This window comes from Natator depressus, chromosome 15 (genome assembly GCF_965152275.1).
Source record: "Natator depressus isolate rNatDep1 chromosome 15, rNatDep2.hap1, whole genome shotgun sequence".
NCBI classification, from domain to species: Eukaryota; Metazoa; Chordata; order Testudines; family Cheloniidae; genus Natator; species Natator depressus.
The window spans coordinates 3,786,381-3,901,527 of NC_134248.1; the positions used below are offsets into that span (position 1 = coordinate 3,786,381).

A 115,147-nucleotide genomic window follows, 5' to 3' on the forward strand; every position below is an offset into this window, starting at 1 on the left:
TCAGGCACTGTTGCCTCCCTTAACCCCTTCCTCCCCACCCCCGCCACCCTCCCCCCCCGCCACCCCCCCCCCCAAGTACTCCCCTTCCAGCCCTTCCTTCCTTGGGCACAGCAGAGTTCTGGGATTGATTTCTCTGAGATCCAGGAGATAAGTGGAGAGCCAAAAGGTAACCTGAAAAGGAGAAATAACTGTGTGCACCCCCAGGGTGATGGACAGGTGGAGGGAGTCTCCTATCAGGAATGTCAGGTCTATGAAAAATAACTTGGCAGCTAAAGCGAAATGCATTTAAAGCTAAAGCCTCGTTAGTACTTGTGGGAACAAGAGGAGTTTCCCTGCCAGAGACTGCAGCCCAGCTGGAACTAAAGTGAGAGCCTGAAGCTGGTTCTGGGCTGGGAGGGTGACATACTCCAGTTCAGTTCGTACACCAAGAGCCACCCCTGGGTGGGCCATTCCAATGGGCTGAGAGCTAGGGCTCAGATTGGGAGTGGGGAGGGCAAGGGGGAAAGTGGCATATTCTACTCAAATGCCATCCACAATCCCAGAGCCACTGGGTGTTTCGGCGAAACTGACCAGAAGTGATACAGTTAACACGTTGACATAGCGTCGTTGCTAGGCTCCAGAGTTAACATGCCACTGCTCTGAATGGAGCAGCTCCCGCCTTTCAGAGCTATCGTTCCCTTCCAATCTGTCTGCAGACTCAGGCCTGCATTGGGTCCCATGCAGAAGGTTTTCTTGCAATTGTGAGTGCTAATCTGTAGACACTCATGCGTCTCCCACAGAAATGGTGGGATCACCGAGCCCCAGGTCCATCCACCCTTTGGGAAGCATGGGCTCTTTGGAGCGCAAAGTGAGAAAGACACCCCTTTGATTATGTATACTAAGGCACAATTCAGATCCAAGGAGCTTGGGTCTGCACCTCCCCCTCTCCTTGAGGTCAATAGGAGATCTGGATGCTGAGCAACGCAGGCAGCCCAGTCACCCCTATGGAATGAGTTTACATGCCCCCAGTGTCTGCCCCTCTTCTGGGAGATGGGGGCTAGGCTGACTCTATGGAAAGGCATGAAAGGTAGAGGAGGAGATGGGCCTTTCTGGGAGCAAGCCAGAGCCATGCAGGTCGGACGTGAGGCAGGAGCAGTGTAGGGTCCAGAACTCATTGGAGGACATGACTTGGACAGAATACATGGGAAACTCAACAGTACAACTCTCTCTGAGAGTGGGGCAGCTCAGTGCATCCAAGCTGACCATACTGTGACCTGTATGCACTGTGTTGTAGCTGTGTTGGTCCCAGGGTATGAGCGAGACAAGGTGGGGGAGGTAAGATCTTTTCTCGGACCACCTTCTGTTGGTGAGAGAGACACACTTTTGAGCTTGCACAAAGCTCTTCTTCGGGTCTTCAGAACACTCAGGGTATGTCTACACTATGAAATTAGGTCGAATTTATAGAAGTCGGTTTTTTAGAAATCGGTTTTCTATATTCGAGTGTGTGTGTCCCCACAGAAAATGCTCTAAGTGCATTAAGTGCATTAACTCGGCGGAGTGCTTCCACAGTACCGAGGCAAGCGTCCACTTCCGGAGTGTTGCACTGTGGGTGGCTATCCCATAGTTCCCGCAGTCTCCGCTGCCCATTGGAATTCTGGGTTGAGATCCCAATGCCTGATGGGGCTAAAACATTGTCGCGGGTGGTTCTGGGTACATATCGTCAGGCCCCCGTTCCCTCCCTCCCTCCGTGAAAGCAGCAGCAGACAATCATTTTGCGCCTTTTTTCTTGAGTTACCTGTGCAGATGCCATACCACGGCAAGCATGGAGCCCGCTCAGGTAACCGTCACCGTATGTCTCCTGGGTGCTGGCAGATGCGGTACTGCATTGCTACACAGCAGCAGCAACCCATTGCCTTGTGGCAGCAGACGGTACAGTAGGACTGGTAGCCGTCATCGTCATGTCCGAGGTGCTCCTGGACGCCTCTGTGAGGTCGATCAGGAGCGCCTGGGCAGACATGGGCGCAGGGACTAAATTTGGAGTGACTTGACCAGGTCATTCTCTTTAGTCCTGCAGTCAGTCCTATTGAACCATCTTATGGTGAGCAGGCAGGTGATACGGATTACTAGCAGTCCTATTGTACCATCTTCTGTCGGGCAGGCAAGAGATGAGGATGGCTAGCAGTCCTTCTGCACCGTCTGCTGCCAGCCAAAGATGTAAAAGATAGATGGAGTGGATCAAAACAAGAAATAGACCAGATTTGTTTTGTACTCATTTGCTTCTCCCCCCCCCCCCCAAGGGGACTCATTCCTCTAGGTCACGCTGCAGTCACTCACAAAGAAGGTGCAGCGAGGTAAATCTAGCCATGTATCAATCAGAGGCCAGACCAACCTGCTTGTTCCAATAAGAACAATTACTTAGGTGCACCATTTCTTATTGGAACCCTCCGTGAAGTCCTGCCTGAAATACTCCTTGATGTAAAGCCACCCCCTTTGTTGATTTTAATTCCCTGTAAGCCAACCCTGTAAGCCATGTCGTCAGTCGCCCCTCCCTCCGTCAGGGCAACGGCAGACAATCGTTCCGTGCCTTTTTTCTGTGCGGACGCCATACCAAGGCAAGCATGGAGGCCGCTCAGCTCGCTTTGGCAATTAGGAGCACATTAAACACCACACGCATTATCCAGCAGTATATGCAGCACCAGAGCCTGGCAGAGCGATACCGGGCGAGGAGGCGACGTCAGCGCGGTCACGTGAGTGATCAGGACATGGACACAGATTTCTCTGAAAGCATGGGCCCTGCCAATGCATGCATCATGGTGCTAATGGGGCAGGTTCATGCTGTGGAACGCCGCTTCTGGGCTCGGGAAACAAGCACAGACTGGTGGGACCGCATAGTGTTGCAGGTCTGGGACGATTCCCAGTGGCTGCGAAACTTTCGCATGCGTAAGGGCACTTTCATGGAACTTTGTGACTTGCTTTCCCCTGCCCTGAAGCGCATGAATACCAAGATGACAGCAGCCCTCACAGTTGAGAAGCGAGTGGAGATAGCCCTGTGGAAGCTTGCAACGCCAGACAGCTACCGGTCAGTTGGGAATCAATTTGGAGTGGGCAAATCTACTGTGGGGGCTGCTGTGATGCAAGTAGCCCACGCAATCAAAGATCTGCTGATATCAAGGGTAGTGACCCTGGGAAATGTGCAGATCATAGTGGATGGCTTTGCTGCAATGGGATTCCCTAACTGTGGTGGGGCCACAGACGGAACCCATATCCCTATCTTGGCACCGGAGCACCAAGCCGGCGAGTACATAAACCGCAAGGGGTACTTTTCAATAGTGCTGCAAGCTCTGGTGGATCACAAGGGACGTTTCACCAACATCAGCGTGGGATGGCCGGGAAAGGTACATGACGCTCGCATCTTCAGGAACTCTGGTCTGTTTCAAAAGCTGCAGGAAGGGACTTTATTCCCAGACCAGAAAATAACTGTTGGGGATGTTGAAATGCCTATAGTTATCCTTGGGGACCCAGCCTACCCCTTAATGCCACGGCTCATGAAGCCGTACACAGGCAGCCTGGACAGTAGTCAGGAGCTGTTCAACTACAGGCTGAGCAAGTGCAGAATGGTGGTAGAATGTGCATTTGGACGTTTAAAGGCGTGCTGGTGCAGTTTACTGACTCACTTAGAACTCAGTGAAACAGTATTCCCACTGTTATTACTGCTTGCTGTGTGCTCCACAATATCTGTGAGAGTAAGGGGGAGACGTTTATGGCGGGGTGGGAGGTTGAGGCAAATCGTCTGGCTGCTGGTTACACGCAGCCAGACACCAGGGCGGTTAGAAGAGCACAGGAGGGCGCGGTACGCATCAGAGAAGCTTTGAAAACCAGTTTCATGACGGGACAGGCTACGGTGTGAAAGTTCTGTTTGTTTCTCCTTGATGAAACCCCCCACCTCTTGGTTCACTCTACTTCCCTGTAAGCTAACCACCCTCCCCTCCTCCCTTCGATCACCGCTTGCAGAGGCAATAAAGTCATTGTTGCTTCACATTCATGCATTCTTCATTCAGTCATCACACAAATAGGGGGATGACTACCAAGGTAGCCCAGGAGGGGTGGGTGGAGGAGGGAAGGAATATGCCACACAACACTTTAAAAGTTTACAACTTTAAAATTTATTGAATGCCAGCCTTCTGTTTTTTGGGCAATCCTCTGTGGTGGAGTGGCTGGTTGGCCGGAGGCCCCCCCACCACGTTCTTAGGCGTCTGGGTGAGGAGGCTATGGAACTTGGGGAGGAGGGTGGTTGGTTACACAGGGGCTGTAGTGGCAGTCTGTGCTCCAGCTGCCTTTGCTGCAGCTCAACCATACACTGGAGCATACTGGTTTGATCCTCCAGCAGCCTCAGCATTGAATCCTGCCTCCTCTCATCACGCTGCCACCACATTTGAGCTTCAGCCCTGTCTTCAGCCCGCCACTTACTCTCTTCAGCCCGCCACTTACTCTCTTCAGTCCGCCACCTCTCCTCCCGGTCATTTTGTGCTTTCCTGCACTCTGACATTATTTGCCTCCACGCATTCGTCTGTGCTCTGTCAGTGTGGGAGGACAGCATGAGCTCAGAGAACATTTCATCACGAGTGCGTTTTTTTTTCTTTCTAATCTTCACTAGCCTCTGGGAAGGAGAAGATCCTGTGATCATTGAAACACATGCAGCTGGTGGAGAAAAAAAAAGGGACAGCGGTATTTAAAAAGACACATTTTATAAAACAGTGGCTACACGCTTTCAGGGTAAACCTTGCTGTTAACATTACATACATAGCACATGTGCTTTCGTTACAAGGTCGCATTTTGCCTCCCCCCACCGCGTGGCTACCCCCTCAACCCTCCCCCTCCCCGTGGCTAACAGCGGGGAACATTTCTGTTTAGCCACAGGCAAACAGCCCAGCAGGAATGGGCACCTCTGAGTGTCCCCTGAAGAAAAGCACCCTATTTCAACCAGGTGACCATGAATGGTATTTCACTCTCCTGAGGATAACACAGAGAGAGAAAGAACGGATGTTGTTTGAACGCCAGCAAACATACACTGCAATGTTTTGTTGTACAATGATTCCCGAGTACGTGCTACTGGCCTGGAGTGGTAAAGTGTCCTACCATGGAGGACACAATAAGGCTGCCCTCCCCAGAAACCTTTTGCAAAGGCTTTGGGAGTACATCCAGGAGAGCCGCGAATGCCAGGGCAAATTAATCCTTTCACATGCTTGCTTTTAAACCATGTATAGTATTTTAAAAGGTACACTCACCGGAGGTCCCTTCTCCACCTGCCGGGTCCAGGAGGCAGCCTTGGGTGGGTTCGGGGGGTACTGGCTCCAGGTCCAGGGTGAGAAACAGTTCCTGGCTGTCGGGAAAACCGGTTTCTCCACTTGCTTGCTGTGAGCTATCTACAACCTCATCATCATCATCATCTTCTTCGTCCCCAAAACCTGCTTCCGTATTGCCTCCATCTCCATTGAAGGAGTCAAACAACACAGCTGGGGTAGTGGTGGCTGAATCCCCTAAAATGGCATGCAGCTCATCATAGAAGCGGCATGTTTGGGGCTCTGACCTGGAGTGGCCGTTCGCTTCTCTGGTTTTCTGGTTGGCTTGCCTCAGCTCCTTCAGTTTCACGCGGCACTGCTTCGGGTCCCTGTTATGGCCTCTGTCCTTCATGCCCTGGGAGATTTTGACAAAGGTTTTGGCATTTTGAAAACTGGAACGGAGTTCTGATAGCACGGATTCCTCTCCCCATACAGCGATCAGATCCCGTTCCTCCCGTTCAGTCCATGCTGGAGCTCTTTTGCGATTCTGGGACTCCATCATGGTCACCTCTGCTGATGAGCTCTGCATGGTCACCTGCAGCTTGCCACGCTGGCCAAACAGGAAATGAGATTCAAAAGTTCGCGGTTCTTTTCCTGTCTACCTGGCCAGTGCATCTGAGTTGAGAGTGCTGTCCAGAGCGGTCACAATGGAGCACTCTGGGATAGCTCCCGGAGGCCAATACCGTCGAATTGTGTCCACAGTACCCCAGATTCAACCCGGCAAGGCCAATTTAAGCGCTAATCCACTTGTCAGGGGTGGAGTAAGGAAATCGATTTTAAGAGCCCTTTAAGTCGAAAAAAAGGGCTTCATCGTGTGGACGGGTGCAGGTTTACATCGATTGAACGCTGCTAAATTCGACCTAAAGTCCTAGTGTAGACCAGGGCTCAGCATACCTGACCCAGCCCTGCAGAGCTCTGTGTAAGCATGAAAGCTTGTCTCTTGTGCAATAAAAGGTATTACCTCCCCGCACCCTGTCATAATATGACCTGCAGTTGTACAGCCCTGGGTGTTTGGTCCACAAGTATGTGTCAGTATTTGGATGCCAGAGTGCCAAGGGACAGCTAATACTGTTGGAAGGGGTGTTAGTTAGCCAGTAGGTGGCGCTCTGACCTCTGAGTCGGCACAGACCCAATGGCGATAGGCGTCACTGTGCTGTTACAGGTGCTGTGAGGCTGTTTCGGGGTTACCAGAGCTGTCTAGGGTGAGTCAGTACTGCTTGCTCACAGTGGGAGGGACCCCTGTCTGTGCCCCACCTGAGGAAACTCGTCCCAGCCACTGGCTGCTGGTAACAGGGGTGACTGGAAGTATCTACACGGGGAACCGATATTGGATAACAGGCGCTTCAGACCAGCAGCGAAAGGTCTACCATGATCCAATGGCTGGAAATTGAAGCTAGACAAATTCACACTGGAAATAAGGAGGAGAGTCATTAGCCACTGGAACAATTTCCCAAGGGTCGTGGTGGATTCTCCATCACTGGCAATGTTTAGAACAAGATAGGAGGTTTTTCTAAAAGCTCTGCACTGGGCATTATGTTGGATACTGGAGGTCAGACAGATGATCACAATGGTCTCTTCTGGCCTTGGGATCTATGAACACAAGCGCTCTGCTCTGAGCTTCCCGAGCCCCACCCTTTCCCTCTGCAGGCAAGCAACTTATACATCCCATTTTGTTACACTCAAGTGCCCAGTGCCTCATCTCCTGGACACCCACCATGTACATCGATCTGCTGCCTCCATGGAAACGGGGCACCCCAGTTCACGGGGTTCACCTCTGTGCAACACACTCCGTAGCACAAAGTGCTTAGACAGGTTTATAGTAAAACCAATTTGAAGTTCATTTAACAGAGCGTGGGATAGAGATTCAAATACCAGGAATGAGAAGGGTTTGGAAACACGAGGTTACAGGTAAAGGTAAAACCTAAGCTGCAATCTACTGTCTGTACCTATTAACAAGCTTCTCCCCCACTGGTGAGTTCTTGCAGCACTTATCACTGGACATCGGCCATGCAGCAAAAGTGGGGGTGTAACTTGCATTGGAAAAGAGTGGGGCGAGTGCCTGCTAGTAGCCTGTGTTTGGGGAGTGTTTCCCCTGGTGGGCACAGACAGAGCTCCCTCCCGCAGTGAGCAGGTGGTAGTGAGTCATCCCAGACACCTCAGGTAACCCCCAAAAGTGTCAGAGATGCCATCTCCCAAATGAGCAGTAAAACCAAAGGTCCTGCCCATTCATGGTCATTAGAGATCCCCTTGTGCATTCTGTAGGGGAACAGGCACAAACCCTGGTGTCCTGAGCAAAGTCCAGCTCCATTCCAGTCGCCTCCCTAAATTCCCCACCATTTCCAATGGATAGTGTGTTCTTCTCCGCTTCCTGCCCACTAACCGTTGCCTAGCACTGCTAACAGCTGTTACATTCCAGCCCAGAGGTGGCTGCACTCCAGAGCTGCAGGAAGTGAACAGCGTTTGTCTCTTTTCTGCTCGCAGGCATGTTGGGAAGATGACTTAATGGCTGTGAGGCACTCTGAGTGCATCTGCTGGCGTGCTCTGGGAGTCTGACTATTACGGTGACGGGCTGCTTGGAGGGAGGGTCCAAGACACACCGGCAGCGATAGATGCAGCGCTGTCTGGGAGAAATACACGTAGCCAGCTCAGTGTGTCACCGTTCCCCTGGGCAGCATGTGAAAAATGAGAGGCTCTGGATATTTCCCAGAATCACAGCGTCACTGGCTGCACAGGAAGTGTGATCGGAGAGAGACCTGGCCAACAGCTTGGGCTCCTCTCGGCTTATCTGGGGCAGGGGAAGGCTGGAGGCTTGAGGAGCCCAGCACATGGAACAGTGGCCTGTCCTAATCCCTCCCTGCCGGTGGTGAGTAGGGGGCAGGTCAGCACAAGTGACAGCAGCATGTGGGGATGGAGCTGACACAGCAAAGCTGCCAGCCTGCTGGCTGGGAGCCAGCCCAGGTGAAAGGCTCACGGGCCATATTGTGAGTGCTTCACAGAGCAACGTCATTAGAGCAACCCAGGACAGGCCCTGACTAATGCAGCCTGACTCATTCACTCTGTATACGAGTGGGCTGCGCACCCCTGAGAAACCTCGCGCTAGAGCCAGACACAAGACCAGGGAGAAACTCAGCACAGGTAACAGCAAAACACCCCGTGTGTCCCTGGAGCGCTGGGACACAGCCCATCTAATGCTCTGTCCCAGGGTGGCTCCATGGGTCTCCCAGTGTCACCTCTCAGCACAGGCTCCTCCACAGGAGAGGAGTCCAGCATGAGCACAGATGCCAGATGCTCACAGAACAGTGCTTAGATGGAGCCACCTGCCCGCTGTGTCCCAGCTGGGACGTGGGCCAGGTGCAAGGGGACTGGGAAACGCAGGACAGGTGCCACGGGCTCAGAATAAATCACCGTGTGGAGAACAGGGAACTGTAGAGCATTCCACAGGTTCGGCTCAGTCAGCACATTTAACATGTAGAGCTCCTGTGCTGGGCACTCAGTGCAGCTCCCTGTGTGCAGGATGGGAGCCAAACAGAGCACTGGGACACTCGCTGCATGTAATGGCATCGCAGCTGCACCCCCTGTGTGTCACATGGGTGCCAGAGACTTGGGCAGTGAAAACCTCCCTCTCTCTAGTGTTGCTCCCTTGCTCACCAGCTGGTGCAGCATCACAAGCCCCAGCATGACCCTGCACAGCACCATGCCAAGTCAGAGACATGCGAAATGAGTCTCACGTAATAGTGCCCCGAGCTCTCTCCAAGCAGGACGTGAATCAGGCCTAAGAAATGAGAAGCTCCCCCATGGAACAGCATCTTGACCCCATTTCCTTTGTCCGGGGTGTGAGCTGGATATGAGACCTGAGAAGTTCAGCACGTGTAATGGTGTCAAAAGCTAACTCTGGGCAGGCATGAGTCAGAGCCTTGTGGCCAGTGCACATAACAGCTTCCCTGTGTGGAGACGGAGCCGTGGTGTGAGAGAAACTCAGCACGGATGTCTGTATCACAGCTCAGCGCATGGCCTGGCAGCCAGAGTCAGCGAGGTGGGAGACGCCGCTCATGCGTGTCACTGTGTAATGGGGGGGAAAGGCTCACATTGATTTCCAGCCAGGAGAGAGTTAGCTCCTTCTGAAGCTCTCACACAGATGCCCAGAGTAACTTTAATGGGGTAGGATGCCCACCTATGGGAACTAGCTCCCAGCATCCTCTGAGATTGTTCCCAAACCTTGGGGGAGGGTAAAGTTATTTAATTGACCCAGTGATCACAGTTAATTAATGCCCCCGCCCATCCCAGCAGAAGAAGAGGGTGCAGTGGATCAAGCAGACCAGCCAACGTGGCACTTTAAGCAGATGACCCCACGGCTCTTCCGAAGGGTCTGAGTCTCTCCCCCAATCTTTGCACTGCTGTGCCATTCTCACGGGGGTCCCTGGCTGCTCCTGCCCCCGCACTCAGGAATTTCCTCCTGAGTCCCCCAGTGAGGGAGGCGTGCGAGTCGTCCGCACCAAGTGGAAACATATTGTGACGGGCCAAGGCCAGATGGCTATTGAAAAGTCGTGGGAGACAGATATATTAGCTCCAGGCTAAACAAATCCCTGGTACCAGGATAAGTTAATGGCAGCTGCTCCAGGTCAGTTAAGACACCTGGGGCCAATTAAGAACTTTCCAGAAGGCAGGGAGAACGCTAGGTTGATTGGGACACCTGAAGCCAATCAGGGACTGGCTGAAACTAGTTAAAAGCCTCCCAGTTGGTCAGGTGGGTGCGGATGTCAGGAGCTGTAGGAGGTAGCTGCGCTGTTGGAGAGACTGAGCACTACACACCATATCAGGCACAAGGAAGGAGGCCCTGAGGTAAGGGTGAAATGGAGCTTGAGGAAGTGGGGGCTGCTGTGGGGGAAGTAGCCCAGGGAATTGTACATGTCATGTTTCTAAAAGGTCAGCTACCATAGCTGATACTATTAGGGTCCCTGGGCTGGAGCCCAGAGTAGAGAGCAGGCCTGGGTTCCCCCCCCACTTTGCCCCCGATTAATCACTGAGACTGGGAGACAACAGACACTGTGCAAGGGAGGATAGCTTCTCCTCACCTCCCTTGCTGGCCTCAGAGGCTCATTGTGACCCTCCATGTAACCCTTCTCTCTCTAGAGACAAGGGTCACAGTCTACTGAGCCATTTTCATCATAAGCCAGCATAGACTCCTGTTGCGCCATTACCCGAACCCGGGTGGCCTCCTGCTGGGCTGCCATGGCTGGTACTGCTCAGTTTCTCCCACAGCGCAGCTTCCTCCTACAGCTCCTGACACGTGCACCCACCTAACTGGGAGGCTTTTAAATAGTTTCAGCCAGCCCATGATTGGCTTCAGGTGTCCCAATCAACCTAGCTGTCTTTCCTGCCTTCTGGAAAGATCATAATTAGCCCCAGGTGTCTTAATTGACCTGGAGAACTGCCATTTGCTTATCCTGGTAACAGGGATTTGTTTAGACTGTGGCTAATATATCTGTCTCCCACTACTTTACTATAGCCATCTGGATTTGCCCCGTCACAATATAAAATGATGGGGTCTAAATTAGCTGTTACTACTGAAGAAACAGATCTTGGAATCATTGTGGATAGTTCTCTGAAAACATTCATTCAATGTGCAGCAGCAGTCAAAAAAGCGAACAGAATGTTAGGAATCATTAAGAAAGGGATAGATAATAAGACAGGAAATATTATATTGTCAACCTCTGGAACTCCTTACCAGAGGGTGTTGTGAAGGCCAATACTATAACCGGGTTCAAAAGGGAGCTAGATAGACTCATGGATGATAGGTCCATCAATGGCTATTAGCCAGGATGGGCAGGGATGCTGTCCCTAGCCTCTGATGCCAGAAGCTGGGAATGGGTGACAGGGCATGGATCACTTGATGATAACCTGTCTGTTCATTCCCTTTGGGGCACCTGCCATTGGCCACTGTCAGAGGACAAGATACTGGGCTTGGTGGACCTTTGGTCTGACTCAGTGTGGCCGTTCTTACAATCATATTGCCGCTACATAAATCCGTGGTATGCCCGCTTCTTGAATACTGTGTGCAGATAGGGTTCCCCCATCTCAAAAAGGATATATTGGAATTGGAAAAGGTTCAGAAAAGGGCAACAAAAATTATTAGGGGTATGGAATGGCTGCCATATGAGGAGAGATTAATAAGAGTGGGACTTTTTAGCTTGAAAAAGAGATGACTAAGGGGTCTATGATTGAGGTCTATAGAATCATGACTAGTGTGGAGAAAGTAAATAAGGAAGTGTTAATTACTTCTCATAACACAAGAACTAGGGGTCACTAAATGAAATTAATAGGCAGCAGGTTTAAAACAAACAAAAGGAAGTATTTTTTCACACAACGTCCAGTCAATCTGTGGAACTCCTTGCCAGAGGATGTTGTGAAGGCCAAGACTATAGCAGGGTTCAAAAAAGAACTGTATAAATTCATATAAAATCAATGGCTATTAACCAGGATGGGCAGGAATGGTGTCCCTAGCCTCTGTTTGTTAGAAGCTGGAAATGGGCAACAAGGAGTGGATCACTTGATGATTACCCGTTCTGTTCATTCCCTCTGCGGCACCTGGCATTGGCCACTGTCGGAAGACAGGATACAGGATTAGATGGACCTTTGGTCTGACCCAGTATGGCCGCTCTTATGTTTGTTCTTATATACTGACTTTGCACTTGAGCACTCTGCAGGGTTTGCCCTTCCACCTCCAACAGATACCCAACAGCAATATGTACCCCAGCTTCATCCAACTTGCACTCTTAACACAAAACCTTAGCAGTGCCCTCAGCAGCGTTAAGGCAGAATAACTTCCCAAATGTGTGGAATGTGGGATAGTCAGATGTGTGGCTCTGTTGAGATAATTGATATAATAGATAGCAGGTCCCTGTTTCTGCAAATTGGTGTTTTGAGTTATTTGTGGCTGGTTGTCTTGGGTGGCTTGTCTGACCCATACGTGTCTTGTCCACTCTTAAGTGTTTTGTCTGGTGACCACTGTCTGGTGACCCCGGACCTTCCCATCCACGGGTATCCCATCGATCTCAGACACCTCTTTCCTGGCGTTATCTTATCTGGGGTCCTCCGCCTGGTCCCACCCAAAAGTCTCTCTCCCGGGACTAACCTGCCCAAGCTCCTAGGAGCCGGCTTCTGCTTCTTCCAATGGCTCGCCGCCGTCATGACTGGGGGCAGCCTCTGGCTCACCTTCTGTGGTGGAAGTTTCTCTGTTGGCTGCTCGCATCCATCTCTCTACTAGGGAGGTCTTCTGGCCCTGGGTCAGGATCCGGGTTCCCAAGGCCTTCATGGCCTTCGTCTCTTTTTTTGTCTTCCGGGTCTTTCAGGGGGCTGAGAACAGATCCTGAGAAATCTCAGCAAACATTGGGGGTTGACATTCCCCCGGTGACGAGTCGCTGTCCTCAGGGTCCCCACCTCCCTCCAGCCTCTCTGGGGGAGTAAATTATCAAACCCTGGATAGTCCCTCCCAATGACTACAGGATATGGGAGTTTAGGAACTACGCCCATGGTCACCTCAATGGGGTTCCCCTGAACCTCTATCTCCACCGGGATGGTGGGGTAATGGCTCATGGCCCCATGCACACATGTCACTGCTACCCATTTGGCTTGTAGCAGCTGACTACTTTTTACCAGTTTACCCGATATGAAGGTGATAGCACTCCCAGAGTCCACAAGCGCTGTAGTCCCTGCTCCATTTATCCTCACTGGCCTGGTGTAATTATGCGGGGCTAATGCAACCCCCGCAAGGTGGATAAGGGAGCATGGGACATCCCAGTCCCCCAAGTTACATTGCATAGGCTCCTCGGTGCTGGGACACTGTGCTGCTATGTGTCCCCACTCCCCACATGCATAACATCTATAATTGCTTTTAATCACTCCCCTATACCGGGGGTTAGGGGGTTTAGTCCTGGGGTTCCCCCCACTCAGGCCAATCCCTTCCTTCTGGGGTCCCTGCTGGTTTTCGCCCCCCCCCTTCTTCCACCTAGGACTCCTCGGGGGGTTGGCTGCCCTACCTTCCAGGGTTAGGGTTGGGTGCTTGCTTCGAAAGGGGCTTCCTTGGGTAGTCTGGTCAGTTCCCTGGCTGTCATCCGTCTTTCTACCAGCATGATCATTTCGTCATACGTGGACAGATCATTCTGGCCTACCCATTTGCGGAGATCTGGCGGCAGTCCCCACATGTAATGGTCCATGACCAGGGTCTCCAAAATCTCCTCCGGCCTGCACACCTCAGGCTGTAACCACTTCCGTGTGAGGTGTATGAGGTCGAATAGCTGGGACCTCAGGGGTTTGTTCTCCTGGTATTTCCACTCATGGAACCTCTGGGCCCTTACCGCGGCCATCACCCTGATTGTGCTAGGATCTCTGCCTTCAGATGGGTATAGTCAGTGGCATCCGTGGCAGGCAAGTCAAAGTAGGCCTTCTGGGCCTCTCCACACAAAAAAGGGGTGAGAATGCTGGCCCACTGCTCCTGGGGCCATGCCTCATGCTGAGCAGTCCTTTCGAATGAGAGGAGATATGCCTCTACGTCATCTCCTGATGTCATCTTTGGCAGACAACCAATGGCCCTCAGGGTTCGCGTCCCATCAGACCCCCAGGCCTGGGTGGTGAGGATCTTCAGCTGGTCCACCACCTCTCTCAAGAGGACATGATCTTGGTCTCCTGGCTCATCAATAATTGATTGGTTTCCTGCTGTAGCCGCATAGACTCCTGTTGCGCCATTGCCTTAACCCGAGTGGCCTCCTGCTGGGCTGCTGTGGCTTGTACCAGAGCTCTGACCACCTCCTCCATTTTGGTACAAAGCAAACAAACAAACCAAAACAAACAAACAAAAATCCAAAACCCCAGTGCACTTTTTTTTAAATCTCTTTCTTCTGCCACGCTGTGAACGAAATCCCACCCTTGACACCAGTTGTGACAAAGCTCTGTCCTTGTCTCCGTGGGTCCCATATATCCTGGCAGATTTCACTGGCCTCAGAGGCTCACTGTGACCCTCCACATAACCCTTCTCTCTCTAGAGACAAGGGTCACAGTCTACTGAGCCATTTTCATCATAAGCCAGCGAGGGAGGTGAGGAGAAGCTATCCTCCCTTGCACAGTGTCTGTTGTCTCCCAGTCTCAGTGATTAATCAGAGGGGGGGATAAAGGGGTGGGGAGCCCAGGCCTGCTCTCTACTCTGGGCTCCAGCCCAGGGACCCTAATAGTATCAGCTATGGTAGCTGACCTTTTAGAAACATGACATGTACAATTCCCTGGGCTACTTCCCCCACAGCAGCCCTCACTTCCTCAAGCTCCACTTCACCCTTACCTCAGGGCCTCCTTCCTTGTGCCTGATATGGTGTGTACTGCTCAGTCTCTCCAACAGCACAACTTCCTCCCACAGCTCCTAACATCCGCACCCACCTGACCAACTGGGAGGCTTTTAACTAGTTTCAGCCAGTCCCTGATTGGCTTCAGGTGTCCCAATCAACCTAGCGTTCTCCCTGCCTTCTGGAAAGTTCTTAATTGGCCCCAGGTGTCTTAACTGACCTGGAGCAGCTGCCATTTAACTTATCCTGATACCAGGGATTTGTTTAGCCTGGAGCTAATATATCTATCTCCCACTGCTTTTCTACAGCCATCTGGCTTTGCCCTGTCACAACATCTATGCCAAGGTCAGGTAACTTGAGCTGAGCCCTGAGCTGGTGAGAGGACAGACTGAGCCAGGCCTCTAGTCCTAGGCTCCAGGCTCAGCGTTGTCTGCAGCATTTAAACCTTTGTTTTTAAAAATGCATTTTGTAATGTAGTGTGCCGCGGCAGCTGCCTGTGCGCAGCCAGGCCAGAATGGAGCCCCGAGAGCTGGGAACAGCCTCAGCTAGCTCCAGGGGTGTTGGCCCTGAAGCCTAATGAGAGCTGTAATGGAAAGATCATTACCTGTTGCACTGAATATTTTGGCAGGAACATTCAGGCGTGGTGCCCACATCAGGTGTCATTTCTGCTCGTGTCCTTCCCCCAGGTCAGACAGGCCCTGGCTTGAGACTGGCCCGAACCGTCTGCACCATTGTAACAGCTCAGAGCAGTGTAGCCACCTCCGGGCTGGGCAGGCACAGAGCAGCTGTTGGCCCTGCCCCAGAGGGACTCAGAGCTGTCCCTGACTCCTGCAATAGCAACACCAGCCCCTGAGGAGTCAGCCCCAGCAAGCGGGGACATGAGCAGTGATGGCAGCAGGGGGCAGCGTCTGGGGGGCAGAGACCTGCATCTGTTCCCAGCTTGGAGGCAGCCCACAGGAAGTTGCTGATGGCATGTGGAAGGAGCCCAAGGGCCATGCTCAGAGCTAGGGTCAGTGGGGGCATCTCTGTTGGCCCAGGGCAGGGTTTGGTCCCAGAAGGATGTAAGGCCAGAGAGCTGGGAGGAGGCCACAGCGGGCAGCAGGAAAGGAGCAGAGACACAGGCAGGGGGCAGAGCCTCGTATCCTGAAGATCCTCAAATATTTTGGGGGGTGCAAAGAACCTGACCTCTTTGCAGGAGGTGGGGAGCCAGTGACGGGGGAGCAGGTGCAGAAACTCTCAGCAGCAATGCAGATGGGCTGAGTGGGCTCTGCTAGGAGAAGACATGGTGGGGCAGGTGCATGGTGGTTACAGCTGGGACAAGGAGGCTGGACTCCTGAGTTCTGTTCCCGTGTGAACCTGGGGAAATGGCGGCTCAGAGAGGAGCGGCAGCTTGCTTCTCCCTGCGCGCTGATGCTCCCTGCCTGGCCAGCAGAGGGTCCCAGAGGAGGGCTCAGAGTGGTCGCGTTTGCAAAGCCCCGAGCAGCCACGCTGGAAGGGGCCGGAGCGGCCCGAGCGCCTAGCACCAGGACAGCCGTGTGCGGACGGGTGAAGCAGGGGCACAGGGCACATCTCATCCGTCCCCCTCCAGGCTCTGACTCTCCTCTCCCCTGCTCCCCCAGGGCTGCTCTCAAAGCCAATGGGGCAGCACAGTGGGGAAGCGAGAGGAGACCTGGGCCCTTGATGCAGAGCTGCATCCCACACCGCCGTGCGCAGTGGGAATTCCCCCAGTCGCTCCAGGACCCAGAGTGAGTCACCTCCAGAACAGGCCACAGCCCCCGGCTGCACACCAGGGACATGGTCTCTGCTCCTAGCTGCGCTTCCAGAGCTTGCTGCAGCAGGTCAGACAGGGCACTGGAGAGCCAGCATGCTGGGGAGCCACAAGACACACTCAGAACCCGCCACCCAAACCCCACCAGGGAGCGGCTCTGACCTCCAGCCCTGCCCCCACCCCTTCCCTGGAGTACAAACACCTGGGCCCAGCCAGAACAGGCTCCATGGGCTGCAGCTGGGGCGTGGGCAGCTCACTGAGTGTTAACCCTCTCCCTGCCAGACATCGGATGGGATCTGCATATCCGTCACAAGCCCCATCTCGCCCAACTTGTCCTGCTCATCCTGCTGGGGAGGCTGATTGTTACAGCCACCGTGAAGAACAGACACCTCACAGGGGCCAGCCGGACAGCCCTCCATGCCCAGGTGATGTGCCAGTCAGCGTCCCTTCTACACAGCCCACTAGAGAGCCCCATGGACTGCCCCCGGGAGAGTTCAAGTCTCGGCACGCTCAGTCCCCCACTGAGCTGGTGGCTGGACCTCCCACAGGGAACGCCATGGGGCTGGGGCTCTGTGCTGCTCTGGGAGGTAGACAGGAGGCCTGAAATGTGGAGGCAGGGGACTTCCTGGTCTCAGTTGCCCCCCATCAGCCATTCAGGTCTTGTCTATCCTGCTTTGACGGGCAATTTCTGTGGTCGATGAGACTCAAGCAAACGAACCTGAGTGCTCACACAGGACTGTGATGCCGGCCGTTGGCAGCTTTGGGTTCCATTTGCTTTGCTCACACCCTTCATCCTCAGCACCCACCACTCTCAGGGCAGGGGAGAGCCCTGGGTGAAGGTGCAGCATCCTCACGGCCCTTTCTGCTCAGGTGAGGGTGGAGAAAGCACCATGCTCCTCCCAGGAGACCTCTGGCAAAGCTGGAGCTGACCATGCTGCTCCGTAGGGGAAAGCCCCCTCTAATGCCTTTGTGGGGACCCCCCACTTTCCACATCAGAGCAAAGCACGGATTGCCCAGCAGTGCGGGATGCTCTCTGGCCTATGCGAGGCTGGAGGTCAGCCCAGACCATCCCAGTGGCCCCTTCTGGCCTCAGAAGCTCTGATCGCAGCCCTGTGTATAGCACTGAGGCTGACTGCCCCTGACAGGCCAGTGGGTTCGTTTGGGTGTGAGCGGGTTGAACGAGCCCCAGGGTGCAGCACAGGGCTGTGAAGAAGCCAGGGAGCAGGCTCATTGTGTGCCACCTGCCCCCGAGGGTGGGGAGGGATTCTCCTTCCCAGGCCCTGGCTCTCTGTGCCTACATCCAGGCTATGTTCAGACTGGTTTCAGAGTAACAGCCGTGTTAGTCTGTATTCGCAAAAAGAAAAGGAGTACTTGTGGCACCTTAGCGACTAACCAATTTATTTGAGCATAAGCTTTCGTGAGCTACAGCTCACTTCATCGGATGCATACTGTGGAAAGTGTAGAAGATCTTTTTATATACACACAAAGCATGAAAAAATACCTCCTCCCCCCCCACTCTCCTGCTGGTAATAGCTTATCTAAAGTGATCACTCTCCTTACAATGTGTATGATAATCAAGTTGGGCCGTTTCCAGCACAAATCCAGGGTTTAACAAGAATGTCTGGGGGGGGGGGGGGTTGGAAAAAACAAAGGGAAATAGGTTACCTTGCATAATGACATAAAGCCTGACAAAGGAGGTGCTGTTGTTATCATGAATAGGTCGGAATATGAACAAGAGGCTGCTCGGCAGCTCTCCAACACCACTTTCTACAAGCCATTATCCTCTGATCCCACTGAGAGTTACCAAAAGAAACTACAGCATTTGCTCAAGAAATTCCCTGAAAAAGCACAAGATCAAATCCGCACAGACACACCCCTGGAACCCCAACCTGGGATATTCTATCTACTACCCAAGAGCCATAAACCTGGAAATCCTGGGCGCCCCATCATCTCAGGCATTGGCACCCTGACAGCAGGATTGTCTGGCTATGTAGACTCCCTCCTCAGGCCCTACGCTACCAGCACTCCCAGCTACCTTCGAGACACCACTGACTTCCTGAGGAAACTACAATCCATCGGTGATCTTCCTGATAACACCATCCTGGCCACTATGGATGTAGAAGCCCTCTACACCAACATTCCACACAAAGATGGACTACAAACCGTCAAGAACACTATCCCCGATAATGTCACGGCTAACCTGGTGGCTGAACTTTGTGACTTTGTCCTTACCCATAACTATTTTACATTTGGGGACAATGTATACCTTCAGATCAGAGGCACTGCTATGGGTACCCGCATGGCCCCACAGTATGCCAACATTTTTATGGCTGACTTAGAACAACGCTTCCTCAGCTCTCGTCCCCTAACGCCCCTACTCTACTTGTGCTATATTGATGACATCTTCATCATCTGGACCCATGGAAAAGAAGCCCTTGAGGAATTCCACCATGATTTCAACAATTTCCATCCCACCATCAACCTCAGCCTGGTCCAGTCCACACAAGAGATCCACTTCCTGGACACTACAGTGCTAATAAACGATGGTCACATAAACACCACCCTATACCGGAAACCAGCTGACCGCTATTCCTACCTACATGCCTCCAGCTTTCACCCTGACCACACCACACAATCCATCGTCTACAGCCAAGCTCTGCGATACAACCGCATTTGCTCCAACCCCTCAGACAGAGACAAACACCTACAAGATCTCTATCAAGCATTCTTACAACTACAATACCCACCTGCGGAAGTGAAGAAACAGATTGATAGAGCCAGAAGAGTTCCCAGAAGTCACCTACTACAGGACAGGCCTAACAAAGAAAATAACAGAACGCCACTAGCCGTCACCTTCAGCCCCCAACTAAAACCCCTCCAACGCATTATTAAGGATCTACAACCTATCCTGAAGGATGACCCAGCACTCTCACAAATCTTGGGAGACAGGCCAGTCCTTGCCTACAGACAGCCCCCCTACCTGAAGCAAATACTCACCAGCAACCACATACCACACAACAGAACCACTAACCCAGGAACCTATCCTTGCAACAAAGCCCGTTGCCAGCTGTGCCCACATATCTATTCAGGGAAAACCATCACAGGGCCTAATAACATCAGCCACTCTATCAGAGTCTCGTTCACCTGCACATCCACCAATGTGATATATGCCATCATGTGCCAGCAATGCCCCTCTGCCACGTACATTGGTCAAACTGGACAGTCTCTACGTAAAAGAATAAATGGACACAAATCAGATGTCAAGAATTATAACATTCATAAACCAGTTGGAGAACACTTCAATCTCTCTGGTCACGCAATTACAGACACGAAAGTTGCTATCTTACAACAAAAAAACTTCAAATCCAGACTCCAGCGAGAAACTGTTGAATTGGGATTCATTTGCAAATTGGATACAATTAACTTAGGCTTGAATAGAGACTGGGAGTGGCTAAGTCATTATGCAAGGTAACCTATTTCCCCTTGTTTTTTCCTACCCCCCCCCCCCGACGTTCTTGTTAAACCCTGGATTTGTGCTGGAAATGGCCCAACTTGATTATCATACACATTGTAAGGAGAGTGATCACTTTAGATAAGCTATTACCAGCAGGAGAGTGGGGGGGGAGGAGGTATTTTTTCATGCTTTGTGTGTATAAAAAGATCTTCTACGCTTTCCACAGTATGCATCCGATGAAGTGAGCTGTAGCTCACGAAAGCTTATGCTCAAATAAATTGGTTAGTCTCTAAGGTGCCACAAGTACTCCTTTTCTTTTTATGTTCAGACTGTAAACTCTGGACCCTGGTACGATTCTCCCAGGCCTGGGGCCCCATGAAGCAAGAGGGAGGGGCTGTGCCACTTGGCATGACATCTCAGGAGGGAGGGATGCAGTCTTTGGGGGCATTTCACTGGACAGCTCAGGAGGGGGCTGGCTTCCCCCCTCAGCGTCATGGGTTCAAATCTTATCTAGGACATTCACGGCTCTGTATGAACACAGGTTCAGTCTAAGCCCCAATGGCCAGGTGGCCACAAGCTACATCCCATTTGACGCTAGGGACCCGTCTACGCTAGAGAGGGAGCCATGTTCAGCGTCACCAGGCTTTGTCCTGCCTATTGACGCTGGGCTGTCACCAGTAGAAAGGCCAAGGAATGAGGAGAGGGACTGAACTCCCCGCTCAGCCCGTGAGCTGACTGGGAAGAGTGAGGACGCCTAGCCTGCTGCTGCTCTCACGTGCCAGGGCTCCCCATGGGCCTTGAACATTCCAAGCCAGCACCCAGGCCAGGAATAAAATTGCACTGTGTATTATTCTGGAGCATTTGCAGCGTTGAGGAGTCACCCTGGCGATTCCCTCTCCACACACAGTTGCAGGATCCTTATTCCCATCCCACTCTTCTGTGTGCAGGGGCACATCCTTCCCCCTTCCCCCTCCACTGCCCCACCCAGCAGCACCTCTCAAACCTGACGTGTTCCTGAGAGGCAGGTGTGTCCCATCTGCTGGAGCAACCTGGGTATATGCTGACAGCCCTGTTATTTCTTTTTATGGAGTGAGGTCATCCACCAACGTTCCCCAGCTCAGATGTTCCCATCACCAGCCCCCCAGCCCTTCTCCGGGCTCTCCTGAGCCAAGAATGCACCGTGCGCCTCCGTGCCTGACTGAGGGGCCTGTAAATATCTCCAAGCTGAGTTTGTGCCAGAATAAGGAGAGCGGCACAATGAGCTAGCAGGACAGCCGCCGCCTTCTTCAGAAAGTCTAAACTGAACTCAGTGTCCCTGACATGCACTCAGTAACCACTGACACCCGCTGTCAGGGGGAGGGCCAACCCCCACCCCTCCCAGCGAGGGGAGTCGCTGAGCATCACAAGGGGATCAGAACTGTGAGCCGTCAGCTGCATTAGCCACTTATCCAGGGATTTACAAAGGAGGATGCTTGCCAGACGAACAGGATTACTTTTTTTGGTAGAATCACAGCCCTAGAGGAGGGGAAGGCAGTGGGTGGGGTGCATCGGAGCGCAGTGAAGCATTTGATACTGTGTCTCGTGAAATCTTAATTGAAAAACTAATTCCAATTGTGGTGGGTCAGAAGAGAGCCACCTGGGCCGAATGCTAGCTGACAGGCCATCAGCTGGCGGGAACGAGGAACCACATCGTGTCTGCAGGGCACTAAGGGATCCACATTATGTGTGGCCTTATTCAGCAGCAGTCCTGCTCCAGAAGAGAGAGCAAATAATGCCCAGTGAAGTGTGTGGATGGTCCTTGCCCTGCTGGGAGTTATTGTGATAGAGAAACAATCCCCATGTGAGCAAACCACACGTCACGTGGCCCAGAACACCCTGAGCAAGGACCAGTTTAATTATTAGGGTGGTTATGCTGGAAGGCGATAATGGCCATCTGGGGAGTTCTGGATCCACACACCTCGTTAAAGCCAATGGATGTGGCCAAGCCCCCTCCTTCAGTCTCGACAGAAGGAGCACTCAGGCCCCTTGATGTAATAAAGACAGCTGCAGACAAGGGAGGTGACTGCCCAAGGCTATGGGCCGCATGCCCAGTCAGAGCTACCCCAGGTAGATTGACAGGGGTTTCCCTGGCTGCAAACACAGGGGCTAGGATTTAGGTTGCAGGCTGTGTGTGTTAGAGATAGAGAGCCAGCGGAAGTGTGATGCTACATTGAAGCAGAGGCAGTGGGCTCCTTGGGCACACAGCTCCCTGGAGAGGCAGGCCTGGGGATTTCTGAGCAAGGACACTGCCTGCTGCTTGTTTCTTCTGTAATCAAACAGGACTTTGTGGACGTTCTGTGTCAATAAACAGGTTTGCACAAAGACTAGAGCTGACTGGTATCATTTATTCCTCACCTAACAGAAACAACCCTGCAAGGCCCTGAATATGCGTGAACCGCCCGGCCTGAAGGGGCATTAAGATTGTAGTGTTGCCAGGGGACCCTGTGCAGGGGCTGCACGGGTGCATAGCAAGAGACAGCTCTTCCCAAATAACTTATTGTTTTGGGTCCTGATGCTGCTAACACTTGTGCACATGCTTCACTTTAGCATGGTGCATTCAATGTCCTAAAGCGAAATATATCCAGGATTTATTGGACAGGACAGGCCAAGGGGAGGGAAGACAACTTGCTCAGAGTCACCCAACTGGCCCGTGGCAGTATCAGGTCTGGAACTCAGGTCTCCTCTGAGTCCCCACACAGCAGCCTATTAGGTTATCTTCACCAGTGCTTGGGAGGAGGGAGTTAGCAGCTTGGCAAACTTCACCCAGGACTTAACTTGCGAGGAGGAGATGGGAATACCCAGGAGGACGGACAAATGATCCTAAGAAACCTAGCAAGGTTAGAACCCTAGTTGGGGAATGCTAAAAGGAGATTCAGCTGATACATAGGAGGGAGTAAACATTTTCTCGGAGTGAGAAGCCCCTTGGGACCCGGTCCTGGTTAAGGTAATGCAGTAACCCTCATTGGGCACCTGTAGCATGTAAGGATACTGCAGTTGGCCCATCCTGTGACCAGGTGTTGGAACCCTGCAGGGGCTGCTAATTGGTTCCTGGGCATAGGTGGCAGTTGTTAGCTAAGCAAAAGGAGTGGGTTCAGGCCCCGGGAAGGGTCTGTCTTGGATCTGAAGCCCTAGGAAACAGCCATGCCTGGGCAGATGACTTGGGCTTCAGTTTCTTGATAAAGCCAGGAAGAAGGGTGAGTTTGGGCACTGATCCAGAGGGGTGCATCCTCATTACTTGGGACATTAAACTACCTAGCACAAGTGACTAGAGAACAGATGAGGAATGCTGTTGTATTTGCAGGGAGAGGGACTTGGGTTTTCATGGATCTTTCCCGTCTCTAAACATCTCTGTGGGCCGGTCCATAGACCAGTTAGGTCAGCTTAACTATGTTGCTCAGGGCTGTGAAAAACATCATGCCCTGGGCAATAGTTAAGATGACCTCAGCCCCACTGTAGACACCATTAAATGCAACGACTGCCTCTCAGAGAGGGGGGTTTACTACAGCGAGGGGAGAACCCCTTCAGCCACTGTAACATTACGCTACAGCCGCAGCAATTCTAGTGTAGACAGCCTGAGGCCACGCAAGAGGATGCATTAAGCAAACTGCCCCTGCTGGGGAGCAGCAGGGTAATGGTTACCAATAACAGCACTTAAAGGGACACTTGCAGGTCCAATTTACACCCAGATGTGGGATTTAGTAAAAAGCTGTCACAAACGCAGAGGGGACAGCGATATTTCCATGATGTGTTCAGTATTTGTTTCTCATTCCAATGGAAAGAGTTTCTTTTTAAACAAACCAGTCGTCCCCCGTGGCATTGGCTGAGCCAGCGCATGATGAGCCAGGAAGGGAAATATGCTGAAGAGTGCAGTGACAATGACAAGCGTGTTTGTGCAGCCGGGCCGGGGGAGAGGCACAAAGTAGCGGAACCTTATGAACCAGGAGGAGTTTTTTGGATGGCAAACAGCCAGGTTTAATCATCTCTGGGAGCATTAAGGCAAGAGGGCCAGATCCAGAGCTGCATACGAAGTGCAGCTCTGGTGTGGGGGCAGAGGGGGAGGGGGATTTCAGCTACCCCAGTGGATGCCCCCGTCCTGGGGCTGACAGCCTCTGTGGGGCTCTACTTTATGCCAGCTGCCAAAGGTGCTCAGTGGTTATATGCAGAGGGCATGCCCCCTCCACTGGGGGCAGTGGTGCGTAGGAGCCAGGGTGGCAGTCCTGGACTGACCGACGAGTCCCGTCTCTGTGGATCGATGCTGTGACTGTCATGCAGTGGAGAATCTGGGCCTGGCTTTTAACCTGGCAGCATCCCTGGACGGGGCTGCAGAGCCACACCCCACCCAGCGGGCAGGGAAGGTGCAAGATGCTGCTGGCTGATGCTCTATAGCTGCATGAATCGGCATGTGGACCCCAAACCTGGTCTCTAGGCCCTCAGGTCATGAGTCGCTGCATTCATCAGGGGAATGAACTTTCACGGCTCTGCCTGCAGCGGCCCACCTGTTGTGTCTCCCCGCAGCGCCCCTTTGGGAAATCAGGCCCTACTTGTGGGGAGCCTCTTATTGCCAAGGGTCCACGCTGCCCACCGGGAGAGAGACCTCTTCGATCTGGGGAATGAAGGTGAAAAGCTGATGGAGAAGCAGTCACACAGCCCCAGGCAGATACAAGACACCTGGGACATGACTCCCCAGGCAATGCCACTGCAGCCATCCAAAGGGGTTCTGCCACCCTGGCTTCTGGCGCCTCCCTCACATGGGTTTCACCCCTTGCCATAGAAAGGAGCACAGAGCAAGACCCTCTGTCTGCTCCCTCTCCCCCAGACCTCGAGCTGAGTCACCAGGCCACGCACTACAGAAGAAGGCATGAAATGAAGCCAAGAGCGCTGTGCTCTCAGTGCAGGCAGCTCACGGGATGTGGTCTTGGCCGTACATCCCCCCACCAGCATACTGACAGGACTGGGATCTCTAGGTGCAGATGAGGGAGAGGGCAGTGAAGGGGTGAAAATCATGGCAATGGAGTTCAAAACAAAGTCTGGAATCTGGGGCGTGTCTGGTGCTCAAAATAAAGGGCTGACTTTCCATATTTAGTCCAAATAAACACAGGCCAGGCTGGGAGCAGGGAGCTGCCAGGCTGGAGCCTCCCAGTGCAGACCCAGCCCAGATGCCCACATGGGAGGCAAGACTGAGCCAAGAGGCCCCGCCCAGCCCTTGTGTCACCACAGCACCCACCAGTCCCAGGCTTCCTGCAGGCACTCACAGGGACCCTCCTCATCCCAGCCACGGCCCTTGGGTAGCTTCTGCTGACCCAGAGACCCCAGGTCCTGCCCTGCCCACGAGCAGGGGGAGGAGAGAGGGCAAGTGCTGCTAGGAGGGGGCAGCATCCTCCCAGGCCATGTGAGCAGCTGGCAGGTTGCCATGGGGACAGCGACACCTGCAGATCAGAGCACATTCCCTTCCCACGGCACTGAGGGAGCCGCCCTCTCTACGCAGCCTGACCCCGATACAGAGACGGGGACAGAAGCAGCCCTGGATCTAGCTCCCCACCCCTAACCCCAGCGGGTAATCTCAGTCTGCCTCACTAACCCTCCCCAGCCTCACAGCCATATCCCCATCCTCTCACAGCCCCCCAGCCCCCAGATATGCAGCTGGCCGAGCCCAGTCTGCCCAGATGCCTGCCCAGCCATGGGTGCTCCCCCACTCTGCTGCCAATCTGCTTCCCTGCCCCCCCCCGATCTTGTTCTGGGCCAGAACAAGAACTTGGAAGAGGGCCCCTTGTTCAGCCTGACTCTCACAGGGACAGTTTCCACCCCACTCCCTAGCAGGGCACCTCCCCATGGCCTAGCACTGAAGAGGCTGCTGGGGCTTGCTCACCCTCTCACAACAGCAAGGTGTGGAGGGGTGCAGGAGGGAATGTAAAGAACAGCTGGCTGTCACTGCTAGCCGTTCCCCGCGGCCACTGAGATCTGGGAATGCCCTCAGAGCAGGGCTGCTATGGGAAAGGCAGCAGGATGGGGTGGTCCAAGCATAAGCTGTTCTTGCCTCATGCCCCCAGCTCAGCACGTGACTTTCAGTGAATCACTGATATCCCCAGACCTCAGCTTCCTCTTCCAACACTGTGACCTCACTGCATTAATTAGTGTTTTAAAACACACTGAACACCTGACAAGCCACTAAAGCGCTATAATTACCCAGTTAACCAAGGCGTGCACCTGCCCCCTCCCATCCCACTGCCTTCTATTGGTAGAATCAGAGCGCCACAGCTGTGTGTCATGATCCCTGTTTTACTGACAGCTGCTGGTGATTCTCCTTTAGCTCACACAGAAGGGGTAGAAGGAGCAGAGTTCTATACCTGGTTGTAGCCCTGTGATTTCAAATGGCCAGTGCAGCACAATAAAGTCTTCAGGGGCCACAGGTTTGTTTCAACATTTCAAATTGTCTTGGTGTCTTCTACAGCATCCACCCCTGCCGTGCCACTAATAACCCCCCTTCTTCCCCTGCTGCCTTTGGACCTGCTCCTCTTTGGTTTTGTCCTTGGCCGGCTGTTTGGATTCTTGCAATTTGTACTGCTCACCACACTGTGGTATCCGGGCACCAATACCATACCATCATCGCCAGACAGACAGACAGACGGGCAGGCTCTTCTCCCCATTAGTGCACTGTGATGTGGTGTGGCAGCCCAGTACAAAAATCACAGGTTCCACTCCATCAGGCATCTCCTGGGAGAGCATCAACCCCTGGCCATGCACACAGAGACCATCAAGCCAGAACCTATGGGCAGCCACTCCCCAGTGCTCCCCACTGCAGAGCGCAGCCCCCAAGCTGTCTAGCCATCAGCATGGGGTTTGTAGGTGTGGGGGTGTTAAGAGTGATTTCAAGGAGTGGCCTGCGGGTGTTTTCAGGGCACTCCTTCCACACATGGGCAGCATGGGAGAGAGCAAGATGGCGTTGGCGGGGAACATGCCAATGGGCACTGGAGGGTGGCATGGGGCTGGGTAAGGGACAATATGGAGAGCAGGGATAGGCTAGGAGGGGACGGAGGGCAAAGACAAGGCATCTGGGGAGTGGAGCAGGGGCAGCGACACAGAGAGGAGGGGCAACAAGTCCAGGAGATAGTAGTGGGGCAGTGGGTGCCAGCAGCAGCCAGCACAGGCTCAGTCCCCCCAACAGGCAGGTCCCCCCCAGCAGCGCAGGCGCAGCCCCCAGAACAGGCAGCCCCCCAGGTTCCCCCCAGCAGCGCAGGCGCAGCCCCCAGAACAGGCAGCCCCCCAGGTCCCCCCCAGCACAGACTCAGCCCCCCGAACAGGCAGCCCCCCAGGTCCTCCCCGGCGCGGACTCCCTCCCCCCAGCCCCTGCCCGTCTCCCCCAGCGCGGGCTCAGCCTCCAGAACAGACAGCCCCCCATGCCCTCCCGCCAGTGCGGGCTCAACCCCCACAATAGGCCGCCCCCCAACATCCATTCCCTGCACAGTACAGCGTGCCCCGCCCCGCAGCCCCCAGGCACGGGCATCTCCCTAGCTCAGCCCCGCGCCTCTCAGAACTACGCGCCCCAGAATGCCGCGGGCGGGGCGGGGCTCTGGCTCGGGGCGGGGAGGTCAAGGAATTGAAATGAGCCAATGGAGAAGGAGAGTGAGCCGGATTGGGCGGTCCGCGCCCGGTGAGTGGTGGGAGTGGGTGTGTGGGCGGGGCTGCCGGGTGGGGGTTGGGGCTGGTGCGGCGGCCGCGGCTGAGTCCCAGCTGCGGCAGGAGCGGAGCGGAGCCGGGACGTGGCCGGGGCCGGGGCCGGGGCCGGGGCCGGGGCTGGGGCTGATGTCCTGGCCGAAGCAACGTTACGTGAGGTGCGTAGGGCAGCGCTCCGGATTAGAGGGAGGGAGGCACGCACGCACGCACCGACTAATCCGGATTGAAGGTTTGGAGAAGCAGCGGCCGGTGTGGGTTAAAGGACTGGCCGTTCCTAGTTGAGCATGGGGGTGGTGCTCTCTGATCCGGATTAAGGAATTAGTGGATCTGGCTAATTGGGGGAGGTCGGGTGATCTCTAATCTGGATTGTACAATTGGGGAGACTGCCAAATCTGGATTGGGTGCTGTTTGCTAATCCAGATTAAAGAAGGAGGGGAAAGACTGACCAACCCCTCCCCCCAACCCAAACAAACCCAAAAGTTGGGAAAGTCTCTCATTTAAACCTATCCCTGGCTCGCTGGGGGCAAACTATTCCAGAGCTGTGCCCTCTGGGCTTTTCCTTCCCTTCCTTAAAGCATCCGGTAGTGCTACTGCCAGAGATGAGCTACTTGTCTGATCTGGTTTGGCAGTTCCTACTTCCTTTAGTCCATTCTGGATGGGTGGGGACATAGAACCAATCTGCATTAAGGAAATCTGGGAGCCCGGCCAGTCCCAGTGTAGGACCTGGTAGGAGTGGGTGTATAGGCTATGGAACCTTTCACCACAGGACTAGTTTATTTGGATCTGAGACAAGCCATGCTTGAAAACGGCTAATGGCTGTTTGGTGGTTTATGTGAAATGCGTTTGTCCAGTCTCCTGTGGACAAATAGTCGCCTCACAGCTGGGGCTAGCTGGTGACCTGAGTTGGCTGTAGCCGCAGAGAGACCATGGATGGGATCCGAGCTCCCTGTTGTCCCCGAGCAGAGTCCTCCACTTTGTTTAGTAGCCTGATGACTTTCACCAGCACTAAACTCTGAGGGCAACAAATACAATGTAAATTGAGACACCTGGGCAGGGCTGGGGGAATTGGCCAGCACTAAAAAGGTGGGTATACTCGGACCAGCCAACCCACAATAATAAACTGGGAGTAACTGATGTGACTGGCCACTTCCCTTTCTGGTTGTAGTTTTTGATGCCCAGATATTGTACCTCTCTGAGGTGGAATGTCTCTTATTTTGGTTTTAATAAGATCAAACTGTATTTGGGGAATCTCTCTCCTCTTGATCAAAATGTAGGTGGTGTGTGTATGGGTGGGGAGATGCAGGCGGATGGTGTCTCTGGATAAATAAACTGGGGAGAAAGTGAGGTTAAGGGGTGCTGGCAGATCTGAATGCATGAACGTGGGGTGCAGGGCTGGAGAAGTAGTAGGAAGCCTTGTGTGAGTGGGACGGATGCATTTAGCTCAGGCTCTGCCTCTGGCAGAGCACAGCGTGTTGGTGATGAACTTGGAGTAGTCTATGGTTCGCTTTCAGAGTGACTCTTTTTCCAGCACTGGGATTAGCAGCCAGTGAAACAGCTGTAGGTTGATCCCATTTGCCTTTCAGCAGAGGTTTAATAAATCCAGGAACCCCTTTGCAGCTTCGCTGACACGCCTGCAATCTGTTCCTTTGCAGAATTCCTTCTGTGAGCTGGCAGCCCAGTGCAGAACGGGGCCTGACCCAGCCCTACGACCCGCTCGCATCTGCTCACTTCCACGCAGCATCCAGCCCTGAGAGCTGCCCAGAACAGTGCAGTGACTGAGACCAGGCCTGCCTGCCTGTGTTTGGAGTGAAGGGAGGCAAGCATGTCTGAAGAGAACCTCCTGAGCATGGATGAGGGAGCCCTCCGGAAACTGGTGAGTCCCTCCTGAGGTGCAGCCCCATGGGAATGTGTGTGTGTGTGTGTGTACCTCATTGGTAGCTCCTGACCTTGGTGGTGTCCTCTCTGCAAAGTGCTCAAACCTTCCCTGCTGAAAGAAAAGAGAAACCACTGTTAAATTCACCTTTCTGCTTGAGCCTTTCCCCTGACAGCGTGGCAGCTGTAGCCCAGGGTGGTTGGCTGAGCCCTGGGGCTCTCTGGGTGCCTGGGAGTATGTGTCAGGTGTTCAGCTGTAATCAGGATGGGGTGAAGAAATGGAAACAATTCCTGTAATTTCCAAAGCACAACCTGGCCAGGACGTATGCACGCCCTGCTGCTGCCAGGGTAAGGCCCTGGCCACTGGGGTTGTGGCTCTGTTTCTGTTTGCACTGTAACTGTTGCTGGGCTGGAGGAACTCAGGTACAGCCCCGCCATGCTTTGGTCTTGCAGTGTAAATGGGGCCTTTGTGCACCTAGGCTCTGGCACAGTTTGGGATCTGGTTGAGACCAGTTCTCTCCCCATGGCGGAAGCAGATCAATGCAGTGGCTGTTAGTGTAGACGGCCTTTCTTTGAAACTGGTTTCCTAGCTGCTGGCTTGCTTGGTGCCTGGTGGTGGTGCTGTGCGCTATGGGCAGGCCGATCAGGTGAGCTTGGCTGGCACAGCTGGAGGGCTTGGGAGGCTGCTTGTTTGTAACTCAGTAGGTAAAACATCTCTGCCTGCTCTCCAGAGACCCCCCTGGGCCTGGGAATGGCGTGAACGTGGCTGAAGCTAAGCAGTGCTAGTTTGTACTCAGGCCTGGGCGTAACAGAAGGGTGAGCGGTCCTAGCCCCCTGCTGTGTGGGGTGGGGGCGATGAGATGGGGCAAGTCTAGTGGAATAGCCTGGCCTGGCTGGCTCCCTGAGCCTGGGCCTACGTGGGGATGCTCCATACCGTGGGGCCTGAGCGAGCTGCGTCCGCGGTACCTGCGTTTGGAAACGGTCTCTGGCTGCAGGGCCAGTCTCCCATCGCACGAGTGACTGGAGATAACAGTGACTGACCCCTGGGAGCGCCCTGTGTGAGTGCCCGCTTTGTGTCCCTGGATGCGTGCTGATGGCTAATGGGGGCTCTGGGGTCACTTCCCTGTCTGTGGGACTGCGAGCTCTCCCCACTGAGCCAGACGCATTGGGCTCCAGCCACAGCTCCCATGAGGGCTCTTTGCGGCCTTTCTTTCCCCGTAGGGCTGAGTGAGGTGGGGAGTGCCAAAGTGTGTTGACCCAAATCTCCTCAGGCGGCTGCTGCTGCTTCCTCCCATGGGGGGCACAGGGACCCTGGGGGATCAGCTCCTGCCCATGCCGAGCCCCCACCACCAGGGCCTGATGATGGGGCACATCCATAGGCAGAGAGAGCGGCGGGTGCCCAGTGAGCAGCAGGGTTAATGCTCACTCTCTGAGGAAGCAGAGATCTGCCACTCCCTGCCTAAATGTTGGCTGTGTGGGGGCCCGACCCCCTTGTTCTGTCACTGGGAGGGACAGGGGTGCCACTCCCCAGCTCTGTGCCTGGCATGGGGGGCTCCACTGTAGCTCTGGCAAGCTCACTGTGCTGTTGCTGCTGACCATATCCCTGGCCTTGGGATCAGTCCCTTCTGTGGGCTTCCCCTGCCCCAGACGCAATCTGCCACTTGCTCCGTTGCCTTGCCCAGCTCAGCTATGGTGCTGAGTCGCCACACGCTCCCAGCCTGCGCTCTGGGCTCCTGCTGCCAGGGCCAGATGTTCATGCTGTTGCTTGTCACCTGCCTTGTGCTTATCTGGCTCTGGTCTCTGTCTCCTGCCCGCCCAGGTGGCCCTGCCCTGCACCTGGGACCTGCTTTCTGTGGCTAGAATCCAGTCACAGCAGGAAGCACTCTGCCCGCTCTCTGCAGGGCCCCTGCATTGTGGGCACCTGTCCTGGAGCAGCCAGCGCTCCCCATCTGCTCCAGCTCCCTCCCTAATGTACGCGTCGTGTTGCTTAGTGTGCCTGCGGAAGGGACCCCGCGAGCTAGGGCAGAAACCTCCCATCTTCCTCCTGCCCAGTTTCTCACCCGGCCCGCTACACACACACTGGGTCCCGGGGCAAGGCGTCTGCAGTGCCCCCGCAGTAATACCCCCCGCCCCCCCCGCAGGCTAGCTGGTTTCCTCTCTGGGCAGAGCCCCCCTCCCTGCTCAGTGTGTCCTGCCTGCTGGAGTGGTCAGAGAGCTCGCAACACCAGGGTGAGGAAGTGGGGGGACTCCTGAGTGGGTGCCAGCCAGTGGTCTGCTCCAGAGCACGCTGCTGGGGCCGAGGTCGGGCAGGCTGGGCTGCAGCCCGTGTGGCTGAGCTGTGCTGCCCTCAGCAGGGAGGCTAGATTTCCCCCCTCCCTCCCCCCCCGCCAAGACTCCCTCCTGTGGGCAGTCCTGGCCCGCTGGCTGCCCCCAGCAGAGCAGCTCAGCAGGGAGTTTGGGGCTGCGGCCAGTTGATGGCCAATCACCTGGGGTGACACACTGGGGCTGTTGCGGGGTCAAAGGCCTCCGGCATGGGCCCGGAGAACCTGGTTCTGGGGGAGAACGCTGCCAAAGGCCCCATGCTGCCCTCTCTGCTGTGGGGCCAGGCACAGCAGGACTGCTAACCACCCCTTCCCTCATCTCGGCTGCTGGCCTCTAGCTGGAGGGTTTGGCCCTGGCTCTCCAAAGGCCAAACTGCTCGTGAATCATGGGAAATGGTTAACGGCAGGAAGCTGAGTCAGCCTGGAAGGAACGTCCCGTCTCAGCAGGCAGGGGGACAGGAGACCTTGCACCCCCTGGGACTCAGGGGGCCGGTGCTTGGTCTGTCCGTCCTGCATGTGTCTGGGAGCCAGCCCTTGGGAGTGCACTCTGGGTGGCAATGTGGAGACCTCCCCCGCCCCCCCCCCCCCCCGGCTCAGCAGGGGGAGAGGGCAGCAAGAGCAGTAGTGCGGAGAGCTGCAGCGAAGAAGACTGTTGCCCCCACGGCGGGGAGCTGATGTGAAGGGATGGAGGAAGCTGGCACTAGATCAGCAGAGGGGAAGGCACAGGACAGCAGATAGAGCAGCCAGCTGGAGTGAGAGATCCTGCGGTGAGCGGGGAGCCCGGGGTGTGGCTGGAGGGTGTGACTGATCCTCTCAGGGCGGTGAGAAGCTGTGACAGTATGGAGAGCTGGCGGGGCTCAGTCGTCCAGGCCAGAGGAGATGGGCCGCGATGGAGGGGGAGCAGGTGCTGTGACGTACCGGAGCAGTGTGGCTGAGGCATAGGAGGGGTGGGTGCAGAAGGTGAGCTCAGGATGAGGCCAGTGTTACAGCCTGCGCTGAGAGTGGGAAGGGGGCAGGGGCACAGCCTGGGTTGGGGGGAGAAGGGGGCTGGGGGGCACTCCACTGAAGCAGAGTTGTGGTGGAGGGAGCAGCCATGGGGCGAGCCAGGGCGTCTGGCTCTCTAGGTAGGAGCGAGACTGTGCTGGGAAGGCACCAGGCCCGTGCACAGCTGTCGGGAGAGCAGCAGGCCTGCCTGGTGCCAGGAGGATGAGAAGGGGAGCGATTGCAGTCAGATGCTCGTCCCTGGCTCCATGGAGGAGGGCGCTTTCCAGGTGATGCCCGGAGCGAGACCTGCAGGGGGACGTGGGAGGAGGGGGGCTCTGCTGAGGCCTGCAGGGGATGGTGCTGGGGCAGGGCGGTGGCAGCTGTTGGAGGGTTACTGGGAAGGGCAGCAGTGTAGGGAGGTGGGAGGGCATGAGGGGGGCCCGCATGTGATGCCTGGCTTGTGTGGGAGCCCCTTGCCCAGTGTGGAGCCCTGCAGTGGGGCAGGGACTTGCCAGCGACAGCAGCTGGTGCTGGATGACTGTTTGGGAGCCTTATCTTCTCTCCAGCACAGTCCTGTGACCCTCCCCTGCCCAGCACCTGACTGCCCTCTCAGTGCCTATGGCCCTTGCTGAGCTCTTGTTTGGGTCACTGGCTGAAGGGTTTCCAGGTGCATCTGTCCTAGCGCCTGGTTCTTGTGGCCAAGGAACTGGGCTGGAGTCGGAGACACAGGTTCTCGTGTGGACTCTGCTGCTGTCTGGCTGCGTGACCTGAGTGGCCCTGTGAGGAGAGCGTCTGCCCTGCTAGAGCCTGGTGCTAGGCAGTCACTCGGGCCCTGCCCTTCTGTGTGCTTGGAGGGTGAACAGAAGAGCCGGGGCGCCCAGCTCGACCTGTTCTGAGTGCTTGGAGGTGCGGAGCCCTTGCCGAGGGCATGGCAGAGAGGGGCTTTATTTCTGTTGCCTGGTGTAGACCACAGGTGCCCTAGCTGTGCCAGAAACCCACGTGTAGCTAGGGGTCGCCCCATCTGTGCCTCAGTTTCCCCTTTAATTCTCCTCATACCCTGGGGAACCAGGGGCTTGACTCAGCTACTGATGGAGCAGCACCGTGAGCTCCTCTGCTGGAGGGTGTACTTAGAGGGGGAGAAGCATGGCTGGGATCCCAGGATGGCGCTGTCTCCTTCTCTCTGCCCCTCCAGGGGCTCCTGGGCCAAGCCGCTCCCTCCCAATGTGGATTGTCACCTGTGCTCTCGTCTGGTCTGGCAATGGCTGCGGCGCCTGCTGGACAGGGCATGTGGGCCGAGCAGCAGGGGCTGGGCCCAGGCGTTGTGGGAAAGGGTTGTGGTGGTTAGGTTTCTCTGACGCGTGTCACTCCCCCGCTGTCTCCCGCGTGGGGCTGGAGAGGGCTAGGCGCTGTGTGGGGGAGCCCCTTTCCTAGGGGCTGTCCCCTAGCTGTGTGCTCTGCCTCGGGCAGGCTGGGAGAGGCCCCTTCCTAGCTGGCATGGGAGGAGGGATTTTTCTGCTGGCTTTTGGCTCTGTTGTGCTGGAAGAGGATTAGTCCATATAAGGAAAAACTGCCTGCCTCTCCCTGTACTTCCTCCCCCTCTCCCCAGCGCTGGCTCTCCACGCCCGGCTGCCTCTGCTCCCCTCTGCCCTAGCTCCCTTTAAACCAGTGGGTTCTTGCCCCCTCCCAGCCTTTCTGCTTTCCTCCCCATGCATTCCTGAGGGGTCTGCAATGGGGTGGGGGGCTGGCCTGTTCTTAGGGGGCACCGTGTGAGTGGGGGGACTAGTGATCTCTCCGTTGTATGCAGGCGCTGCTTCTCTCGGTGCTCACCAGGCTGGCTCCCTCGGAGCCTTCCTGCCCCCGAGCTGAGTGTGTGCCAGGCTCCCTGGCGCTGAGCTCTGGCCAGAGTGCCACTGCCGTGACCCAGCTGGCAGCTGATTGGATGGTTTGAATGTTCACACTGTTGCCTCCTCTTCTGAAAGGGAGCCGGGCAGTTCTGGGGCTGACTCAGCCCATGCAGCAATAAGAAAAGTGTGGCCAAGTCTGGTCATGGGGGAGACAGAGCCCCCAGGTCCTGCAGCCTGCATGGGGTGGCACCAGCCCCGAGAACTTGCCCTGGCAGCCCCTGCTGTGGGAAAATGGGTAACCCCCCTGGCAGGGCTGCGGTGCGATCAGGGGGATTGTAAATGTCTGTGAGTAACATGGAGCAAAATCCTCCCAGAGAGAGGGGGAGACTTTCGCCCCTGGCACACAAGGCTTGGGGCAGGCTTGGGTCACAGGGGCCCGTGCTGTCGCCTGGACACCCCCACCTCTCGCATGCAGCCGGATGCATCCGTGGACTCCAGCCCAGCCTGTTAAGCTGTAGGTGGGTATGCTGAGCCCCCTCTGCACCAGGTTGACCCAAAGCTCGACCCAGCCTCTCCACATTCCAGTCTGGCTCATTAGAGAGGCAGAATGTAAATCCCCTCGCAGCTGGGGCCAGACAAAGGGCAGGCCAGGGCTGGAGGGACGCAGGTGCAGGGTCCACCTGTTTCTTCACTGATGCTGGCTTTTGGGAAGGGTTGTCTCCCCCCACCCCTTTGGATCCTTGCTTTACCTTCACTCAATCCCTCTCCCAGCCCTGGCTCCCGCTTTCCCACTGATCCCCCTCCCCCCACCCGCCTACAGTCCTTCCTTTGAACTGTTGTGCAGTGGTGTTCTGCACTGTTAAACAGCTGCCATGACCCACCCCAGAGATGGCTGCCTGGGGCTGGGGTGGATGGCTTCAAGAGACAGGTGGGTCCGTAGAGCCTTTAGAGATGCAGGCCATGAGAGAAGTGCACCCGACTACTGTCCGTAGCTCTGTCTGCTCAGTCAGTCCATCCATGTGCCCAGTGTCTGGCTCCTTGATGCCCCTCTTTCTGTTGTGTGCTGGCTCCCTTGGGTCCTTTGCCTGCCCCCAAAGCCATGTAATTATAGCTTCCTAGCAGCAGCTGCCTATAAATGGAAAACTTGCCCCGTCCCAGTGCTGGGGACAGGCTTGTGAATGGCAGGGGGCCTGGCACTGCCAGGGAAGCCGCCCACCTGTGACTTGCGGGAGCCCTGTTTACAAGGCCACATCGTATGTTTCGCCAGGCAGGCATTAGCTTGTAACCATTAATTTACTGCCTGGCAGGGGAGGGGGGGCATGAGGGCCTCTGGGAACTCCCAGCCAGCCGGCTCAGCTGAGCAGGGTGGGACATTATTCCTTTCCCTGCAGATCGGCTCAGGCTGTGGTTTCCAGCACATTTGTTTCCCCTGCGCTGCTGGCCGCAGAGCATCGAGGGCTGTTTGTTTTCCCTGTCTTGGGCTCGGTGCTGACGTGGGTCAGAGATGTGGATGCTTCGCCTGCTCTGTTGTAATCTCTCCTCCATGGAGGGAATGCTTTCCAGGGAACTAAGTGCAGAGCTGGAGACCCTGGCTGGCTTCTGTCCCTTTCTCCGTTCTCTGTCTGTCTGGGAGCAAGAGGGCTCCAGAGGCCCGATACTGGAAGAGAAGCCTGGTCTCTGGCTGGGCTGCTCCCCCAGGAGGCATTGGGTGCAGAACTGCCAGCCGACGGGCGCAGAGCCGGGGGGCGGGCAGAGCTGCCAGCACTGGGCAAGCATGATGGGTGCCGTTCTTCCCGGCTTGCTGGGGTCCTGGCCTGCGCTCTGGGCGAGGAAGGCAGTGTGGGGTGGTGGGGTGGGCTGCAGGCCATGTCTCCGCAGGGAAGGGGCGCGGGAGCTCCTGGCCATCCGCTCTGGGAGCGTGTGCGCCAGCCGTGTTGATTCAGGCGGTCCTGCTCCCAGCAGCCCAGCGCGACTGGCCCTCTGCCCTTCCTGCATGGCCTGGGGGTCAGGCGCGCCGCAGGGGGACACGGGGCTGCCAGGAAACGGAGGTGACAACGAAGGCAAACGTGACCCAGTGTCCAGGAAATGGTGCCGGGGCCAAGCGCTGTCAGCAGGGTGAGGGAGGGAGGCACGCTGCGGGGGCCAGGCCAGGGGGAGGGGTTCCCTCCTTCCTGCTCCGATAAAGAACTGCAGTGCCAAAATGCAGGGACAGGGACGGTGGAGAGGCACCTCCTGTCTGCACCATGAGGGGGAAGGCTCCAAACCCCTCCATGTCCCCTCCCACCATCCCTACTCTGCCCCCATCCCTGCACTGCCATCTCGTAGGAGTGATGCCCACAGCAATGTCTGTCCCCTCTATGGAGATGTGCCATGCTGGGGGCTGGGCAGACCTCCCGCTGTACCTGCCTCCAGTGGGATGGGGAGTTGGGGGTTGGGGTGCTGATGCTCGCACAGCAGCTGGTCACAGCCTGGGGGTCTCAATGGGAGCAGCTGGAAGGTCTGCAGGGCTGAGGGCTCATCTGAGCCAACTGCCCCTGCACAGTGGGGTGCTGGGCCTGTTGCCCATGGCTAGCCGGCAATGCCTCTGCCTTGCCTTGGGGAGAGTCCATCTGATTTTCCCCAGGCCTCCCCCCCACCCCACCCCCAGATTTCCCTTCTCCTGGGAAGCAGTGTCTTGCAGCTGAGCCCTTGGAGGGGGCTGGGGCTCGGGCTCCAGCTGGTCTCTCTCCCTGCGGGGGCGGGTTTGCTTCCTCGGGGTGGGTGTCTCGGAGCTGCGTCCACACCAGGCTTTTCCCCACAGCAGTGGCACTGCAGACGGGTCCCTGGGCAATGGCTGCTGTCCCCTCCTCCCCCCCCCCCCCCGAGCAGGTCTGCACACCACAGTGGCAGGGCTGGTGGCCCATCTGCAGTGGCTGGAGCAGCTGTGCACGGGTAGGAGCCTTGAGCTTGGTGTAGACATGCCCCCTCTTCCCGCAGCGGAGGCTGTGGGGCTGGAGTGCCGCTCGGCGCCTGGCAAGGCTTGGTGCTGACGGGGTGACCTCGAGGCAGCATTTGGAGAGGGCTGTTCAGGCAGAGGCCGGGCCAGTTCAGCTCAGCCACCGGGGCCCAGAGGCAGCGTGTGGAGACGGCTTTGGTGGATGGGAGGGGCTGGAACTGCTGGGGGGCGTGCCCCCCACTCACTCTGCATGGCACCTCTGATCTTCCCCTCCCCCAGAACGTCCTTGCTGATGCTGCACAGGGAAGCCCCTGCCCCAGGGCTCCTGGTACGCTGCTGCCACGGGCACCTGCCCTGCCCCTGCCCGACTGAAACCCGCCCAGGAGTTAGTCTGTCTGCTGAGCGCTCCTGCTGCCTGGGGCAGCTGATCCTGCAGGCTGGCAGATGAGGGGGAAGCACCCAAGCCTGCTCCTGTGTGGGTGATGGTTCCTGAGGGGCAGCACGTGCCCGGCTCTCTGTGCTGTGCGGCCGTGCCCTGCCCTGGGGTGGAATAGCTGCTGCTTGCAGGTCACCAAGCCAGCCGTTGCTAGGCCCAGCACTGTTCTGACTCTGAACGGCCCAGGGGCTGTGGCCCAGGCTTGCCCAGGAGGAAGCCCAGTGCCAGGGCTCCTGCTTCCCACCCCACCATCTCTTTGTCCTGGGGAAGCTCCAGAGAAGAGCCTGAGGGGCCCAGCGTGGTGGGTTCACCCTGCAGAGCAGGCAGCGGCACTAGGCAGGGCTGGGTCATGGAAGGGCAGAGCGAGATGCTGTCCCAGGCTGGCTATGCTGGAGCCCCAAGGCAGGGAGAGGCGTTGCTGGGGGGCAGAACAGCCTGCCCTGGCTGTGGGACTGGGAGCTTTGCCTTGGCCTGCTGACGATTGCTGGGTGCCCACAAGGGGTTTACCCTGGGGCAGGGCACACCTGGCTCTGCGGGAGGAGAGGCCTGGGTCTGCCAAGAGGAGGGCAGGCGGCCCCCTGGCCCAGGATGCCCTGCAGTGCCCCGTAGCCTCTCCCAAGGTGAAGAGTCCAGCTCCGCGCTGATGGGCAGGGACAGGCAGGAGCACCAATTCCTGGCTGGGCTGGGCTGAGCAGGGTGTGAGGAGCGCAGAGCTTGTGCCCCCATCCTGGGCAGGGCGAAGGGCCCTGGGCCCCACGCTGAACTCTGCTTCCTCCCCAGAGCTCCTCACAAGCTCCTGTCCTCTGGAAGCCTGACTCCTCCATCCCTCAGGGCCTAGCAGCACCACGGGGGAGCGTGGGCGGTGGCAGAATCCCAGCTCTGTGGGACTGCTGAGTTGTCACGGAGTCCCTGGGCGATGCTCTGGAACTGCTCCCCATGAAGCCAGTCAGGACTCTGGGGAAGTCTCCTTTCTGTGAGCAGCCTGTCTGCAGGACACACAGCTCACACAGCTTCCACCTTCCTGGGTCTGACCTCGGAGCATTCAGCATCCTCTGCCCCTCCGTGCGCTTCCCACAGTGAGTCCGCTCAGGCGGGGCTCCTGGGGAAGCCAGAGGGTCCTACCCCCAACTCCGCAGTCAGACATGACTCTCAGCCAGCCAGTAAAACAGGAGGTTTATTAGACGACAGGAACATGGTCTAAACCAGAGCTTGTAGGTGCAGGGAACTGGACCCCTCAGCTGGGTCCATTTTGGAGCCAGTAAGCCAGTCAACCAGGTTTGTACTTCACTCCATGTCTCCAGCCAGCCCCAAACTGAAACTCCCTCCAGCCCCTCCTCCTCTGGACTTTGTCCCTTTCCCAGGCCAGGAGGGCACCGGATTCCTTTGTTCTCCAACCCTTTAGCTCTCACCTTGCAGGTGGGAAGGGCCCAGGCCATCAGTTGCCAGGAAACAGGGTGTCGGCCATTCTCTGTGTCCAGACCCCTGCACGCACCTGCCCTTTAGGGCTCTGCAATGATCATACACCCTTACCCCACCACCTAGATACTTAAGAACTGCATAGGGGAAACTGAGGCACCCCCACACTATTCAGAGGAAACATTAAGAACAGTCCCACTTCGTCACATGAGTGCAGGCACGAGCACTCGGCTTCAGGGCCAGGATGGCAGGGAGAAGGGAGAGCCCACAGGGGAGAAAGGGGCAGGGTACCAGCCTGGGCGGGCTGTGTTGGGGTTGGGGGCATCAGGTTGTGAATCTGAGAGACCCCAATGGAGCTGGCTCATGGGAGGTGTGAGGCCTCCCAGCCTCCTGGCTGATCCCTGTGCAGTCTGTCAGCAGATTGAAAGGGTAATGTTGCCAGGCAGGGTTTCCTGTCTGTGGAAGGGCGGGGTGGGCCGCCTGCCCCATGTGGTGTCTCCTTCCTGCTCCATGTGCCAGCACGATGTGTGGCACTGGATGACTGACCTAGGGCTGTGGGGGGGAATGTGCCTGGTGCTGCTTCGTGGGGACAGCAGCAGCTGCCCTGGCTAGTCAGTGTGGAAACCCCTCCGCCCCCCTTTACTGGAGAGCTGGAGCAGCTGCCGAGGAGGAGCTGGGAGGAGGCACCGGAATGGAAGGGATAATTTCCTCATTAGCAGCCCCTCCTTTGCACACCCATCCATCTGAGGGGAGCAGCGAGAGGCCCTGTCTCTTCCCAGCTGTTCTCCCTGCGCGTCTCTCCAGAACTGCCTCGCTTTCCTTCCTTCCACGGGTTCTGGAGCAGCTTCCCTGCCCCAGGGGCCAGAGGCAGGGCCCAATCCCGATTTACAGCCCCCATGGGAGAGCCCTGCCCGGGGCTGTGTAGAAGAGAGCCAGCTAGACCCGGGCTGCAGCCCCCCTGCCCTGGGGGCCATTCCCAGCTGTGGTGAATGGGCACCAGTTGCTGCAGGATGTGATAACCAGCCACAGTGTGGCTGATAGCAACTGTGCTGATGGGCAGTGCATGAGAGGGAGGGGGTCCACACTTGGAGCCAGACAGGCCCATGCTCATGGCTCCAGAAGGAAGTAGGTATCTGCCATGCTTGTGCTTTCCGGTGCATCCGGCTGTCCAGTGTGAGCCCTCTGCTGTCTCTGGCAGCCTCGTCTCAGAGGGGGATCCCACTGGCAAGTTCCCAGGGCTCAGATGCTCTCCCAGGAGGTGCCTTTTAGCCAGCAAAATGCCACCTCCTGCACTGGCGTATGTGCCCTGGGCTCCAGGGCAGCTTGTGAGTGAAGGGGAGAGGGATGCCCAGGATCTGCCACCTGGTCCCACTAGAGGCCCTGTGGCTTGTGCCTGGCTATCTCCCCTTCACCAGTTAATCTCTGTTCGGTATCCCTTCCATCCCGCCTTTTCTTTCCCCGCTCTCCTGTCTGACCCCATCCCCTCACAGACCATGGGGATGAGCTCGGGGGAGGGGGATCCCTCCTGTTCTCTGGGGTTCAGGGGCAAAGTGTCTGGCAGGCCAGCGCGTGCCCCCCGCAGCATGGCACAGAGCACTGATGACCCACGCTCGCCAGCACTATAGCCTCTCTTGCTCTCCCACCCGGCGCTGGGGGCTCTGGATAGCTGTGGCGCTGGATGGCCATGGGCTGCAGCATGGCAGCCGTTCTGGGCCAGGGGTTTGGGATTCAGGCACGGAATAGCAGCTCCACCTGATGCTTTAGCATCTAGGAAGCAGAGCCTGGCACAACTCTGAGCTACCCTGCTATCTGGTCCCTCCTGGTGTGCCTGCCAGCTCCCGAACCTGGTGCATCAGAGCTGCTCCCTAGGGACTCCACCATTGAGCACCCTAGTGGTGGGGAGGGGGTCTGGGGCAGGCATGTTTACCCCACTGTGAGTGGCTGGGCTTTCAGAGCCCACACCAGGGCAGAGGCACCAAAGGACACTGGCTTCTTGGGGGCGGGGTCCAGCTGGCCTGGCACCTCCCAGAATGATGCTACATGTTTGCAAAGCAAGCTCTTGGCTGCGGAAACGGGGGAGCTGGTGGCTGACCCGCCCCACACCATGCTCCATAGTCCCTCCTCGCCAGCCAAGTGCTGCATCATACGTGGGCTGCGTCCAGCTTGGTGCTGAAATCCAGTCCCAACCTGGTGCTGCTCTGTCCAGGCTGGAGGTGGGAGACAGGCCAGGAGCTGCCAGGAGGGAAGTGGGGACTGGGGGGAGCCTGGGGCCCTCGCCTGCTGGGCTGGCACCTGGGGGACTCACCCTCTGTTGAGTGGTTGTGGTGTGTGGCCAGGAATCTGGAGTGGGGTGTCCCCCTAGGGGGTTTATGGAAGGGAGTCCCTAGCTGGCTGCTTGGGGGGCTGATGGGGAATGGGCCCAGGTTACAGATGGCTGGAGGTGTTTATTCCACCCTAGCCCAGTCCCCCAAGAAACAAAGGCTGGGTCTGCCGGGATGGGAGCTGCCTGCCCCCAGGGGGGGATGCGGGTTCACCTCCTGCAATGGGGGCCTTTCCCCTTGGGCCTGGTCAGTGGGCTGCAGTGTTTGTGTGGCTCCATGCGCTCAGGGGGAGGGGAGGCGGAAGCAGGAGCCCAGGCTGGGTCTGGCACCACTGCTCCCAACGCTCAAAGGCTCCATCTCAAACAGCAGCTGGTTTGGGTCAAATAATTTATTTTTAACAAACTCCATGAGAAATAGCTGCTGGAGCCAGTGGCTCCTTCAGCCCTGACACACTGCAGTCGGTGAGGCACTCTGGCTTGCTTGGGGCCCAGCTGGCTGTGCTCCTGCCCTCGCTTCCTGGGGTCTCCTGGGTCCCCACCCCTTGGGGCTAGGGGTCTTTGGGCTGCCCCCGGAGCGCTGGACTCCCGCTAGGCCTGGGCCTGGCTCCTCGCACCTGGCTCAGCCGTGGGGTCCCAGGCTGATCCCTGGAAAGGATCCCTGTGCAGAGCAAGGCAGGCGTGCTGCCTCAGCAAGTGAGCCACCCTCAACTCTTCAGCCAGGCTCAGGGCACTGGGCCCGCGTGGAGCCCGCGGTGCCCTTCCTCCTGCATGACTGGCGCTGCCCATGGCAGCGCTCTGCAGACCTGTCAGCTGCCATTCTGGGGAAGGCTGCTCAGGGTGTCCTGTGGGGTGGGGTGGCTGAGGCCACTTTGCTGCAGTTGAAGCCCTGTGGCATGTGAGGACGGGGGCTATGCTGTGTGTGTGGGGGGGGAGATATTCTGTTTTGCCCAGCGTTTGGAGGGTTGCTGGAGCTGAGGTCTCTGAGCTGAGCACGCTGCCCCCCAGAATGCTCTGTGAAGCTCAGAGCCCAGGTTCTTCACAGCCACCCCCGCCAGCTCCAACCACTCCCAAATCTCTGCCCTGTTCCCTGTCCCACCTGATATCCAAGGTGCTGCCCCTCCCCTACCTGCTGGGCTGGCGTGTGCCAGTGCTCACCGAGTGCTGGGCTGGCACTGCTGGGCATGCAGTCAGAGCTCGTCTTGTGGCAGGTTGGTGTGGTGGCTGCAGACAGTGTCTGACCAGGCTCCTCTGGCTCATGGAGCAGGGGGTCCCTGTTTGCCCCAGGCGAGGGGGAGCTGCTTCTCCCCAGGGTCCTCCCTTGGGGCGCCTAGTTGCTGATAGGAACCTGTGCCCAGTGTTGGTCACTACACTGTGCCCCCTGCTCCCCCATTCTCTGGGCAGCCCAGTGTGGCTCTCCCGCCTTGGCTGTGTGTGTGTGGGGGGGCGGTAGCTGGACATTGCTCCCAGCAATAGCCCTCCCAAAGGAAGGGACGTGGGGATCAGAGCTTGCTGTGAGATGGGACATCAGGAAATGGAGCCTCCCGCTCCCTGGCACGCTGCCCTCCCCGCTCCGGCGTCTCCCTCCAGCTGCTGCAGCATCCAGGATAGGCCCGCCCCCCCCTTGCAGGCAGTGAAGCAGAGCAAACTCTGAGGGTGGGAAGGGAGCGGAGGGGCATTGTGGGGGCAGGGCTGCGGTGGTTGGGGGGAGTTGCACTGGTGCATCAGGGACCCCATCCCATCAAAATCTCCGCAGGCTCCCTTTACCCAGCCCTTGGGCCATCCATTTTCTTTCCCCTCCAACCATCACCTGTGCCCCCTGGACAGATCTCTGTCTCTTCAGAGGAGTGTGACGAAGTGGGACTGTTCTTAATGTTTCCTCTGAATAGTGTGGGGTTGCCTCAGTTTCCCCTAGGCAGTTCTTAAGTATCTAGGTGGTGGGGTAAGGGTGTATGATCATTGCAGAGCCCTAGAGGGCAGGTGTGTGCAGGGGTCTGGACACAGAGAATGGCCGACACCCTGTTTCCGTGACTACTGGTGGGAGCGGTGGTATGTACTGCACCCCATGGATGGCACTTCCTGCAGTAAGTGACTGGGGAGCAGTAAAACGAAGGGGGATTGACAAGGACCAGGCGTGCTGAAGGCTCAGAGAGGAGCGGTTTCTGGGGACTGTTAACCCCTGGGAGTGTTTGACCAGTGAGAATGGGGTCCCCCTGGGGTCTGCAATGAGCAGTCTCAGGGGTGGAGGAGCCTGCGGCTTGGCCCTGGGAGAGAGAAGGACTTTTGTGGTAACAGGGTTCCCCTGGGGAGTGCAGCGAGCGGTCCCAGGGGCGGAGGAGTCTGCCGCTCGACCCTGGCAAAGAGGTGGTGACCTCAAGAAGGGCTGGCACACTAGGGGTTCTCCCTGGAAACTGTGGGGAGCTGAGAGCACACAGGCCTGTGAGTCCACAACAACTTGGGAAGAGCGGAGTGATAGTCTGTCACTGTCTCCTTAAGAAGGACATTGTAACCCGGTGCAGAAAGAGAGGGTTGCGCATTGGAAAGTTCACCAAGGCACAATTAATCGTGCAGCTGGAGGAGATGACCACTCTAAGGAACAGATTCGTGACCCAAATGGGGCTATAGCAGGATCTGGGAACAGGCATCCCCAAGATTCCTGTCCCCAACCAGACGAGGGTCTTCACGATCGGGTTCCCCATCGGGGGATCGGAGATGGACAGGATTGGAGCTGAGTCCGAGAGAGCAAGAGGACTGTGAGAGACAGCGAGAGTCCAAGAAAGAGCTGCAGCAGCAGCAGCAGCAGCATGAACTGGCGGTGGGGGAGCGGAGAGGCATGGGGACCTCCCAGGGGTGAGTGGGGATCGACCCCAGGGTGCCAGTTCCGCAGGGAACCTCGAGACTAAATTGCTGCCCCTGGTTAAGGAGTGGGGGGATGTGGATGCCCACCTCACTGCCTTTGAGCAAGCTGGCGATTTGAACGAGGGGGACCCTGCGGAAAAGCCCTTGTGTCTAGCTTCCTTGCTGGGTCCCAAGGCCATAGACTCCGTCAGCCAGATAGGTGGGGAGGTGGACAGGCTCCCACTCCTGACCCCAACCTATATGTCTGTGTGGAGTTTCCTGGGGCCAGGCCCCTCGGACCTCCAGTGGGAGCCTAAGGTGATGGTCAATGGGGAGACATTCCTGGGGTGGCGAGATCCTGGGACAGAGAGAACTGTTGTCAGGCCCTGGGTGGTGCAGCCTCAGATGCTGAGGGGCTGGGTGAGCTGGGTGACGGTCCCAGGGACAAAGCCCCTTGCCCTGCCTATGGCCCAGATTCCTGTGCAGACCCAGGAGGGGTCGGGCTGGCTGGTCGTTGGGGTGCTCCAGGGCACCAGCTGCAAGACCCTGTTGTGGGGTGACTGTGTCTCTTTGGGACAGGATCCAGGCCCTGCTCCTGTAACTGCCGAGGGTTTGAATTTGAATCCAGGGAACGAATCGGTGGAGAGGGAAATGGTCAGTGAAAATACAGATGACCTGGCTGGCAGGGGGGAGGAGCCGCTAGGCTCAGGCTACCTACCTGCCTGCCTGTAACCAGACCCCTGGGGCTCCCCGCCCCCCTTGCACACCGGAGAGGGGGCTCAGCTGGCTCTGATGCAATGAGGAAAGCAGCGAGATCGCTGCCTACCCCCACTGGGACAGCAAGGGCAGCGCTGAGCACAGTGGGAGCTGAGACCCCAGCTGAGTGAGGGGAGACACAGGCAGGGCAGGGGATCTGTGGGGAGTGGCAAGGTGCTTGGTAGGGAAAGTTTGGATGAGCATAGGCAGCCTTGTGAGCTGATGGCTTTGTCTAGTCAGCAGTGTGGGAAGGCGAGGAGAGTGGAAGATGAGTGTCCCTGGACCTTACCTGTTAGCTGGGTGGAGAAGTGTGACAGTGAAGGAAATGTGCCTGTGTCTGTCAGGGGTATTGACTTGCCTATGGAGGGAGCTACCCTGATCTCCAAGCAGTTGTCTGTGACCAGCCTTCTGTGCTGGGACCAGGGGAAAGAGATCCCAATCTGAGTGTCTGGTAAAGGAGAAAGTGTGTCCGGCTCTTCTTTGTCTGTGGAGCAGACAGAAGGGGCCTTTCCGCCTGTGATGGTTGAGGGTAGTGCAGTTGTCTCAAAGTTGGTTCTGGATTCAACTAAAGCCCAGGAAGGGAAGGGTCCTAAATTTGTGTCTGCTCAGGAGAATGGCCCTGTAACTAGGTCACATCCAGTTAGTGTCTATGTAAAACCCCAGAGCCCAGACAATTCTGGTGCTTGTATTTTGCCTGTTGCTAGTGTGTTGTTGGGAAAGGGTGGAGGAACTCTGTCTAATCAAGGTGAGATCCTAGCCAGGATACAAGGAGAGCATGAAGGTGATTTGATTATGTTACCTACTGAGGGGGTGGAAACCTGTGGCAAGAAGGAAAAGATTCCTGAACTTGTGTGTGGCAGAGGGAAGGAGAATGCTTCTGACCTTTTATCTAGGAAGTCTGTAAGTTTGCCTGAAAGGGGATTGTGTAGGAATCCGCCGGATGGGCCAGAGGTAATTCTGGATGTAAGGGAGACCCAGAAAGAGTCTGTTGTTGCTCAGGAAAGTGTTCCTCTAGAGCAAGCCCTAGGTGAAGAGGGTAAGAGCAGAATTTCTGTGAGGGGTGAATTGTTGCATGGAAAAGCCCTAGGGAAAGGAATCCTCATAGAGTCTTTGCAAGCAGTTTACTGCAACTGAAGGGTGTGAAAGTGATTTAATCAAGAAAGTTTCAGTTCCTAACAGCCAGAAATTTTCTGTTGAGAATGAAGCCACTGACTTTCCTGTTGAAGGATCCAGTGTGGATAGCTTTGAGAAGGTCTCAGATGGAGAGAAAGCTGTTAAGAAAGTTAAACAGTCCTATAACCAAGTGGCTGTGTTTGGCCAGCTTGTTGGGGAGACAAGGTTGTTGAGAAAGGAATGTCTCCATGCTAGTTCTGTAAGTGAACACTATGTGGCCCAGGTCAAGATGGGGGATCTTAACCAAGAGAGCCCGAATTGCAGCCCTCCAGACTGGAGCGCTGGGAGAAGACCCGATCCCAGTTTAACCCCTGGGGATTTTGGGGTGGCAAAAGGGCACAGGCCGCATAAACCTTCCCATATGCGGCATGCGAGTGCTATCGACCAGCCCCGACCTAAGGGAGGGCGTGAAACTGGAAGGGTGTAAAACTGGAAGGGCCTGGTGTAACTCCCACCAAGGAATGGGAGAGATGCTGGGGCATCCATGGGAACGTTGGTGGCTTCGAACTTCCCCAGGTCACCGGCTAAAGTGACCCAGCTCAGTTCGGTCTTGAAGGGGGGAGAGATGTGACGAAGCGGGACTGTTTTTAATGTTTCCTCTGAATAGTGTGGGGGTGCCTCAGTTTCCCCTATGCAGTTCTTAAGTATCTAGGTGGTGGGATAAGGGTGTATGATCGTTGCAGAGCCCTAGAGGGCAGGTGTGTGCAGGGGTCTGGACACAGAAAATGGCCGACACCCTGTTTCCTGGCAACTGATGGCCTGGGCCCTTCCCCCCTGCAAGGTGAGAGCTAAAGGGTTGGAGAACAAAGGAATCGGGTGCCCTCCTGGCCCGGGAAAGGGACAAAGCCCAGAGGAGGAGAGGCTGGAGGGCGAGTCAGTTTGGGGGCTGGCTGGGGACATGGAGTGAAGTGCAGACAGGGTTGTCTGGCTCACTGCCCCCCAAAATGGACCCGGCTGAGGGGTCCCATTCTCTGCACCTACAAGCTCTGTTTTAGACCATGTCCCTGTCGTCTAATAAACCCTCTGTTTTACTGGCTGGCTGAGAGTCCCGTCTGACTGCGGAGTTGGGGGGCAGGACCCCTCTGGCTTCCCCAGGACCCCGCCTGGGCAGACTCGCTGGGGGAAGCGCACGGAGGGGCAGAGGATGCTGAATGCTCCGAGGTCAGACCCAGGAAGGTGGAAGTTGTGGGAGCTGTGTGTCCTAGAGACAGTCTGCTCACAGAGAGGAGACTTCCCCAGAGTCCTGCCTGGCTTTGTAGGGAGCAGTTCCAGAGCATCGCCCGGGGACTCCGTGACAGCTGCCTAGTGAGGCCAGTACCCGGCCGTGTGTGTGGTGATGGTGCTGTGGAGCTCGCACAGCGTCACAAACAGCCCCATTGTGCTGAGTGCAGGCGGGGGTGGCACGGCGGGTGGTGGCACTGAGCGCAGCTCCCTTGGGAGAAGGGGGCTGGATGAATAGCAGGCTCTCTCCGTCCCTGGGTGACCTCCCCGCTCTGCTCTGCTCCCCAGCTGGAGGCCACGGTGGACCTTGCTGAGCGGCGCCAGATCCGCTCGGCCATCCGGGAGCTGCGGCGCCAGGAGCTGGAGCGGGACGAGGAGGCTCTGGCGTCCAAGCGCTTCCGCTCGGAGCGCGGCAGCCACCGGCAGGAGAACAAGGAGAACTGGCTGCGGTGAGTGCAGGGGCAGGGCGCAGGCTGGGGCATGGGCTGTGGGCCCTGTCACACCTGTGGGCAGGGCTGAGCTGCCCTCTCGAGCCCAATGGGCCAGGTTTATGGAGCAGAGTCTTTGCCTCTCCCAGTGGGGATGGCAGTGCTCCTGGCAGGCAGCTCGGTGCTGGCTGAATGCTGCTCCCTGGATACCTGTTCCTCCTGCTGTGGGACCTGTGTGTGCCCCTGGTCCTCTCAGAGGAGAAGCTCCAGCTCGGCTTAGGGGAAGTGCCCCCATCCTGGCATCATACTGTCTTGGCCCCTCCCTGCGTGCACCACCAGGAAGCTGAGGGTGCACTTGGATTTCTGGCACTGGGGGGACAGCCCCGTTCCCCAGCCTGCGCCAGGTGGGGCACTTGCCCCCTGCCAGCAGCCTGCGTGCCCCTTGTCAGACTGTCTCTCTACAGGTCTCAGCGGCTGGAGGAGGAGCAGCAGAAATCTCTGGCACTGCTCTCTGGGAAGCTCGACTCCATCACGGACGTGGAGGAGCTGACGGCTCTGGTGAGTTGCCCTCCAGGGCGTGGGCTGCTGGCTGCCCTCTAGGGGAGGGATTGACCCTGCTCTGGCTCCGTTCCTGGAGGAAAGTCTGCACTATGCCCTGGGCATGGAGTGGGGAGGATCTGGTGCCAGCCAGGGTGCCTGCTGCTTTTCAGCTCAGCTGCTTTTCCGCCACTCCCCCTCCTTTCCTGTGATCAGAGCAGGCAAGCACGAGATGGGGAGCTAGGACTCCAGGGTTCTGTTCCCAGCTGTGCCCCTTAACCTGAACCAAGGTCACACAGCGAGTATGTCCTTGCCCCTCTCTGTGCCTCAGTTTCCCCTTGGTAAAACAGGCCGGGGGGCGGGTCCATTGCTGCACACTTGCTACTGCTCGCACGCTCTGGTTAGGGGTCCCCCGGTCTCCTCAGCGCCCTCCCCCATCTGCTCACTCTCCTCCGCTCCCACATCTTCCATGTCCCATTGCCTTCCGCTCCCATCAGCTACCCTGTCTGAGCAGTGTGCAGGGGAGCCGTGGCCAGGCAGTTCCTGAGCAGTGCCAGGCAGGCTGCTGGCAAGGCGCAGAGAGCTCGGCGGGCATGGAGACCCCGGTGCCAGGAGCACGGTGGGTACTTGCCATAGTGCCAATGAAGCAGTGAGATTGGGACCTCTCACGACCCAGGCCTGCCACTGCCACTGCCACAGCCCCTGCCTCTGGGCATGGCTGGTGGGCAGAGCTGTGCATATGGCCACGTGGTGGGCAGAGCTGGCTGTCGACTAGCATGCTCTGGGGTCTGCCTCTTGGGGGCTAGAGCTGAAGGAGCAGGGCAGTGGAGGGTGTCCCGCCAAGGGGACCTGAGTCTGGGGCTCCAGTGTCCTGGTGGGTGGGAGCTGAGGAGGATGCAGATGGTTTAGTCTCCCACTGGCGTGGGGGGGTGGGCTGGAGGAAGAGGCTGCCGGCTAGTTTGCCTGGAGTGTGAGCTCCTCCCCAGCAGGCGCTGCACCTCCCACTCTTGCACCCAGTAGGCAGCGTTCAGTGAGAGCGTCTGGAGCTCTGTTCCCCAGGGGTGGCGCCTGACCCCCTGACCATGGGGAAACTGAGGCAAGACCTTCCCCAAGTACCATGGGGAGATTGTGGCAGAGCTGTCACTAGAACCCAGGAGTCCTGGCTCCCAACCATCCATTGTAACCTGCTCTGTGCTCCCTCCCTTCCTGGCCATGGTATGGCAGGGCGAGCTTGGTGCCCATGCATGGAGCAGCTGCAGAGGGTCATCTGGGAACCTGCACTGTGCCCAGCTGATCATACGCCTGGACAGGATTCCTGGCGGCTGCTGAGCCAACCTGGCCCGTGTGGGAGTGGGCTGCAGCCGAGCCTGGGCGCTCCCTCCCCCATCGTGCCAGGAGCCTGGGGCGGCCGTGGAGCTGTGAGAGCCCATGTTGTGTCCCTTTCTGCCACAGCTGCGAGGAGCCGGCGAGTACGAGGAGCGCAAGCTGATCCGGGCCGCCATCCGTAAGCTGCGGGCCAAGGAGATTGAGGGTACGGCCCTGGCGCACCCCCCTTCCCTGGCTCCCTGCACAGGCCTAGCTTGGCGCTGCCCTGAGCCAGCTACTCGTTAATTGGCTCCTTCCTTCCTCCCTTCCAGCTGCAGCCTCGGCAGGGAGAGCCCACGGCAGCCAGAAAGGGGAAACTGAGCCCCTGGCCTCCAAGGGGAAGGAGAGCCCGGACGGGGGCAGCTCTGTGGTGAGTGGGGTGCGGGGGGCTTTGCAGGAACTGGGAAGCCTGGGGCAGAGGGTTCTGTGCAGTGTGTTAGTGCAGGGCTCTGCAGTGAGCCGGGGGATGTGCCCACGCCCGGATGCTATCACTACACTTGGGGGCAGTCTCCCCCACGTGCTGGGCATTGGGCTGGCTCCATCTTGTCCCAGGCTTCCCCCCACGCATCCTCAGTGCCCTCTAGGGTGCCCAGTGTTGCTGGGTGCCATTCTTCCCTCTTGCATCCCTGGGACCCCACAACCCCATGGGTAATCACCACGGTCCCACCCTGCGATCCCTGAGCCCTGGGGGGTGGGGCTTTGGCCCTGGGGCAGGTGGCTTTCCCACAGCTGCTCCAGGCAGTGACGTGGGAAGGGGATCTGTGCCAGGGGGACCTTGAAGCTTTCTTCCTGAAAGCAGGAGTGGGGGGTGGGGAGAGACTAGCTGAGCCTGAAGTCTCCTCCGCCTGGCCAGGGCTTGTGGGAGGCTGGGGGACCGTGCCTGCCCCTGCAGCTGCTCTGCTCCTGCCCGAGGTGCTGGGCCTGCCAGCATTAGCCTGAGAGCTGCTCTGCATGCTCGCTGTCTGTGTGACCCAAGCGCTGGGGACTGGCGGGAGCTCCCTTTCTGCCGGATAAGGGCAGCAGGGGCAGGGCCAGCCTTGCCCAAGTGGCCTGCCCACGTACCCGTCCTGCCTGGATATCCGGCCCCCGCCAGCCCTGCAGAGAGCACTTGAGAGATCAGCCTCCTGGGGCTCTTCAGTTCTTGCCCCCCCCCCCCTTTGAGAGAAGGGCTGGCTTGGGTGGTGGGAGCTGGGCTGAGCCCTCTCTCTGTTGCCTGGGGACTTCCAGCCACTTTCTCCCTGGGCTGGATTCGAACCTGCCCCCCCAGAGGAGCATGGCAAGCTGCTGAGGGCTTGCTCCAGGCTCCTGAGGAGATGTGTAAGAGGGTGGCCTGTATGTCCCTGCCCACAGGGCAGGCCGGGCTGTGGGGAGCACTGAGCCCTCCCCGAGGGAAGCCCATGTCCCACCCTTGGACTCGGGGCTGGCCAGGTTCTCAGCATCTCTGCCTTCATTCAGGTGTCGTGCAGGCTACCCACTGCAGGCCTCAGGTCCGCCTGGGGGCAACTTGGGAACTCTCCAGAGGGAGGGTCAAAGCAGGGCTAACGCAAACGCCCAGTGCTGGGGACTGGGCAGGGACAGCCTGGAAAGGGGCCCTCGGCTGGGTGCTCCCTCTTGTGGGGGCTGGCAGCCTGGCTGGCTGTCCTGGTGCTCACTCTCCTGTCCCCTGGACGCAGCCAGAGGACCTGGAGGAGCGGGAGCGGATCCAGGCTAAGATCCAGGAGCTACGCAGTGAGCAGAGGAGAGAGCCCCAGAAACCGGATGCCCAGGGTAAGTCCATGCAAATCCTGCCACCGGGGCCCAATTTCCCTAGGCAAAGTCCTGCCCCGGGGTGCCGCGTCTGTCCCGTCCCACAGCCTTCTTCCCCTAGCGGGATGGGGTGAGTGGGACCCCACCATGCCCTGCCCAATGGGGTTGTGGCCTGTAGGGGCTGCCCTATGTTGGGAGCAGTGGCCCTGCCTGTTCTCTCTCTGGCAGGGAGCATTGGACTGGGGCAGCAGCCCCTTTCCCAGGCTGCAATGTGTGGTCGGGGCAGCACCCCTTTTGCTGCTGGGTCCTAAGCAGGGGTCTTGCCCTAGAGGGACTGGGCATGGCAGTTGGTGTGTGGCAGAGAGCTGTGGGAGAGGGTTTGCCCCAGTGTAGGGGTCGCACTCAGGAGGGGCTGGTGGGGGCTGTTTAGCTGTGGAGGAGGGTGGGGGGGACTTTCCCCCATAAGAAGCAGGTTCTCTCCCCTGCAGACCCGGCCTCGGGGACCCTGCTGCTCCTGGACCCGCTGCCTCCCCCGCACTGCTGCTCGTCCTCGGAGCTGGAGCCACAGCAGAGAGCCGATCCCCCGGAGCGCAGCTCCCAGAGCCCTGAGCCCGGCCCAGGGGCAGAGCAGCCCTGCGCGAGCCTGACCAGCCCTTGCGCACAGGAGGGGGACGGCGAGGGGTTCGGCCAGCCAGAGGCAGGGGGCAGTGGGGAGCGCAGCCAGGGGGAGCCAGAGCAGCAAGAGGCACCTGCAACCACGGGCGACAGCTGCCCAGCGGAGGAGACCTGCCAGAGGCTGCCCAGCAACAGGAGCCAGAGCAGCCAGGTAACAAGACAGCTGCCCCTCCCGGGGGGCCTGAGGAACGGTGCCCAGGACCGGGCTGTGGCTGCCCTCTCCGCTGGGCCTGCGGGCTGGCGGGTAGAGTGCGGCGCCTGCCGCTCCCCCTAGCAGAGCCCACGGGCTGTATGTGGCAGGCATGACTGGAGGGCTGAGCCGGGCATTACCAATGCTGGCCGCTAGGCGGCACACGGGGGGAGCCCGGTAGCCGCTCGCCACAGGGACCCGCTTTCCGGGCCTGAAACAGGACGTGAGCGAAATGAGTCTGGGTCTTAACACATCCCTATTTATCGGAGACACAAAACTACCCTGTGCCTTGCAAGGTCAGCCCTCGCCTCTCCAGGGTCCCAGAGTGGCATGGCAGGGGGCTGCAGGTCAGGAGTAAGGCACATCGGTGGAGCTGGGGCTGGATTATCAGGGGGCTGAACAGTGGGATCGAGGGGAGGTGGGCAGAGCCAGGGGAGGGAGGCAGAGCTGGATTGGCAGGGAGCTGCGTGGTGGGATCGAGGGGGGTGGGCAGAGCCGGGGGTGGGAGGGGCAGGGCTGGATTGGCAGGGGAATGGGCAGAGTCAGGAGAGGGGCGCAGGGCAGGCACTACCCAGCACCTCTCACCAGCACCATCTGGCACCTGTCAGATTGAGGAGTTGCTGGGACTAACCCTACACTCCTCCTCTCCCTTTCCCCAGGTCAGCTCCTGTGTCAAAAGCCAAGCGCCCGAGAAGCCAGCCAGCGCTGCCAACAAGACGCGAGCTGGTAAGAAGCAAGCGCGGTGCCATCCCCTCCCCCCTAGCACTTGCTGTGCCTGGCTGGGGCCTTGTGGTCAGGGAGCCCCTGCCGGGAGTTGCACCGGTAGATGGTGCTATCACTAGTGTATATGGACTGGGTGCGTAGGGACCTTCCTGCACCAAGTGGGGGCTTCCTTGTACGCTGGGGCACCGAGGCTGCGAGCTTCTCTGCAACAGTGCCCCCTCTCCAGTGGTGCTGCGAGCTTCTCCACAGTAGCTCCCTGCTGGCCATGTTGACTTGTTCCATCGGCGGGACCCCTCTCTGGGGGTGTTTTGCAGACACCCAGCAATGCTTCTGCTGGGGGTGCTTGGAGCTCCCCTGTGCCAGTCTCCCCCTTGGTGCTGTCAACTTCCCCACAGAAGTGCCCCTTCCAGTGTGGCCGTGCCATGAACTGCCTTGTTCGGGGATGCTGCACGCCCCCCGCCCCACAGCAGTGCTTCCCTCTGGGCTGGCTGCAGAGTCGCTCAGCGCTCCCTGCAGCGGTGCCACCCTCCACGTGGGTGGTGTGGGTGGGCGGAGCTGTGGGCTTTCTTGCAGCAGTGCCAAGGTAGTTCAGTAGGGGGCGCTGTGCGCTCCCAGCTCAGTGCTGCCCTCCGGGGGAGGCGGAGTGGCCTTGCTGGCGCTCCTGGCCAGCCTGTGTCCTCCTTGCTCCAGTCTGGCTGTTTGAAAGAGTTGAGCCTTCTGTGACGAACCTCTGGGCTCCTGGCCAGGTCTGTGCTCGAGCTGGAGGATGCCCCCCCCGCCTCCTGGGGTGGGACAAGCGTCCCTGGCAAAACCAAACCACTCCTGGTGCAGAGTGAAGGCAGGTGGCACAGACACGGCAGTGCCTTGGGAGACTGGTCCATGCGTGAGAGTCCTTGAGGGGGTGCCCCCTGCGTTCCTGCCCCCTGGGGACGGGATGGGGGTTTCAGGCCTGTGGCCCCTCCCTGACCCTGCTCATCAGCTGCCCCTGGCCCCGGTTGATGTGGGAGTGGGCTGGGCTGGTGCTGCTGACATCCCCTGGCTGCTCGCTGGGCTGCTGCAGGGCCATGAAAGGGAATCCATGTGTGCAGCAAACTCCGGCCTTTTACATTCTTTAGCCCAATAAGGCTGGTGGCTCAGCATCACTCTGTGCTCTCCTGGCCCTCCACCTCGCTCTGCTGGCTGGAGGCGGCTTAGCGGGCCTAGCGGGGGAGCCAGGCTCCCAGCTCGGGGGACCGCCCTGCGCTTCGACTCATAGCACAGGCCTGCTGTACCAGGCAGCTCCAGGGGTTCTCCCCATTGTGCCCTGGCTGCTGCGGCTTGGGGAGCCCAGGGAGCTGGAGGAAACAGCTGAGATCCTGGCCCTGGGCAGCCCCCCGACTCAGCCTGCCAGGGTCTCCGCTAGACCAGGGAGGGGCTGAGATGAGCCTGGAGTTCCCTGCAGGACAGGTGGAGCAGGGTTCGTTGTGCATAGCCCTTCTCCAGTGCCCTCCCGGGGGGATCATCTCTGTGACAGCACCCCTGAGCTTCCTGCGCATTGGTGACAGCACCCCAGGCATTGAGCAAGGCCGGGCGTAGGGTGCAGACTCCCTGGCAGCGGGAGCGAAGGGAGTGAGCAGGAGGGGCGGGGAGAAGGCCTGGAGACCTACAGTCCTGGGGTCTGCCCAGAGCAGGGACAGGCACCACACCATGCCTCACTCCAGTCAGGGGAGGGCAGGCCCCTCTCCATGGCCAAGAGGGGTCTGATGGTTGTGATGGGGACTCCTGTGGAGGTGGGTCAAGCCCCCAGGCCTCCAAACAGAGGGTGACTCCTTGGCTGGGCTGGGGCCTGGCCGAGGTGGGCTCAGCGTCCCGCTGTGTGAGCCTGGCTCTGTTGCGTGGTGCCAGGCAGGTGCTGCGGTGCCCGTGTCCCTGCCCGAGAGCAGGGGGCCCTGGGGATGACAGTGCCAGGGCAGCGCATGGAGCAAGAGATCGCCTGTGATCGCTGCTCTGGGAAGGGGGACATCTCCCGCTGACCCCATGGCAGCCCCTCCCCTTGGCTCTCCCCACAGGGTTGCGCCCTGGCAGCGTGGCCTGCTGGACTAGTCCCCAGCCCAGTCTGTGTGGCGCGGCCGGTCGCAGAGGAGGGCATGGGGGTGCTGGTGTCTGGCGGCACAGCGCTGTTCTCTGTGCTCTGGAGGGGCAGGGGCCCTGGTTTGGCCAAGTGTAACCCCTGGAGCCAGGTTCCCAGGGCAGCCGTTCACTACTACCCCTGCAGGTGGGCTTTCCCCGGGCAGTGCCCAGGACTGGTGCCACGAGCTGGTGAGGCGGGGTGCTCATTGGAGGCCCAGGCAGTGGGGGCACGAATGCAGTCTGTGCAAAGGGGCTGGTTCTGCAGCCAACCCTGCACTCCTCGGGCGCCTCCGCAGGAAGTTGGCCAGGTTCCCCCAGCCTGGCAGCGCCCTTGGAGGGGGAGGTGGGCGGAACGTGGGCACTGTCCCTGAGTCTGCCCCGGGCTGCCCCACCTGGGGACTCTGTGTGCTCCAGAACTGGGGGGCAGGGCTGCAGTCTGGTGCCCTCTGCTGGCCGTGGGCCTACGCTGGCCCAGATTAACTCACCCCTGGCTGAGGGCTGGGTACCTGTGGGGCAGGGCGGCCATGGGGGTTTTGCCTGGCTCTGTGACGGGGGGGCCCGGCTGCCCTGGCCGTGGGGCGGGCCTCGGGTTGCTGTGCTCAGAGGTGATGCCTGGTGCTGCTGTTCTAACATGGCTCTCCTTGACTGGGCTCTCTGCATCTCTGAAAATGCTACCTTGGACTGGTCCTTTCCAAACACTGTGGCTGGCAGCGCCCACCCATGATGTGCCAGGAACCCCTGCCCGCCAGGATCTCTCCCGCCACACCCACATGCCATCTGCGCCATTCTCCCCGCTCCTGGCCCACAGCACAGGTAATGCCCTCTCCCCTTGCATCCAGCGTGCCCTCCTTGCTCCCTGGCCTTTGGTCTGCCCCATATCCTTCCCTCAGGAGCAGCCCCCGGGAGGGGCTCTCTGTGACACTGCCCGCTGCTGCTCTAGGGGTGCAGTGGGAAGGAACCCCAGCCCTGGCTTCTCTAGAGAGCATGACAGCCGCCCAACGGGATGTGGCACCTGCCCTGGTGACATGAGAGCTGGTGCAAGGCTGCCTCTCCACTCCCCATCCTGGGGTAATGGGCTGGCAAGGTCCTCCTGAAACCTGACTGAACTGGGGGTGGGGATGCCACGCAGCCCCTCCCGAGCAAAGCGCACCAGTGCCAGTCAGGCTCTGTGCCCACGGGAGGGTGAATCGCTCAAGTCCTCACTCGGCTCCTGTCTCCCCTTCCAGAGCCCGCACGGGAGCAGCCCTTCCAGAGAGCCAACTCGGTGCGGGAGCGCGTCCGCAAGTTCACCTCGGATTCCCTGGCCCAGCCTGGTCCCAGGTCCTGCAGCCAGAAGTGGGAGACCCCTGGCAAAGGCTCCTGGGTCCTGCAGCAGCAACTCCTGCACCCCCAGGGTGCCTGGGGCTCAAAGGCGGGCGGTGCCCAGTGCACAGCAGACTTACCCAGCGGTCCCCGGTGCGGACTCAGCCCAGCGCCACTGGGCCATGCTGCCCTCCGGGGAGCCAAGGAGGGCTCGGGGGGCCCCCCAGCCAGCAGTCGTGTGGAGCGCCGCACCTCCTCCTCAGAGGCAGAGGCTGCGATTGCCGGGGGCCCAGCCTGCCCTAAAGAGGAGGGCAGCTCTGTGGGGAGGAGCCAGGCTGGCCAATCGCAGGACAGCCTGCTGACGTCCCCCCAGAGGCCCATTGAAAACGCCGAGGGTAGCTCGTCCGGCACAGAGGAGCCTGGCGCCCAGCACGCTGCCTCTCTGCCCAGCCGCCCAGCCCGGCCCCAGCCTCCTGCCTGCGGCACCAAGGCCAGCGCCAGGGACGAGGACCCCATGAAAACACTCTTCACCATCGAGATCAAGGATGGCAGGGCCCAGCCCGTCAGCAGCCGCGTCGTGGGCGCACCGGGCAGCCAGCGGGCGGGTAGGTTCCACAGCTGCCACGGCGGCCAGGCTGAGCTCTCGACGTGTGGGTCTCACGGCTGTGCTCCTGGGAGAGCTGGGAGCAAAGGACAGCCGCTGCTGAGCATGCCCAGGTGGGGCTGGCTCTGCAGCCCTTGGGGGTGCAGCCTAGCCCTGGCCCCCGCCTGGCTGCCCACTTGGGGTCCCTCTGCCACGCTAGGATGCCCCACAGTTCCCCCTCTCCCCAGGCAGATCAGTGGGGCTCACGGGAAATCAACAGAGCCTTGACTCGCTCTTGGAGCTGGGCTGTATGGCCCCAGGGCTGGCTGCCCCTTGTCCCAGCTAAGGGAGTCTCGGCTCCAGCCGAAGGGCTGTGGGACGCTCCCCAGGCACTGGGTCCCCTGGCTGTTCTGCTCCTAACCCCCAGGGAGGGATCCCTCCCAGTCCTGCCCCAGAGCTGGGGAGCGCCTCGGCTCCCCTCACTGTGGAGGAGGCAGGTTCCCTGCTGGGGAGTCCCCTGCCAGGGCTGGGGGGTCCCTGTGACTCTGGACCCTCCCTGTGCAGAGGCCAGCTGTGCCATCAGCTAGGGTGAGCTTCACTCTGCATGGTGAGCCCTGGTGCTCGGGGAATGGACTCTGCCCAGATCCTGCATGGGCTCTGAGAGGGCTGGGGGCTGTGTCCTCTATGGCTCGGCAGCTGGTGGGGTGGGGGCGGGGGGGTCGGATCTGAGTCCTGTATGGTTCCGTGGGGTGCTGGCGCGAGTGCGATTGTTGGGGGTGGGGGCAGTGCTGAGATAGCCGCGGCCGATGCTGGCTGCCAGCCTCTACTCTTGTGCCCTCCCTTCCTAGAGCTGACCCTGGGGCTGCGGAGCTCGCCCATCCGGATCAGCAGCACCGGCACCGGCAGGGTCAGCACTGCCAGCAAGGTGAGCACTGCCAGCAAGGTGAGCAGGGTCAGCACCCCCCCCCCTCCCCCCCACACACACACACCGCGTGCACGCCAGGGCTATGGATCCAGCCAGCGCTGCTGCCCCTGCAGGCCTCTGAGTCCTGCCCTGCCGCACTCTATGCCAGGTGCCACCTGGGCACGTCCTGCGGTGCAGGCTGTACCTGGGGGGGTGGGCGCTTTAACAGCGCGGTCACCCTGCCCTGCGCAAGGGAAGGATGCTTCGGCCCTTGAGCCGGCAGCTGCAGGAGTTTGCCAGCCCTGGCTGTCTGGGTCCGGGGGAGCAGGGGGCACAGAGCTGGTGCCAGGCACTGTGGGGCTCTGGCTGTGTGAAGGGGGTGGGGAGGGAAACAAATCCCTGGGCCTCCACTGGCTCTGCTGTGAAATCAGATCCATGGGCCCTGTGGCTCCCTGCTGGGATTGGCCCAGGCCTGTCCCCAGCCCCCCAGTGTATTTGGGGGCTTGCAACTGAGGCCAGCGAGCGCCTGGTGGGGAGCTGCTGTGGCTGCCCCCCTCGGTGGCCAGGTCAGAGCAGTGTTACTCCAGGAGCTCTGTGATGGTGTGGTCTGTGTGAGGGGTGGCAGCCCAGCGTGAGGAGTGTGTCCCCATCCCCCACACCCTCTGGGGATCCTGGCCTCACTCTGGGGTCACATGGGGCCAAGTGACCCCATGAGCCACGGGACAGGACCCCAGAGCCCCGCAGAGTGCGGGGTGGTACCTCTGCCCCAGACCCCGCTGGGTGCAGCAAGAAGCTGCCCGTGCCGGACCCTGCCCATCATGGCCCCGGAGGGGGATTCTTGGGAAGGACTGGAAAACGGACCTCTTCCCCCCCGCCTTCCTTCTAGGGGTCAGAGCTGGCTGGTGTCGGGGAGAGGCCACCTAGCCCCTAGGCAGCTGCTTGGAGCTGGGATTCCTGTGTGTGGCCAGGCGTGCACCTGGGGGGAGGTGTGTGCACTGGGCATGTGACCCAGGTAGGGGGTTGTGTGTGTGTGTGGGGGGGTGGCCCTTGGAGCAGAGGCAGCTAAGGGAAACATGCAGCCGGGCGCACACCCCTGGGGGAGACAGGCCTGTGCAGCTGGATGTGTCCCCAGGGTGGGGGGCGGGTGTGTGTCGCCAGGCGCGTGCCTCCAAGTGGGAAGAGAGGGGCGGAGGTGGGTGCGTGTGGCTGGGCCCTGAGCTGGCCCGGCATGGTTGGCGCTCTTGGCCATGTAGGGTAATGCTGAGCACTCAGGCATGTTGCAGTGTTTAGGAAAAACAAAGGCGTCAGGGCCAGGCTGCAGTGGTGTTCGAGGTCCAGCGGCCGTGGGGCCCAGGATGGCACCAGGCCTGGCACGTGCCCCTGTGGGTGGCTCCCCCTTGTGGCAGGAGTGTCTGCATCTCCCTTTCCCCAGGAGGTGCAGCACCAGAGTCATGTCCCACCTGGCCCCTGGAGCTGGAGGAGGGGCTGAGCCAGCCCGGCCCTCCCCAGGGTACATGAGGCACCTCTAACTGAGTCTGCGGCTCTCGGCCACTCTGCGTCCAGGACCCCCGTGGGAGCCACGTTCGGGGGGCCTCCCTGCAGGAGCAGCCACATGGGCTCTGGCCCAGCCACCACATGCAACCCTGGGGCTCCTGCACCCTGCCCTGAGGGAGCAGAGGGGGACTGTGGGTCAGGATTGAGCGGCATCCACAGGGCTGGTTGGGGGAGGAGGGCAGCACCTCTGGGAGCCGTGCGCTCTGCAGGGACAGCTCTTGCTGGGCGTGGGGGGGCCGGTGGTTTCTCCCGCACTAATGAGCTAACGCGGCCCCGTGGCCCGGCTGCGGCCCGTCAGCTCTCATTAAGGTATTAGCGTGGCTGGCACAGGGCTGGGGAGCTGGGTCTGCCCGGTGGGAGAGTGCAGGTGGCAGGTGTGCGCTGAGGCTGTCCGCAGGGGAGGGGGCAGGAGGAGCAGCCCACGACCTCTTCCAGGTATGGGTGGCCAAGGCCATGGAGTGCACTGTGGGGCTGGCAGGCACTTGGGCGGGGGACCAGGGGGGCTGTGCTCTCAGGTGCCCATGCAGAGGGTGAACAGTGTGGCTGCTGGGGGGTGCTTTATTCCAGGGGCCCCTGCGGAGGGCGCTGCGTGCTCCTGGGCCCTAGAGGGGGCAGGCTGAGGGGGGGCACTTCACTCCTGCTGCCGCTCGCTGCCTGGGAACCTGATCTGCCTGGCTGATGCTTTATTTACCAGCCCTGCCAGGTGCTCAGTGCCCCCCAGGCGAGCTGGTGTCAGAGCAGAGTCAGCTGGTGGGGCTGGAGCTGCCTGCTTGGCTTGCTTGCCATGGAGCCCCCGGAGAGGGGGCAGCAGCTGGTGGGGCAGAGAGGTTTGGTTCCAGTGGGTGGAGCAGGCCTGGCGTGGGGGTGGGACGGGGACAGCGTCCCTGCCAACGCTGGCACTGGGCTGTGCACACCGAGGCCATGGGGAGGGAGGGTGTGGAGGGAGGGAGAGCCTTTTGTGGGGTGTGGGAGGGCATAGGGTGAAGACGGGGACCCACTGAGGACTCCCAAGCGGAGTAGGCAGCCCCGCTGGGGAACTGTGTCTTTTACCTCGCTCCAGAGGAAATCCTGCCCCTATGGCCCATGGAGGCCTAGCCTGGGCCTGCAGCCAGCTCCTGTCTGCATTGTGCTCTCTCTGCCCCCAGACTGGGCACCGCCGGCCCAGGTGGAGGCATCCCCTCCTGCCGGGGAGATCTGTACACGGCGGCGCTGGTGCGGGGGTGAGGAGCTGGCCCTGTCAGGGCACAGGACGGGAGCTGGGAGCACTGCCTGGATGGGCATGGGTGGTGCTAGGAGTCTGCCCCTCCCCAAAGGAACTGCAGGGCTGAGGGCCCTGCCTCCCCCTCCTTAGGGTGTTGGGAGGGGACACTAGTGCTGGCCTGTGGTAGCTGGGGTGCAGGGAGTGGCACAGCTGGGTGCTGGTCTGGGGGAGTTAAGGGGAGCAGTGGGGAGCAGCATGGCTGGGGCTGGGGGATTTGGGGGTGAGTGTGGTGGGGGGCAGCATGGGGGGTGGTGAGGTGAAGGCGTGGGGGCAGCATGGCAGGGGCTGGGCCGCTCTATCCAAGCCCCGCTCTACCTTTGATTGACCCCTTCCCCCGTTTGCTGAGGGCTAGACCCCGGCAGGCAGCTCAGGGGAGCCCATGCTGTACGTCGGGGTGGGGAGGCAGCAGGCTCAGTGACTGCAACATGCCCAGCTGCATGTCCTAATGCCTGCCCCCCCCGGCTTGGCCACCTGGCCCGAGTCCATCACTGCCCGGCCTGCTCTGGGAACTGTCCCAAGTTCAGCATCTTCCCACCCGGCTCCTGTGTCGGCCCCTCTGCCCAGCCCCGGCCTGTGCGATAAGAATAGCGGGGCTGAACACAAAGCCCAGCCCCGGGGAGGGGCAACACCCAAGAGCCCCTATAAAGGGCTGGGAGCTTGCAGAGCCCACCGCCCGGAGCTGGCAGTGAGAGGACCTTGACCATACTGTGTCTCGCCCCGGGAGCCTGCGGTGTGGCAGCGAGGGGCCCTGCCGTGCCCGCATCCCATCCCCCCCCAGCATCATGCCGGGGGTGCACCTCCCCAGCTTGGACAATGCCCGGGACGCGACGGTGGAGGAGATCCGGCTGGACCTCCAGGCCTTCCAGCTGGCCACGGAGAGGCGCCTGGAGGAGGCTCTACAGCAGTTGCAGCCCCTGGCCAACGCCCTCAACGACTTGAAGGAGGAGCACCTGGTGCTGCGGGCAGAGCAGGCGCGCCTCGGCCGGCAGCTGGAGGTGCTCACGCTCTGGCTGGGAGCCCAGGATCTGGAGGAGAAAGACCCCAGCACCCTCTTCCTGGAGGCACAAGATCCATGTGCCCACTTTGCAGGCACCGAGGAGCCCAGCAGCCCCGTGGCCCATCCGCCCACCTTTTCCAGCACCCGCAGGCAGTCGTCTGTGCACCTCTCCAGGGGCAACAGCCTTGTGAGTGTGCGGGCTCTGGGCAGGGGAAGGCAGGGTGGCAGGCCCACTCCCTCGAGTGGACAGCTTCCCCGAGAGCCCGTCCCACGGGCAGCGTTGGCTGGCTGTGTCTTGGGTCCCTTCTTCCTGCCAAGGGGGAAGGAGGCAGGGGTGGGCAGATGTTGCTTGGGCAGAAGCCTTGGCCTGCCCCTGCTGGCTGAGCTGCAAAACTACTCTGGGTACCCAGTGCCGGCACCTCGCATACCCCCCCCCTCCCCCCGCTAGGGCCAGAGCGGGCGGCCAGCGTGGAGCTGGCTGGGTGAGTTCCCTGTGCTCCTGTCGGCCCTTCCCCGAGCTTTGGCCCCTGGAGAAAGGGAAGCTATTGCGGGGGAGCCCCAGAGCTGGCGCCAGCTGCTGCTGGCCCAGGCAGGTGCATTTTCACGGGGGATTAACTGTGGCTGTGGCAGCAGATTACAGCTGAGGGAGACCTGTGCCAACCGAGGCTCCCATCACCCGGAGCCAATCCGGGCCGCCTGCCTTGCATTGCTGACATGCCATCTGGAGCAGCCTGTTGTGGTGGGTGCTGTTGCCTGCCCGTGTTTGTTTGCAGGAACAGCTGGCCTGGGGTCTCTTTACACCGGCTCCGAGCCCAGCCAGGGAGCTGCGCCCTCCGGCGAGTGCTGGGGCACTGCGCGGTGTCAGAGCTGCTCGAGGCTGTCGCTGTGAGCGGGATCTCCCCTGGCTGCTGGGCAGGGAGGCACGGGGCTGCCTGGATCTGGGTGTGGCCCCTGCAGGGATAATCTGCCTGAGCGCCAGGGCTAGTGGGGCTGCTGTGCACAGAGCCCAGCGGGCCCGGCTGACAACAGGCGTTAGGCCCTGCCCTAGGGTTGGTTCCTCCCATCGCTGCCTGCCTACCACCAGCCCTGGCCACAGAGGCCAGCCTCCTGCCAAGGGCCCTCGGCATCTGGTCGGCTCCTGCCCCAAGGGCTGGTGGGAAATCCCAGCCCTTGGTCCCCTGGTGTTTTAACCAAAGAGAACTGACCCCCAGCAAGCAGCTGGGCAGAGAGAGAGGCCGCGCTGCTGGCCGTCATGCCCAGCCCAGGGGGGCTGGGTCCAAGTGGAGCCAGAGGGCAGCAGTGCTGTATATGTTGGCCTGCCTGGCTCTCCTGCCCCATCCCGTCCTGCCATGGGGGGCACCCTGCTCCAATGGGGCTACTGAGAGCTGGACCCTCAGACGGCCAGCGCCGGGGTGCCCAGGCTCTGCTGGGGGTGTGTGAATGGAGCGAAGCAGGTGTGGTCTCAGCCCCACAGCTGACACCTCAGCCCCTGCCCACAGGCCTTTGTGGTGCTATTTTGGGCCTGGCCGGCTGCCCGAGCTACATTCGTTGGGGGTTGTGTTGATAAGGAGTTGGCACCACATGATTGTTCAGAAGAGGCTGGGCTTGCCTCGTTGCCAGGGCAGCTCCTGATCCCCAGCACAGGATCCTCTTTCCGATAAGCCTCTTAATCCCCCTGGAAATCCTGTGCTGGAGCTAGAGGCGGGCGCTGACCTCCCCGGCCCCACGGTGCCTGCTTCCCAGCCCACCCGCCTGACCCAGGCAGCGCCCCTGCTCACTGGGCAGTGGGGCCTGCCTGCTGCGGGCAGCCGTTGCTCTCTGGGTGTATCTGGGCTGTCTGACCTGTATGCTCACTGCTGCGGATCTTGGATGGGCTGATTGGACCCTCATGCCTGTGTTAGGGTTGCCATGAAACTTGACAGTAGCCCTGTCCCTGACTCCACCGTTCCCATTGCAGGGTTCCGCGTGAGGCAGAGAGCAGGAGCTGAGGGTAGGGAAGGAATTGCCCATCCACAGGAGCAGTACATGTCTGCCCCACAGGCTGGACTGCACCAGGCTGCTGGGCTCTGGTGGTGTGGGGTGATGTCTGTGGTGTCATGGAGCCACAGGATTGGTGCTAGGGCCAGCTTTGGAACAGCATCTGGGAGGGAACCCTTCCATGGGCCAGATCCCCGGCGTCTCTCACTTCCTCCAGGGGAAGCCACGTGGCTTCCCCGCCTCCTCCGACTGGACCTCTGGGCCTGCAGCCCCCCCTGCTCCACCCCATCAGCTCTGGTCAGCGAGTCCTGCTGAGACAGCCGAGGGGGACTTGTCTGCTCTTGGGGAATGCATGCACCTCGTCCAGCTTGTGCAGTGATACTCGCAGTGTTGTCAAGCCAGTCAGGTTTATTAGTCACTCGGAGCACAGCACGGGACGGCCTTAGGGTAGCCCAGAGGAAGGAAGGGTAAAACATCGTCCATTCTGGGGCGCCCAGCCAAGTTGTAGTGAACTCTGGCTCTCCGTCCGTCTGACCTTGGTCCAAATCCCAGGTCAGAGCCCCTTGACTGCCACTAGCAGCCAACGCTTGTCCCCCAGCTCACACCTCTCCAGACCCCTGTTTCCGAGCTGGGGAAATGCTGGGGAGCCCCCTTGCTGGGAAGTGGGGAAGTCCAGATGCCTCTGGGTCCTTGCTTGCTCGGTGTCAGCGTCTGGGTAATTGGATCTGCTGTTGTATTCTCCAGAGCACCATTGAACTTGAACCTAAGGCCCAAACAGCTAGGCAACACCCATATCTGTCTCTTCGCCTGCCCAGAGTGCAAGCAGCCCTTTTCCACATGCTAGTGACAGTCTAGCACATAGGGGAAACTGAGGCACAAATAGATCTCCTAAGAAGATTACGAAATATTCCTGCTTTGTCACATGTGGCTCAGTGGCAGAAGCCCAGGACTGGGAGACAGGACTCCTGGGTTCTGTTCCCTGTTCCTGCACTGGCCTGCTGGGTGACCTCTGTCTGTCACATCCCCACTGTGTATGGAGATAGTCAGGGCTGCCCCCCAGCAGAGCTCTACTTATGGAGTGGGGTGGGGGCGGCTTGGGAAGGGCAGGACAGTTCAGCCTGTTGTGTGGGTGTAGAGGATTGGCAGATGGAGCCTCTGCTGGGCTTGCTGGTACTGCCTGGCTCGATGGGTAGCGGGAGCTGGGCGGATGGTCAGGCAGTGGCATTGGCAACGCAGTAGGTGGCGCTCTTCCCTCTCGTCAGCCCATAGCTAATACCCAGCCTGGCGCTGAGGGCACGGTAGTACTGGAGCTACCCTTTACTAGGGGTGTAAAAGCAGGTCCTCGGCTGCTCGTGGGCATGTGCCCCGGCATGTCTCCCCAGGGCTGGGAGCTGGGCCTGTTGGCTGAGGGAAGCATCCGGAGCTGCTCTCCCTGTGGGGCCGGGGGATGTATGCGTGGGGTTTGCCTGGGCCCTCTGCAGGGCAGGGCGCTCTGCAGCGGGGGGGAGGTTCTCGACATTGGCCCCTCTTGTTGCAGATGGAGGCGGAGCTGGTGGAGCAGCCCCAGGTGCTGGTTCCAGAGCCGGAGCTGCCCAATGGGATGGAGAAGGCCCAGGCGAGGGAGCCGGAGAAGAGGAGCAAGCTGAGCGCTGAGGAGCTGAGCAGGATCGAGGAGGAGGACGTGCTGGATAAGATGGTACATTGGGCCTGGCTGAGCCTGCCCTCTGCCTCTGTGCTACCCCAGCCGGGCGGTGGCTTGGGTTTGAGGGGGCAGTGGGGCAGGGTGGGGGTGAGGCCAAGGTGGGGGTAGGGTGACCAGATGAAACAGACAAAATATCGGAACGCATGGGGGAAGCCCCCCCCCCCCCAAAAAAAAAAAAAGTGCCCGAGCAGTCAAAGCCGCAAAATTGGGACAAATGGCGCCGGATTGCGCATTGGTTGGGACGCGGGACAAAGAACGGAAAATCGGGACAGTCTCGATTTTATCGGGACGTCTGGTCACCCTAGGTGGGGGCGAGGCTGTGGTGGAGTTGGGGCTGAGGCTGTGGTGGGGCAGGGTTGGGGGGTGAGGCCGCGGTGGAGTTTGGGGCTGGCTGTGGGGCAGGGGATGAGGCCGCGGTTGCTGAAGTTGCTGGTGTCGTGCTTGCCTTGGCAGCTGGACCAGACGTCGGACTTCGAGGAGCGACGGCTGATCCGCACTGCCATGCGGGAGCTGCGCCAGAGGAAGAGAGGTAGCTGCTCATGGGTCCCCGGGTCTTGGTGGCTGGAGGAGCCATGGGCTCACCCAAGGGCCTGTGTAGGCTGGGGGTGGGCACCTTGACCCTGGCAGCAGGGCTGTGGAATGGAAGCAGCAGAGGGGGGGTCAGAGAGCCAGGAGCCGTGCTACCGAAACCTGAGCTGGCATGGGGATGTCTGGGCCCTATCCCAGGGAGGGGCTCGGCCATGGAGGCAGGCAGGCTCTGTAGCCTTTGCGGATCATTGTGTGTGAGTCTCTGCAGTGCCATGGCCATGGCGCCGTCTGGCATGGCAGCATCATGGGCGAGGGGCAGCAGGGGCCTGGCTGGGAGAACGTCCCCATTCCTCCTGCTGTGTCTCCGGCTCTGTCAGGGCAAGGAGTTCCCCACAGGGCCCTGACTCCTGGACTGTGTAGCGGAGGATGGACTGGGCTGGGCACCCCAGAGAGGCTGTGGTGGCTCCATGCCGGGCAGCATCCATCGCCCCCGGTGCCCTCATCTCCGCGTTAACGCCATCGCCCGCGTGCATTTGCAGAGCAGCGGGACAAGGAGCGGGGCCAGCGGCTGCAGGAGATGAAGAACCAGGCCGCGGCGGGGAAGGCGGCCCAGGCCACCGAGACCACCACCCAGCAGAGCACCCAGTCGGCTGATGGTTCAGCCCGCCACACACTCACCAAAACTGAGCGCCTCGTCCAGTCCAGTAAGGGGCCCTGCAAAGGCCACTGAGCACTACCGCTTGCTCTCTCAGCCTGGTCCCGCTCACACCCAGCACAGCCCGCTCTGTGCCACCCTAGCACTGGCCCCCTCTGCTGATCTCTTCTCTGCCACCCTGGCACAGGGTCGTCTCTGGGTGCCTGCCAGTCTCTGCTGGTCTCTTCTCGATCATCTCCCAAGGCGCAGCCCCTGCTCTTGGAGTCTCTCTCTGTTTCTCTCTGTCCTTCGCTGTCCCTGTGAAGACGGTGCTTGGCTGCCTGGGCTTCACTCTGAAAAAGGGCTCCTGGGCCCAGCCATCCAGGACAGCTGGCAGCCATGGGGCCTGGCTCCCCACCGCCGAGAGCATCCAGCACGCATGTGCTCTGCCTTGCCGTGAGTCTGCTGGGCTCTGGAGGTGCAGCCTCTGTGCCAAGAATTCCCTGCTCCCCAGGGTGGCTCCAGGGACATGCCAGCTCAGGGAGAGCTGGAGTAGGCCAGTGTGGAGCCTGGGGCACAGGACTACACCAACCATGGGGCCTGCATGGGGAGCCCCCAGCGAGCACAGCCCATGGCATGGTGGGCATGGAGCCTTTGGAGTGGTCAAGGGTCTGTAACGGGGCCCCTGGTTAAAGCTGGGCCTCCCTGGCTGGCTGGAGCCGTCCCTGGCCTCACCTGTCCCTTCCTGCGCTTCCTCTACTTGCCAGCAGCCGCTGCCCAGGCTGGCATGAACTCAGGCGGCCAGCTCCTCCAGCAAGCCCTGTCCAGGGGGGTCTGTCAGCAGCTAGCAGGGAGGGCTCCTGTCCAGCACGGCCCCCTCCTCCCCCCAGGGCTGGGACTCTTCTCTCCCCCGTTGGCCTGTGCACCCTGCCCTCAGCTGCACCTTCCTTCCTACACCTGTGGCTCAAGGAGCCCTGGCTCTTACGGTTCCTTCCTGTTGCCACCTGCCTTCTCAGGCATACAAGGAAGCTTGGCCACATGGGCCCTTCCACCAACTGCTCTGGCTCCCGGCCAGGCCAGGCTCTGGCTGGGTGGCGCTCTCCTTGGAGAAGCCTGCCTTGGCTTCATACTGCCTCTGCTCCTTTTGTTCACTGCCACTGGCCTGTTCTCTCCGGGCTGGGGCAGAGCCTTCTCTGCATCTCCTGCCGCCAGGCTGGGCCTCCCTGCCTCTTTCTGCCCCATACTCTGTGTTGTCTTTGGAGCCTGCTGCACACACCCCCGTCGGCCTGGCCTTTGCGGAGCTTGCTGGCCTCGCTCAGCTGCCTCTCTGCAGCCACGCCGTCCCTCTGGCCCTGCCCTCTCCAGGGGCGGGTGCTGTAGATGTTGGCCTCGCCCCACCCTGGCTGACCCTTCTTTGTCTTTTCCTCCCTTTGCAGACGACGGCACCAGAACCTCCCGTATGACAACAGTGGAGTCGAGCTACACAAAGCGATCAGAGAGTAAGGGCCCTTTGCCCCCTTCTGGCCTGCTCTCCTGCCGCCTGGTGGCAATTCCCCCTTCCTCTGGGGGCACCTGCTTGCCCAATGGCGCTGGGCGCTCAGCCCCGGGGGGGGGGCAGGCACCCGCTTGCCCGTTGGCACTGGGCGCTCAGTCCTGGGGTGGGGGGGAGGGGCAACCACTTGCCCGTTGGCGCTGGGCCCTGGTGGAAGCAGGGTGCAGCGCCTCTGGGCAGCGCCAGGCACAGGGAAAAGAGAGCTCCCACTACCTCCCTCACCAGTGTCTGAGGTTCTTCTCCTTGCCTCTGCAGATGGCAGCACGTTCGTCCAGACCAAATCCTCCTACAGCTCCTCGTCCAAGAAGGTGGGCAGGTGAGTGACCCCCTGCTGAATGGGCAGTGCCCTCTGGGAGAGCTCCTGTGCCCTGGGGAAGGTGGAGAAAGGCATGGCAGCTCAGTGTGGGCCGCTTGCCCCCCCTGCTGGGATCCATGGGTGGCACAGGCCTTTACCCACTGTATTTCGGTGTCCTCAAAGGTCAGCGACCTTGGCTACCCTCCACCCCCCAGCTGCTGTCACCCAGCCTGCTACCTGTCCTTCCAGCAGCCCTGCGGGGTGTCAGCCTTTGGGGGTCTTGTGATGTCCCATGTGGCTGAGTGTCCAATGCTCTGTTGGAGGGCCAGGAGAACCCAGTGCCTGTCACTTGGGGATCTCAGACCCCACTGATTTAAGGCTCCCACAACCCTGAGTAGTGTCGTCCCTGCCACACGAAGGCAGATTCTCCCCTGGTTTGGGGGGCCCAGCTGAGACCTCTGGGCCTGCATTCCTGGGCTGAGCACCCTTGCCTGCAGCTGAGTCTGGGGAGCTGCAGCTGCTCCTTGGGCCCCCCTGGGTGGAATTGAAGAGATCCTTGCACCCCTTCCCCGGGTGCTGTTGGGACCTGGCTGAACAGAGACCTCCCTCCCATGCTGAGTCTGTCTCTCTCCCTCTCCCAGCATCTTTGACCGCGAGGACGAGAGCAGCTCGCGCCAGGGCAGTCTGGCCGCTCTGGAGCGGCGCCAGGCTGAGAAGAAGAAGGAGCTGCTGAAGGCTCAGAGCCTGCCCAAGACGTCGGCCACACAGGCGCGGAAGGCCATGATCGAGAAGCTGGAGAAGGAGAGCGGGAGGTGGGTGCGGCGGGGGCGGGGCTGGGCTGGGCTTGGGTGGGCCGATGCCGTGGGAAGTCGACCAACATGCTGTGTGTGCTCCCCGTAGCCCCTCGAACCCGGCCATGTCGCGGGTTGCCGTGCAGCGCTCCTCGAGCTTCGGTGTCCCCAACGCCAACAGCATCAAGCAGATGTTGCTGGACTGGTGCAGAGCGAAGACCCGGGGCTATGAGGTCAGTGCCCCCCTTCCCCTGCAGCTCCTGGCCAGGCTGGGCCCACTCCCTGCCCCCCATCCTCCGGGGCTTGGGTTGCCAGGTCCAGAACACCCAGTTGAAAAGGGACCCTGAAGGCTCCGGTCAGCACCACTGGCCAGGCTGTTAAAAGTCTGGTTGGTGGTGGTGCCGGTGCAGTGGAGCTGGCAGGCTCCCTGCCTGGCTCTGCGTGGTTCCCGGAAGTGGCTGGCATGTCTCACCTGCTCCTAGGCAGAGGGGCCACCAGGGGGGCTCTGTGTGCTGCGCCTGCCTGCAGGAACTGGCTCTCATTGGCTGGGAACTGTGTGGCCAATGGGAGCACAGAGCAGGGGCACAGAGCTACCTGGCTCTTCCACCTAGGAGCCGGAGGGACATGCCAGCCGCTTCCAGGAGCTGTCTGAAGTCAGCGCTGCCCAGAGCCCACACCGGGACCCCCCTCCCCCCGGAGCCCACCCCCCCACACACACTGCAACCCCCTTCCCCAGCCCGGAGCCCCCTCCCACACCCTGAACCCCCCATTTCTGGTCTCACCCCAGAGCCCGCACCCCCAGCCCAGAGCCAGCCCTCCCACACCCCAACCACCTGCCTCAGCCTGGAGCCCCCCTCCTGCACCCCAAACCCATCAGCCTTGGCCCCACCCCAGAGCCTGCATCCCCAGCCGGAGCCCTCACCCCCTCCTGCACCTGGTGAAACTGAGCAGGTGAGCGAGAGTGGGAGAGAGCGAGTGACAGGAGGGAGGGTGAAGGAGGGAGTGGGGCAGGGCAAGGGTATTCAGTTTTCTGCAATTAGAAAGTTGGCAATCCTATCAGGGCTCCTAGCAGCAGCAGGCCCTGCTCACCCCCACCCTCCTTCCCCTACATCTCCTGGCCAGGCTGGCCTCTCCTTTCCCCGCCCCTTCACCCCGATTCCTGGCTGGATCAGGCCCCAGTCCCCACCCTGCTCCCCCATCCCCTTCGGCTCTTGGCCAGGGCCTGCTCTCATCCCAGCCCCTAGCCAGGCTGGGGCCTGCTCCCTCTCCTGACCCTGCCTCTGTCCCACAGCACGTGGACATCCAGAACTTCTCCTCCAGCTGGAGCGACGGCATGGCCTTCTGTGCCCTCGTCCACAACTTCTTCCCCGAGGCCTTTGACTACGCACAGCTGACGCCCCAGAACCGCCGCCGCAACTTTGAGGTGGCCTTCTCCTCGGCAGAGTACGTCCCCCTCCCCTCCCCACTGTGCAATGCGGGCCAGGGCTGGGTCCCTGCCTCGAGCTCAGCTCCGTTGGGTCAGGAGCATGGCACTGCCCTGCTAAGGCTGGCGCAGGGAAGCAGCAAGTGCCCCTAGGGCTGCCTCTCCTCTGAGCTGAGCCGGCTCCCTGCTGCCCTGCCACGTGCTTGGGGCTCTCAGGCTGGCTCTGCTGCTTCCCAGCATGCCGTCCGTGGCTGCTCTGGCCTGACGCTGGGCAAAGCGATGTCCGTGCAGGTGCATAGGAAGCCAATGCAGCCCAGTGCTCAGTGCAGAGATGTTGGGCCAAACCCCTCTCGCCCCGTAACACTCAGAGCCCCAAGCATCGCTGAGATGGCCCCGGAGCAGCCTTCGCAAGGGTGATTCGAATGATTCCCCAGAGAGCTCCTTCCCCATAACCGGCAGCCGCTGCCCCGCCATGCAGCTGAGCACCGACAGTGGCTGGCCTTCCCTGGCTAACCCTGGGCGCACGGAGCCCCTTCTCTTGCCTCCGTCCCCCTCTTCTAACTGCTTGAACGCTGGAGCAAAACCTGTGCAGGCCGAGGCCCCTCAAGCTGCCTGGGGCTTGACTGGCGTCGAGTAGGGAGGGGATGGTAAGGCTGGTGGGGGCCCTGGTGCGGTGCAGCGCTGCAGCCCGGGCGGCTGGGGGCTGGAGCCCGCCCCGAGGGTTGGGGCCTGCCCCGGGGGCTGGGGCGCTACTGCAGCTTCCTGAGCGCCCCCTTTTTGCTTCTGGTTTTCTGAGGTGCTGAGAAAAGGGAGCCGGTCCAGCTGGAGGCTGTCAGCCCCTTTCCTTCCTTCTGTCTCTCCATCCATCCACCCACCTATCCCTCCTTCCCTTCAGCGGCAGGCTAGTTCCTCCAGTGTCTCCACAGGCTGGGGATGTGCGTGTGTGTGTTGGAGGGGATCTCCGAGTTCCCTTGGCCTGTGCAGGCTGCCCTGCCGGGGATGATGTCTGGGGGCCAGGTGGCCACAGACGGAGCGTGGGTGCCAGCTCCCCAGGGCCCAAGTGCTCTTTTTTCCAGTCCGCACAGGGTACAGCAAACAGGTGCGTGTGCCTGGGACTTCCGCCTTCCTATTAATTATGCCTTTTGCCTTAACGGGGACCGGTGCGAGGACCATGAGAGCAATCGATCCCTCCGGCCTGGAAGCCAGGTGGCCCTTCCCCTTCCTCCCCCTCCAGCCCTCGGTGAGCTTCTTGCACCGATTCCAAGCGGAGCCAGGCAAGGAGGGAGCTGGGCCTTCCCCTCTGCCACCCCATCTATATACGCAGCTATATAGAGAGCTGCTCCGCTCTGGAATCCGCTCCTCAACCACTGGTTGGCGCCAGAGCACTTCACTCCCTTCCTCTCCTCCTCTGTCTCACTCTGTTCTTCCGCTCTGGATCTCCTCACGCCTGGACCTCACGCTCCCGCACCTATGACTCCCCTGGCTGTGCTTGTGTAGCCCCGATTCCTGTCAGTCTCACAGTGCCAGTAGTGCAGCGGTACCTGGGAATGCCCCCCCTCCGCATTACGCACCCTCCCCAGAGCATGTGTGAACTGGAGCGTTGTTATGGCACCAGGGGAATGTGAATTGGATTGATACGTTTCTCTTGTTCTCTCTCTCTCTCTCTCTCTCTCTCTCTCTCTTCCCCCCTCTCCCTCCCCCGGACTGGGCTGTGATCACTCGCTCCCCCTTTCCCCCCGCCCCCAGGAAGCACGCAGACTGTCCGCAGTTGCTCGACGTGGAGGACATGGTCCGGATGCGCGAGCCGGATTGGAAGTGTGTGTACACATACATTCAGGAGTTCTATCGCTGCCTGGTCCAGAAGGGGCTGGTAAAAACCAAAAAGTCGTAGCCTATTTACACCCCCGGGAGCGATGGTGAGAATCTTCCTCTCAATCTACCGCCCAGCCCCGGCTTGGCAGTGCCCTTGGCAGGAGGGGGCAGCGAGGGGCCTGGTTGTGCTGTGCTGAGTTGGGGGCTAGCGGGCAGGGCAGGGGTGAACCTGGCAAGGCCTGGGTGCAGCTGTGCAGAAGGTGAGGGGAGAGGGGGTGAGTCCTGCCATCCATGGGGTGAGGGTCCAGGGGGCACACCCCTCTTCCCAGAGAGCAGGCCAGATGTCAGGGCGCCAGACTGACTCTGACCTCAGCCAGGGCTGTCCAGAAACACTGCCAGAGTGTCAGCATCTAGAATAGGGACCGGGGAGGGGAAGAGGACATCGCACCCCAGCATAAAACTCAGGCTGAGCCTTAGCCTTGGACCCTGGCCGGCTGCTCCCCGCCAGGAGGAGGGGTGCCCTGACGAGATTTCCTTCCCCAGCTCTCTGAGCCCGGGATCTGGGGCAGGGGTGGCTGTTCCGAACTGCTGCTTTAATTACACTTCCCACTGTGCTGGAGCAGCCTGTGGCTGGATCGAGGGCTGGCAGAGTGGCTCCCTCCATGCCCCATTGTTCATGCTTGAGCTGGGTTGGCTCCCCTCTGGCAAGGCCAGGGGGCCAGTGAACTCCTGGGCCTGGTGCTTCCTCAGTCTTTGTGTCCCGCAAGAGCAGAGTTCTCGTCCCCAGCGCCTGCTCCCAGCCCAGGGCAGTGAGGCTGCGGGGCTGAGCAGAGGCTGAGCAGGGGATCAGGCGAGGTGAGCGAGCCCTCCCCCTGCAAAGTGCCTCCTAGTCATATATGGGCAGGCAATGGGAGCAGGGAGCCTGGAAAGTGTGACTCAGGCACGTCCATCACGCTGCTCCTTGTTAGTGTTTGGGCCTGTCTGGGGGCATCTCTGCTCCTGCTGGAGCCTCCCCGGCACGCGGGCCCTGTGCTGCGCTGAGCACGTTGCAGGTTCAGCTATGTCTTTATAAGGGCAGGGATTCTCCTGAGGCTGCCTCAAGCTTTTCCATCACAAACCCAGCCAGGCCTGTGCCTGAGTGCCCCGTGGGGGGAAGGGGGGAACCAGCTGCCTGGGGCTGCATTTCCAGAGGTGCTGGAACCAAGGGGAGCAGCAGGTGCTGGCCGGGGTCACCTGGGCTCCAAGCCGGCCAGAGCCAGGAGGGCGCCCCAGGCCGGAGATGTCACTGCAGTGATCGCCCACTCTCTGCTGCAGCGCAGGACTCAGTGCATTGAAAGAATCGTATGGGGCCTCGGCCTGGAGCAGGATGGGGCAGCATCGGCACAGCTGTATGAGTGGGGAGCTGCAGGGCAGAGGGCCCCTGGGGTAGTTAAGTGGGCAGGGGTGGGGGAGCAGAAGCCTTTACCCCCAGCACCGGTGCTCTGTGCTGAGTGCCCAGCAGACCCTGTGCCAGTCTTGGCTCCCACATCCCCTCTCCATGCCCATGCTGGTGGAAGCAAGCAGGCACTGTTGGGGGAGGGGAGCAGGAGGTGCCTGCCCCCTCCTGGCACTTTCGGCCAAATGCCTGGAAGCCGCTGGGCCAGCGAGCCCCTTTCACTCCCAGCGCCAGGGGTCCTGGCAGGGAGAGCCGGGTGTGGCGGAGGGCTGGGTACCGCGTGTGCACGGAGCCCGCGCCCCCCTTCCGGGTGTACAGCCCTGCCCGCCTGCTGAGCCCTCCCTTCGTGCAGATCAGCAGGTGGGGGCGAGACCAGGAGGCTGGGGTGGGAAGCCCAGACTGCAGGGCCGTGGGGCAGCCAGCTCAGCACAGGTTCTTGTGTGGGCCCCAGCTGGCTGCTGTGTCCCTGGCTGAGGGGGAGCCGGGCTCTGCAGCTGGGCGCAGTCGTGCGCAGCCGCTCCCCTCTGTTCTGTCGCAAGCCAGCGTCCCTTCACTTCTTGTCCCAGCAGTGCAGGCCCCGAGTCCATCTCAGCAGCCCACAACTGACTGGCCGCCCCGCCCCCGTGGCCTGGGCTGGCAGAATAACACACTGCAAGGGGTGCACGCTGGGAACTGTCAGCAGCAAACGGCTGGCGGTTGGAGCTCTGCCATGGCTCACTGTGTGACCTTGGGCAAGCAGTGCCTCGGTTTCCCCACCTGCAGAGGTGGGAGGATGCTGAAGGGGCTAATCAGTGGCTTGGCAGCACGTGGAGCTTCCTGGCTGGAAGGTTTCTGGGTGGTCTCAGTCCTGCAGCCCAGCTCCCTGCACTGTGCAGGCAGAGGGTGGGCTGGGTTGGGGGGGTGAGGCTCCCCCCTCTAAGGCATTGTGGGGCTGAGCTTGGGGGAGGGGGCTGGTGCCTACTCTTTGTGGTGCTGTTGTTTTAATGCTGCAGGTGAGAGGTATTCTGCTGCCAGCAGCAGGCTCTCCCCTGCCTCTGTGAGGGGAGTCAGGCGTGGGCTCTCTGATGCCCTGGGGGCAGGTCCCTCCCCCTGCAGGGCTAGCTGGGGAGATTTCCTGCTCTGGGCTCTGCCCCGGGCCTGAGCAGTGCAGGGAAGGCCTGGCCCCGGCTCCTAGGGAATCAGCCACTTGCTGACAGGGTGCCTGCCCCGGGCACCAGGGGTGTGGTCAGCTGGGCTTTGCCTCAGCCCCTGCCAGGGAGCTGGCTGGGCCAAGCACCTCCAGGCTGTGCTGCGCACATGCTGGGGGCATGGGCCAGGCTCTCCCAGCCTCCAGGCCCTGCCCTCGCTGCTCAGTGCTAAGGGGCGCCAGTGCCCAGACAGACAGGGGTGGGAAGGGGGCTTTGGCGTTATGGGGCTTTTTCCCAGTGAATGGATGGGGTCCTGGGTTCTGGCTACACAGCAGTCTGCTGCTGTACCTGCAGCTGCCACCGCTGGGCGCTGTTCTTTCCTGCTGCCAGGTGTCTCCCAGCCTGCTGCCCCATGCCCTCAGAGCACCGTGGGCCCAGGCCTGTTCAGCAGAAGGGGCTGATGTCTGGGGGCAGAGGGATCCTTTGTCCCCCTCCACCACTTCCACATAGGGATCTCACCTCAGCACACACCAGGCCTGTGAACTGCCACTGGCTGCACGGGGAGTCTGTGCCAGCGCTGGGGAGTGGGAGGGGGACGCTGGCTCCAGGTGTGTGCTCACCCCACCAGCCCTTGCTCCCTCTGCAGTTGGGATGTCAGATGGGCCTGAGTGGACTTGAAGGCACGGATCTCCCCTGAGTGTGAGCTGGGCAAGGCGTGGCACTGGGTTACCACGTCAACTCCATTCTTTCAGGCCTGCCCCTCCTGTGCTCCGGGCAGGGCTGCTCTCTGCTGGGGGGCTTGACATCTCTGCAGAGCCCCGGTGCTCCCCCACTATTGCCTCATGATTTAGCCACATGCCCCATTAAAATCCACTCCCCCCATTCCAGTCCCAGGTAGCAGAGCCCAGCCAGCCAGCGGGGGAGCTGCCACCTCCCGTTTCCTGCACTGCTTGCAACAGCTGCCGTGGCCCTGTGGCTAGTGCCAATGGCTCCCAGCAGAATCTGACTCCGGGAGCCTGTGCTGGGGCTCTGGGCCAACGAGGTCCTGCTGGGTGCAGAGTCTGGGCCATGGCCAGCCTGGTCTGTCTGTCCATATTGCTACAACGTCATCTGTCTCTGCTGCAGCTTCCCCCTGCAGCCTCTCTCCTGGGGAGGTGAGAGGCGCTGTGTGCCCATGCTGCAGGTGAGGGGCTGGTACAGCACTCGTAATCCTGCTGCTGTTACGCATGTTCTGGTGCTGCAGGTCGCACCCCAGCAAGCCCAGGCCTGCCTGGGCTCCCACCCGCCAGCATCCTTCCCAGAGCTGGAGGACTGAATGGGCTCTGGGGCCTGAGCAGCCATGGAGGGCACCTGGCTGGGCCTCGGTGAGGTGTATGGATTGGCAGTGTGGGATGTGCCTGCCTCTGCCCATGCAGTACCTAGTCTGCCCATCTGCACCCACTCACTCCCCTAGCTTGTATCTCAGCAGGACTTAAAATCCTGCTGGGACACCGGGGGCGAGCCTCAACCCAGGACTGATGGAGTCACAGCCTCTGCTGGGGAGCTGCAAAGAAATTGGCTTCTTGGGCCTGGGAGAGGAGGGTGAATCTGGGAAGGCTGGAGTGTACCCATAGGCCCCAGGCAGCATGGCATAGGCCTGGCACGCAGGCCAGCAGGCAGCCAGCTGCACTGGTTACCAACGGGGCAGTTTGCAATCAGGAGTGTTGGGGGGCAGACCAGCAGCCTCCTCAGCCACCGTTGACTTCCAGAGCTGGGGAAGTGGTGGGGTGGGGAAGCAGTGCCTGAGGCCTTTGGAGGCCTTGGGCTACCCTGGACCTAACCCTGCGATCTGCCCAAGCCCTCAGCCTGCGGACATGAGGATAGGAGTTGAGGGCACTAGCCGGATCAGGCGCTGATAGGCTGGGCCTGTGGAGAAAGGAACTCGCCCATCCTGGGGCGAAGGAGACATGGTGGCAGCAGCAGGGCATGCAAAGGGGGCACAGGCTGGTGGCAGGGTCCTGCTGCTGTGTTCTCAGCTGGGCACAGCCTGCCCTCGGCCATAGGGTGGGAGGGGATGAGGGCGCACAAGGAGGAAGTGTGGGGCAGGAGGCTCTTGTGGGTGGAGGGGGCAAGTGCCGACATGCAGCTCAAACATAGGGCAAGTCCTGAGGGGTGTGTGGTCAGGGGCTCGTGCAAACATCTGCCCTTATTCCGGGTGCCTGCCACCCCCATGCTGGCACTGGAGCTAAAGCTGCAGGCTGCCCCGTTCCTGTCAGGGGGGCCAGGGGAGAGAGGAGGCTGCCATGGGACCCCAGGGGTGGGAACTGAGGAGGGAGACAGGACAGCGACAGGGAGGGGTAGCATGTCAGCTCCCCAGATGAGTTGCGGGGGGCTCCCCTTTCTGTGAGCATATCCCAGGCACAGGTTCACACACAGGCTGAGGGCACGGCCCCCTCTGGGCACCACAGGCTGGAGGTGAGCAGAGAGGCCAGGGGTGTGTGGGATGGCCTGGGGCTCTGTGAGCGCAGCTGCCCTCAAGTCAGGGCCAAGGTTTAAAGGCAATGGGCCCTAGCCTTGGGCCTGCAGCTGAGCAGGAGGCCCCTGGAGCCAGGCAGCTGAGGTGAGTGGGCATGGGGCCAGGTCACAGCTCAGGTGGAGAGGAGCAGGGGTGGGGATGTGGGGGGGGAGGAGGCAAGGAGGGCTGTGAGGAGAGAGAGCAGGATATGTGGCAGGTGCCAGCTGTGGGGGTGATGGGGCCAAGGCCCTGGCTGGCTGGTGAGGGCCAAGGTTCTGGGCAGTGGGTCATGTGGGCAGGACCTAGGGAGAAGCTGGGCTGGTGGGCACACCACCCGCCTGGGCGTGCATTTGTCTGAGATGTTTACCTGAAAGGAGAGGCTGATGCACCAGGGTTACCCATGCCAGCTGGGCCCAGAGGGCTGCTGGTTGTGGAGGGAGCCCTGGGTGGTGGGCTAGTGCCTGTGAGCGGGGGGCCAGGCAGCATCTGAGCAAGGCCTGGAGCTTGGGGGCTGGGACCAGGCATGTGTGGGGTTTCAGCAGAGGGGAGGCTGGGTGAGCAGTGGGGCTGCATGGGCTCTTGGCAGGGCAGGGTCTGGCCTGCAGGAGTCAGTCATGCCTGTGGTCCTGTGTACCGTGCTCATTGCCCTCTCCCCGCAGGATGCTGGTTGACTGCATGCCCCTGGTGGAGGTGGAAGACATGATGATCATGGGGAAGAGGCCGGACTCCAAGTGTGTCTTCACCTACGTGCAGTCCCTCTACAACCACCTGCGGCGCCATGAGTTACGCTTGCGGCAGAAAGAGTTCTAGAGCCCCCCCGTCCTGCCCCCCCTGTCCTGGGCATGGCTGCAGAGTAAAATAGACCCAGCACTGCCCCTGCAGGGACCCAGGTGTGCAGAGGGGGTGCTGCCCACCCCCAGCAGACCTGCCCAGCCACCAGGCTGCCCCACAGGGCCTGGGTGAGGCTGAGACTGGTCCTGCACTGTCTGTGCTCGCCCCCTGGCCATGCTGCGAGCTCCCTCCATCTTCTCCATGGCAAGCTGAGCCCCCATGGTCCCTGGCCTGGTCCCCCTGCCAGCTTGGCTCTCACCCCTCTGCCCTGTGCTTTATAGAGTATTGTTTTAAGTTATTCATTTTAAAGGAATTGTTTTTATGCTGTGCAATACCCCCGACCCCACTTGGGCTGGGAGAGCCCTGTGTACGTCTCAGGCTGGCTGTGGGCCATGTGCTGCGTAGTGGCAATGGGCTAGCATGGTGCTGTAGACACCTGGCCCAGGGGTTTGTCGCTGGAGTTACATGGGCGGGTGAGTGAGTGCCCCCCACTGCCCTGCTTCCTCCAGGGCTTGAGGCCTGGGTAGCTGGTCTGTGTGTGTGTGGGGGGAGGGGGGGTTCGCTGCCCTTGGGGGGAGTTGCCCTCCTTGGTACTCCAGAAGGGTGCTGCTCACACTCCTGCTTGCAGCCCTCTCCCTTGGGGACCTCCACACTCAGCACTGTGCCCACACCTGGGGGCAGTTCCCACATTGGCACGCTGCTGCCCTGCTGCTCACCCCCACCCCTAGGAGGCACCGCCATTGCTGGGACCCACATTCCCTTTGCCCTGGGGAGCCGGACTGGAACCCGGTGAGGGGGTGGGCTCCTGGGGCAGGCCTTTCCCAGTGGGGCAGCCCCCCGGGGCTTGGCTTGGCACCTCCCACTTGTTTCCTTAGCCCTCTGACCTGGCTCCGGGCCCTTTGCACTAAGTGCCACTAGCCAATTGTGTAACCATTTCTACACCCCCATAGACACTTGTATCAGCACCAGCCAGACAATAAAGTTTTGTTATACAGGGCCTGGCCTCTGCTCCTTGCCTGCCCTGGGCAGAGGGCTGGCTGTGGTGATGTAGTTGGGCCCTTTTCCCACTGCCCTGGCTCTGCAGGCTGCCTGGGTTAGCACTGCTACTGTCCCGTTGCCTGGGTGGGGGGAGGCATGTGGCCTGCACACAGTGTGCCTTCCTCTCCTTTAGGGGAAGGGCCCTGCACGCTCTCATCTGCAGCTCTGCCCAGTTCCGGCCTGGCCAGCTCCTTTCCCTGCCAGCAGGCAGGTGTGGGTGGCCCCAGTCCCTCTGCCCTGCTCCCCTCTCCACCACCAGCTCGCCTGTGATGGTTGCAGCCCCCAGGCTGGTGGGTTCATGGAGCAGAACCCCCTATTTTCCATCCCCCCTCCCACCTCTGTGGCTATGACTGCAAAGTAGATCCTGGTAGGATGAGAGGGATGGGGGCCTCCTGGAACAACCAGCAGGGCTGTAGTCTAGGGGTAGGAGGTCCTTCCATCTGCACCATCCCACTGCCCCATTGGTGTCCAGGTTCCTGCAGGGGCCAGGTGTGGGGTATGGGGGGCTTCTGAAGCCATGCTGCACCTGAGGAGGCTGCACTGTTTCTGGGGTGTCTTAATGCTGGGTGTATTCCTGGCTGAGCCACACCCCCATCCCCTCTGCTCTGGCTCTCAGCTCAGACACTCGTCCTCCCCCTCCACACTGGCTAAAGCCCATGGCCGAGATCCCCAGCACAGGCTGGGAGAGCATCTCCCAGTGCAGAGGGAGTGGAGCTGTGTAGTTAGCAAGACTGCTGTCCAGTTCCCGGTGAGGAGCACCCTGCAAGGCTCCCCCAACCCATTTCCTGGACATGAGGCAGACCCCACCTCGGCCCCAGGCTCTTCTGCAGGGCCCAGCTCCTGCTCTGTCCATCAGCAAGGGCCCTGGCCTTGCCCCATGGCCAGCCTCAGTAAGGGGGCTTTCCTCCCCTGCAGCTGGGGAGCCAGCAGGGGGCAGCTGGGTCTAGGCTGCCAGGACTAGCCCCTAAAAGCCACAGGTCTGGTCTGAGCCCCGCCCCTTGGAGCCACCAGCCACAGCCTGACTACAGTGCTGGTTTCCCCGCAACCCCCACCCAGAGCCCTCGTTTGTGCTGACAGGGGGTGGGGGTGGTGTTTGCTGTAATGAGCTGGGAGGGGTTGTGCCACTTCCCCCCACAACCTGGGCCAGAGCATGGCTCTGACCTGAACCCAGCCTGCGAGGACCACCAGCCGCTCCCATCCCCCACTGGCTACAGCTGTGCTGGGCCAGCCAGCTGCATGGGACAGGGCCCTCCTAATGCACCCGTGGGGTAGGGCTGTGACAGACCCGCCCAGGAAGAAGATGACACACTGCAACACGTGGGGTGAAGGGGCCTTTATTCCAGCTCTGGACACAAGCCCTTGGACCACAGCGCAGATGGCAGGGAGCCTGCCCATGCTGCCCAGCATGCAGTGACCCTGGGCCCTCTGGGACTCAGCTCATCCACCCTCAGCACCCAGAGCTTTCAGCTGAGGGCTTCATTCTGTCCCTGCAGGCAGGGGGCACTGACGCACAGCACAGAAGCACTAGCAGGTTGGTCTGGGTGCCACGGGACTGCCTCTTAACAGCCATGGGGCTGGGCAGCTGACCCAGGGCTGGTATAGAACATACTGTGTTCATATTGTGGGGGGCAGAAGCTGTGTCACACCTACCAGTGGGGTGGGTGTACAGTCCATACACCCCGTGCATGCACACCCACCCCCCCATGTACACTCATTCCACAGGCACACACACGCACCTTGTGCACACTCATTCCACAGGCACACACCCCCATGCACACTTTTGGCTGCTCTCTATAGATCTGGGTGTTCCTGGTTGTCAGGCTTCCTGGGGGGCTTGCTCTTGGCTGCGGGAGCTGGGGGGGAGGGTGTTCCAGGGCCCTGCTCCTTCACTTGCAGTGTGGGCAGAGGCCTGGCTGGGGCGAGCTGGAACTCCTCAGGCACTGGGGCATCAGGTGCCTCCTTCCGGTAGAATCCCAGCTCCTGCACCAGCTGGTTAATCTCCTCCCGACTCATGTCACTCAGGGGAATTCTCTGCAAAAAGACAGGGATTGCAGTGCCGGACGACCAGCAGCCCTGGCCCAGCACCGACTGGCCTGCTGCTAGTCACAGGTGGGCCAGCAACTCATGCCCCTGCAGGCTCAGCTCCCTCCCACAGCTAGGACCAGGGCTCCTGTCTGTCCAGCACCATGGGCGCCTACAGCTGGGCCTGCACAGGCAGGCAGCCTCCCACTGGCTTTATAAGCTGACTGTAGAACGCATCCCCTGCTGGGACAAGCAGACGGGAGCTCCCCCACAGCCAGAGCTCCCACCCTGCTCCCTGCAGTGCCCCCTGCTGGGAGAGGCTGGGACAAAAGTACCCAGGAGCACTCCTCCTTCCCCACACCCACCCAGCCCTTACCTCTAGCTCCTCATATCTGAAGCTGAGCAGCACAAGCTCAGGGTCGGCTCCGGGGAGATGCTTCATCACCAGGTTGTGGCTGGAAGGTGCCCTTAAGGATCCTGGCAGTGAGGGGGCAGGGCCCTGGCCTGGCATCAGCATCCCACTGATCATGGCCTGGGTGACTCTGGCTGGGGGAGCCCCATGCCTGGAAGTTGCAGGGTCCTCTGTGTCCCCTGGGCTGGGAGAGCGGGGCATGGGCCCCTGGCTGACTTGATACTCCCTGGGCTAGCTCCTGGGACGACACCAGCCCTAGCACAGTGTCCAGCAGGGGCTGGGGAAGCAGGGGGCTGGGGCTCTGGCCCCAGACATGGTGGGGAGGCAGTTTGGGGTTTAGCCTCCAGCAGGTGGCTGAGCATCTGCCTCTGGGGTACAGCATCTCTGCTTCCCCTCCCCCCCGGACACAGGGACTTGATGCTATTTCTGAGGGTAAAGGGAGCTTGATCTCATATCCCCCATCCCCCGCAGCCCTGGACACCAGCCAGCTGTTCCCAGAAGCCACCACCACATCCCACAGTGCTGGGCAGGTTAGTGGCAAATGGTCATCAGGCTCCAAAGTCAACACCCAATTGGGGTGAATGGGAGCTCTTGGCCCAGGCTGTCTGCAGACTCAGGCAGGCACCACAGACCCACTGATATGCATGGGGGTTCACAGCCCTGCAGGCTGCAAATGTGAGCTTGGATCTTGGAGCCAAATCCCGGGTTTGCCAGCCCCCTCCCCATCCACAGTCTGGCCCAGCCCTGGAGCAGGAAAGGATACTACAGAGGGATGTCCTCGGTGACAAAGGCCTTCACCTGGAAGGGAGCAGAGATGAGTGCTGCCCCCAAGAGACACACCCCAAAGGGGCCAGGAGGGCTCCCCTACCCTGCAGAACCCCCAGGGAAAGCAGGAGGCTGCATGAGACCTGTGCACCTGCCCATCCTGCCAGAGCTGCCCTTACCCCCGTGCGGGAGGGACTGCCCCACCACCCTGGCAGAGGGGTTTGGCAAAGCACGGTGATAGGCCTGGCCTCAGCACGAGCAGTGCCTGGGGGAGGAAGGACCCCAGGAGGAGGCCAAGGGAGCGTCCCAGTCCCCTGTATAGCAGCCCAGTGGAGGGGGTGGAGCTCATTCCCTGTGTCCCTGGCCAGGGCGTGGCAGCACTCACCTCCTTCAGGCGGCTGAGCCATCATCCTCCGCAGGTCTGAAGGAAAAGGAGAGCACAGGGAGTGAGAGCTGCCCCCAGCCCCCCACACCACCCCCTAACCCCACTGCAATCTCCCCACTATCCCCCCTGCAACTGCACCAGCAACCCCGCCCCCCATCGCCCTGCAGCCCCACCTATAACCGGCTTTCCCAGCCCCACATGCCCTTTGACCCCAGCAATCCCATTTATAACCGCCTCAATCTGGCTTCAACCCTCCCCCATCCCCTTGCACCCACTCCATCCCCACCACCCCTCTGTAGGGCACTTCCCCAGATCCCAGGGCCCCACCCTGCCCTCTGCTCCATCTCACTGACCCCCACCCAGACCCAGCTGGTCCTTCTATGGTCCCCATCAGCCGAGTATCTGAGCTCCTCCCAGTCTGTAATGGGTTGGGGCTGGGCAGGGCTTACCCCCCCAGGCCAGAAAGGCAGTGAATTGCCAGGGTCCCACAAGGAGCCTGTGGCAGAGCAGGGGTCCCCAAGTTCTCAGCCCCAGCCATGGGGTCACCCTTCCTCTCCTCCCTGGGCATGGTGGACTGCTCCTAGTTGGACCCGACCCCTTCCCGCCTGCCCCTGCCCCACATTGGGCTCCTCCAGGTCGCCAGGGCCAGGTCGCCCGGAGAAGCAGAATGCCTGGTTGCCATGGTAATGAAGCACACATCAGGTTGTCCTAGTAACAGGTCACATTAATGGTTTCCAGGGGAACTCATAGGGATGCTCCACCCCCTCCCCAAAGCAGAGTTTGGGGGTTCATCCCTGCTTGGGCTGTGCCTCTCCCCACCTTCCACTGGTGTGTGGTCTCCACCCAGCTGCCCCATAGCACTGACTGCTGCTCACGGATAAATGGAACCCCTGCCCCAGGTGATCCACACACCCACCCCCGCCATTCCCCAGCTTCCCTGCGACCTGGGGACCCCTCTCTGGGATCAGGGGGTGGGGGAATCCGATGGCCACCTGCCCCTGGTTAATAGCTGGGTGGATGTTGGACCCAGTGGGTAGCTCGTCTCCCACACAGTCTGGGGCGCTCAGATCGCAGTTCTGGTTCAAGCCCATCTCCCCCCAGAAGGATTTGGGGTACCCCGCCCAGGGGGTTAGGCAGACCCCCGCGGCACAGGGAGGGGCAGGCTCTGGGTCCAGCTGGGCTCTCACTCCCGCCCCTGCTGCCTCCAGCCCGGCCCGTGCTCCTCGCCCCAGCCAGCAGCCTGGCTTCGTTGCTCGGTGCGAGCGACCGGCTGCGGGCGGTCCCGCTCCAGCCCCCCGGGATCAGCCTCCCCCAACCCCGGCTACGCGGGTTCCAAGCACTGGCACAGCAGCCTGCTCACGGGGTCCCCCTGGCTGGGGGCGGGGAGAGCTTGGGGAGAGGGCTGCCCCAAGACACGGGCCGGGGAGGCAGGACGCCCCTCCCCGCATCTTGCCTGAACACCCCACGTCCCTGCAGGACGCTCTCCTTATCCCCAGGGCTCGGCCTGCCCCCCGATCCCCGCCAGCGCCCGGCCTGCCCGATCGCCCCACGCCCCGCTCGGCTCCCCGCGCCCCCGCCGTTACCTCCACCTTGCCCCGGGCCAGCCCCTGCAGCTTCCCCCAGTCCGGCTCGTAGGCGCGCAGCGGCGCCAGCAGCAGGAGCAGGAGCAGGCGGCGCATGGGGCCGGGCCGGGCCGGGCCGGGCGTGCAGGGGGCTCGGAGCGGAGCCTGCTGCTGGGGCCGCTGCCACGTAGGTGGGAGGGCGGCGGTGCAAGCTGGGAGCCCCGCCTGTCCGGCCGCGAGGGGGGGCTCCGGCCCCTCCCTATGGCACCGTGGCTCGCGGGGCATGGGGCTGGGGGACAGAGCGGGCCCCTAGGCACTGACCGCCCCGGCTGGAGCTGGGGGGAGGCACCGCTTCCCTTCCCGCTGCCGCACGGGCAAAGTAGCCCCATGTCAACTCAGGGGCATAACCACACCGGGACCTGCTGCTTCCTTTCTGCACCTACAAGCAGCTGTATGGAAACTTTTTAAAGACACCATAATAGAGGCTCAATTTAAATGTATAGCCCAAATTACCAACCATAGTCCGAGAACCAAAAAAGCGGGACTGAGGCGAAACCACAAAGTAGGAGAAGCAGCGAGAGGCAAAAGGCCTCCTTTGCAAAGTGGAAGTTAAATCCTAGCGAGGAAGGAGCATAAACTTGGGCAAATGAGATGTAAAAATAGCATTAGGAAAGGCCAAAAAAGACTGAAGAACAGGTAGCCAAAGACTCCAAGAGTAATCGTAAATATATTTTTAATTATATCAGCAGCAGGAAGCTGCTAAACAACCAGTGGGGTGACTGGACGATTGAGATGCTAAAGGAGCACTCAGGGACGATAAGGCCATTGCGGAGAAACTTAATGAATTCTTTGCATCAGTCTTCACAGCTGAGGATGTGAGGGAGATTCCCACACCTGAGCCATTCTTTTTAGGTGACAAATCTGAGGCACTGGCCCAGGTTGAGGTGACATTAAAGGAGGTTTGGGAACAAACTGATAAACAGTAATAAGTCACCAGGACCGGACAGGATTCACCCAAGAGTTCTGAAGGAACTGTAATGATGCTGGCTTTGGTGGGATCCAACTGAGAGTACTAATTTGGACAAATTGCTTAAAGCAGGGCAGTTACAGCCCAAGGCTGGGGTTCCTTTGCACACCAAGGCAAACCAAACCAGCCAAAAGGAGAAGACTTCGGTTTTACCCCACTGGCTAACCATAAGCAATTCCCTCAGACACTCCAGCTTCCCAGTATCATCACCAGTGCCATGTGTTATGAGGATGTCTGGTTATGAAAACCAATACCCCAGTAAAAGAAAAACGGTTTTCTCGATCCCAAAGGACCAAGCCCCAGACCCAGGTCAATATACAAATCAGATCTTACCCACAAATCACGCTGTTGCCAATCCTTTAGAATCTAAAGGTTTATTCATAAAAGGAAAAAGATAGAGATGAGAGCTAGAATTGGTTAAATGGAATCAATGACATCCAGTAATGGCAAAGTTCTTGGTTCAGGCTTGTAGCAGTGAGGGAATAAACTGCAGGTTCAAATCCAGTCTCTGGAGAACATCCGCAGCTGGGATGGGTCATTCAGTCCTTTGTTCAGAGCTTCAGTTTGTAGCAAAGTCCCTCCAGAGGCAAGAAGCAGGATTGAAGACAAGATGGAGATGAGGCATCAGACTTTTATAGTCTCCTCCAGGTGTAAGAACACCTCTTTGTTCTTCCTGTGGAAAATTACAGCAAAAATGGAGTTTGGAGTCACATGGGCAAGTCACATGTCCATGGATGACTTAATTCTTTACAGGCGGCAGCCATTCCTTACATGTTATCTTGAACGTCCCCAGGAAGACTTCTTATGTTGATTGGAGTCTTCCAAGATCCATTGTCAGTTAAGTGTTCCTTGAGTGGGCACTTAATTTGCAAATGCCTTTCTCAAGAAGCTGACCAAATGCTTTACTAAGGCTACTTTAGAATCAAAACACATTGATATACAAGTACATAGCCGATATTCATAACTTCAACTACAAACATGATACACACATACAGACAGCATAATTATAATCAACAAATCATAACCTTTCCATAGACACCTCACACGACAACCTTTGTACGATATTTCCTGCAAATATATGCCAGTGGTTGCAACAATGATCTAGACAGTTATAGTTTATGTCAATAACATCACAGGTTTCCGAGTAACAGCCGTATTAGTCTGTATTCACAAAAAGAAAAGGAGTACTTGTGAAATTGCAGAACAACTAACTGTAGTCTGTAACCTGTCATTTAAATCAGCTTCTGTACCAGATGACAGGAGGATAGCTATTGTGATGCCAATTTTTAAAAAGGGCTCCAGAGGAGATCCCGGCAACTACAGGCCAGTAAGCCTGACTTCAGTACCGGGCAAACTGGGTGAAACTATAGTACAGAACAGAATTGTTAGACACATAGATGAACATAATGTGTTGGGGAAGAGTCAGCAAGGTTTTTGTAACGGGAAATCATGCCTCACCAAATTATTAGAAAGCCTTTGACAAGGTTCCTCACCAAAGGCTCTTAAGCAAAGTAAGTGGTCATGGGATAAGAGGGAAGGTCCTCTCATGGATCGGTAACTGGTTAAAAGACAGGAAACAAAGGGCAGAAATAAATGGTCAGTTTTCAGAATGAAGAGAGGTAAATAGTGGTGTCCCCCAGGCAGGGCCGGTGTAACCACTAGGCAAACTAGGCGACCGCCTAGGGCGCCAAGATTTGGGAGTGCCAAAAAGCGGTGCCCCCCAATTATTTTTTTTTACACTATTGCTTAGGAGCAGCTACCTGTCAGTCTCCAGCACTCGGGCCATGCCAGGGCCAGCAGCCTCTTCACCTTGGAGTCTCCCCTGCTTGCTCGGGGGCCACTCCTCCTCTCAGGCTCCCTGGCCACTGTCGCTGCAGCCGCCGGGGAGGGCGTGGGCTGGGGGCACCGCTGCGGAGGAGACGCAAGGGTCCGGGCTCGGCTGGGGCCCCTCACCTGCCGGCTGAGAGCAGCAGGAACCGGGCACCACTTCAGGGGAGCAGGGCAGCCCGAGCCCAGGGCGCCTATGCTCCCCACCTGCTCCTGCGGAGGCTGCTGCCACCCTGGGCTTGAGACTGACAGGTACCTGCCCCTGCCCCATCCCGGCACCGCCTGCCCCCCAGCCCAGTGAGTGTTACCTGCCCCACCAGCCTCAGTGCTCTGCCCCATACTGTCAGCCACGCCAACCTCACTGTGACACCAGCATCCCTTGGCAAAGGGACCCTGATCTTCACAAACAGCTGTCACCACAGGCGTGACAAACTCACTGCACCCCACACGTGTCTTACAGGGCACTTACCCACAAAGAGGAACGTGGAAAGTATCTACACAAGGCTGGTAATTTGTCAAGAGTGAGAATCTTTGTGAAATGTGTGCATGGGTAACATTGAAGGAATAGGTTTCAGAGTAGCAGCCGTGTTAGTCTGTATCCGCAAAAAGAAAAGGAGGACTTGTGGCACCTTCGAGACTAACAAATTTATTTGAGCATAAGCTTTCGTGAGCTACAGCTCACTTCATCGGATGCAAGTGATGAAAGCTTATGCGCAAATAAATTTTTTAGTCTCTAAGGTGCCACAAGTCCTCCTTTTCTTATTGAAGGAATAATGTATTTACCTTAAAAGTCTGCTTTACAGACTTGGAGTAGAAATTAGTCACTGCGGGATAATGGTCCTTTGGGGCAAGGGAGATTTGTCACCCTGCCTAACCTGGCTGGTGACGCAATGCAAGGCTCAATTGTTTAGCTTTGCACAATAGTAAGACTTTGAATGGGACACCATCAGAGGCAATGGCAAACAATTGAAATGCCTTAAAGGTAAAAAAGAAACATTACAACAGCCATTACCCGTTCTGACAGGCTGTTTATAATGCTAAGTTTACAAGTTTTCTGAGGTTGTCGGGGGGGGGGAGGGGCGGGGGCGTGAAAGATGGAAGTTTTGCCTAGGGTGCAAAATATCCTTGCACTGGCCCTGCCCCCTGGGGTCTGTACTGGGACCAGTCCTATTCAACATATTCATAAATGATCTCGAAAAACGGGTAAACAGTGAGGTGGCAAAATTTGCAGATAGTACAAAACTACTCAAGATAGTTAAGTCCCAGGCAGGCTGTGAAGAGCTACAAAATGGTCTCTCAGAACTGGGTGACTGGGCAACAAAATGGCAGATGAAATTCAGTGTTGATAAATGCAAAGTAATACAATTGGAAAACATAATCCCTGTGACCGTTTGCCACCATTTGCCCCTCTGAATGTCACTGGGTGTGCTGGGATGCCACTGAGTCAGAGGCTATTCTGCCAGCCAAGCACACAGGCAGGGCCACGCCCAGCTGCACAGAGAGACAGAGATCCTCTCTGGAAAGATTCAGCCTTTGGGGCCTGCCCCAGCACTGTGGTGCCCACTCCCTTTACAGGGTACAAACCCAAAGGTTTTATGAAATTTGCCCCCTCCCTCAATGTGGAGGAAGATATACACAACTTCTTGCCCCCCCCCAGTTAGAAATTACATAAACTGGGTTATATTATATACAAGAAATAAGTTTGTTAACTACAAACGGTGAATTTTAAGTGGTAAAGAGACAGCAAACAGGACAAAGCAGATTACCAAGCAAATAAAACAAAGCACGCAAACTAAGCTTGATTCACTAAAGAAATTGCTTATGCTCAAATAAATGTGTTAGTCTCTAAGGTGCCACAAGTCCTCCTTTTCTTTTTGCGGATACAGACTAACACGGCTGCTACTCTGAAACCTAGTTACAAATAGTAATTGCTCAACCTAGATATTCTCTTAGGTAGATTCCGTCACAGGCCAGATATCTTTCCAGCCTGGGTCAAGCAGTTCTTCCCTGCCCCCAACTCAGTTCCAGTCCTTTTGTTTCCAGGAGTTTTCAAGTACCTCTTTGGGCAGAGAGGCAGAGGAGAAATGAACTGAAGACCTTGATTGTTTTCCTCCCGCATCTTATATAGGATTTCCATATGGCGGGAATCCTTTGTTTGATTCCCTCACCTCCCAGTGAAAAAGTTCAGCAGTCCAGCTTTTCATGAGTGATGTACCGGAGTATTCGGATTCTAATAGCTAAACTGTATTGTTAAAGGTATTCACCTACATTTGGGTTATTGCTGATTACGTACTCTGTGTATCATATGCTTCTAAAAACTAACTTTATATCTGTGGACAATCTAAGCACTATACCCAGTTGTACAGTCCTCTTTTTCCAACCTCTTTTCCCTCCCGTATTATATAATTTTTTAACATTAGCTTTAATAAAATTTTTATACCGGTTGACCAGGTCACCTGACTCTGTAGTATCACAGCGTCCATGAGACATGGCAGTATGGAGTGTCCACAGGCAGGCCAAGCTTTTCACAGTCCATTGTCCTCCCTGATGGGCCTTCCACCCTGTCTGGCTTTTCCATTGTTGTACCTGAAGTGTTAGTAGTGGGTTTCACGGAAAATAGCCCAGTTGATATACAGATACATAGTCACTATTCCTAACTTCAGATACAGAAATGATACAGGCATACACATTGGATAATCACATTCAGTAAATCAGAACCTTTCCAATGATCTCTTACAAGACCCATCTAACATAGTACATCTCAGTTATATCATATTCATATAATAAGTATATTTTAATAAAGACTGTGGAGTGCAATGTCACAATTCCAATTATACATATAAAATGATGGGGGCTAAATTAGCTGTTACCACTCAAGAAAGAGATCTTGGAGTCACTGTGGATAGTTCTCTGAAAACATCCACTCAATGTGCAGCGGCCGTCAAAAAAGCCAACAGAATGTTGGGAATCATTAAGAAAGGGATAGATAATAAGACAGAAAATATCATATTGCCTCTATAAAAATCCATGTTATGCCCACATCTTGAATATTGTGTGCAGATGTGGTCGCCCCATCTCAAAAAAGATGCATTGGAATTGGAAAAGGTTCAGAAAAGGGCACCAAGAATGATTAGGGGTATGGAACGGCTGCCATGTGAGGAGAGATTAAAAAGACTGGGACTTTTCAGCTTGGAAAAGAGACAGCTAAGGGGGGGGCGATATGATAGAGGTCTATAAAATCATGCCTGGTGTGCAGAAAGTAAATAAGGAAGTGTTATTTACTTCTTCTCATAACACAAGAACTAGGGGCCACCAAATGAAATGAATAGGCAGCAGGTTTAAAACAAAAAAAGGAAGTATTTTTTCACACAACACACAGTCAATCTGTGGAAATCCTTGCCAGAGGATGTTGTGAAGGCCAAGACTATAAAAGGGTTCAAAAAAGAACTAGATAAGTTCATGGAGGATAGGTCCATCTATGGCTATTAGCCAGGATGGGCAGGGTGGTGTCCCTAGCCTCTGTTTGCCAGAAGCTGGAAATGAGCGACAGGGGATGGATCACTTGATGGTTCCCTGTTCTGTTCACTCCCTCTGGGACCCCTGGCACTGGCCGCTGTCGGACAACAGGACACTGGGCTGGATGGACCTTTGGTCTGACCCAGTCTGGCCGTTCTTATGTTCTGTCATGAGTCTCAGGATAATTATTGTTTTCCTTAAAGCCCCAGCTCCTGGAGTCCTGTGGAGATGTGGTGATTTCAGCCTTCATTCTTAAAGAAAAGGTAAGTTTCTAGCCCTCATGGCTGTGGAGAAAGCTTCCAAATGTGACCCCATGCGCCCGAAAGGCCCACAAAGGCAGAAGACCCATAACAAGAACCCCAAATCTAGTGCTGATTTCATGATTTTAAAGTCAATCTCATGATTTTTGAACATTTGGGGTTGGCAACATGTGTGGGGCCCTCCTGGCTGAGAGAGAAAAACAAACCTATTGTGAGTGGATGACTCTGGCCTCGGTCAGCAGAGATCCTGCAACCACAGCTCGGAGTGGGAGAGTGGTCTCCTGCCGCTCTGTGGGAGTGGGGTCAGCTCCAGTGCTCCCATGGGGACCATTTCATTGGCACAGCCATTACCTCCTTCACTGCTGATCATTTCAGCAGGCACAGCCAGGTGAGCCATTCACCCCTGGCTTTGAAAGGCCTGGCTGCCACTGAAGTCGGGCGACCCTGACCCCCACCTCTGGCCTCCCTTGTCAGGGTTCCTTCCCCACTCTGAACTCTAGGGTACAGAGGTGGGGACCTGCATGAAAGACCCCCGAAGCTTATTCTTACCAGCTTAGGTTAAAAACTTCCCCAAGGTACAAACTTTGCCTTGGCCTTGAACCGTATGCTGCCACCACCAAGCATGTTAAACAAAGAACAGGGAAAGAGCCAACTTGGAGACGTCTTCCCCCAAAATATCCCCCCAAGCCCTACACCCCCTTTCCTGGGGAAGGCTTGATAAGAATCCTCACCAATTGGTACAGGTGAACACAGACCCAAACCCTTGGATCTTAAGAGCAATGAAAAATCAATCAGGTTCTTAAAAGAAGAATTTTAATGAAAGAAAAGGTAAAAGAATCACCTCTGTAAAATCAGGATGGTAAATACCTTACAGGGTAATCAGATTCAAAACATAGAGAATCCCTCTAGGCAAAGCCTTAAGTTACAAAAAGACACAAAAACAGGAATATCCATTCCATTCAGCACAACTTATTTTATCAGCCATTTAAACAAAAGGCAATCTAATGCATTTTCTAGCTAGATTACTTACTAATTTAACAGGAGTTGTAAGGCTGCATATTCCTGATCTGTTCCTGGCAAAAGCATCACACACAGACAGACAAACCCTTTGTTCTCCCCACCCCCTCTCCAGATTTGAAAGTATCTTGTCCCTTCATTGGTCATTTTGGGTCAGGTGCCAGTGAGGTTATCTTAGCTTCTTAACCCTTTACAGGTGAAAGGGTTTTGCCTCTGGCCAGGAGGGATTTTATAGCACTGTATACAGAAAGGTGGTTACCCTTCCCTTTATATTTATGACACGGCCACCAAATCACAGATAGGGTGAAACGCTGGTTGTGATTTCTTCTTGAAGCTCTAGGAGAAAACAGAGTTAATAAGACACATGCTCCTCTAAATATACTACCAAGTATATAAAGACTAACAATATTTTCCTCATCTCAAGGACGATTTTAAACAGTTGATTCTGGGAAACTTTCAAGGGAGAGTGCATCAGCCACTTTGTTAGAAGCTCCTGAGATGTGTTGTATGTCGAAATCAAAATCTTGGAGAGCTAAACTCCACTGAATAAGTTTTTTGTTATTTCCTGTGGTGGTATGAAGCCACTTCAGCGCAGCATGGTCGGTTTGCAGGTGGAAACGCTGTCCCCAAATGTATGGGCATAGCTTTTCCAGAGCGTAGACAATGGAGTAACATTCCTTTTTCTCTGATTGACCAGTGGCTTTCCCTCTCAGACAGCTTCTTGCTGAGAAACACAACAGGATGGAACTCCTGATTCGGTCCTTCCTGCATTAAGACTGCTCCCACACCATGCTTGGACGCATCTGTGGTTACTAGGAACGGTTTGTCAAAGTCTGGGGCCCTTAGCACAGGGTCAGACATGAGTGTTGCTTTAAGCTGGTTAAAGGCCTTCTGACACTCTTCAGTCCACTGAACTGCATTTGGCTGTTTCTTTTTGGTTAGGTCTGTCAGTCAGGGAGCGATTTGGCTGTATTGCAGTACAAATCACCTGTAATATCCGGCCAAGCCTAAGAAGGATTGGACCTGTTTCTTTGACTTTGGGACAGGCCACTTTTGGATAACATCCACTTTGGCCTATAGGGGGTTGATAGTTCCTTGACCCACCTGGTATCCAAGGTAAGTCACTCTGTTTAGGCCTATTTGACACTTCTTAGCCTTAATAGTTAGTCCTGCCTCCCTTATGCGCTTGAAGACTTTTTGTAGATGTAACCCTTCTGCCCGTCAGAGTTGGCAGCAACAATGGCCGGGTTCAGTATCTAGGGGTTCCATTCCAATAATGCAAAACTGGCTCGAGCCCCCACCCAGTGACCTGGGACAAATATATACCACCCCCGCTGGGCGCCTCCAAGAGGCAATACTTCCCCTCTCGCAAGCACATAGTCTGAGTGTAGCAAAAAGCCTTTTAATAACAGAGAGAAACAATGTGGCATTATGTTGGGGAAACACCACCAACAGGATTCATAACACAACCCATGAGCAAAAAATCCACCCCAAGCAAATTGAGGCATGTCCTTTCCCTTTGGTTCTTGAGTCCAGCAACCCAAAATTCACCCAAAGTCCCAAAAGTCCAATGACCCAAAAGTTTCTGTCCCTGGTCAGGGCAGCCCCAGAGTTCAAAAGTTTATCTGCAGAGTTTTACCTCCCAACCTGGGTGGAGATTGAGGGGGGGCGGGGTTTAAGGGGCACCTTACATGGTCCAAAGCTGATTGCCCCACCTCTCCATGGGGCTCTGCTCTGCCAGCCGCCCAATGAGCTGCTCTAGGCATCCAACAAACTGCTCTGCTCACCATCCCACAAACTGCTCCACCATATATCTTCAGGCTCCCCCACTACTTAACACAACACTCAGTGATTTCAGTTCAGCTCTTTTGTGATTTCAGCTTGTAGTAGGGGAGCCTCAGTGCTGGTGCACCATTAGCCCAAAGTGAATTCAGCTCAGCAGCCTGTAACTAGAGTCCTAATGGAATCAAAATTAGCTCTGATATTCCACAGTGGAGACAGAAGGAAGTGCAATTAGCACATAAGGCCCTCACCAGAGGGGCCTATACCACCAAGTATTAATACCTATCCCCAGCCTCTCTCAATTCACGCAGTTTTGGAACCCATGTCCCTTGCCTAGCGAGTGCTACTTAGTTGATGGCGAGTCCCTCCATCATCACAAAAGGCCAAGTACAGTTCCACTGTCCTTGATTCCCATAATCAGGGTAATAACAATTTATTCTTCCTGCCCCAATAACGGAGACACTGGGGATCCCACAGCAGCCAAAGTGACCACTTGGGCAGCTATGCCTCATTCTAGGTGGGGTGGGTGTGCCTATGCAAATGAGATTGGCCCCTGAAGTTCTTTTCCACAACTTGCCACACCTCACCACCAGATGTCAGAGTGGAGCTCATCCTGACTCTGCTTACATCGATGTTCCAGGTGTTCTGCCCAGGAATCCGAAAATATGGCCACATCGTCAAGGTAGGCGACTGCATATTCTCTTAATCCCACTAGGAGACCATCTACAAGTTTTTGGAAGGTGGCGGGTGCATTCCGCAGCCCGAAAGGAAGCACATTAAATTCATACAGCCAGACACATGTGGTGAAGGCTGACCTTTCCTTGGTGGATTCATCTAGCGGTACCTCCCAGTACCCCTTGGTTAACTCCAAGGTAGAGATGAACTGGGCCCATCCCAGTTTCTCCAATAGTTCATCTGTGCGTGGCATTGGATAGTTGTCTGGGCGAGTTACAGCATTTAGTTTATGGTAGTCCACGCAAAAACGTATCTCCCCATCTGGTTTGGGAACTAGAACAACTGGAGATGCCCATGCACTGCCAGAGGGGCGGATTACACCCATCTGTAGCATATCTTGGATCTCCCGTTCTATAGCAGTTTTAGCTTGAGGAGACACCTGGTAAGGTTGGACTTTAAATGGGTGAGCATTACCTGTGTCAATGGAGTGGTATGCCCGTTCAGTCAGCCCTGGGGTGGCTGAGAACGTCGGCACGTAGCTAGCGCACAGCTCCTGGATCTGCTGTCGCTGCATACGCCCAAGGGTCATGGAGAGGTTCACCTCTTCCACGCCACCCGCGCTTTTCCCTTCGTAGTAGACACCTCAGGCCACTCAGCGTCATCTCCTCCCTGGGCTGTAAACTGACAAACCTTTAATTCTCTGGAATAAAAGGGCTTTAGAGAATTAATATGGTATATCTTAGGCTTTCGGTTGGAGGTGGGGAATGCTATGAGATAATTAACAGCTCCCAGGCGCTCCTGGACCGTGAATGGCCCTTCCCATGATGCTTCCATTTTATGGGCCTGGAGTGCCTTTAAGACCATGACCTGGTCTCCTACTTTGAAGGAATGCTCTCTGGCATGTTTCTCATACCAGGCTTTTTGCTCTTTTTGAGCATTCTTTAGGTTTTCTTTATCAAGGGCTAAAGAGGTTTGGAGGGTGTTTTGTAGGTTGGTTACAAAGTCCAGAATGTTAGTTCCTGGAGAAGGTATAAACCCCTCCCATTGCTGCTCACCAACTGTAATGGCCCCTTAACCTCGCGGCCATATACAAGTTCAAATGGTGAAAACCCTAAACTGGGATGGGGTACAGCTCTGTAGGCAAAGAGCAACTGCTGCAACACTAGGTCCCAATCATTGGAGTGCTCATTTACGAATTTATGTATCATGGCCCCCAAAGTTCCATTAAACTTCTCCACCAGGCCATTTGTTTGATGATGGCAAGAGGTGGCAACCAAGTGGTTCACCCCATGAGCTTCCCAAAGGCTTTCCATGGTTCCTGCCAGGACATTAGTTCCTGCATCTGTAAGGATATCGGAGGGCCAACCTACCTTGGCAAAAATGTCCGTTAGTGCCTGGCACACACTTTTAGCCCTGGTGTTGCTTAGAGCTACTGCTTCCGGCCGTCGGGTGGCAAAATCCATGAAAGTCAGTATATACTGGTTTCCTCTGGGTGCCTTTTTCGGAAAAGGACCCAGAATATCCACAGCTACTCGCTGAAATGGAACTTCAATGATGGGGAGTGGCTGGAGAGGGGCTTTGACCTGGTCTTGCGGTTTTCCCACTCTTTGGCACACTTCACAAGACCGGACATAGGTAGAAACATCCTTGCCCATTCCCTCCCAGTGGAACGACTTTCCCAGATGGTCTTTGGTTCTGTTCACCCCAGCATGGCCACTAGGATGATCGTGGGCTAAGCTCAAGAGCTTTTCCTGGTACTTAGTTGGAACTACCAACTGTCTCTGAGGAGGCCAGTCTTCCTGGTGTCCACCAGAAAGAGTTTCCTTTTATAAAAGTCCTCTTTCTACAACAAACCTGGATCGATTAGAAGAGCTGAGGCCGGGGTGTGTGTGTGTGTGTGGGGGGGGTGTTGCTCCATGCCGCTGTCCAAGCTCTCTGGAGGCTTTCATCTGCTTCCTGTTCGGTCTGGAGCTGTTCCCCTGATGCTGGAGACATCAGTTCCTCATTGGATTGTGGACCTGGGCTTGGTCCCTCTGGAAGCGATGCAGCTGATGGGGCTGTTTCCGTTGACTGTGAACCGCTCTCCGCTGGTGCACTATGTTGGGATTCAGGCTCCGGCTGAGCCTCTTGTGTAGGGTTATCTGCTGCTGCCGGTTCAGGTTCGGTGGGGCCCTCTGGTGTTGGGGTTGCAAGTACTGGATTCAGTGCTGGCAATGGTTCTGGAGCTGGTTGTTCCACCCATTCCGGTTCTGAGCTTGGCTCTGTCTGGGTCTCTGTGACTGGATCCACTACTGCTATTGCAGACGTTGGCATGGGGTCCGATTCCATCACCCCTGACTGGGTCCTGGTAGAAGTTTCCGGAACAGAGCTAGGTGTGACAGCTTGCTTAGCCTGGCTGCGGGTGACCATTCCCACCCTCTTGGCCAGCTTTATATAGTTGGCCAAGTCTTCCCCCAGCAGCATGGGGATGGGATAATCATCATAGACTGCAAAAGTCCACGTTCCTGACCAGCCCTTGTACTGGACCAGCAATTTGGGCAGTAGGCAAGTCAAAAGAGTTTGACTTGAAGGGTTGAATCATCATTTGGACCTCTGGATCGATTAAATTGGGGTCCACTAAGGAAGCATGGATAGCTGACACTTGTGCTCTGGTGTCCCTCCATGCGATGACCTTCTTCCCGCCCACACTCACAGTTTCCCTCTGCTCTGAGGGTATCTGGAAGGTATCTGGGCCTGAGGACCTCTGGTGTGATTCCGGTGCAATGAACTGTAATCTGTTGGGGTTCTTGGGGCAGTTGGCCTTTACATGCCCCAGCTCATTACATTTAAAACATCGTCCAGCTGACGGGTCATTGGGGCCAGGTGGGTTGCTGGAGAACAGTGTGCCGGGACAATAAGGTGTCTGGAGTGTTCCTTGGCATGTAGTTGGGGCCTTGGGCTGCCCCCGGTAGTAGGGTGTGGTCTGAGGGTGTCCCTTCTGGTATCCACTCCAACTGGGACCAGGGTTGTTCCTCTCTCCTCCCTCCACCTGTTTTGTTCCGGCTTGCCCCGCCTCTCTGGCGGTCTGGGACTGCTCGTATTGATCAGCATAAGAAGCAAGAGTTTCTGCTGAGTCCACTTTTTTATCCCATAAACATATCCCATCATGAGGGAAGGGAGCAGAAGGAGACTCCACCGATTGGAAGGCATGAGATGCACTGTCCTAGGGTTGGGGGTTCCACGACCACCGCTCCCAAGAGAAGGAGGCAGGTGGTGGTGGTCGGGGACTCTCTCCTCAGGCGGACTGAGTCATCTATCTCCCGCCTCGACCGGGAAAACCGAGAAGTCTGCTGCTTGCCAGGAGCTAAGATTCACGATGTGACGGAGAGACTGCCGAGACTCATCAAGCCCTCGGATCGCTACCCCTTCCTGCTTCTCCACGTGGGCACCAATGATACTGCCAAGAATGACCTTGAGTGGATCACTGCAGGCTATGTGGCTCTGGGAAGAAGTATAAAGGAGTTTGAGGTGCAAGTGGTGTTCTCGTCCATCCTCCCCGTGGAAGGAAAAGGCCTGGGTAGAGACCGTCGAATCGTGGAAGTCAACGAATGGCTACATAGGTGGTGTCGGAGAGAAGGCTTTGGATTCTTTGACCATGGGATGGTGTTCCAAGAAGGAGGAGTGCTAGGCAGAGATGGGCTCCACCTAACGAAGAGAGGGAAGAGCATCTTCGCCAGCAGGCTGGCTAACCTAGTGAGGAGGGCTTTAAACTAGTGTAACCCTTCTGCCCGTCAGAGTTGGCAGCAACAAGGGCCGGGTTCAATATCTAGGGGATCCATTCCAATAACACAATGCAAACCGGCTCGAGCCCCCACCCAGTGACCTGGGACAAATATATACTACCCCCGCTGGGCGCCTCCAAGAGGCACTACGTCCCCTCTTGCAAGCACATAGTCTGAGTGTAGCAAAAAGCCTTTTAATAACAGAGAGAAACAATGTGGCATTATGTTGGGGAAATACCACCAACAGGATTCATAACACAACCCCTGAGCAAAAAACCCACCCCAAGCAAATTGGGGCATGCCCTTTCCCTTTGGTTCTTGAGTCCAGCAACCCCAAATCACCCAAAGTCCCAAAAGTCCAGTGACCGAAAAGTCTCTGTCCCTGGTCAGAGCAGCCCCAGAGTTCGAAAGTTTATCTGCAGAGCTTTACCTCCCAACCTGGGTGGAGATGGGGGGAGGGGTAAGGGGCACCTTACATGATCTAAAGCTGACCGTCCCACAGCTCCATAGGCCTTCGCTCCGCTCCGCTCCGTTCCGTTCACCCACCTCACGAACTGCTTTGCTCGGTTCTGCGGCCCACAAGCAGCTCCCGCCGTCCTACGAACTGCTCCACCAGCCTGTCTACAAGGCACTCCAGTCATCCCACAAACTGCTCCACAATATATCTTCAGGCTCCCCCACTACTTAACACAACGCTCAGTGATTGCAGCTCTTAGTCAGTTCAGCTCTTTGGTGAAATCAGCTTGTAGTAGGGAAGCCCCAGTGCTGGCACACCATTAGCCTAAAGTGAGCTCAGCAGCCTGTAACTAGACTCCTAATGGAATCAAAATTAGCTCTGATATTCCACAGTGGAGACAGAAGGAAGTGCAATTAGCACATAAGGCCCTCACCAAGGGGCCTATACCACCAAGTATTAATACTTGTCCCCAACCTCTCTCAATTCACAGAGTTTTGGAACCCATGACCCTTGCCTAGCGAGTGCTACTTAGTTGATGGTGAGTCCCTCCATCATAACAAAAGGCCAAGTACAGTTCCAAGCACAGTTCCCATAATCAGGGTAATAACAATTTATTCTTCCTGCCCCAATAACAGAGACACTGGGGATCCCACAGCAGCCAAAGTGACCATTTGGGCAGCTATGGCCTCATTCTAGGCGGGGTGGGTGTGCCTATGCAAATGAGATCGGCCCCTAAAATTCTTTTCCACAACTTGCCACACCTCACCACCAGATGTCAGGGTGGAGCTCATCCTGACACTGCTTACATCCTCCCCCCAGCTGAGAATTTGTCGTCCTGACAAATCACACTCCCTTTATACCAACTCATTGGTTTCCTCCAAAGGGCCTCAGGAAGTCCACTTTAGCTTCCACAAGCCTGTGTGCTAAATGTATTGGCTCCTCACTAGTCACCCCAGGTGCATCATAACTTAACCGTTTTACTGGTCTTATCACCCTGTCTCGTCTATTGAGAATCTCTGTTGCCGAGGTAGAGGGAACATCCTCTTGAGTGACGGATGGAGAGGCTTCCTTTGAGGGTCCCTTGGCTACTGGTGTAGGCCCCTGCACTCCTAGTTCTAACGCTGGAGGGTCCAAGGTGCCCAGGACATCCTCTACCTGTGTGTCTCCACTGTCCAATAATCTGTGTGTGTCATCACACGGGGGTCTCATCAGCGGCACAGGGGTGTCAGAAATGGACCTAAATAATTCCGCCATGGGGTTGAGGGCGGAAGAGGGAAAACTCTCGTTTGGTTCAGCTGATCGAGACTGAAATCTTGTCTCCTTCCCAGGATACACCAGGGTTGTGTCTTCCTCCTCAGACTCACTCTCAAATGTGCAGAATAGGGGTAAGTTAGCTGCATGGGGCCCGCTGTCTGTGTTGGATGGTGGCTTTGGTCTAGCACTTCTGTACTGCCCGGCTGCCCTATCATGGCCCATCTCATAAGGGGTGCTTACCAATTCCCCCACAGGGAGCAAAAGGTTTCTATGCACCGTCTTTATTTGCCCTGGACCGTCTTCAGGTTTGATCTTGTAGACCGGCAGATCTCCCAGCTTTTCCATCACCAGGTAAGGTATTGCCTTCCATCTGTCAGCTATCTTGTGTTTGCCAGCAATACCCAAATTTCGCAGCAGGACTCTGTCCCCTGGCTGGAGCTCCTGCGAACGCACTCTAGCATCATATCGATGTTTGTTGCGGTCTACGTTCTTCCGAGCTGCAGCGGTAGCTAAGTGATAAGCATCCCGCAGCTTTTCTCTTAGTCGGGATACATATTGCTGATGAGTTTCATAGCTATCTCCATCCTCTGATACACCAAAGCACAAGTCTATGGGTAATCTTGGTTCTCGCCCAAACATCAAGAGATATGGGGTGACTGCCGTAGCATCGTTCTTTGTGGCATTGTGGGCATGCACCAGAAATGCGACATGCTGGCTCCAGGTTGTCTTCTGCTCTGGTTGCAAAGTTCCCAACATATCTAATAGGGTTCGGTTGAACCTCTCTGGCTGAGGATCACCTTGGGGGTGATAAGGCGTTGTCCTAGGCTTTTTAATTCCTGCTGTCTTCAGCACCTCCTTCAGAAGGTGACTCTCAAAATCCCACCCCTGATCAGAGTGTATCCGAGCCAGGAATCCATAGACTGAGAAATATTTGTCCCACAATACTCGAGCGACAGTGGTGGCCCTCTGATCACGTGTGGGATATGCCTGTGCATACTGTGTAAAATGGTCAGTCACTACTAGAATGTTCCCAACATTCCTCTTGTCTACCTCTGCAGACAAGAAATCAATGCACACCAGCTCCAAAGGTTTGGTGCTGGTGATGTTCTTGAGATATGCAGCCCTCGTGGGCAGAGTTTTCCTTTGAACACATTGAGCGCAAGTCTCACATTTCCTGCGAACATCTTCAACCATTTGGGGCCAATAGAACCTACTGTGAATAAGTTCCAGGGCCCAAAGTCATCATGCAGGGCCCTCATGGCCAGGGCTCTGTACTTTTCTGGCAGTACTAGTTGTGCTCATTGTTTTTGTAAAGGGTCAGTGGTCATTCGGTGTAGCACTCCCTGAATCAGTTTTAGTTTGGTCCATTCTCTCAATAGTAGTTTACCCTCTGGATTAGGTGGGACAACCGCAGCTGGGCTTCGCCCCTCCCTTTTGGCAAGTAGTGTATCACGAATGTCAATATCTTGCTGCTGGGCTTCTTGCCAGTCAGCTGCATTGAGCATGGGCAAAGGAGATTGGTCCAATGCAATATAGTTCACTGAAGCAGAAGGCATGCATTCAGGGGGCAGGCCCAAAGCTTCTGCAACACATCCCTGAAGGCTCTCACGGGCCTCTGGCTCTCGGCGACTCACACTGCAAATAGCTCTCACTCCATCTGTGGGTATCACAGCAACTTCTGGAACCTGCGGACGCCTGGACAATGCATCTGCATCTACATTGCTTCTCCCTGATCGGTACTGAATGCTGAACTCATAGCTAGCCAAGGCGGCCACCCATCTCTGCCCTGTAGCTTCCAGCTTAGCACTTGTTAACACATAAGTCAGTGGATTGTTGTCTGTCCACACCTGGAACTGAGCACCATACAAGTAGTCTCGAAATTTCTCAGTGATGGCCCATTTCAAGGCCAAGAATTCCAGCTTGTGGGTGGGATAGCGAGTTTCACTATCAGACAATCCTCGGCTGGCAAAGGCTACAGGTTTACGTTTGCCTTCCACTTCCTGGTATAGGACTGCTCCCAGACCTTCCAAACTGGCATCAGTATGCAGGATAAATGGTTTGCTTGGCGCAGCAAAAACTAGGACTGGAGCATGAGTTAGGCAAGTAATGATTTCTCGAAAAGCCCTTTCACATCTCTCATCCCACCGTGGCCCAAATGGTTCAAAGGGGCCATAGTGTCTCTGCACAGGAGGCTTTGGGGACCTCCCCTTATTCTTGGTCTTAGATTTGTTCTTGCTGGACTGATGTCCCCTGGTAAGATTGTTCAGAGGCTTTACAATCGTAGCATAGGTTTTCACAAATCTGCGGTAGTAGCCACTAAATCCAAGAAAGGTCTTGAGTTCTCTGTAGTTACCTGGACATGGCCATGTAGTGAGTGCTTCTGTTTTATCGGGATCAGTACTCACACCCTCTTGGGACACGATGTGACCCACATACTTCACTGAGGTTCTGCAGAACTGGCATTTGTCAACTGAAAGCTTCAGACCATAATCCTCCAACCTATCAAGCACTTTAAGAAGTCTTTCTTCATGCTCCTCTAAGGTTCTTCCAAACACAATCAGGTCATCCAAATAAACTAACACTTGCAGTAAATTCATGTCTCCCACAACTTTCTCCATGAGACGTTGAAAGGTGGCAGGTGCTCCAGAAATCCCTTGGGGCATGCGTTCGAACTGATAAAACCCTAATGGGCAGATGAAGGCCGTCTTCTCCTTATCTTCTTCTCCCAGAGGGATCTGGTAGTATCCACTTCGAAGATCCAACACGGAGAACCACTGGCTTCCCAGCAAACAGTCTAAGGCATCTTGCACTCGAGGCATAGTGTACTGGTCGACCACAGTATGGCTGTTTAGGGTGCGGTAGTCAATACACATCCGGATTTTCCCATTCTTTTACAGACTACCACAATGGGTGAGGCGTATGGGCTGCGGGACTCTGTAATGATGCCATTCGCAGCCAGCTCCTGAAGGTGATGTCGCACATCTTCCACCTCAGAGAGAGCAATCTTCCTAGATCTCTCCCTGAAAGGTCGAGAGTCATGTAGTCTGATATTGTGCTCTACTCCTTTTGCACATCCCACATCCCACTCATGCAGTGAGAACACCTTGGATCTTTCACAAAGTTTCTTCCTCAGGCGATCTTTCCAGTCCTCAGACACTGGTGAATCTCCAAAGTCAAACTTGCTGGGTCTATTGTCGGAACTTGAGTTTCACACTGGGGTTTTACAATCGACTCAGGCTCAAAGAGGTCTGCTATCTTTTGTCCTTGCTTCACAACAACGTCACGACTCGTTTCATTAGCAATCAGTATAGTCACCCTTTCCTGGGCTTCAGCAGGTAGGGTTATGACTCCACTGGGGACCAGCACTCCTTCAGGGAGCTCTCCTCCCATTGGCTGCTCTATCATTGCTAACGTCCGTTTACTGCCTTTCAGCCAGGTACTCATGACAAGCACTTCTTGCTCCGTCCTCGCAGGCACTACTAAGGGGGTCGTGCCCACGTAGTTCAGTGCCCCAAGCGGTAGCTCAGATGTGTCCCTTTTAGCGCTCTCAATTTTCCTATAGGCTTCAGCACAAAGCGTATGGATCATCAGGGTATTCAGGTACTGGTCCCCGGCCCGCCTTCTGCAGTAATCCGCGAGTACCTTGAAGAGACTGGAGTTGGTCCCTATCAGCAAAGACACATCAGAGGTCCCTTTAGGGTCAGGGCATATTAAGGCAGCTGTGTCTACCTCTTCTCTTACCCCAGCAACCTCCTCTGGGAATTCCAGGTGCACTATGACATAGCCTTGGTAGGGGTATTCATCCATGCTGAGGCCACACAGGCCAAGGCCAGTCAGTGGCTGTATAGGCAGGTGCCTAAGCATCTGCTGGTAGAATGACTGAAATATAATAGTCACTTGAGATCCAGTGTCAAGCACTGCTTTACACTCCACCCCTTCAATCCTCACCGTGACCTCTGCTCGAGGCCCTATCAGTCCTGCGGGGATCCCAGCTGGACAGTCTTTTCTGGGGGAATCTTCAAATCCTGCAGACCTGGGGGGTCCCTGTCCCCAGACCCTCTGGCAGCTACCGGATCTCTCCCAACTGATCCTCAGCTTTCCATACACTAAGGAAGGGTTTACTTCATTACGGCACTTGGCAGCACTGTGTCCATCCTGACCACATCGGTAGCAGAAGAATTGACCTTTCCCCCTTCGCCTGGGTGGGATGGTGGCTCTAAGTGCGGGCTTCTCAATTGCCACAGTTTGAGGCTTCTTATTCCTGGAAGTCTTAACTCAGTCAACGGTGCTTTGCAGCTCAGCTATCCTTTCCGTCAGGACCTGCATTTGTTGGGCAAGTTCCTCTCTGGTGCTCACCATCAGTACACTGGCCGTTTGCAGTGGTTTGTGCTGGCTGGATCCGATGTTTGGGCTTCCCAAAACTCACTGGCAGCCTGCCTTTCTTCCTCCTCTCTGACCTCTTTTATCAGCTGGGAGTAACTTGGGGGATGTTCCTGTCGTTCTCTAAGCTGGAGATGAAGTAGAATCGGGTTCTGATACTGAGTTCCTCTTACAATTTGAGCCAGTCTGGTCTGATCCATCTGCTCAGCAGTCACTGCTCCCCTCATGACAGCTCTCTGAAGCAGTCTCTCCAGTCTCTGTATGTAGGCTGAAGCCTTCTCGCCCTTTTGCTGTTGGGAATTAAGGAACTTACAGTAGCTGTCTTCAGGGCCCTCTACGCTCCCAAAGGTGTGTTCCAGGGCCTCTAGGCAGTCCTTCAGACTGACCCCAGGGTCAATGAGCTTCAGGCTGTGAATCACATCTAATGCTGGGCTGCCAAAGCTCTCTATGAGGAATCTTCGCTTTTCTGCATCTGGTACGGCCCACTCTTGCAGCATTTCAGTGGTATGCTCTAACCAGGGTTCAAACTCCTCCTCCCCAGCAAATGATCTTAACTTACGACAAGAGTTTGATGCAGCATGGGACAGCACAACCTTTTCCAATGTTTGCCCCAGAGCTTTTGTCAAATCATCAGCAGAGGCTGCAGCCTCTGAGCTAGAAGCTGCTGAGCCAGGGCCCAACAAACCTGACATATTAGCCATTATACAAACAGTAATTTCCTCAAAATATAAGCACAAACAAACAAAATATAAATTGTTTCCCAATGTAGTGGATCACTCAACAGGTGCTTGCGAGGGGTACTGACCCAGGGATCCCGGACGAGCCCCCAAAAATGTAACCCTTCTGCCCGTCAGAGTTGGCAGCAACAAGGGCCGGGTTCAATATCTAGGGGATCCATTCCAATAACACAATGCAAACCGGCTCGAGCCCCCACCCAGTGACCTGGGACAAATATATACCACCCCCGCTGGGCGCCTCCAAGAGGCAATACTTCCCCTCTCGCAAGCACATAGTCTGAGTATAGCAAAAAGCCTGTTAATAACAGAGAGAAACAATGTGGCATTATGTTGGGGAAACACCACCAACAGGATTCATAACACAACCCATGAGCAAAAAACCCACCCCAAGCAAATTGGGGCATGCCCTTTCTCTTTGGTTCTTGAGTCCAGCAACCCCAAATCACCCAAAGTCCCAAAAGTCCAACACCCCAAAAGTCTCTGTCCCTGGTCAGGGCAGCCCCAGAGTTTGAAAGTTTATCTGCAGAGCTTTACCTCCCAACCTGGGTGGAGATGGGGGGGAGAGAGAGAGGTAAGGGGCACCTCACACAGAATCATAGAATCATAGAATATCAGGGTTGGAAGGGACCTCAGGAGGTCATCTAGTCCAACCCCCTGCTCAAAGCAGGACCAATCCCCAATTAAATCATCCCAGCCAGGGCTTTGTCAAGCCTGACCTTAAAAACTTCTAAGGAAGGAGATTCTACCACCTCCCTAGGTAACGCATTCCAGTGTTTCACCACCCTCCTAGTGAAAAAGTTTTTCCTAATATCCAACCTAAACCTCCCCCACTGCAACTTGAGACCATTACTCCTTGTCCTGTCCTCTTCTACCACTGAGAATAGTCTAGAACCATCCTCTCTGGAACCATCTCTCAGGTAGTTGAAAGCAGCTATCAAATCCCCCCTCATTCTTCTCTCCTGCAGACTAAACAATCCCAGTTCCCTCAGCCTCTCCTCATAAGTCATGTGTTCCAGACCCCTAATCATTTTTGTTGCCCTTCGCTGGACTCTCTCCAATTTATCCACATCCTTCTTGTAGTGTGGGGCCCAAAACTGGACACAGTACTCCAGATGAGGCCTCACCAATGTCGAATAGAGGGGAACGATCACGTCCCTCGATCTGCTCGCTATGCCCCTACTTATACATCCCAAAATGCCATTGGCCTTCTTGGCAACAAGGGCACACTGCTGACTCATATCCAGCTTCTCGTCCACTGTCACCCCTAGGTCCTTTTCCGCAGAACTGCTGCCTAGCAATTTGGTCCCTAGTCTGTAGCGGTGCATTGGGTTCTTCCATCCTAAGTGCAGGACCCTGCACTTATCCTTATTGAACCTCATCAGATTTCTTTTGGCCCAATCCTCCAATTAGTCTAGGTCCCTTTGTATCCTATCCCTACCCTCCAGCGTATCTACCATTCCTCCTAGTTTAGTATCATCCGCAAATTTGCTGAGAGTGCAATCCACACCATCCTCCAGATCATTTATGAAGATATTGAACAAAACCGCCCCCCATGATCTGAAGCTGACCACCCCACAGCTTCATAGACCTTCGCTCCACTCGCCACCCCACGAACTGCTTGACTCGGTTCTGCTCTGCGGCCCACAAGCAGCTCCCACCGCCCCCTCAAACTGCTCCACTCCACATCCCACAAGCAGCTCCCGCCATCCTATGAACTGCTCCACCAGCCTGTCCACAACACACTCCAGTCATCCCACAAACTGCTCCACAATATATCTTCAGGCTCCCCCACTACTTAACACAACACTCAGTGATTGCAGCTCTTAGGTGAATTCAGCTTATAGTAGGGAAGCCTCAGTGCTGGCACACCATTAGCCTAAAGTGAGCTCGGCAGCCTGTAACTAGACTCCTAATGGAATCAAAATTAGCTCTGATATTCCACAGTGGAGAGAGGAGGAAGTGCAATTAGCATGTAAGGCCCTCACCAAGGGGCCCATAACACCAAGTATTAATACTCATCCCCAACCTCTCTCAATTCACAGAGTTTTGGAACCCATGACCCTTGCCTAGCGAGTGCTACTTAGTTGATGGTGAGTCCCTCCATCATAACAAAAGGCCAAGTACAGTTCCAAGCACAGTTCCCATAATCAGGGTAATAACAATTTATTCTTCCTGCCCCAATAACAGAGACACTGGGGATCCCACAGCAGCCAAAGTGACCATTTGGGCAGCTATGGCCTCATTCTAGGTGGGGTGGGTGTGCCTATGCAAATGAGAGCGGCCCCTGAAGTTCTTTCCACAACTTGCCACACCTCACCACCAGAAGTCAGGGTGGAGCTCATCCTGACACTGCTTACACTAGGTTCACCGGGGGAAGGAGACCAAAGCCCTGATGTAAGTGGGGAAGTGGGATACCAGGAGGAAGCACGAGCAGGAGTGCGTCAGAGGGGAGGGCTCCTGCCTCATACTGAGAAAGAGGGGCGATCAGCAGGTTATCTCAAGTGCCTATATACAAATGCACGAAGCCTGGGAAACAAGCAGGGAGAACTGGAAGTCCTGGCAAAGTTAAGGAATTATGATGTGATTGGAATAACAGAGACTTGGTGGGATAACTCACATGACTGGAGTACTGTCATGGATGGATATAAGCTGTTCAGGAAGGACAGGAAGGGCAGAAAAGGTGGGGGAGTTGCACTGTATGTGAGAGAGCAGTATGACTGCTCAGAGCTCAAGTATGAAACTGCAGAAAAACCTGAGTTTCTGGATTAAGTTTAGAAGTGTGAGCAACAAGGGTAATGTCGTGGTGGGAGTCTACTATAGACCACCGGACCAGGGGGATGAGGTGGACGAGGCTTTCTTCCGGCAACTCGCAGAAGTTACTAGATCGCATGCCCTGGTTCTCATGGGAGACTTCAATCACCCTGATATCTGCTGGGAGAGCAAGACAGCAGTGCACAGACAATCCAGGAAGTTTTTGGAAAATGTAGGGGACAATTTCCTGGTGCAAGTACTGGAGGAACCAACTAGGGGCAGAGCTCTTCTTGACCTGCTGCTCACAAACCGGGAAGAATTAGTAGGGGAAGCAAAAGTGGGTGGGAATCTGGGAGGCAGTGAACATGAGATGGTCAAGTTCAGGATCCTGACACAAGGAAGAAAGGAAAGCAGCAGAATACGGACCCTGGACTTCAGAAAAGCAGACTTTGACTCCCTCTGGGAGCTGATGGGCAAGATCCCCTGGGAGAATAACATGAGGGGAAAAGGAGTTCAGGAGAGCTGGCTGTATTTTAAAGAATCCTTATTGAGGTTACAGGGACAAACCATCCCGATGTGTAGAAAGAATAGTAAATATGGCAGGCGACCAGCTTGGCTTAACAGTGAAATCCTTGCTGCTCTTAAATACAAAAAAGAAGCTTACAAGAAGTGGAAGATTGGACAAATGACCAGGGATGAGTATAAAAATATTGTTCGGGCATGCAGGAGTGAAATCAGGAAGGCCAAATCACACCTGGAATTGCAGTTAGCAAGAGATGCTAAGAGTAACAAGAAGGGTTTCTTCAGGTATGTTAGCAACAAGAAGAAAGTCAAGGAAAGTGTGGACCCCTTACTGAACGAGGGAGGCAACCCAGTGACAGAGGATGTGGAAAAAGCTAATGTACTCAATGCTTTTTTTGCCTCTGTCTTCACGAACAAGGTCAGCTCCCAGACTTCTGCACTGGGCAGCACAGCATGGGGAGAAGGTGACCAGCCCTCTGTGGAGAAAGAAGTGGTTCGGGACTATTTAGAAAAGCTGGACGTTCACAAGTCCATGGGGCCGGATGCGTTGCATCCGAGAGTACTAAAGGAGTTGGCGGATGTGATTGCAGAGCCATTGGCCATTATCTTTGAAAGCTCATGGCGATCGGGGGAGGTCCCAGACGACTGGAAAAAGGCTAATGTAGTGCCCATCTTTAAAAAAGGGAAGGAGGAGGATCCTGGGAACTACAGGCCAGTCAGCCTCACCTCAGTCCCTGGAAAAATCATGGAGCAGGTCCTCAAGGAATCAATTCTGAAGCACTTAGAGGAGAGGAAAGTGATCAGGAACAGTCAGCATGGATTCACCAAGGGAAAGTCGTGCCTGACTAATCTAATTGCCTTCTATGATGAGATAACTGGCTCTTGGATGAAGGGAAAGCAGTGGACGTGTTGTTCCTTGACTTTAGCAAAGCTTTTGACACGGTCTCCCACAGTATTCTTGCCAGCAAGTTAAAGAAGTATGGGCTGGATGAATGGACTATAAGGTGGATAGAAAGCTGGCTAGATTGTCGGGCTCAACGGGTAGTGATCAATGGCTCCATGTCTAGTTGGCAGCTGGTATCAAGTGGAGTGCCCCAAGGGTCGGTCCTGGGGCTGGTTTTCTTCAATATCTTCATAAATGATCTGGAGGATGGTGTGGATTGCACTCTCAGCAAGTTTGCAGATGACACTAAACTGGGAGGAGAGGTAAATACGCTGGAGGGTAGGGATAGGATACAGAGGGCCCTAGACAAATTGGAGGATTGGGCCAAAAGAAATCTGATGAGGTTCAACAAGGACAAGCGCAGAGTCCTGCACTTAGGACGGAAGAATCCAATGCACCGCTACAGACTAGCTCGGCAGCAGCAGTTGGCTCGGCAGCAGTTCTGCAGAAAAGGACCTAGGGGTTACAGTGGACGAGAAGCTGGATATGAGTCAACAGTGTGCCCTTGTTGCCAAGAAGGCCAATGGCATTTTGGGATGTATAAGTAGGGGCATTGCCAGCAGATCGAGGGACGTGATCGTTCTCCTCTATTCGACACTGGTGAGGCCTCATCTGGAGTAGTGTGTCCAGTTTTGGGCCCCACACTACAAGAAGGATGTGGAAAAATTGGAAAGAGTCCAGCAGAGGGCAACAAAAATGATTAGGGGACTGGAACACATGAGTTATGAGGAGAGGCTGAGGGAACTGGGGACGTTTAGTCTACGGAAGAGAAGAATGAGGGGGGATTTGACAGCGGCTTTCAACTACCTGAAAGGGGGTTCCAAAGAGGATGGATCTAGGCTGTTCTCAGTGGTAGCAGATGACAGAACAAGGAGTAATGGTCTCAAGTTGCAGTGGGGGAGATTTAGGTTGGATATTAGGAAAAACTTTTTCACAAGGAGGGTGGTGAAACACTGGAATGCGTTACCTAGGGAGGTGGTAGAATCTCCTTCCTTAGAAGTTTTTAAGGTCAGGCTTGACAAAGCCCTGGCTGGGATGATTTAATTGGGGATTGGTCCTGTTTTGAGCAGGGGGTTGGACTAGATGACCTCCTGAGGTCCCTTCCAACCCTGATATTCTGTGATTGGTCATATTCAGGAAATGTTCCTGAGTCATCAAATCACACATTCTTCAGAGCTAGTTACACCCCTTCCTTTGACCCATTTATCTAACAGATCCTTCATCTGGTTTAAATAAGGGCTCTAAATTTTACTCTGTAAGTTTCAGGTGTAACTTGAAATTGCTTTCAAACCAAATCCTTAAATTTACCATAGTCAGAAGCCTCCTCAATGGGCATCTTACTGAATATGTCCAGAGCTCTTCCAGTCAATTTTGCGACCAATGTGGTCATCTTGTGAGGTGATGGAGTGTGCACAGTCTCTCAAAGGTCAGAAAATATTCAGCAATATCATTGGATTCATCATACCGTGGACATAGTCGCTCCCATTTGTGGATTGTTGGGGAAGGATTGTTAGGGTTATTCGGTATATTCTGCTGAGCTTTTGCCTTCTCCATCTCCAGTGCATGCTTCCTCTCTTTTTCTTTTTCCTCCATTTCTCTCCTGTGGGCAGCCTCCATTTCTTTTTCTTTTGCCTCCATCTCCATCTGTCCGAGTTCTACCCGTCTTTCATGTTCCTTTTGTTTTTCCTCAGCCTCAAATCTGGCTAATTCCAGATTCTGTTGAAGAGTGCAGTCTGTCATCCTAACCTCTCTGTTTTTAACTAACTTTACACCTGAGAGTTAGAAAGAAAACAAAAAAACCCTTGGCTTGTAAAATTTTGCTGTGCTGTAACCTGATACCCTTTTCTCTGATAGCTGTTCTCAGCCTACAGAAAAATCCTTTTGTTATGACTGCTGCTCTGTCTCCCAGGCAGAGAGACAGAATCTACAGCTGCAATCACCTTTTACAAAACCCTTTAAAATCCTGCTGTGCTTCTGGTTCAAAATGATCCCACCGCTCTGCCACCATGTCAAGGTTCCTTCCCCACTGTGAACTCTAGTATACAGATGTGGGGACCTGCATGAAAGACCCCCGAAGCTTATTCTTACCAGCTTAGGTTAAAAACTTCCCCAAGGTACAAACTTTGCCTTGGCCTTGAACTGTATGCTGCCACCACCAAGCGTTTTAAACAAAGAATAGGGAAAGAGCCCACTTGGAAACATCTTCCGCCAAAATATCCCCCCAAGCCCTACACCCCCTTTCCTGGGGAAGGCTTGATAAGAATCCTCACCAATTGGTACAGGTGAACACAGACCCAAACCCTTGGATCTTAAGAGCAATGAAAAATCAATCAGGTTCTTAAAAGAAGAATTTTAATGAAAGAAAAGGTAAAAGAATCACCTCTGTAAAATCAGGATGGTAAATACCTTACAGGGTAATCAGATTCAAAACATAGAGAATCCCTCTAGGCAAAGCCTTAAGTTACAAAAAGACACAAAAACAGGAATATCCATTCCATTCAGCACAACTTATTTTATCAGCCATTTAAACAAAAGGCAATCTAATGCATTTTCTAGCTAGATTACTTACTAATTTAACAGGAGTTGTAAGGCTGCATTCCTGATCTGTTCCTGGCAAAAGCATCACACACCGACAGACAAACCCTTTGTTCTCCCCACCCCCTCTCCAGATTTGAAAGTATCTTGTCCCCTCATTGGTCATTTTGGGTCAGGTGCCAGTGAGGTTATCTTAGCTTCTTAACCCTTTACAGGTGAAAGGGTTTTGCCTCTGGCCAGGAGGGATTTTATAGCACTGTATACAGAAAGGTGGTTACCCTTCCCTTTATATTTATGACATCCCCCAACAAGGATTTTGCTCTGGCAAGGCAACCTCTTTGGCACCGACACCATGGAGCATGTGGGCACCACATAAAATCAATAGCATTTAATAGCAGAGGAAACAGAAATGGTGCCAAGAGGGATGGGCCACTCAGGTGCAGGCTGAATTCATTGCCAAGAGCCACAAATGGATGTAAAGGAAGCTGCTGCAGGTGCCCAAGCTGGGCTCTGAAGGGGGAGGAATCCTGGAACCCTGCTGGCGAATTCAGCCCAGTGGCTGCAGAATACACACCTGCTGCCCAGAGTTACTGGCACCCAGGCACATCCCTCCCCCTGTACTGCCCCTGGCCCCACCCCTGGCTGCACAGATGGTCTGGGATAGGTAAAAAGACTGGAGCTCATGCCAAGCCCCAGTGATGGCATCTGAGAGTGTTTGTGCTCCTGGGCAGGGACGATGGCCAGTCTCTGCTCCCTGGCTGCAGGGTTGGGGAATCCAGACCCACGCAGTGGGAGCAGTCTGAGTAAGCGAGCCAAGCGAGTGTGACTGCCAGGAAGCAGTGTGCTAGTTTGTGGGTGAGCTGGAGACAGCCCCCTGATAACAGCAGTGATATTGATATGACACTTAGGGCTGCTGGCTTGTTGTGGGCTACAAAGAATGGATGAGTCACGGCCAATGTGGGTAAAACCAGGATTTGTGACTCAGTGGGGAGGAGGGGTTTGCAAAACGCTCAGTGCTGATTTAGCTGTTACCACTCAGGAAAGAGATCTTGGAGTCATTGTGGAGAGTTCTCTGAAAACATCCGCTCAATGTGCAGCGGCTGTCAAAAAAGCCAACAGAATGTTGGGAATCATCAAGAAAGGGAGAGATAATAAGACAGAAAATCTCGTAATGCTGCTATATTAATCCATGGTTCGCCCACACCTTGAATACCGCGTACAGATCTGGTCGCCCCATCTCAAAAAAGATACATTAGAATTGGAAAAGGTTCAGAGAAGGGCAACAAAAATGATTAGGGGTATGGAACCGTTTCTTTATGAGGAGAGATTAAAAAGACAGGGACTTTTCAGCTTGGAAAAGAGACAACTAAAATGGGATAAAATCTTGACTGGTGTGTGGTGAAAGTGAATAAAGAAATGTTATTTACTCCTTCACATAACACAAGAACCAGGGGTCACCCAATGAAATTAATAGGCAGTAGGTTTATAACAAACAAAGGAAGTATTTCTTCACAGTCAACCTGTGGAACTCTTTGCCAGAGGATGTTGTGCAGGCCAAGACTATAACAGGTTTAAAAAAGAACTAGGTAAGTTCCTGGAGGGTTGGTCCATCAATGGCTATTAGTCAGGATGGGTAGGGATGCAAGCCCATGCTCTGAGTGTCCTTGGCCTCTGTTCGTCACAACCTGGGAGTGGACAATACTCGATTGCCTGTTCTGTTCATTCCCTCTGAAGGACCTGGCATTGGCCACTGTTGGAAGACAGGAGACTGGGCTAGATGGCCCATTGGTCTGACCCACTATGGCCACTCTTATGTTGTTCTTAACGTTCCTGTGTGGGTGGCTCAGTAGGGGGTGTCATGGATCCATAGGTCCGGTGCTCTTGAACGGCTCTAGAACAGACCCTGGATGGGCTCTAGAACAGTGTGTCAGCCCCTTAGACTCACACCCTTTCTCTACGGGAAGTCCCTTGGCCTCACCGCCTCCTGGGACCAAACTTCAGAGCCTTCAGCACTCCCATGTCACACAGAAATCTCTCTTTAGCGAGCCCACCAGCGCTGGATAACTGAAGGAGCCATGCACCCCCAACTTCCTGACTGTGGAGTGACTCTCAGCCAGCGGTGTAGCAGGAGAAGGGTTTATTAGATGTCTGGAACACAGCGTAGAAAGTCCTTAGTTAACATGGAGAACAGAAAGTTACAGCCTGGTCCATCTGGGTCCATCCAGAGCCCTCTGACCCCCTCTTTAGTCCCAGTCCAGAAGCGTCAGTTCTCTCCTGCCTCCAGCAGCCCACACTTAGCAACCTGTCCCCAGCCCTTTGTTCTTCAGCTGGTCACATCCCACTGGCTTCCTAAGGAGGGTGGGCCATGCATGGTCATTTGTTGCTAGGTGCCAAATCTCTGGGCAATTGGAGTGGCCATTGTCTTCTGGCACTCTCCATGGGCATGGGCCCCCAGGCATGCCTGTATCTCTGGGTCTCTGCAAAGAGCAAAGCAACCTTTTCCCCAGCCTAGCTAACCTTGCACCGCACAGGCGAAATTGAGGCACACACACTATTCATCCAAAATATTATGAAAAATTCCCACTTCCTCATGCGGGGGGGGCACTCTCCCCTCTGTGTTAGCACTGACCGCTGTGCCCCAGGACAGCGCTAAGGGGTGCTGTGCTGCAGGGAGTGGTGTGGGGCTCAGCAGGGGGCGCTCTCCTCCCTGAGTCAGTGCTGAGCCCAGTGCCCCAGGACGGTCCCAGGGAGCCCTATGCTGATGGCAGCAGGAGGTGGCCCAGTGCAGGGTGCTGCTCCACCTCTGCCACGAGGGGTGCTGTGCTGCGGGAGAGCTAGGGGAGGGGGAGACC

At 57.1% G+C, this 115,147-nt stretch overlaps 2 protein-coding genes across 2 annotated transcripts; one reads left to right on the top strand and one right to left on the bottom strand.

Moving 5' to 3' along the window:
* Window positions 1-27,688: 27,688 nt before the first annotated feature.
* Window positions 27,689-79,658, top strand: SMTN (smoothelin). Its single transcript, XM_074972510.1, has 23 exons — window positions 27,689-27,737; window positions 29,232-29,452; window positions 47,981-48,141; window positions 48,585-48,678; window positions 50,110-50,188; window positions 50,295-50,392; window positions 51,696-51,789; window positions 52,257-52,594; window positions 53,293-53,359; window positions 56,177-56,278; window positions 56,692-57,372; window positions 58,199-58,293; window positions 65,581-65,739; window positions 66,199-66,274; window positions 66,813-66,977; window positions 68,344-68,406; window positions 68,715-68,775; window positions 69,396-69,566; window positions 69,655-69,778; window positions 70,837-70,988; window positions 72,045-72,174; window positions 72,715-72,884; window positions 78,496-79,658. Exons 2-23 carry the CDS (start codon window positions 29,402-29,404, stop codon window positions 78,644-78,646), a joined length of 3,282 nt encoding a protein of 1,093 aa, XP_074828611.1. The 5' UTR covers window positions 27,689-27,737; window positions 29,232-29,401; the 3' UTR covers window positions 78,647-79,658.
* A 1,348-nt stretch (window positions 79,659-81,006) lies between these two features.
* On the bottom strand, window positions 81,007-85,030 carry SELENOM (selenoprotein M). The gene is made up of 5 exons (XM_074972318.1): window positions 84,873-85,030; window positions 83,290-83,325; window positions 82,903-82,937; window positions 82,104-82,182; window positions 81,007-81,736 (listed from the first exon to the last, which is right to left on the bottom strand). The coding sequence occupies exons 1-5, from the start codon at window positions 84,966-84,968 to the stop codon at window positions 81,497-81,499; spliced, it is 486 nt and encodes a 161-aa protein (XP_074828419.1). The 5' UTR covers window positions 84,969-85,030; the 3' UTR covers window positions 81,007-81,496.
* Window positions 85,031-115,147: the final 30,117 nt, after the last annotated feature.

What these genes read in the sequence shown, in the direction of transcription:
- SMTN (XM_074972510.1), top strand. Translation starts at nt 29,402, where the DNA reads ATGTCTGAAGAGAACCTCCTGAGCATGGATGAGGGAGCCCTCCGGAAA. An exon ending in CGGACGGGGGCAGCTCTGTG is followed by an intron (nt 50,393 to 51,695) that starts GTGAGTGGGGTG and finishes CCCTGGACGCAG; the next exon opens with CCAGAGGACCTGGAGGAGCG. An exon ending in TCGTCCAAGAAGGTGGGCAG is followed by an intron (nt 68,776 to 69,395) that starts GTGAGTGACCCC and finishes TCCCTCTCCCAG; the next exon opens with CATCTTTGACCGCGAGGACG.